We start from the raw sequence: 135714 nt of genomic DNA, 5'->3' as shown, positions 1-135714 counted from the left end.
GTGATCGGTGTATGACTATGCTGTGTTTGTTTTGACCTGAGCTTCTAATATTAGCTGATAGGAGTCTGCATCATAGCAAAGTCCTGCATATCTTTCTTGTTCTGCATTTTAAAAAGTTTGTTTTTGTAAAGCAGGCTACAGTACATTTAACCTCCTTCAATTGTACACAAGGTCACACCCACAGCAAAAATAACCTCCTCTCCTCCCACTGCCCACAACCTACAATATCTTTGATTGTCAAGAGGACTAAAAGCTTTCTTTAACCCATCTCCTCTCCTCCCCTCTCCTCACCTATTCTCCACTGCTTGCCTCTAGGCATAGACTGTTTTGTTAGTCAGCTCCTCTTCTGCTCTGCTGTTGTTCCTGAGCAGAAGCTTGTCACTCATGTTGATGAGCTGTCTACCTTACAGCTGCATGAAGGCCTCTGGCTGCAGCAAACAGCATCGCTGAACTCTCCTCTGGCGCTGAAGAAGTAATCAAAAGCCTTCTGCACAGATCTTCACCTTGCTTTTGAATTGTTCCTGTCAGTTTACATGTTAGGTTTCACTGCTTTCCCTCCACTTTGTCATTCCTGCCATTGTTGTTGACCTGTGACCTCACCTTGCTTAATATACCCTGGCTTAGTGCTGCCCCCTGATGGTCAGGAGACACATAAAGAGTCAACTGTTGGTTTACCAGATTTTTTTGTGGCACACTGATTTATTCATATTTGTCAGAACAGAGATAAGCCAAGATGAAACTACATGAAGCCTTCAAGCAACTTGATTTTTTAAAAAAGGGTTCATTTCTGGAGGCTTTATATCCACAAATGGAAATAAGACAGAAACTGCTTATTGTATAAGTTAAGAAAAGATAAGTGTAACAGAAAAGTACAGAAAGTATTTCATGCAAGGAGAATAACAGTCTATATCATAACTGAGTAATGGATCAAATGTGTACAAATCAATTATATAGTCCAAAATTCTATAGTAGTGACAATATCAGTTTCTGAAAAATGAAAGAGGGCAGCAAATGTGTTTGTAAGACTATCCAAAGTATGTTAAGAGAACATTGGTAAAAAAACAACACAAACTATCGATTCACACTTTGAAAACTGAAAACTGAATGAATCGAAACACGCTCTGAAGCCTCAGCCACAGCACGTACCATCACTAAAGATAACTATGCATGACCTGAGTTTGTCTGTGCATGTTTCTCCAGCCAAATTGCAAATAAAGTCTCTTAATATCTTTCCTGTCTGATCAGTTTTGTCTCCATCTCTTCATTGGATCCCCGGGATCCTCTGTGGACACTCAACGGGCTCCACATTTACTTTTGTGGCTACATAAATGCTGAACTGATTAAGCGTGACTACGGCTAATAATAAACATTCCAGCATTGAGTGTTCGTGGCAGCAGTTGTGTCGCATAAGGAGCCCAATCATGGGGAGAGTCATTTCTCCTGGTCTATCCCAGTTTGACCCTGCAGATCCCCTGATGTCTGGATCACATTAAAAAGGATTTGATTTTCTTTTCGCCAGCCCTTCCCTTTTGCTCCGATCAATAACTATGGGAATTTATTTGTTTCGTTTCTGCTACAAAGAACTTTACAAAAAAATCCAAGAATAATACTTTATAGAAGTTGCAGCAACATGCTTTATCAGGGTGATTTTTTTTCACCTTCACTACGAAAAAATAACAAAAAAGACAAATAAAAATGAATAACAATGATTACATACAAAAGACTAAACAGAAGGTCAAGGAGGAAAATAATGATATCATGCAGTGAATTTAACCTTGAACTCATGACGCAGTAATATCTGGCTGCTACCGGTCATTTAGTCAGTTTTTTTAGACAAACTGAGTCCTGATTCAGCATAAAGCAAAACACACTCATAAAAAAAAAAACGTTCTCTGCTGCTGCTGCTGCTGCTGCTGCTGCTGATCAGACTTGCTGATTTTTCCTCGGTTTATTTGTTCCAGATGATTAAAGATTTTGTTTTTGTACAAGTTGTCAGGTTGATGAATAATTTTCCTTTAAGGATGCATATTATGTGTGAAATTCACCACAGGGATACGATCATACAGGTTTTAACTGTGGGTTAAGCAAAAGTGAGGATGGCAATAGTTGTCTGACTTATTTCATGGGCCTTACCATCCTGTAAAGAAATATGTCCTAACACCTGCAGCATCTGTAAAATTGAGTCCGCTGGCTCTTGAGATGGCGGCTGGAGATAAAGATGTCCCACAGGGAGCCATACCTCAGCTCAGCGTTTGATCCATGCAGAGCTCTGTACCAATATACATTTCTTTCATCACATGACCTCAAAGCCACAGATCAAAGCTACCTGCAGCTTAGTGGAACAACCAATCATCACCTCTGTTCATCAGATATCCAACCTGAATAATCAGGCTAAGCTATTCAGTACCTGTAGGGTTTTTCTCGCGCGTTTATGCACGGAAAATGTTGACAAAACTATGACAACTTTAAACAGCCTTTGGGGTTTGATGACGCACCGACGGCCTGGTGTTTGTTGCTCTGCTTTATTAAATGTTTCACATACTTTAATATGTAAGAACACTGTCAGCTGTGAATGCTTGGCTGTGATTAAAACACAATGTTTTTTTCCCGATCCTATCAGGATTTACTGCTGATGTCACTACAATTACATTTCAAGGCATGAAGCTCATACAGTGACTATTATCCAGTACTCAGGAATGTACCCACATTCTGACAATGTGGATGTAAGTTAAACATTCTCCTTTGAATATCTTACAAATCAATTTTCAGATTTAAAAGTCAAGGGCAAAAAACTGTTGCAAAAGAAAAGTATAAAGCTATCATCTATTATAAGTTGGGTCCAATCAGCTGCAGTGCAATTAATCTCATGACTTGGATGGAAATTTGGAAACAACATTTAGTGAGTGGTGGAAAGCTGAAAAAAAAGTCAAAGTAAAATATTATTTTCACGCCACGCTAGCATACTGTACAACATAAAACTTGTTAAAATGTGGGTGCTGTATAGAGAAAGAAAATAAATAATTATTATAGAGGCGAAGGCCTTTCATGCCCCAATTCAGCAGAATGAACAACCACTAAGCCGGAAAAAACCCCATAAACCACAGGCAGCTAAATTCAATGGATGTAAACACCATTGAGCATCTGATGCAGTCATCTAAATATGTGTGTTTGGTGGGAAAATGCATGGCACTGTTATTGCCCTGTGTGTCTTTATTGAACTTATCATGTACAATCAATTGGGCTTTTCAGTGGAAGATGTTTGCCAAATGAGTTTAGAATGAACAGATTCTGGCATTAATCAGTTACATACAGTATGTTGCATATAACCCTGCATCTGTCCAATGGGAAAGTGTTGAACCCTTCTTGCAAGAGGCAAAATGCTTTATTGAAATTCTGAGACACAATTGTTAAACATTGTGTGACTTAACACATTATTAAAGGTAAATAAATACTGGATCTTTCTGTGTAGATGTGTACAGACCCATTGCCAAAACTCAATATTAAGCCTGAAAATAAAAAAAATCCCAAAAAGTTTCCATAAATGTTGATTAAATTATGATAAAGAGAACTTCAGGCCAACCTATTTATCTGCTATACAAATTCAGGTTTGCCCACACGGCTTGCTTTTGACTGGCTTCTTCCAGTGATCAAAATGACTTACACTCAAGGTGAGCGACAACATTTCTGGAAGACCGCCATAAAAAAAATAATGGTACTTCAAAAACATATAATAAATACAAACTTAGTTAAGAGAAATGAGCCTCCACAAAGCAATGGAAGCAGCAGCGGTGCACTGATGATTGGTGATCTTGAAACAAAGCTGTGAGTATAATCTCCCAGCAGCACAGACCACCATTTCGTACAGAGCCAAGGTAAGCTGTCAGACAAATGCTTCCAACAAGCCCATTGCTCACTTCACTTCCTCTGAAGAGATTGGCTGACGGCTGGTAGACAGTCCTGACACATCTGCACACAGGGGACAGACAGGATCAATACCAAACACATCCTCACATCCCCTCGCACAACAGGAACAGGACAGAGGAACACTGAACACATCACTGTCCAAACCAATGAAAGCCAACACAATCACAAATTACATTTACTTTCACAGAACAATATTTGTTGTTGGTAGAAATTAATAAAGATCTACCTTCTTATCAGATGCTCTAACCTAAAATAAACAATGTAAATCACTCAATCAGTCCCTTGTTTTCCGCATCTTTTTCGATATATCCAACATTGCCCCCTCTTTGTTGAGTTTCCTTGTGAAAAAATGTCTTAATATCAACAGACTGAAGTGTTAGGAGTAATGGTTCATAGAAAAAATAGCTCAAAATATACATTACTGTTGGTTTAATAACATTGAACGCCAGACGGTGATTTGAGGCGTCTTCATTGGTTTTGATGGCTATAACAAGTCTGAAACCTGTAAATTTACGATAAGTCCCACAGAACATAAATTATTGAGTAAGGAACTAACTGACTGAGTGACTGAGTGACTGACTTTGGGTCTGACTGCTCCGACACTCTCTACCCCAGGCAGTGTGGAGGACTAATGTTCCTCGGATCGATACTAAACACATTCTGTCCTCCGAAATCACATCAGCAAGACGTGAAGAGCTCAACAGGAAGGACATCAAACCTTTTTCTTTTGCCTTTGTCTAAAGACTACACAGGTAAGTTTGAACAAGGGCACCTTCTCTTTAACCTGCCATCACCTTCAAGCCTTACTCCCCTACCAAAACACCAACTGAAAGAAAGAAGAAAGAATAATTTGCACACAAAATGGCCAAATTACTTGGATTTCTTTTTGTTTTCAATATGGTGCCAAGCCCCGTTAGGGACTGTGAGAGCATTGGGTGGATTTCCCGTCAAAAAATGTCAATTCGCCTGAGGTGGAGAAGTTAAAAAGGCGTACAGTTGCCAAACCAACAAAATAGTCTCATGTAAAATAAAGAAAATACAGTTTTAAAATGCAAAAATCTCAAGTGTACATGCTGACCAGCCCACTCTGAGGCTAAAGGACGATTGGTTTAATACATCTATATGCAACAATTTCCTTTTTTGATCACACATTTTAGAACCTTCGCAACATTTGCTTGAGGGTGAAGATGTTTTCATCCACAAATAAATGTGCGTGCTACTAGGGGCTACGATCATTTATAAAACAAAGGAAAAAATTGGTGCTAAGATACGAACAAGAATCTGTCGTTGGTGAAATGCCTTCTAAATGGACCAACTTTTCCTCTCTCTCTAATTCTTTCGGTCTCATTTAACTTTCATCTCTTTCATTCCCACTTTTTGTTTGCCTCCATTTATTTCACCTTCAATTATTGTTTTTCTCTTCGAATAGGTCATTTGCATTCTCCCCACAACCCCCACATACCTTTTCAGGACAATATACAGGTAAAGATGCAGGGGCAGCGATCCTGACAGTGCCTGGATTTATAAGGAGAATCAACATAACTTTACTTTGAAATCCATCATGTCTCTTCGTGTGGGCTCAGGAATAGGATGGCTATTGTTGGTTGAAAGCTTCATGGGGGGTTTGAAATTGCTTAGGTCCTGGAGTGATGTCATCATGTCTACCTTAATACCCCTGCGAACTGGGATTCACGTCAGAGAGACTTCAACACAAATAAGCCCTCTAACTGCTGGGATTATGTCTGACAATGGTTGGGGGTAGGAAGGCATGTTCCTATACTTTAACTCAACACACAGAAACACACACACAAACCTCCACCTCTTTTCTACATCCAGGGAAGACTGAGGCTGGCAGCTTTGGGTATAGGATGGGATCATGATGGATTGATCACTGAACACAGCCTGCAGACATGTGTGTGAGGATCCAACATGCAACGTTCAGAGATGAAATCAGGCGAGACAAGAAACAACTGATGCTTTTATATTTTCTCCTTTACCCGACAATCCCCCATATGTATGCCTAGTATCAGATGCAGAGAAGAACACAGAGAAACTTTACTTTTAGTATTTTAAACAAAAAGGCAAAACCAAAGCTTGACAAGCAATTTGGTGAAAACAGTCTGTACTCATTTGCCAAAAACGAGACAATATTAAAGATGAATTAAACCAGCATTAATAATTGGGATTTTTTTTTTTAATGCTCTATTAATATCACGATAATGCTGTTATTGTCAACTATTTTGACCATGGTGTGAGAATCTGATATTGGAACCATCCTTATTTCCTGAATAATATTTAAATAATGCTTTTCTCTCCCTCTGCAAAAAGCCTTAGAGGAAAATCCCATTGAAAGCAAGATTCAAGCGATGAGACACATGAGCACGACGTGACCAAGACTTCAACATCTGTCAGCCAATATATACTCTCTTCTTCTGTAAACATTTCTCTACATCTTTTGGGTGACTAGCAGCAGAAACCTATTGAAAAAAAAGTGTTCTTGTTGGCTACATGGGAAAAAATAAAATGAACAGTGCAACAGTTTGTATGGTTTTTGATTGATTTTAATTTCAAACCCAAAATGCAAGCAGTCTCAATGTCTACTTGTCTCTGGCCTAGAGAAACACAAAGACGTTTTTATGCAAAGTGTGTGGGCTGAAAGCATGTGAGGACACTTTTAGTCCCCTGTGTTGCACCATCAGGCTGCCCCCTCGGCTGGGCCTGAAGGGGGAGAAGCTACAGGAATTGAAACTGCTCAATTTCGCTCAGCACACAGCAGGGGCTGCTAAATGCCCTAAATGCACCCTTTGTACAATTTGGCATACGTGTGGGAAACAAAATGAAAGGTTGTGATGAGTGTAGCCAAAGGTCATTGTTTCAAAGAACTCAAAAACCTTTTTGGTTATAACTGATAGAAACCAAAAAAGAGGAAAGAGGAATTTCAATCCATCAATTGAGACAAATGCAGCAAATATCTCAATCTGTAATGGAGTTTTTATCATTGTTTGAACTTCAGGCTGACAAACTGGCAGTCCCTGCATATAGCTTTGATGTTGATGTTGTTTCAGCAAAGTAATGTGTTTCGATAAAGGAGCTCCCCAACTGTGCTGATGATTCCCATGAAGCACAGCACTGCGCTAATCAAAAATGGAAATTGTTACAACGACAAATGTTGTGCTAATCAGGGAGCTGCTTAAGAAAACGTTACTATTCTCGGTTCTTCTGCATGCAACTTCTTCATACTTTTGTCAAACCTTACATTCAATATGATTGACGGCACATATTCCCACTGGCAACCCAATGAAAGACTTTATTGTGACACATTCACAGGAAATGTGTGTTTATCAGCAATTTGGCAGAGCTCCGTTTGCCATTAACTACTCAGACTACTATTAAAAACACCTGTGTCCCCTAAGAGGCCATGTTGAAGGGGCAACATAAATAAATAAATGAATTGTTATTGCATGATGGTGTTCTTGGCTAACCAGCACTCATCCAAATCCCTGTCTAATTAAAGAACTGGCTGCTTAACTCGCTATATAGTTATTTTCAAAAGGTCTTTGTTCCCTCATCAGTGTTGGTCTTTTGGTTGAAAGGCAATCCTCATGATGAACACTTTTCTTTAAGTTTGACCTAGCTGCTCACAACAACAAAATAGTAAAAATAAACATGAAACATTTCCCCTATTATTGAAATGAACAAAAAAATCCAAAACACTCAGTCACCTCCCAAAACCATGCCAGTGTAGATTTGGAGTTAAATGTATGTATATCCAAATCCCTGTTCACAGAATATAGCTTCTTTTTTTCATTTGCTCACTGCATGACTTCAGTGTTTACAGCATGGCCTCAGGACAGGAGAGTGAGTTCATTAGTGTGAGGAGAACCAGAGACCGACTCTGGCCTCTACTGCACTTATTGTTAAGCTGAGGGTCAGGACCCAGAATGGCTCTCAGGACAAATACGAGTGGGTCTTCTTATAACAAAAGTATCATTTTTAATGAGCTTTGATCCCAGGGAACCACCATGGGCTGAAAATCCATGCCTTCCCTGTGCGACTGGATTCAAAATGCAAGGACGTTTCAGTAGCTAATTATCATCTTTCAAATAAGAAGTTCAGGGAAGTCCAGGGGTCCGTACGGGGTTCCCACTGGTGCTTAGCTAATGTTGGAGGGAATTGATTTCATAATTACATCTGGTAATACATAGACTGAATGAAAGAGTTATGGTTAGGGTCCTTGCGCCGGCATGCTATTTATTTATTGAGATGGCCAAGTTAAACAAGACAGATGCTTTCCACAAACGGGTCAGGAGCTACTGATTGTAGTTTTAACCATAGACTCTTTCTTTATTGGTAAAGACACCGGTAAGTGTCTTTTAAGTACTTAGCCTGCTGGCTAGCTAACTATGTAGTTGTCACAGTCTGCTTTCTCTTTTTATCTGCTGCACCTCAGTACTTTTCCACAATCCCACCTCAACCTCAGCCCACTGGCCAGCCACTCCCTCCTCATCAGCTCACCTGTGATTCCAGCTGCATTCATCTGCAATCAAGTCTGAATTTAAGCCTCTCATGCTCTCACACTCACTGCAGGATTGTTTTTTCCCTTCGTTTTATGCAACACTCTCCAGCATTTAGTTCGGGATTGAATTAATCATTGCCGGCCTCACCTGCCTCTGACCTGCCTTTCTCGTCTGATTCCCGGTAAACCCACCAGCTTTCTGTCCCCCACCTTGAGATCTGCCTTTGCGGCCTTGGTACCTGTCTGCATGTGTCTGCTTGGGGGTTTTCCATCCAATGACATTGACCTACCTACTGGTCCACCTATCCCCTGCCTGGCCCTGACATACCGTATCTACTGCCAGTGTCAGCTGCTGGTTTGTCTGCCTGGACTTTTTACCTATGTTAACTACCTTCTCTGCCCTTTACCTGCTGAGACTTGACTGTAAATGTTATTACAACATTTTCCTGGTTTCCTGTGTACTGCATTTGGAATCAAACACACCCTGTTAAAAAGTTCTCATCTGACATTTTATTTTTCAACAAGCAAAAAAAGCTATCAATGCCAGACCTATTTTAATTGCTGAAAAATCAAAGATGGGTGTTGGGATGTTGAAGATCTGGACCAGGCTACTCTATTCAACAGCTGTACACAAGCAGATACAAGATGTGATTGGTCTGATGTGTTACCAATTAGTGTGTAATATGGTATGGAAAAATATACATTTTGAGCTTTAAGTACCAAAATTGAGAGCTCACAATTGTTTTAGACACATGTTCGAACATTGTGCAACTGGATCAAGATTTGAGCAGGTTGGTATCCACTGACCCATTTTATTTCCCAGTGACTCATGTCTGGGTACCACAGCAGTCACTGAAGCCCAAACCCCTCTCCTCCCTCATCCTCTGATCCCCCCTCCTCTCATTTCCCACATTCCTCTGTGGTGACGTCTCCCGCTGTTGTGTAACATCCATCGCCCGATGGAGAGGGCCAGCGCACTGCAGGGTCCTGACAGGTAACTCCCTGGACAGCCATTTGCCTCCACTGGCAAACATTAATCCCACGCTCAGCTCGTAAAAAAAAAAGAAAATAGCTCCTCGGTATGGAAGACATTACACATGAAGGGGCCCTGAAAAAAGAAAATGGGTCTAGAGGTATGAAGGAGTGAAAAACAATACAGAAGAGCAGATGGAAAGTAAGAGATTAAAGGTGACGGTTAAGATATATTAAAATGTAGCCCTGTAGAGTTTTCACGAATAGGGACATTAGGTAAAAAAGTTTTTTAACCAGACTTTTAACCTGTTTATTTGTGCTGTACATTTGGGCCTTTTAATATGAAGCTAGCTCCCTTTCTGAGCCTCAGCAATAGTGATAAAAAAAACAGTAATTACTAAAAAAGCTAATGTTAAACTTTAATACCAAATCAGATCAATCAAAGAAGAAATAGGATAATGAATAACTTTTATCTGCTCATATGTTCAACTATTGAGCTCCGGGAGCTTTGAGTACTCCCCTCCACAAGTGACCAGGTGTTTAAAAACAAGAGCCACATCAACACCCTTAAACTAACTGCAATAGAACACTAATGGCACATGATTGTTGGCTCTAAAAGTGGCATGTCCTGTAGCATAATTATTATAAATCAACCAGTATAGCGAAATAAATATGAACCATTCCAATAAAAATAGAGACAATGCTTCATTGACTCACAGTCCATAGCACTATTTTCAGAGAGCTCATCATTGCTGTGTGCACCTGTGCTCCTGTTGCCTTAAGGCATGCTGAGCATCTGAATGTTTTCTGATCCACAAGGTCAGACAGACAGTAGCGGCGTTAAGACAGCTCACACACACACACACACACACACACACACACACACACACACACACACACACACACACACACACACACACACACACACACACACACACACACACACACACACCAGGGATGTGAGAGTCTTAAATTATTCAAGAGTAGACAAAAGCCAGACCTGGTAACTTTTCAAAGAGTGAGAGAGAACGTTTCTCTGTCAGCAGAGTCCCCCGGGGTCCACCAACGCCAACAATTTCACATTCTGACCACTCCGGCTAAGTTTCCTGTGTGAGAATACACACAACACAAAGACTCCTATGAACAGGCAAGGACAGACGCACCGCAGGGAAGGAAGGTGTTTTACTACTCCAGGTATGTGATGGAAGAGTGTAACATTAAACCTCATTCAGCCAAATGTCTCCAGTTAAAATAAACAAAGCTAAGAAACTGTTATCAGAACTCTTTTTTAGAACTATATTAGATTAAAAACTATTTTCAAACACATCATGTGACTGAGAAGACTGACGCATCGGGGTTTCTTTGGTATATTTTACTATTTCTACACTGAAAAACCGAAACACAAGTTTATTTTCCATTCATTAACATATTTATTTCTTTATTTCCAGAGAAAGAATAATCTGACGTTCATATACAGTATTTGGTTATGCATATCAGCATCTTATGGTGTTGATTTTCTGTTTGAGAACAGAAATACGTTATCTTGGATCTCTACACTGGTTATTTTGGGTCGTTATTCCTTAAAAAGCTTAAGGGTGCCATAGAATGCATCTATCTGGTATTTTAAATTGTTCTCTGATGTCTACAAAGAAGGCATATAACTTTGCTTGATCCAAAAAATGTCCAGATGCAGTTTTACAGGCCCATTTACAACCCTATGATTTGGTCCTAGAATGAAACAAGCTGAATTGCCTTATTTGGGCGGTCGTTTAAATAATTATGACAAGCTCTGCTCTGATTGGCCGGTTTACAAGGAGCAATCCATGGCTGCCTCAGAGCCGACAGAAGTAAGTGAAGTTTGCACATCCAACCTTACATGTTTGAGCCTTTATCGGAGGAGGAAACTGATGAATTTGAAAAGCCAGTTAGTTGGATATTGGAGAGCAACGTTACGGGGTGGTAAGTGTTAGCGTTAGTGTTTCCAGCAGCTGGTGTATGCAAATGTTGGGGCTGGACTACCGTGTGTGACGTAGGGTGGCCAGACGTCCGGCTGTAGGCCGGACAGTCCGGCTTTTCAATGCCCTGTCCGGCGTCCGGCGCAGCATCAAGCCGGACGCGTATTTGTCCTCCTTCCTGACAAATACGCGTCCGGACAGGGCATTGAAAAGCCGGACTGTCCGGCCTAAAGCCGGCTGTGATATGCATATTCATGATTTGCATGTGAAGGAGGAAACAATGGTGTATGAGGTTCACGGTATGTCAGTTCAATGTACCGAACTCTCCTTATTCAACTATACCAAGGTAAATACAGTTTTCCATTCTATGCCACCTTTAAAATAGACTCACATCCCTCAATGCTATAAATGCTGTGTCAGTGAATTGTGTACACAGAATAGTACATTTCTGGGTCAGACTGCATTAAGAAATAGTTCTGGCAGGACATTCTGCTGCATATACAAACAAGCACCATAACAAACAGTTCACTGAGCTTTCATTTTAGTCAAGTATTTCAGTGTAATTTGGCAATTGCGGTAAAATGCTGATTCACTGCAAGTTGTCTCTTCAAATGGAAACTGCAATATGTTCTGCTTAACAAAGGTTTAACAATAAGCTTTGTGCTGCAAGTTGTCAGGAAAGATTTCCTTTTGGAGCTTATTGCGCTCAAGTGAAGAGAATCATAGGTTCTTACTGTCTTAGTTACGTAAAAACTGTGTGTATAATCTTGAATTGGAAACTCTGTACTTGATGCCCACCTAAATACATTTGGAAGAAGTGCTGTATAATTGTTGCAAGTTTTCCCAGTTTCTGTCCTTCATTTCCATTGCAAAACTGGAAAACAATCTTAAGTGAGAGGGTCATAAGGGTTTATAGCACAAGTTAATTTTGGATAAACTGGATCATATTTTCTCTAATATATTTTCTGGTCGTCCCATCTGAAGTCGTTCGGCTACAGGGCCTCAACTGTGTGATGAATAGAGTTTCCATACGGACAGCTTTATTTGTTACTGAAACTACTAGCAGCTAACTCCTGCTAACGGTAGCATCTAGTTATGTAGCTCTAAGTTCAGAGCAGTGCTTCCAGGATTATTTTGGCACCAAATCACAAAAAAGCAAATATTACATTGTGGTTGTTAGTGGCAACCGTTGATTAAATATTTGTTTTTCTTGATGAAAATGAGATTAAACGAGGAAAACTGATGAGCACTGGATAATAAAAAACGGCGCTGTGTTCTAAATCTATTATATAAGCTATTACATATCTCCGATTTCAGACTCTGGTTCCCTAGATTGTTCCCTTACAGTCACTTTGCCTCTGTGAGTCAATTAATATATTGAAGGCTCTCTTAAATATTAATGTAACAAGGCCATAACTAGAGCATAAGAGCTACAGAGCAATACAAGTAAAGTTGCCCTCTTAAACACTGTCAGGCAACCTTTAGAGGTCCTACATTTTGTAACTCTTTTGTATATTTAAGGATAGCTGCAAAATATGGAGGTGTAATTGTTGCCCTTCATGCTACACACAGCCTTTAACACAACATTTATTGAAACAGATTGATGTCAGAGGTTGAAGCCGGCACTGGCAGTGCCGCAGGAACACAGCAACTAATAAGCATCGCTCGAGCATTGTCTCTTTTCAGCACTTTCACTTTTGGGTTCTTCATTAGCTCTTGGCAGTCTGTGCCTCACATGCACTACTTTTTTTCTATTTACATGCCGGTTTCAATGAATAGTAATGAGCATTGTTGCTGTTGCTCTGTTTGCTGATAACCTTCTCAATCTCTCCTGGCGCCGATATTATTTTGTTTTGCAGAAATAGGTTGATACACACAGGCTATCAGCAGTTTTAATGCATTCCTAATAGCGCTCTTCTTTTGTATGACATCCATAACCGCCTTCCGTCATTGACGTTACAACGTGAATGTGATGGCTGATATATGTTATACATACATTAGGCAGATAAAAAGACCGTTGTTTAGTTTACATAGTGAGAAGCTCAATGTGACCCTGTTTAACGGCTTGTCAATAACAGCCTATAGCATACATATCTATGCATCGAGAGAAGAACATTGAAACAACTTTCAAATCCAACTGGGACAGTTAACCACAATGGTTACCACTGCACTTAAAACACGCTCTCAATACATTTGGGATCTGTGCTAAAATGATTCAGGGTTTGAATATTGAAGGTGAAGCTGAAATGATAATTGAGTTTATTTAGATGTTTGCATAGATTTTTTACGGATTTTGACCTAAAGTCCAAAATGCCTGGGTGACAGCAGGTGTGGACACAACTACCTGAAAGATTTCAGATGCAAGAATCAATAGACTCAACAAACTGAAGCATAATAATGCTAACGCCTTCAAGCTGATTAAAAGGAAAAAAGGCACTTGCACAGCAGCTTGCAGTGGTAAACATGTCCTGATAACAAGCACCAAAATATGTTATTAGAATTGTGCTGTTACCTTTCAGAGGTTTTCAGAAATGACTGCACCATTCCTGTTGTGTGCTCAAGATCCATTTTGTTCTGCATCTGCTGCATGGGCCACTAAACAAAACGATTACTTAAATCACTGCAGTACAATTTTAGTGTGGATTACAACAGGGCTTTCCTCCTGGATTGCAAGGATCATTTGCTGTGTGTCTGTCAGCTTTAGTGGAGATCATCTGTACCCAAGTGGCCAAAAATCAATCCATGCAGCCAATGTAAAAGTCTAGAAAATTGTAAATGACATTAGTAAAACTCACCCAATCGTTGCTTTTCTCTCAAAGTCATTTATCTCTGTAGTGATTTAGAGCGATGGTGGTGGGCCGAGTGCACACCACCATTGCATTTGTAAGAAATCTGCAGTGAAGCTATGAAATGGTATTGTACTGAAATAGTTCTAGCCAAGTTTTGTTTATGTGGTATGTTCACACTAAGGATACATTTAAGTTTACTTTAAGTACAAGATTTATTAACTTGAACGCTCAATGAAAACATGCTCACAACTAAAGTGATACAAGTTGATACATAATGAAAAAGGAATACATCATTAAAAACTTCACATTTAGTTTTTAGTTATTTTAATCACAGGATATCTCTTGCCGTGTTGTCATTTAATTGTCAAACAAACTTTAAGCTAACTTTTGAAAAGTTGCAAACAAATATCAGGCGCGTTGGCATCAACTGACCCTACTGGTTTGGAGCAAATTAACAAGGCTAATGTGTCGTTTATTTTCAGAATTTCACAATTACTCCTACAGTTCATCAACTATCAAAGCCATCTTAAGGCGTCAATGATGTTTGTATTTGTGTAACACGTTTACAAATATTAGTGTTAGCATACGTTGTATGATATGTCTGAAAGGCTCTGTGTTTATGTGCATGTATGAGTCATTGATGACTGGGTTTTTAAGTGGTTTTGCAAAACTACCCAAGCGTCAACCGCCACATATGGAGGCAGTCTGAGTTGACGTTTTATGGCTGACATGCTTGTTTATCATTCTCTTTGGACACCCGCAGCGCTGACGTTCACTTGTTTGACAAACAATGCTCGCTAATTGCAATCCAACAAATACAAAAGCAAAGCAACAGACAGGCATGCAAGAAGAGTTCAAACTGTCTACGGAGAGTCATATATTTCATCAGTTGCTCGTAACAAGCAGTGGGTGGTCCAGAAAGAAGCATGCTGAACAGATAGGTTGAGTTTTTACAGCAGGGATGGAGCAAGCGCACAAATCGGCAGAACAAAACCGAATCAACGAATTATAACTAAAACTACCACCTGCGGTTCACTGTGTGCCCTGCAGGCTGCAGTTTAAACATTAGGTTAAATAAATAGCTGCTGAATTTGAACCTTTTGAAGCCTTTAGTTCAGTCGGACACAGAACAGCAGTGAGCGCATTGAACTGTAAACAGCCAGGACTCCTTTCCCTCCAGCAATATCATTTAAGATTGCTGTGAAACACATAAAGGCTACAACCTAAAACCTTAAGCAGACCAGAGTGAAATCGAAAGAATAATGACAAAGTAATACTGTAATGTAAAAAACAAAAGCAGATTTCTAAGTTTAAAGCAAGGTACCTCGGTCTGTTTTTAAATGTTCTCTGCATATCTCAAGAATTCATTAAATCCATGCTCAACTTTTCAGCCTTGGGGGTGATTCTAATGCAGTCAACTGTCATGATTATGTATGCAGGTTGACCCAAATGCAAAAAAGGAACTGCATGGCATTGTACCAGCATGTGAATAAAAAGGAATAATTAATGTACCTTTTAGCTGCACATAGAACACAATGGACTCAAAGTAACCAGGAACAAAAGGAAACACACATATGTATATACTGTATACACAGATATGTAATCACAAGAAGGAGACACAGCTGGAGTAAGTAGCAGAGAAATTACGAGGGAGACACAATTATTGGCAAACAGGGCAAACAAGACTTAATACAACGCAGGTGTGATAGGGAAGAGAAGGCTGAACAGGGCTACGGCAACACAATAGGTACAAACAGTCTTGTATCACTTTGCGAAGAAGAGATAAAGCACCCAAACCAAACAATGTCCTCTTTAAACCAAGCAATAAACGAGTTGAACAAATTATAGAGGAAACATATTTTCACAAACCATGACACAAGCAGCAATACCACAGGATAAACATTCAGGTTGTGGTATCAACACAAAGGAAGGAATACATTGTTAAAACAATATCAAACACTACCAAAAAATACATTTGATGAATTTCTGGTTTCTATAAATATGATTATCTGTGTTAAGCCATACATTGCATTAAGACTAAGAGACAACAAATTAAAAGAATAATGTAGCAATGACAATAACATCATCTGAACTACAATAAGTCAATACTCACTAGATTTTGCTACACTGCACTTTCTGCAAAAGTCCCCGCTGTGGGACTAATAAAGGATTTCTGATCTGATTGTTATAGGAAGATGCAGAAAAGGAGACACACCTCCCGGCTGATATTTTACAGTAAAACATATTTTATATAAATGGAGAGCGTGTTGAAGTTGAGAGCAAACAAACAGCAGCTAGAATATAATATTAATGCATATAAAACTATAAGTCTGTATTGAAAAAAAGGCCCAGTTATCTGTCCTTTCAAGTACAAATAGAGATGATACACATTATCCAGGACTTTTTGCAAAGAAAACTACATTTATTTTACAAGGACATTATTAATAGAATCCTAACCAAATGACACAGCAGTGTCTTTTTAGTTTTCCAGATCACTCAGGCCCCCACAAAGTTTGGTTCACAGACCTCTTAAAAAGGAAAAGCAGGGATTTATCTCACAAGACTTAACATTCAACAACAACAGGAAATGAACACAACTGTTTATAAGATGGATGTTTATATCTGATCACAAGCTAAGACCAGTCCATTAAAGACTAACTCCAATAAACAAACTGCTTGTGAATGAATACATTGGAGTTTTCTTACCCTGGTTCTTGGTGCGTTTGTTGTCTGTTGTCAAATCCTAAAATTTCCATTACAGTTTTGATTTAAATATGCTGCGAAACCAATTTGCCATCGTAAATGTGAGCTTGGAGTCCTCAAAGCACTTGTGCAGAAAAATGAATTTGTCAATTTTAGACTTCTTACTGAAAAAACAACAACACATTATCATACAATGTTACAAGATGGCTGTAGAACATTTCATTTCTGGACATAAGGTCGCATAATTTACAGTTTTTGCATCCAGAAATATCAATCTTTCCAATCACAAAGTGCACATTAAACTGCTGCTTCTTCACACTTTATTTGTTTCAAATGTTTCAAACTCCCATATGGTCCACCGAGGGAAAGTATCAACGCAGCTTGATAACTGATGAAAACACCGCTGCAGGAAATAGCAAATTGCTCTTCCTCTAATGTCCTTGCCAGCTGTCCATTCCCTGCTTCTTTAAGACAATGACATTTCTCAATCAGGCAATCCGGAGCTGATTATTAATCCGGCAGCAGGATGTGAGTCAGCAGCGGCTTATTAGAACACGTTTCACCTCTCCTCCTTTCACCTCGACTTTGTTTCTTCCACCCATCTTCTCCCTACTTTTTATCTCTTGCTTGTTAATCCTGTGCACTCCTGCTCTGAGTTCTCCAGCTCTTGTTAAATAAAACTAAAGCTGCCTGCATGGCTGGACATGATTAGATAAGTGTTAAAAAGGCTGTGTTTTCTTTTAATATGATTTGGGTAAACCAACTGTTTAATTTCCCCAGTAAAATTTAATCCGACAAAGAAGGAAAAAATGTAAGATTCACCGCATACATTATACATTGGTGTTGGATTTATACATATTTACATACACATGATTCTGTTTTATACATATTATATATTGTGAAACTTATTGCATTTGCAAAAGTCAGATTTCATTTTAGACTAGTTTAGTGACTTTGTTTGCCGACTGTCTCTAGCAGCAGATTATTTTTTGTGTTTACTTTATACAAAAGAAATCAGTGGAAGTAAGTGTGTTCAGTCCAGTTAAGAACATTAAACAATGGAGCCACCCCAGTGTTAAAAAGAACACTGTGGTTTCCTATGATCAGGCTCCTGGAAATGATGCCTTCAATACAATTCTGAAACTATACCAAGAGGACTAAAGATTCTTGGGAGGAGTCGGACTGACTTGATCTCAGCAATTACCCAAGGACACTTAATTTAGAGATTGACTTTTGTCTCAGAATTTCTTACAGACACTCACAGTTTTAAAAATAAATCAGTAAAATGCCTATAAATCAAGATATATCTTGCAGGATCACATTTCACTATATTCAGCAGAGTATAAACACCTACTCAGAGCTCATAATGTTCATTGACTGGGTTCGGTCAACAACACTTCATCTGAAAAAGCCTCTGTTAGCAAATGCCAATTAGTGGTAACTTTGTTAATGCCCCCACCACCAATCTTGAATCCCTTTGCCTGTTTGTGAAGCTACCTGAAGGATTGTCTTCTTATCCTTTACAGGAGCTACAGCCAGCCTTTCCAATATCCTCTGCTTTATGGCTCTGCTTTTATTAAAGTGACACATAGTAACGGAGATTGCAATTGCTCCCTCTCATCTCATGATGTTCAGCTCCTCTGGCCCATTGTTTTAGCTTGAGCTTTTCAAAATGAAATGTCGGGATTTCATTTGGATATGTAAATGTTTGAAGAAGAACAGAAGACATCCTGATGAAACAATAACACAGACATACTTTACGAGCCAAGGGGGGTTATGTTTATTAGCTCTGAAATAATCTTGATTGGAATGAAAAAACTGAAATAAGTCAAAAAGATGTAAATATATTTAAGAAGTATGGTTCGAAAAAAAACCCAAACTAAAAATAAAGATTTCACAAAGAAGGAAACAACTAAATAAATAAATAAAACTGAAACAGGAGCAAATCAAGATGATAACAACTCTAGTGTTGGACAATGGAGCATACATTCTGTGGGGAGAAACCATAAAGCAACAAGAAGATACAGTAAAAAGTGACAAGAGAAATAAAAATGTTTCTCTCACCGGCTCTTTGTGCTCGTTTTCCCTCAACCCTGAGCACTCGTGTTGATTAGATTTATTGTTGTAACGTGTAGGATGAGACGAGCTGTAAAGGATTATTACGCAGTAATGAAATCACATCACAGGTTCTGGTGACTTATCCACCCACCTCTGACTGCAGAAAGCCACAGAGGTTCAGTGTGGAGGATCAAAGGAGTCTGAAGCAAAACACATTTACTAAATGCTGTTACTTACTCCTAGGAATTTAAAGTGAATTAATTTACTGCAAACACGTAGGTGCATAAATCGCATGTTGATAGATTCAGAAACACAACCTTACAAACATTTAATTTCCATGCTACACTTTAGCCTCCTTTTGCGGACAGATACACTAGAGAAACTGAAACAGTGACTTTAATTAAATGTATGTCAACAAATGTCTCAAACTGTATCAAATTAGTTGAAAGCAATAAAATTAAGTTGAACCTAATATCTTGTACGGTAAACTGATGCAGTTATGAGAAAACTGTTGACATACTACATTTATTTAAAGTCAACGTTTCAGTTTTTTTTATTGCATCCTAAAAGACCAACTACCAGAAAGATCTAATATAAGATAAAAACCACAGCTTAATACAAAATAATGGGTCCCCACATACTGTCATAACGTGTGAACTATAGGTCATTAAAAAAACAGGCAAAGGAAATGCATGTGTGTCAATATTGGTCTTCATTCAAATATAAATGCCAGTGATGGTTTGTCTGCAGCCATATTGCAATTTCAATATCTTTAGTTTACCAAGTTTACTAAACTGATATACTGGGGAAACATGACAGGTAATATCACAAACTCACAGGACAAAAACTGTTTGAAAGTCAAGACAAACTTTTAATGCACTTTAATAACCCCTCAGTGGTTAAACTCACCGCTCACTGAACAAGCAGCTGGGCTACTGAGAATTAAACACACTGCGTCTCTATCCTTCACTACTGATATAGATATTAAACTTATGTTTCAGATCTGTGAGCATCAGAGCTAAAGACAGAAGGTATTCTCGCAGCAGCATAGTATTATATAAACTAAAGTGTGTTGGTGGTGCTGATTAATAATCACATGCATGGGTAGCTTTTCCCTGGTTTCTGTCATTACTGAATACATGAAAAGGCATAATGTTCTCAGTGTGTGTGCTGCGATAATCCCGGCACACTATTTCTACTGTTCTTCATGAGTGTGCTAAGGTTAAATTTGTTTCAGAGCGCGAGAGCAGAGGAAGTCGGAGATCCATGCTATCTGTCTTTGAGCGAGTGTTTTAATTATGGCTGCTAATTGAGCTGTTAAGCCAACCTCTGTCTTGATTACAAATCTTCTAACTGCTCTCTGGGCAGCGCTGCTTTGGTCTGCAGCCGCTCTCACGCTGCATTTTCGCATGTGCAAGCATGTCTTTTAAAGTCTCATGTGATGCTCATTGGTCCATGCTGCACCAATGTAACAATGACACATTCCTCTTTATTGTTGAATATGTTTTGTCCTCAGAAGTGTCAGCCATGAGTTTATACCGGGTTCACAGTTTATTTATCTGCAACCAATTCTTGAACCCTTGAGGTTAGGATAGTGGTTTATCGCAAAGATGATTATACTCAAACAATACTTCCTGCAACCTTAAATGTCTGACTTTAAAGTGTAATACATTATGAATTTGTCCTTTTAATAATTATTTGCCTAAATATTTACAGAGAGTTGGACCTGTTCCCTCATGGCATATTGGTTAAATGTTCATAAAAGTCTGACAAACTATACATTTGAAATATACAAAGCCTTATTAGATCCCAATGCAACAGTTCACATTTTCTTATTTTGTCAAAAATGTGCGTTTGAAACAGAACATTGCCTTTTCCACAAGCCTTAGACTTAAATTGCCACCTAAACAGAAAAACAACTGTTCAACTAAATATGGTTCAAATCATAAAACAAATTGAAAGACACATATTAACTTACTTTCCCCAATGCAGCTGAGAGGAGCCACCAGATATTAAAAGTAAAAGAAATAATACTATAACCACTTGTGTGTTTATAATTTAATCTGCTGCTGTAAGGCGCATCAACTCCTGGGAGAAAAATATGTTATGTGTATATTTTTGTAATTATTGCGAACATCATGGAAGGTGTGATAGGAGGATAAATTCTGTTGGGGAAAGCCCATGGAGGCTGGAATGGGATCACCCAGAGAGATGGAACAAAATTATGTTTGTTGGTGTCAAATATTTTTCAGAAAACAAACTCAAAGGCACTTCAGTCAGCATGGAACATGTAATTGTACATTTCTTTCATAGCGTGTCCTGCTGGGTAAAAAACTAACAATTCAGCTTCCAAGGCTCATCTAGCATCCTCCTACGGAGAGGGATAGGATATCTGTGAATCCACTGTGATCCAGATGATCTGCTGTCGGCACCAAGGCTGAAAAGGAACAAAATTCCGTATGCAACCATATTTTTGTAGGGGAAGGGTTAGGGATATTTCTCCGGAGGTCATGAATGTTTATATTTGACACCAGGCACATGCACAGAGAGACCTCATAGGGGTTTGAACACCTGCCCTTTGGTCTCCTATTAGAGAAGTGCCCTTTTTCAATAAAATGATCTCACAAAGAGCGCAAACAATAATAACCTGTGTTTAATTCACCTTATTTAAAGCTATTTGTTGCTTTTTATAATTCTGTTCCTTAGTGTTATATGATATGTGGATTATATTAAACACATTATTTGGCACATAGCATTAGTATCTTAGGCGTACAATATCAGCATCTTCTTATTGCCAGTCATAGCTGAAGCATTGTGACTGATGGGGAAGATGGAAAGAGAAATATGGAGCCCGGAGAGGAAGTGAATCCTTGTCGGCAGTACTCAGCGTCAGTCAGAGAACAAGTTAACATGTGGGGAGAATTTACTGAAGTATACTCAATTTCATTGCATGTATCATTAATAAACTGTCATGTAATTGTATTTGAACCAACTCCATGGGTTTGTTTCCAATGCATACATTTTAATATCCATTGACAAAAAAGTAGTTATTCAAGGCATATATTTATTTAAAAGTAACCAAAACCTTCAGCTTGCCCTTTTATGAATTATGAATTTACATCTCTGCACGTGCATGGTGGACATAGATGATGAATTACTGTAAAAGTTTTGTTAAATTAACCTTTAAATCACTGGTTTACATGCACGGAATTCCTAAATTTCACACTTTTCTCACATGCTCTCACACGTTTTTCCTCTGCTGCGTCCATTCTTCTCTCACTTCAATTCAATTCATTAAATCCCTACCCTTTCCCTCTCTCCCTCCTCTCCCTCTTCTCATCCCCTATTCTCTTTCTGAATCATCGCATCTACTCCCTTCCTCCTTTGTCCCTCCTTTCCTCTCTCCCTTATCCACTCCCACACAAATTCATTAGGTCTCTAAACTCACCCTCACCACCTCACTTCTTTACGTGCGCATATTGCATCATTCTCCTCCCACATACCCTCCACTCACTCCCCCTCTCTCTCACCCATTAATAATCTTATTCTCTGGTCCATCATTCATCCATCCGTCCTCTTTCTGTCTGATTTCAGCAGCTGATTCTCTTTTCTCCTCCCCCTCATTCTCTGTCCACTACGGCAGCTGATAAACACTCAAACAGCTCCTCCGTGTCTGTCAGTCCGAGGGCTTGACACGGGCAAAACAACTTTTTCTGAATTCAATGTAATCTCTCGCTAATATTCTGCCTCAATCTGCGAGGTGTCAGGAGGCGACGCAGGGAAAAAATGATGGCGCAGAGGGTGTTTTCATTATTATTATTATTATTGTTATTATTTTATTTCTCCTCCCCAAAGCAACCCTAATGTGTGTGTGAACTCAATTAAAGCTGGGTGGATAGTTCAGCTGTCAGTTTGAGGCGCTGACAACACACTCAGGCGTTTACACACAAAATCACTTTCAGATACACATTGCTAGGATCAACGCAGTGAAGCTCAAAGACTCCACATGTAAAAAGCCAAAATAGTACATTTACTTATTACTGGAATAACAATAATTTATTTATGTTCTGCGACTATGCACCCTTTCACTCAAAGGCCATAAATCAAAGATGTGTTCAGTTATTCTTTGAATTCAAATACTAGTCAGACTTTATGTTTAAATCGATCTTTGCACAAAGCTGTATAGTTAACATGTTTACAGTCTGCTTTAAAAAAAATGGTTTTGGTCTCCATACCAAATTTCCCAATCAATTCAAGTTTATGGGGGTCGCACATCTATATAACTCACCTGCCTAAACCACATTATGGGCATATTATACAACCATATCAAGTAGGGGCTATCATATTTAGCAAGCGGTTTGCTGTCTTACCAAATAAAAATCCACCTCTTTGCACATTTCTTCACTTTTATTCCTGAAACTGTACACTCTCTTCAGTATGAAACCTTTTTCTGTTCGGGGAGCATCGCATACTGAGTTTGATGGATATAAGTATGATAAAGTAGAAGTGAGTGTAATACTATGTCTTGACAATATGCTAAGTGCTTTAACATAAAGAAAACATTTAGAAGATCCTCTGCAATTGGCACTTCAAACCATACCTTTTGCCAAGATGGAGACATCACATTTGTTAACGCTGTCAGCTCTCCTGAAAAGAATGAATAGATGTGCCATTCTGATGAGAAAAACGCTTCAGTCTAGTGATCCCTAACAAAAAGAAGACGACGGACAAGATCTTCTGTTTTCAATGCAAATTGATGAACTAGACAGGCCTTATGTCTCCTGCTTGTTCCATTAGAAGTGTTTCTGTGTTTCTACCTTTGCATTACCTGTATTGTAATGTGTGATTGGTTTGTGTATAAGAAACTCACAATGCACATTAGCTGAAAAAGAACATTTGAGCAATTATCCGTCGTCTGCCTTTGTTCGTGTATTTCTAAAGACATTTTAGCAAAACAAAATATATATATATATCAAGATACTACAAATATTAAACAATATTTCTGGGCAAATTTGACAGAAAATACTCTATTTTACATTATATCTTCAATCCGAGCTGGCAGCATAATGAAGTCTGTATCCAGTGAATATAAATGGAGCGATCCATTAACTGTATATTGTTCTTCAGCTGACTGTTCACAGAGAGTTTGAAAGGTTTACTTTGACCTTGTAGAAAACTGATGATGAATGCCTCACTTCCCCCCACGCTTTATTGGCTGAGAGTCTAATAGCACAGTGATTGGAAGTTCACATTTGAGTTTTTTCTCTCACAATTCTTAGAACGCATACAGTATACCTCGTGTTGCCAAAGCTTGAGCACACAAGTGATGATTATGATCTCCAAGCTGCACTTTGATGTCACAGGTACTGGAAACATCAACATTGATCACAAACTTTTAATTGTCCTGCAGCAAAATGATCAATACTGTCCATCCCTAATAATGCAGCAAAGCAGGAAGCAGCACAAAGTTTCTATTTTTTGAAAGTCATGATAACAGTTGTAGCTATGCCTTCTATATTTGTTTTAGCCATAAACGGATGTCAATTCTGGAAGCAACACAATAAAAAGTATTCTCCCCCAGCGAGCGTTGGTTGCAACAAGCTCCAGGAGATACTAAAAATAAAATATTAAATAAATGATTTAGCTCGCTGCTGAAAAGACACACCACAGAGATTTTGTATAAAGAGTGAAAAAAAAATCAAGCTGCCAAAATGAACCAACTTTGTGCTGAGTTTAACAAACTACTTTCAACACTTAACTCAAGGCCAACATAGGCACAACTGGAAACCTAATACTTCTTTACCAACAAACAAAAACCAAAAATCAACCCAGCAACAGGATATAGCAGTTTGGGGCCCAACGTCATGTCTGAAGAGCCCACTGAGGGTGCTTATACTTCACAACACACATCAGTCCTGGTGGGACACAATATGTGATATAAAGTAAATTATAAACACATTTGTTGACATAATGGTCAAATAAAGCAATGATTAATAAATGGAGACATCATGACGTATGCCGTACTGGGGTCTAGGTTATGAATAGAAGTGCAATTCATTTCTAGAACTTTAGACTAAGTCTGGCTATCTGCTTCCCCCTGTGTCCACTCTTTATGCTTAGCTAAGCTAACAAGCTGCTGCCTGTACTTAGAGTGGTCTTGATCTTCTGTCCTAAATCTTGGCAAGAAAGCGAGTGTATAAATGTATGAATTGTATAAAATGTGTTAAAAACATCTGTCCCAAACAGATATTTTTTTCAATTTCTAACTTAGTGAAATCTTTTAATTCTGTTCTCATTACTAGTTGATCATTTATTTCTTGGGTTATTTGTCTAATTAAGGTTAAGATTTCAATAAAAAACCCAGATGATGTATACCCACCCATAATACTAAATAAAGGTTATGATTTAACCTGCAAAAACACACGATTATTGCTATTTGTTCTTTCAGAAGATACATCTGTTACGACGCAAACAATATGTGTTACGAGTGAATGAGAAATCTGATTTCATTATGTTTCCTAGACATATATTTTAATGCCGGATATAACTGTAAGCCTTCTAAATCATATTTGTACAACATGTTGATATGAGCAGCATGTTTATGTCAGTTGATATTAAAAGGCACTTTTGTCTCTCTCTGTTTACATCCCAACAAGGCCGGAAGCCTCAGAGGATATCATCAGTCTTATGGCTCCCGACGGTCTCACATTCTCACTCTCACACTCTCACCCACTCTTTTCTCTCCCTTTATATCTTTTGTTTCTCTTTACAGTCCAGCAGAGCAGCAAAGCTTCCTGAATACCAGCCAATAATTAAAAAAGTTTTTCAGTCTGGCTTCTTTACTCCAAATAATGGTCATGTAACCTTTCAAAAGGTTATTTTTATGGTGACAGAGAATCGTTTTTATATCATCGTAATGTATAGTTTGAAGGGAAGAGAAAGCAGACAGGTTGCAGTGTATTTTAGGGAAAGAAAGATACTGAGTGAATTTTTACTTAGACTTTTCTCATTCAGCTATCAATTTGCTTAGGTATGAAACAAGGCAAATATGAGGATCTGAGAAATACCTACTATTTTAAGTAATGTGTTATCTCAAGTGTTTTTGTTCGAATTCAGTGAATATCATTTGAAATTGAGCAATAATAAAGGTTAATGTGGTGTTATTTTTCTCTTTTTCAACATTCTGTTTCAATACATACCAAAATCGATGTATGTGTGTGTATCAAAGGCTGATTTATATCTTGTGCGTTAGAGCTCATTGCTTTTCCAAAGACTATTTCACACATCAGCAAGCCACTGGGTGCACTGGGTGACCCTCATGAACAAACACACAATACAGTTTATTTTGACTCTGTATACATGTCCTGCTGCCCCAAATACTCATTAGAGTGCAAAATGTTGCATAAGATGATAAAGAAGAATACCTTTACCACCAAAACCTTCCTGTCATTATCTTTCAAATCCCATGTGAACCACAGGATTCCTTATTCAGCCAAACAGAGACACATCACTAATTAGTCCTGCACAGTTCTATTGATCCTTTCTCCCAAAATACCACACTCACACTGTCCATGTAAAGGGCATAAAACTACCATTAAAATAGTTTTTAACAGCTTGTGCAGCCTGATTCACTGTTTAGTTGATAAAGAACAGCAGTGTTATTCCAAAGCTGCAGCCGTACAGGAAGGTCCGCTCCTGCACGCCAGCCTTCAATCACTGAACAGCTAATTAGTTCCCAGCTTGAACTGCATAATTCCTGCTGTTGCCTGCCTCTTTTCAGTAAAGGCTCTTCGTCATGTCAACAAACAAAGTTTATAAAGAGTCAGGGCCTTAATGTGCTCAGGCAATCCCTGCAACTTAGGGTGCAAGAGTAACACAAAACAGTTTGATCTGATACAGGCGATATATTTTAAATTCAACCCAAACTAAAAGGTAAAAGCGTCAAGTCAAATCAAATGGTGCAAAATGAACAACAGCAGCAAGTCATCCAGGTTTTACATTAGGTCCTTAGGGTATCCGTTTATTTCTTCTAACTTAATATTTTCAACCTGCTATGATTGATAGATAACATAATGTATCATCTGCAAAAGAATGAACATTAATGCATGTATTCTATAACATCTGAAGCATTATATGGTGAATAGAATTGCACCATTTACAGAATGTTGCGGTACTGACTTGGCATATACTGAGAATTCCTCGTTAACCTGTTCAAACTGATACAAAGTCAAATAAATTGCACTTAAACCAGCGTAGTGCTGTTCCTTTAATGCTAAGTAGATGTTTCAGTCTCTGTAATAGAATGTGATGGTCAATGGTCTCGATTGCAGCCCTAAGATCCAACTAGACAAGTACAGAGACAAGTCCTTTGTCTGATGAAATTAGAAGGTCATTTGTAACTGTCACCAGTGCTGTTTCTATGCTATGAAGCTCTCTGGATCCGGAGGCTAAAATTTTGAGATTCTGCTAGAGAATCGGTAGCATTTGACCTTTCTGATGTATGCATGCTAGTGTAATGATCAGGAATGCTCAGAGATTCAGGACAAAGACGCCCTTCACAGTTCGTAAAGTTTCTGCGAAGGAAACATTAGCTGCAACAATGCCCTTTTAATAGGCGTTAGCCCTCTTCATATCGCTTGGTTGTTATTTAGTGATGCATGAATGTAGCTATTGTTCCCTGGTGAGAGTACAACCACTGTGCAACCACAGTAGATCATTCATGTGATTCCTCCAAGTGTATTTAAGATGAGGAAAAATGGTACAGTTTAAGATCACAACAAGAGAGCGCACTGCCTGAAGTAGAAGAAAAAAAATGTTGCCATCTCAACACCCGCAGAGGGAGAACTGAATACTGACATTACACAACGCTCAGTCAGCACAAACCACTGACCACAATGGACCAGAAAAAAAAATAGGAAAAAAGGGGAGTAGATTTTCTGGACTGTTCTGTGAAACCTGCTGCCAGTTTCAGCACGGAATGATTATGAGATGTGCAGTTGCTAATTTGGCTCACATTTCTATCCCTGGTTATCAAGCTGAATCGTGGAATAAAAAAAGCAGTAGAAGAGAGAATGAAGTTCATTTCACTTGGTAAAATCAGGTGTGACCGATCCATCAGGGTAGCAATACAAAGAAAGCATCAAACCTTGTGAAGAACACAGTCAGAGTGCAGGGCTATGCAGCCACAATTAGTTAAATCACCTAGTTAGGGTTAGCATTGGTGTGTAAAGCTTTTACCTCATCGATATACCATAAAAAAAAAAAAGGTTTCTTGTTGAGCAGTAGGTATACTTAGAAACACTCAGAGATAAAAAGAAAACAGTACTCTAGAAGACTAAAAGACATTTGAACCCTGCCTTAAATAATTGGAAGCTGCCAGTAGAAGAGAGAAAAACCCATTGCCACTCCCATCTCACAGGTAAAGCCATTTGCCTTAATAATCCACTTCATCCCTAAAAAGTCAGGTGTCAATTAATGATAAATGACATGATAATGGCAAGAAAAGTAACTGAAAATTACAATTATTAACAAAAAATATATGACAGATCTCAGGGATGGTGACTGGATCCAGGCACATCAAAATTGTTACAACAACTCTGGAGATTGTGCTTTGTAGAAGCAGATTTTAATGCAACGTGAGACCACAATGTGACCGTTGCCGCCAGTGTTTATTTTTTACCGTTAAGTGACAACATCACATCTGGCTCTGTGAGATCAGATCAGTGCCAGGCACTCAGTAATTGCTTGAGATTTTTTGACTTTCAAAACTGAAACAGGTCCAAATTTCCTAATTCTAAAACACTAGTTTTATGTCCAACATTGTTGGCAAGCCTTTATCTGTGAACATTTGTAACTTCATTCTCTAGATACAGAAATGTTGGCTCTGCATGTGTTTACAGCGGTTTCAGGGGAAATAAGGAAACACCTAAAGTGAAATCACTGTATGAGCAAAAAGTAATCTTTTGTGTATACAGAAAGTAACATTTTAGAGCATTTACTGACGTAATTCATTGGATTATTATTATGCCTTTGTTAAAGAAAAAAACAATCCTGAGAGTGTTCACAAAAATGCCAATGTCCCAAATCAGTAAAGGATGATTACAGGTATGTGTTAACATTCATGTGCAGGTAAACTTCAGCCCCCTGGCACCTCATTCGGAAGTAACTTGAAATATCAGACAGTACGTACTAGACACAAAAAAAGCTCAGACACAATTATTAAAGTTTTTACACTCACTGCAGATGAAGCAGAAATCAAAACGAAAAAAATGATGGCAATTTACAGCTTCTGATGAATCTCAGCAGCCAGTGCGGATAAAAGCAAAGTGATGAATAAAACTTATATGACAACCTTTCCATCCACAACATAAAAGAGCTGAGAGACACATAACTTGCATTATTTGAATGAAGAAATAAGAGAAGAATCAAACCCCCCTTTTCCTGCCTGTAACAAACGAAAACTATATAGAAGAAAATGTGCAACAGTTGAGCGGAGTCAATCAGAACCACCACCATTAAACAGCTGACTTGTAGGTGTGTCAGACAAGCATAAAATATTCAAACCAGCTTCAAACAAAAGGTGACTTTAATATTTAATCACAGGTGAAATCACTTCTCTGTGGGAACTTGCTCGACAAATAGCACCAGCCTCCCTGATCCAACAGCCGTAAGCCATAATCCTTTATATGTCTATTAAGACATTTTCCGTATTCATACTGTTGTTCAAGGAATAATGCATTACAAAGACTTCATTCCCCTTCATGCTGCCCTTTAGGTAACATCCTTAATAAAAAGAGAAAGCCTTTTTCTTTCTGTTTTCAGCCGAAGCATGAGACAGAGAGAAAGCCAGTCAATAACTCCCTCTCAGCTTTGTGGGCTTCTTATTCCAATAATCTCAGAGAAAAGTCATCTTTAGGGAGTGGCTCTTTGTATGGAGAAGTGCTTTTCTTAAAAGACCCGCTGTGAAATGGCACACAATCATGTAAAATCTTTGCCTTTCTGTGACGAAGACACTTGACTTTGAAACGCCCTTACTTAGCCAGTAGTGTTGTTCAAATGACAAAGAAGAGAGGGAAAAAAAACAGTCAAAACCCCTTTTAACTGAATTAAATTGGCATATTGAATATTGATGGGAAAGTCGCCAATCCTTATAACTTTTATCCTTTGACAGTTATTGTTGTGATAAAGAAATATAATGTTGTTTCTTAGAAAAACCATTTAAATGTGATTTGTTGCCAGTTCCAGTCTAGGTCAGTTGTTTTAAAATATATGGACAAAAATGCTAACGACATGCTCAGATGAATACTTTTCACAGCGGATCTGTAGCTGTAGGTTAGACGTCGCTCAGTGAAGATTGGCTAATGAGTCAACCCGCTGACGCACATTCTCTGAGCCAGCTTCTCTGATCAAACAGTTGCTCTGCAGTGGGCTTGCCATCATGAGATGAAGAAAGCGAGGAGCACGGATTAATCTGGGCTGGCACCGGTTCACCCTGCTGATAAAACTGCAAACAAGAAAGGAGGCATGACCTAGAATGAACTCTGCCAGAGCTAAGCATTAGGGTCGGCTGAAAACCATCAAATTAAAATACGCTGAAGGAAAGTGAAGTTAGTTTCGAGCAAATGTGGCAGTGATGCCCTACAGCAGCTTTAAACAGACTAATGTATCTGTTCTGTGGGATTTAATATCTGACTTTCAGTAACAGGACGGTTTCTTGAACCACTGCTGGCTTGTCGATGACGAAATTATGTTTGACTTTGGTAAAAAAAGGCCTGGATTTAAATGACCGTCCACATTTTCTCTCTTGAAAAATACAGTCTTCTTTCTTTTGAATAAAAAGCTTCATTAACGCGTGCGAATAAGCTCCAGGGCGTCTTTGTATTTCGAACTGAAATAAATCTAATCTCCTTCAATGATTTTAACGCTCAGACACAATAAAAAAAGGCATGAAAGCTGTCGGGAAAACAATTTCACACATATGATTAATCATGTACCATCAGAATGCCATGAAGACGATGAAGACATCAGGGAAATGTGGAAACTAGGATTAAACAGTAATTTTTTGGGATAGATTAAATCCGATTTCACTCTCCGATGTCTGTTTTTATTGCAATTGACTGTATTAACATATATATATATATATATATCATTTGCAACTCTCCCCCAAGGACAAAATAATTCACAAAAAGAAGATTAAATACTGAGGACATGACCTAAATGTCATCTCTACAATCTAGCTATGACTTAATAGAAATAAAACACTATTATACGCTGATACAGATACATTGGAAATGGCTTTCCTCATAATTCTGTGCTATCTTTCTTGTCCTCCATTCACCCAGTGCGCTGTACCTTGTTGCAGAAATGTTTGCACTGCAGATGAAAAGGAACTTGCTCCAGAGATGCTCGGCCGCAGGGGACAGACGACTTCCTGTTTCTTAAAAGATGAGACAAATCACATTCAGATCAAAGTCACATTTTTATGAAATGCCTTCTGAACCTCTGAAAACGTTAGACTTTCTACACAGCTGAATTTCATGTTATTTGTATAACAGTGAAATACATTTTACCATATTTATTACATTCAGTCATAAATATGACCATAAGCCTATTGCCAAAAAAGCGTATCAGTACTCTAAGGTTTTAGAGATACCACTGACTTTTATTAACCAATAATATACACATTGTCTCTTAGCTAGCTACTAGCTTCTGCTGCTCATTGTATTTTTCCAAAACATCAGACATCTTCCGGATTTTTTCTATCCATATTCAAACATAAGTGAAAATATACTGGAACATTTAAAACATGGTGTCATTTTAACAAAGGTTGAACAAAAACGAGTGCAATTTTTTTTCGTTTTTTTCTGAGTCAAAACAAAATACAATATTAACGGAACATTCGCCACCTTCTGTGGTAAAGTCCCATCAGTGTTAATGTCAACATCATATTTTTTAGTTGTTATTTGGATCCAATGACTACTGCAGTCAATTTGAACAACGCCTTTTATTTTGGCATCTTTGAAAACTACTCCATGAATGGCAGTTTCAGACTGATGAATGCAGAAAAATGTAAATATTCAGGATGGATGTTAGGAAAGAAGTACAGCGCACTCAGCATGAACACACAGGGCTGCATCACATACTGTAATCCGGGCAATATTAATAATTAATCACCCATATAATCCACTGGGTCATGCCTCATCAGTGTCATCATTGGATCAACTCTAGGTTACTTCGATTACAACATTTATGCATTATGCAATCCAATAGTTAAAGTATACTTCTGTTTTCTCAATAGTTTGTGGTCTGATTAAAAATATTGGTTTTGATCCGAACATGAATTTGTTGATCCTATTTTGCATTAAGTGGATTTCCGTTGGCCATTTCTGTATCAATCCCATTGTTGCAGCTCAAGTATTTCCTTCATTGTTTCTCTTTACTTTTGGTTTCTCTGAGAATCATTCAACACGTTCTGTGGAGCAGAAAAAGCAAAACAAAAGCTCACCCATAGTAGCACAAATGTACACACACAGCGCACTTGGAGAGAATGCAAAGACCTCGGGCCCAACATAAAAACAACAACTAAAAAAAACACAAAGCAGGTTTGTGTGAAACATCTGAGCTCAGCAGGTAGTACAGGAAGGAGAAGGCATAAAAACAAAACCAGGTTGTTCTCCACAGGCAAACATTGTATGCTTTGCTGTACATGCTAACTCAAGAGTCCTTTAACATTATTTTTTTCGCCCTTTTCCTATAAAAAAAACATACTGATGTATTTATAAAAAGGCTTTCCCTTTTGCAAAAGGTCGATGCTTCTCTTTCGTCGGCGTGTATCGTGTGATGCCCACCAACACGGTTATACATACATTATTTACAAATATAACCGTATAAAAATTTGTATTTCTCTTGTGTACATATATTTAAAAAACAATACATCAGTTTGAACTTTGTGGTGAAATATTTCTGAGAGTCCTTTAATATATATCGACAGAGAAGCTGAGAGACAGCGAGAGGGTCGGTACACCTGACTCTTTAAAAGGATGTTCACTTTAAAAATCATGAGATATAAATGACTGCCATGACTCCTATGAGGGTGTTCAGGAGTTTGCACAAGACACAAGATGTAGTTTCTGGGTGTTGTAACCCAGATTTTTACGTCTTGTCACGCAGTCAAGCGTTTCCGTCACAAAGAAGTCGGAATCTGGTGCCTTATAAAGTCAAACATGAATTAATGCCTATGTTTTTGTCAAATTATAACGCTACTGATGATGCTTCTGTGTTGTTGGTTGTTTCCTATGGCAACATATCTGGTTCTTACACTTTCAGTACCAACAGTAAAACCTTTTTATTAGAAACATTTTCGTATTGGCTGTGGCAAATTCACCTATTGTCTGAACCGAATCACTACACAACCACTTTTTTACATCTATTCAGATCCACAGTTTTTAAATGTAATTCTTTTTAGAACACTTATGATGAATATATTTGGGTTAGAATAAAGCTTGGGGCTGTAATACAGTCCAACAGTATTAAATAAGCAAAACTGTCAAAGAATGAAAATGCTGTTGACATCTTAGGACACCAGATGCGAAGAAATTAACACATAGCCTTGTTGGAGAAACTTTTTACATAACATTTTACATTAACAGAAACACATACATGTTTTCACACAGAATATTTTATCCAAAAAACAAAACAAAAATATCCAAAATTGGGGAGGTTTGGTGGTAATTAGAAAAAGAAAAATGTCTCATCCTTTTGCAAAGTCAGGTGCTGACAGCAGGGGGGCTACAGTCAGATATGGCTGAAGGTCTTTGCATTCACACAGAGGGAGAGATTTGTGATTTGGATGAAGCTGAACTGAAAACAGAGATTGTGTTACTCGTTGATGCCAAAGAAAGTCTGTGTGATGTGCTTCTTCTTGCCACAAGTGCATTGACATAAGGCACAGGCACAGTTCCCCTCTTTCAACAGAGTGGCTCGCATTAGTTTGTTTGTCCTTTTAAAAAAAAATATCCCAGTGCAACAACCAAGTAGGGTGACCACCGCTGTTGAGCTCACATCGGAAATGCATGACATGTGTTCTGTTTTGTGGGAAAAGAAAGCATTATAGCAAGATGTGACATTGTTAAGGGGACAAATAATTTACGCAGGCAAAGCAAAACACTATGTGATTAAACAGCTTTCTACTCAGTTAAAAATCAAATTACCACATCAAATAAAATAGAGAAAAAAAAAACACAACAGACCAGTGGTTTATAGTTAAGGTTTGCAAGGCAGCACTCTTGCCATGTTCACATCCTGCAAATTTGCCAATCGAGAAAAATGTATTTAAACACAAGTGACATCATCCCAAAGCAAAGTCCATAGTGAAAGTGGGGTGGTAAACTAGAAACCTTATTTGCCTGTGTGCTGGCTGAGCTGAAGTATCCATTATCTCATAAGCCATGCAGTCCTTTTCTCAATTATACCAGTGGTTCTCAACCTTTTTGAGTCGTGACCACCCCCAGAATAATCTCTTTAGTGTTTGTTTACCTTGAACAGCATTTACCTAGGCGTCGCTAAATTTACTCCAGGCACTCTGGATTTTTTTAATGTGATTTTTTTCTCCTGGACACAGAAATCCTGCACTCACGAACACACATCATACCTTTTAGTTATCTAAGGCAAATGATAACACTGTTACAGGCAATGATATGTAAACAAGAAAAAAAACCTTCCCTCATCTAAAATAGGTTATTTTATTGTCAATGTATTTCTTTTTTGTCTTTCCGCAACCATCTGGGAACCCTCAGACATAATCTGGTGGACCCCTTGGGTTGAGAACCACTGCATTAGACCATCCTATCTCCTGACCCAATTTGTATAAGGAATGGCCTTAATTAAGTGCTTCCAGTATGGCTATGGGCTTTGAATGTGTTATGAACAACAGCAAAAGTATTAATACTTCTCTTAACCTCGCTGTGGAGAAGAAAAAAGAGAAATTAGGAAAATTGATAATAAAAACACAGGGGAGGAGTGGGCTGTTGCTATGGGTGATCACCCTAGTAATGCTCGTACTTATATGCTCTTGAGAGAGAAAATAAACAGATCAGTGTCACCTTTAGTAAATCTCTGGAGATTCTCCTCTTGGTTTCTACCAGGAGGGTCCTACGAGCAAAGACAGTGAGTGGTGTGTGTGTGTACACCATGTTAAAATGTGTATACTGTGTGAATGCATGTCCATAAGCTAGTGTGTGCATCCTCATGTTTGTATGCTATAAATAAATAGCAGTGTCATTTATAGGGTCAGACCGATATATTACCAATACTGTCCTTTTATTAAATAATATTAATATCAGCCAGTCAGTGTCCTATCTATACAACTAGTTTGAAATATCTTTCTGAACTCAGTGTTAAAACGTTTTTAAGACCTGCAATGAAACACGTTTTTCCATTTATTCATGTAATTCAGTTTAAAAGCCATATAACTCGTGCTGTACTTTATGTATAAAGAGCTTAGAGAGATGTGTTTGACACTCAGTGGAGAGTTTTATTGTCCATGATGCTGTAAATGCTGATCTCAAAGGCTTTTCCACACAAACGTATAAAATTAGGGGAGAAAATATCTTTTAGCGTTGAAATATTGGCACAAAATATCAGCTGTCCACAGCTTCAATCCAAAATTTTCGGTATTGGCCTGTTGAAACATATTGATTGAGCCTAAATATCAGTCTGATTGTTTGCGATTGTTTGTGAAGTGTATACATCAGTGTGTCTGTATAGTTACAGTATCTGCTATTGTTTATATTTCCATCAGCTGTGGCAGTCTTTGAGTTTTATGTCTGTGTTTGCTGTTTATCAGTCCTGGAGGCAGGCGATATGTGAACATCTGTCCGTCTTTGACCGTTTGTCTTTCAGGATATCTGTTTATTTATTTATATATGTGTGTATCAGTCCTAGAGGCAGACATTGTTGCTGATCTGGCAGGTGGATCCGGTGCCGGCCTGGGACAGGAAAAGCCTCCCGTTAGGGCAAACGCAAACCTCGTAGACAGTCTGCCTGTTCCCAGAGGACGAGGAGGTGGTGGAGGCCTTCCCCTCAGGCAACCGCATCAGGCGAATCCTCCGAGCATCCAGCGTGATCTGAGTAGAAAGAGAAAAAAACAGGGAGATGGGAAACAGGGAGGAGACGTAATGAGTGGAAATCATGTGGGAGATTAAGTTAAAGAGGATGAACATGTGGAAATTTAGTTTGAAAATGTTAAAGAAATAGAACATTTATTGAAACATGTTTTTTTGCTACATGTATTCAGACCCAGTGTGAAGGAAATATATGCAGCTTTGCTCCAGGCTGCAAAGAATTGAATATTTATTATATTTCAATGATTTTTCTTACCTTAGGGTGCTACACATATAAACCTGTCTTACTTGATGAGCAGGAGAAAAATGGAACTTGAACCACTGCTGGACAGTGACCCAAGTAACCCAAAAACAAAGCAACAAACTAAGCTACAGGTTGAATACAATCCTTTTTTTAAATGATTATATCTTGATCAATGCATAAGAATACATTAATCTTAAAGAGAATAAATGCCAGATAATAGCTAGAAGCTTATTTCAATCTGCAGTCGTTTACACACATAACAATCACAAAATATTAAAACATCTGACTATCCATCACATAGCACAACATCAACGTATTCAAATAAGTATGGATTTAATGTTCTTTTTGCATCTTTATTCATAAACATGGGTTTAGACTGTAGTGCCGATTGTAAGTACGACCCATTAAGGCCCATGCTTCCTGTGTTTGTTCTGTTTGAATGAATTCATACCCTGCAAAAACCACAATTCATCTTTACAAGGTTGAAGTCTGGACTTCTGGGTTGAATTACAGTGACTTTGGACATGTAACCCACAAAGGACAAGTCCAAGTTAAGTAGTTGGATGATGGTGAATTAAGGTGTTTGGACTGAGGCCAACTGGACACGACTGAGTCTTCTGTCGAAGGTCAGGATTTGTGACTTTTGGCAGAAAACCACCTACAGTTTTTTGAATTCCTCAAATCACTTCACCTTGTTAAACTGCATCTGCTGGTCCTGTCTCTACCTGTTCATATCACAACTTAAAATACAATACGTTCAATCTCCCTAAGATCCTCACACTTCATTCAGACCAGAAGAAGAACCTATTTTCTTTCTTTATTGGCTCAAAACTCCTCTTTTCCCCTTTAATCTTTACCTAAGCAAGCCCCCGCTGAAGCATGTGTCTCTTCTCGTCTTTTCACTTTAATTGCTCTCAAAGCAAATCTCTTCACCCGCTCTCCGTAGCTAAGCTTTTGTTTTTCTTTGCAGAACCTCTAACTCACAGGATTGTACTCACACAAATAGTGTCTTTGGCATATAAAATCCTAGCACTCCACTTTGTTGGTTGCCTAGAATGTTAAGTAGTCTAAAGATTGAACTCAATTTGCAACTATGCAATTTCTTTGACATCGTGTGAGAACACTCCATTCGTTCTTGCATCCAGCTCTTTTAGATATTCAGTGCACACCGACAGTTTATGAGTGAAGAGAATGACAAAGGTCATTTTCTGGATTTTGAGTGTGAGCTGTCATATATGGCAGAGTGATATCCATGAGAAAAGTCACAGAGAATGCATCTGCCTGGTACTGTAGCCTACAGGACAAGAGAGTTGTCACCTAAAGGTTATAAGATGGAATCGGTGAAGCATGAGACAACACATAGATAAATGGTAAAAGTAATTATCTCAAAGCCAGGAATAGCCAGGAGATATTGCAAAAACATGTTAAGACTCACACACTAACAAACCATCTATGTTTAGTCTATCAGCAAATTGCAACCCAACATTTTGGATTTTGAAACTATGTGATGCCAGAGACACAGTAATAAAGATAACAAAATGGATAGCAAAACAAAAACAAAAATGGGTTTAATGTCTGCTGAGTCCAAGGTCACTCCTCTTTTCTCTAGAGGAACAAAAAAAAAGAGCAAAATACCAGAAAATTCCTTTTATCACAACGCCACAAACACATACTCGCACACAGCTACTCATCCACTCATTTTAGCCTCTTCAACCACTCATTGATTGAACACAACTGCCTTTCCCCCTCTGCACAGAAACGAACCACTGCTGCATGAATCCCATCTCTCTCTCCCCTCTCATCCTTCCTCCCTCCCGGACTCCTGGGGCTCATACAGGGCTGCTGTCTCACTGGCCGAGGAGGGAATGAGCTCTCCAGCCATATAAAAGGTAAAGGAGCCATTACCAGGCACTTCTGGGAGGCATCACCATCAAATGACCTGGAACCCTTTTAAAGCACAGTCTCAGCTGACTTCCTCAGACAGCTGCTGTTGAGCAAATCTTTCACCACAAGGGGCAGACAGTATGAAGCTCTGGGCAGACCTCTGTGTAAGTGTGTGTGTGTTTGAGGCTTGTGCTCTGTTGATTATGGTTGTGCACTAGCATAGAACAAAGAACAAGTATATAAAAAGGGCGAACGGTAGGAATCATTTAAAAACATTTTTACTGACAAATACCCAGGTAGTTCCAACAGATTTTTGATATATTATAATACACTTTTTTCATTGTTGTCTCATATTCATTTCTTTCAAACCTTTAAATGGACGGCAGCTTTGAATTACAAGTAGGTGCTCTCTTATATTGCTAGTTGCTCTGCTGGGTCTCTGAGATGATCCACATTTTTGGGTTAGCCAGGAGTTAGACAGTACTGTCACTGCCAAGACGCTGATGAACAGAACCGCCTACTTTCAGCTTCCCATCATATCTTCAGAAACCCATGGGTGATATCAAGGACACTCTGTCCCTATTTTGTGCAGTATATAGATAAACCACACTGGGTGCAGTTGTGGTATTAACTTGTGACCACACCCAGCTGTGACGTTGCATGATATTAAAGTACCCCAATAAATCACTGCTGTACATGGTGTGGAAAAAGCCCACTGTCATCCTAAACCAAATTCTAAGACTGAGTGAGGTCACCCTTAATAAGTGTTAGTTATGTGACTGTGAATGGCTTCAGATAGTGTGTGTGTGTGTGTGTGTGTGTGTGTGTGTGTGTGTGTGTGTGTGTGTGTGTGTGTGTGTGTGTGTGTGTGTGTGTGTGTGTGTGTGTGTGTGTGTGTGCGTGTCTATTTCTGTATCTGCCTGTGTGGTTTGTGGGTGTCTAATGACCAAAGCCACTCTGTAATTGCAGTGGCGGTGCCAAGGGGGTCCTGAGGAGAGGGGACTGTGTGTGTGTGTGTGTGTGTGTGTGTGTGTGTGTGTGTGTGTGTGTGTGTGTGTGTGTGTGTGTGTGTGTGTGTGTGTGTGTGTGTGTGTGTGTGTGTGTGTGTGTGACAGATTTAACAAATGGACATTTTGCACGCTAATGGAGCATGACAACGTGATTCTAATTATGTGAATTGACCATCATAAGTTTAACAGCCTTACTGTGGACCACACAACCGTAAAAACTGATGTGGTTTGGGCGTGGCTACTGCAGTTATTTTTTATTGAACCAAACTGAATCTAAGAACGTTTTCCAGAAACAGTGTCTCTCTCCGTCTCAGTCTCATATCAGAGCCAGTCTTAATGTATTTAAATGTATTTGTGGGAAACTTTTTAAACACTTTCTTCTCCCTAATCCTCCTTTCACTGATTTAAACAGATCTGACATGACACAACTGCTGCAACGCAAGGTGGGAAATCCTTTTATCAGCGCAGCCGAGCGTGATGAATGTGAGGATTGATGCGTGTAACGAATCAGAGGAGGGAATTTAGGAGAAGGGAGGAAAGAAAGAAAGAAGTAGCATGAGAATGAGTAGGGAATCAGTGAAAATGATGTTGCAAAAGGTAATTTAAAGACAGAAGGAGGGCAGATAAAGAAAGAGGGGTAAAGATAAGATTAAAAATGGAAAGTGTATGTAAAAGAGAAATAACTTTGTGAAAGTACACATGTGAAAGACCCAAAGACAACTGAATTAGGAAATGAAGGGAGGATCTGAGCATAAAAAAGAGAAAAACAAATCAACTTCTGTTCTCTAATTTCCTGTTCTTCAGTGAGGCTCTAACTGATTCTGGTGGACGGCCAGTATGTGGGAAATTGCCAGAAGCCAATGCTGGTCCTGGTCCACTATTGTTAGATTGTTGTTTGCTAAAAATAAGTTTGGACAGGCACAATTTTGAATTGAGAAGAAGCCTTATCAGCCAGTATGGCTTGAGGACAAGAAAAGATAATTTCTCCTCTTGCCAATACACAGATTGGGAGCTTTAGTATTTGTCCATACAAGCTTTTAGAAATAAGAGGATTGCTTTTAACCAACACAAAAAAATTATGTTTTTATACTTTATCTGGTCAGGTATTCCAATTCATGACGTAAGCATATCCAATACCAAGACACTGAAATCAAAGTAGCTAAATATAATTGAGCCATCATTAACATTATTTAATAACACTAAACCTGTCTACATTTCTTTCATGAAAGGCTAATGGTGCTAATAAAGAAAAAGGGAAAAGAGGGAGAGTGACTTCATTCTTTGCTCAGGTAGACATTACTCCAATATGTCTTTACACAGCCCCTCTACGTGGATGCCAGTGAAACAAATATCACAATAGTAATATTTACTTATTGCACAGCTACACCAAGTATGGTCCAAGTCGAAGCTGGATGAAGTATTTTTCTTACCTTAAATAAGTTCTGACTGTGTATTCAGAATTATCATACTAGATGTTAGTGATTAATCAATGTTGCCAGATCTTAGCAATCCACTTTTAATAATTAGTAATGCATTTATCGCTTAAACTATGACAATAAGACTTGAGTTGGTGCAGTCATCAACTTTCAAATAGACAAAAAGTTAATTTGCACTTTTGGTTGACACACCTCTCCGTCTTTGGACTCCAGTCGCAGCTCGTTCCTGCAGATGGCCTGAATGTCTCCGGCCTCAGCTAGGATCTCGATGCCTTTAGGAGCCTCCATCAGTAAGGACCGGGTGGGAGACTCTAGCCTGAGGGTGACACAAAAGCAGAAAATACTTGTTCCTGAAAACTGTTGGAATGAATAGTAGAGCAGAATCTTAGAAAAAAAAGAAGCTTATTTAATATTCCTAGTTTGTTGAGTAGAATATACAGTAAGACGTTGTTCCTTCTTTTTAATTGGAAAGCCTAATTGGAACCTAACAAGTTCCTGTTAACTAAAGACACGATTCTGAAGCAGCCTGTTTATTAGATTGTTTAAGCAATTTTTCATCCTGACACTGTGCACAATTCAAAAGAGATTATTATCACTATCGCAATCACAAAAACAAAGAAACGCAGGTAATCAGAACCACCTCCCTTGTTGACTGATTTACATTATGCTTAGGTATGTAAGGAGCGTAGACACAATTAGTGTTGTAGAAATAAGTTATTTTACTTTAAGGCAGGGGAAGTTGATTTTTATAGCTCATTTAAACAACAATGCAATTCAACGTTACCCATAACATTAAATGCATATAAAACAAAAGTGCAAGAGAAGGAGATTATAAAAAACATTCAAATACAAAAGTTATTTCAAGAACTAAGAGAAAAGCTAATTAAAACAGGCTAAAATAGAACAACACAAATAAAATGTTTGATTTAACAGTGAAGAGGAAGAAATACATGTCTTTAGCTTAATTTATTTTTAAAAAGAGAGTTGCAGAGGACCTGCTATTTTTTGAGTTTGCTCCAGATAAAAACTTGCCCTCGCCGTAAGTTTTGACTCTGGGGACAAAGTGCAGAAATGATCCTGAGAGTTCTTGATGGCTCATAATGTAGCGGAAAATACAACATGTGTGTTGGTCCTAACTTCTTTGGCATGAAACCAGTGTAAACACCTCAGAGCTGGAGGGATGTGACCCACTTTGCTTCGTGTCAGTGAGGCCTCAAGCAGAAGCGTTCCCCAATCAGCTGCAGCTCTATTTTTTAATAAGATCCTCTAGACCCTCTTACAGTGGAGTCTACTGGAGAGTATGCATGGACACGTTTTTAAAATCTTGTTGGGACTTAAATCCTTAAATCCTTGATATATTTTTAAGTCTGACTTTATAATTGTCCTAATGTGATTGAAAAAACTTCAGGTCATTAACAACTTGTTTTCAGAGGATTTTTGGGACCACGGAATAAACAGCCTTTTAATTGTAATGTTGCGCTACTTCCCATAAAACAGGGGCATTACATCCCTCAGTCTCTATGTCTTAAGCTGGCTTTGGTTCTCAGAAAGATTCAGACGCAAGAACACATTTTGTGGAACACCCCAGTGAATGGAGTTTAGATTTAGTGGATCTGACATCACAGCCCACCTGCATGCTGTGGCTGTTGACTATTTTCTGTGAGAGGATTTAAAGACAGCCAACTCCTTTTCACGTGTTGACAAAACCCCTCAAAGCCACAAGCCGATCTTTACAGGAAGAAGCAAAGGTGTCAGAACGCTTCAGTAGATTCAGACCTGTAAAGGAAGTCTCTGTAGACTTCCTGTCTTCCTGTCACCACAGCAGGCATGGATAGAACCGGTGATATTTTCTCCAAAGGGAAGGTTTTCATTGATAAAACACACTGTATTCAGTTGGAAGATTTGGGGCTTTTGTTCTAAGCGAGGAACATGTAGGTTCTTATTTTATGCACAGATACGGTAAATGGTGTCCATCATTTCCTTGTGTTCTGGGTTTTAGTAAGTATTTCTATGTTAATGTGAGAATGGTTTATTTATTGCAATGGGACTTCTCAGTCAAAAGCTAGGCGCTGAAAAGTAGGATCAGCGTCAGGATAAGCTATGGGTTTAGTTTTTTTCCGCCATAATACTCCAGTCCAAAACCATAGGTGCATGTGGATGTTTTTTATCTGGGAATTAGGCATTATGGATGGCTTGAAATACTATGACTTCAATGCTATCGTATCTTGGAGTCACAAGTGGTTTTAGATTTACAAATGTCTAAATGCTTTGTTGTTTCGATTTTAAACCAGACAATGCACAATAGTTGCTGTAAACCTGTAAAGCGGTTTAAATTAACCATAACACAGGGCTGCTTCTACGTTTAAAAGAAGGCATTTAACATAACGCTGCCTTATTTCCGTCCTCGAAAAACGTATTCACAAATATCTAAAAAGAAAACCATGATTCTAGCTACAGCAGTGTCTATATAGATTATTTTCTTCTTTAACAGTTTCAAGTGCTAGTATTACTTCTAAACAACACTTGCACAACATGATAAACGCAAAGATTAAAAAGAACATTTTTGCTTTATAAAAATAAACCAAGTATGGCATTTTCTACATTTTCATAGAAAAGCTACAGGAAGTGAAACAGACACAGTATTACAAGATGCATCAACCAAAGTAATATAGTACGAAAAAATGACTGGAGAAGAATTATCTTATTTCTAATGTAATTCCCTGTAGTCGGCTGGTGTAGTTTGCTCCTGTCAGCTTAAATGAACAGTTGTGACCCAAATTCCCAAGAAAATTAGTGGAGGTGAGAGTAGCTGCGAGTTTAGCTGCAGAACAGTATCTTGATGCATATTAGAGAAGGTAAATGTTGAGGAAAAGTAAAAAAAAAACAGCAGCAAGCTCAACTTCTGTTTCAGTAAATGAACAGTAAGAAACCAAGGCGACATATGAGGTATTAAGCAGAAAGGGCTGCATGCCACTGTAAAGTGTAGCGTAAATCAGACGGAGGAAAAAGGATCAGACGATTTCCTCACTGTAATCAAGTCTGTGTCTTTGACTTTTTGTTCTGCCTTAATGGCTGTACAATAAAGAAACAAACAAGGATATTGTTTTTTCGGACCACCATTGATATTGATAGAAAGTAATCAGAACAGATCTCAAATCACTGGACAGTATGTTCCCTTTCATTTTAATATATGCGCTGCTTCAGTTTCTCGAAGTAGCAAAGAAAGGGCAGCAGATAGCTGATGAATGTGCCAAAACATCCACCGATTATTAAAGTGAGCAAGTTTCCCTATTCAAACTTGAATGCCCCTTATATTACACCTTACTTTCTACCACAGAGGGTCATGCCTTAACAAATATTAATGAGTTACGGTAAAATGGTGAATTATTGAACGGACTTCATTGTTGCCTCACTATTGTAGCAATTTCATTTTCAGTCAGTTTTCATAGGATGATTTAAAACAAGTGCTGGATAGAATAGGTTAAATAAACAGTTTTTTTGAGGCCTCTCTACTCCAAACATATCAGACCAATCAATCACTCCATTAGCCAGTCTCTGTTTGTTTCTCTGTTTTTGCCTGCATCAACAGTGTTGACACAATCTATTTGTATTCTCACTAACTGATGCCACCAGAGGGCATATAAAAACAGATTAGAGAGAGCACAATTTAGAACTGTTGCATCTGAACATTAAGTGAACATGGATTACTTTTACGCTTTACAAAACAAGATGGTAAACATTGATCCCACAGGGGTTGTGGTAAGAATACTGAAACGCTTTAGACCTTAAGAACTCAACGATGGAGAACTCAATGGATGGTGGAGTTTGGTGTTGGGCATCACTAAACACCCAATAAACTCGATCTTGGAAACTGGCCCAACCCTTTTTACCTCAGGATATGAATGCCTCACAGGGAAATGTTGCATGCTTAAGAAGTGTAATCCATAATATGACAAAGTGCAGTGGCTCTAAGTTGCAGCACCTTGCTCTTGCTCTTAACCCTAAAGGCTCTGAGGAGGGAGAAAAATATGTTTCTTTAGCATTGAAAAGAACTCAGAGGAATTTGGTGTCTATGGTTGTGCAAGACTTCCTCTAAAGGCATTCCTGTTTCAAGGTTGTTCCTCAGGGAGTCAGGAGAGAACATATTTCTCTGCCAGGGTTGTAGTCCTTTTCATTTCCCTCAGTCTTACTTCTGTCTTGTTGTAATATAAACAGTTATTTTTTCCATTTAATGAATATCTACTTTGAATGAATACTCGAGAATATGACTTACAAGAACATTTTCTCCAGATTAAGGCAAAAAAAAACAAAAAACACTGCAAACTTTTTTGAAAAGGCTTGAATGTAACAAACAATCATTTATATAGAATAGGTATATGTACACAATGCAACCTATAGCTGTAATTATTGTATTTCAATACTTGATTGACATTTTTATCTTTATATCCTTGTTGTCACCTGTTGCTTTTATGGTTGTCACAACAAAAAATCCCTGCAGCGATCAATAAAGTTTCATTTTGCTCTCTTTCTTGATTTTTTATTTAATTTTTGTACATCCTCTTATCCGTTCTCACTCTTTTCTTGGCAGCATCTCATATCTGCAACTGGGATCAAAGGTTAATAACTTTTCAAGCTTCCTCCTCATATCACCAGCTTTCAGAGAAAAACAGAAATGATTGGAGGTTTTTGACATGACAGAAATTGTAAACTTGCACAGTCTGAAAGCTGTGGGTAGCTTTCTTAATCTCCTTCAGCTCGACACGTAGCTCCTTTGTCCTTGGCGACATCGCCTTCTTTGAATTATCTGCAACTGTTTCTTGTGCGGTGTGAACACAGTGGTCAGAATAATTTGCTGTTATAAAAAATGTAAGCTATGGTGAGTGGAAATGAGCTGCGAATCATAGGTTAAATGGCAATCTCGGCTGATACGAGAGCAGCTGATTGCTTCGCGGGGCTTTGTGAACGGCCCGATATTTTTCTGGGTAACACACCATCCTCTATTACTGATCCAGAGTAAGCTGAAGGTGTGGAGGAGGAAGAGGGTAGGAGAAAAAAAAGTGACTGACATTAGAATGAACAGAGCTAATTTGCGACCTATTTCTTCTGATTCTTCTTTTTCTTCTTCTAGGTACGCTTGGAGGTGGTAATGGCAAACACCACAGTAAGTGGTGATCTCTTTTGTAGCAATGCAATAAATGTGCAAAGTATTTTTTATCAGTAATGTGCTGGTTTTCTTAGTGTGAATTCCTTTTATTTTATTTTTTTTGGTTAACTTATAATGGCTTCTGTAGTTAAATGTTATGGTAAATCAAATGACAAGGTCGAACTGAGAGACTCAGTCAGAAGTTCAGACTCAGAGATTAATATGGCAGAATAAAAGGGGTGCACAATAAAACACAAAAGAAAGACAGCACGTGAGGAGAATAAAAGATGAAGGGCAGAGGGATGATAGAAGAAGAAAGAAGACCAATATACGGCTCGGAGAGGAGGGGTGTCGTTGAGACAGGAATGAAAGGGAAGATGAAGGAAATTGAACAAGAAGAAGAAGAGGAGTGCGGAGGGTAAGTAAGGGCAGGGTGAGAATGGAGAGGAAAGATGAGAGGAGATCCTGCAAGAGTAAGGTGAGAGCGGAGGAGATTGGAGATGGCAAGAGTTGAAACAAGAGCTGAGAGGTAGAGTTTAAAATAAAGAGGGGAAAGGACTCAAGGCAACGTTCAATGGAAGTCGGACCACAGTGTTCAGGTGGGTTTGCAGTGAGATGGCTTCTTCTCTAGTGATTACAATTATTTTCTGCAGGAGGGATGTTCATAAGCTACAGGTGTCGCTGCTTAAGAATTCAGAATGCTTAGAAAGAAATAGTTGAGTTTAATATGGGGTTTAATAAAAAGAAGAACTGTATACAATTTGTATGTTTTTTAAGGGCAAAGCAAATGGACATTGAATATATAAGGGAGCGAGCATGTAGACTGATATAAACAATGAAATATCGAAAAAAATGACGTTGGCTTTAATTAAATGAATTATGTCATCAAATTTTACATAACTGTATTAGGTTGGCTGACAGCAGTTATATTAAGTTTAAATACACAATATTAGGTTCAACTTAATATAATTGCTTTAAACTAACCAAATACAGTTATGTGAAATTTGTTGACATAATACATTCAATGAAAGTCAACTTTTCCGTTTCTTCAGAGCATAGTGGCTTAAAAGGATGACAGGATCGAAACACATTCAATAACTGTCTCCATACTGTATGATTGCTTGCTCTACTTTGTAAAAAAACATGTGAATATTTTCCACTTGTGCCAGCTGATATTGAATGCAGCCTCCTACTGTGCATGACCGTCTGTCAGCTTACTTTCAATCTCAGCAGCATAATGTGTAGAGCGAACATTGCAGGTCACTTAAAACCTTCCATACAGAAAGAGCCAGGGGACCAACTTCACCGGATTGAGTTCCTGCGAGTCTAATGTGAGTCTATCAAAGTTTCCATGATGTGAAAACGTGCAGCTTCGCAGCTCCTGCAGGAAGTGAGCCCCTTCACATTTCAATTCACCTTGTGAAAAAAAAGGAACCTCAGAATTCTTCTCGCTGCTTTATTTTTCTTCTCTTCCTGTCCCACTAAGTACTGTCCTTGTTATTGCTTTATGTTTGTGTCCCTTTATCTCTGCTCTGGATTGGTTGGGAAATAAATCATGGTTCTAGCAAATTCATCCACGCTGCCATTTAACTTTCACAAAGGCGTTTGTCTGATGCAAGGACACATCCTGTTGACAAGACATTACGTCGCAGATGGATATGGCAGTTACGGTTTCGATAAGAAACTGACAGCTCTGGGTGGGAGATGTGTGTGTGTTTGTGTGTGTTATCGGGGTTAATATGATATCCCCAAATGGGATTTGAGTCCTCGATTGCTACCTGCCACAGGGTTGGGGGAGATTAGAGTAAGATTAGATTTTAGCCATGCTCCAACGAGCTCGCTCCCCTTTTCTGACATAATTGGATAGTTTGTGCCATATTTCATTCTCAATTGGCGAGTTGTCACCAAAGATGCATAAACACAGGGGAAGGGGAAAGGGAAAAACCCATTGCCGTCGACTCCGACTGTCATATTAAACGAACAATCGCATGATGAGGGGCATTGGAGCGACGCGTAGAAATGATCTGCACATCACTGACAGGAATTTTTTAAGGAAAGGACGGTTTTGAAAGGAAAGCTGCAATGATTGATGAATCACAGTTCTTCTCAGTGCACCACCACTGAAATAGTGTTATTAGATATTTGTCATCAAAGTCCTCTATCCAACCCCTAATTCCCGTCACGCTCGTCTCTGCAGCATTTCTTCTCTGTCACAAAAAGCTATACTTTTCTTTCCTGATATTATCTCTCTACGCTTCTTGCTCTTTTTTCTTTTAGTTTCGTACTTCGGTCTTATTCTCTTTCTGACAAAAAAGGCCTCTTTTCTAATGTTTTTCTTTTGCCATCTTCATATATTCTGTCCTTTCAAGCTCTTTCATTCTTGCTCATGAGTCTTTTTATCTGCTTCACTTTTGTTCTTTAATCTTCACACTTTGTACTTTTGTCATTTATTTTCCTCCTCTTTCTAGATTTTCTTATCCTCACCTCACATTCTGCCACTTTCCCTCCCTGCCTCTCCTGCAATTCAGATCAAAACAATGTAACAACTTTTCAAAGAACATTTTGGTCTTGCTTCTGCTTGAACTAGAAAAGGTTTTAGCCGGGTATTGCTGGTATGTAGTTTTGAGGAAACATCTTTATGACTGCTGGTGTTGCTGTGGGTTGCTAGGGGGTGTCTTCTATCTTCTTCTTAGTATGAAGGGCATAAACACATACGTGTGTGGCTGGCACCAAACCTATATTATCATGCCATAGACATTTGAATCATTTTAAAGGGAAATTATAACCTACATATTCATAAATGGACTTAAAGAAAAAGTCCATCGCAATGTATTTTTACATGCTGTAACATTTTAGACACAGAACGGCCAGCAGCTGTTTTGTTATGTATTTTCCTTTGGACTAAAGGCAGACCCACTGAGTTAAAAGTCTAAAAAAAATGTAAACAAATTGTCACCAGCTGTGTTTTTTCAAGCATTTAAAGGTTCTGCACACCTTAACAGGTGTTTACATAATCTGGTTGATTAGATTTCTGTGAGGTTCAAGGTGTGAGTGCTGGGAAGGTGTGAGTGCTAGGAAAAGGAGAGTGAGGGAGATGTCAATTGAGTCACGCACAGTCTGTCTGTACACACCCTGAGACAGGGAAAGTAAGTGAAAACACACACATGGTATGTAATTGATTTTAAGAAGAAAAAGTCAATGGGTTCAACATTTATATCCTTATAAGTATTCTGACAAATATGGATTTTCTTCTCGCTACCTCCCTGTCATGCCGCGCTGTAGCTCTCTCTCCTCCATCATTTTCTCATTTTCTTTATAAAAGTCTCTCTCTCCACTGTCACGCTGTCTCACTCTCTCTCTCTGCCCTGATTGACTGTCATCGCATCTGACAGCAGAAGTAGAGGAAAGATGATAAACAAGACGTTTACACCAAGGAGACATCGTCGGTTGTCCACACACACACACAGGCAAACACACACACACACACACACACACACACACACACACACACACAGTCAGTGCGAGACTGTTAGATTTGACTGATGTGCGTCAGGGAGGTGAAAACATTGACACCTGTCTGCCTTAAAGTCATAATCAACTCAAAAGTGTTTGATCATCACAATGATCAAAGGCCTGAGAGGTGGCTGTTATTGGTTCCCCAAGGCAAACTGAGACATGTTTTTGAGCACAAACTGAACATTTACACCTTTTTAGTTAACAAAAGCAAAGTTTGTTCTCCACCAAATTAAAAAAATATTTGTCTATTAAGCTGCTCCATTTTTTTTCCAAGGCCATTTGGATTTAGTCTCTAACCAGTTGCAGTTGATCTCATAATCTTTTCCCTCCCATCATTTGTTGTCATCTAATAATGTCTGTATTTCCACATTTCTTTTCTTTTTCAAATCTACTCTTGCTTCTGTTTAGTCCTCCCTGACATCAAATAATTATTTGATTCATTTCCGAGTGTGTTGGTCCTAACTTTAGGAGATCGATAAGGCATCTGTTGCCAAAGATCGACCAAATCGATCTGAAGATTACTTAACACTGCACTGACTCTGGTTTGCACACATGGAAATTACTGGAGGACAGACAACCACCCATGGAAAAGTTTTCTTTCTACCTCCAGGAAGATGAGTAAGTAATGTGACCTCAGCTGAAAATGATGCATGGATACAATGTGCACGACTTAAACATATTGCTAAAAAGTCAACGTCAAATTAGTTAATGAATTCCAACACTCAATGTTTTTTTTAATGGAGACAGCTTTTTTTCCGATCATAATCACACTAAAAAGGGCTAATTTATGCAGGATGAATCAAAACTGCATATTTAAGCCCTAAGAAAAGCATCGATGAGTCATCATTTAGCCATGCATCATGAATTAAAATATTGGCAAAGACATCTGAGTGTAGTGCTTCTGTGATTAGTACTGGAATATTAAGCAATATAACAATATCATTGTACCTGCTGTAAGCGGTATAATATAAACACTTTATATGATGATGCATTTAATTTGCTGCCTGCAGTGTTTTTATTGTCTGAGCGATTACTGCAGATTGATCCATAACCGCAGATTTCACACCTACTTTTTCGAGACATTATACATGTTATTTCTCTGCTGTAATGATCAAATATTAAAGCTGGTGTGTGATAAAGTTAGTGTTATACTCTGTGGAGGCTTGTGTGTGTTTGTATTTATTGTGTGAGTGCAATTGTTTCATTTGATTACATAAAAGAAATGTGGTATTTAAGCAGCGCAGATGCAGGAACTTTCCGCACTATCAGAGATGTATTGATTTATTGTGAATGTGTTTGATGTGTGCCAGGATAAAAACAGATGCTGACTCACCTTAGTTCTTTGAAGGGTTCGGCCCTGACATGTGGCGTCTCCACCGATTTGCTGAACACGGCTCCTTCGGCCCCTGAAATCACAGAAGACAACATCAGACAGGAGGCCGACGTCAATTGAAACCACAAACCACTCCTGTCCGATCAATGGACATAATCTCTCGGAGTCTGCTGATCTATATGGCTCCACTCAACGCGCACAGCGGCCCTTAGCTCACCTTGCTTCACTGATAACATGGACTCGCTCACATTTGATAGGTAAAAAGACGCTGATGGAATATTATGAGGCTGGCTTAAAACCCTTGTTTCATAATTCAACAAAAAGGAAGAATATATTTAAAGCTTTTGCTACTACAGCAAGAGCAAAACTGAACAGTAAAAACAACATGAACATAACATAACATTTTTACATTTCAATTACTGACCATGTTAAGCTAATCTCAATAAGTATTCACACAAACAAGCAACAGGATAAAGTTCTTTGATAGGATAAAGTAGTTAATTCTCTAAAATAATCTTTGGTCCAGTACAATAACAATACAAGGGAGCCCTTCAACCCAGGAGAATGCTTATTGTCAGCTTTGTTAGTATGCTTACCCAAATGTCTAGGAGAAGTTTATTTATATCTCCCTCAGAATAATAATTTACAACATATACAGTATGGTGTACCACATGTCTTGACGAACAAGCAATGCAGAGTAGATGTAAGTATTGGTATTACAAACACAGAAACAGAAAGCAATGTCTACAAAGCAGTCATGGTACAATGTATTCAGAGCTCAGTATACAGTAATCTTGCAGACAAAAAAAGTGAACCACAACCATCAGCACTTTGGAGGAGGTAATAAACAGCTACAAAGCGATTAGGAGAATGATAATGCACCACACACAGTTTAAAGGTGACACCCACTTGCAGCATATCAATACAATATCCTGTTAGCACTGCAGAAAAGCAGCTTTAAAAAATATATTAAAAGAAAATACTTATTATCATATTTTCCCCCTCCAGTTGGAAAGGAATAGTAAAGTTGTGGAGGATATGTAAAATGGAAACACTCCAAACTTTGTTTAATGTCATGCAGTGTAAAGCCCACCCACCAGTTTGGCTATATTTAGACTTGTTGGATTTCTAAAACACATGTTATATTCAACATAGTATCACATAAACATTCTAAAATACATTGAAATCCTCAGTTCCTAAATCACCTGAAGTTTGACTTATATTCCGTTTGTTTGTGAAGGAGAACAAACTAAGAGTAAAAAAAAACACAACAAAGTAACAATCTGTTGGCCCTCACCTCAAGGCTTTGATTGACTGTAGAGCAAATACAGCAGCACAGCTTGAGTAAACTGAAGCTTTCAGGTACATCGACTCTTCAAAGCATAAGGTGCAGATCAATGGCCATGACTAAATGGGTTTCAAACCATTAGAGGCCCTGCTGGGAATCCAAACACTTCTCACTCTGTGACACACATCCAAGTTAGACAGAATGATCCAACGTTGTCAATACAATGTTTGTTGGTATTTACCCCACATCTTGAAATAAGTGTGTATGTGTACAGGTGAGGACCCACTGTCTCACTTTTGATACCTCCAAAATGGGCTGTCAACTGTCAAACAAACCTACATACAACAAAACAAGATATATTCCAGTGACAGTGGAGTTTCATTGTGAGACTCCTATGTTGTTTGAAAACATTGAAAGGATCAAAATCCATATTTAATGATTGAAAAGTAGAGTAATAGAGTGGTATATTAACAAGAATACTATTTAATGAACAATGGAGATAACATTTAAGATACAAAAGTATGATGAAAAGAAATCTCTGAGCATATAATGATATTACATAGTACACATGAGAAAGGCAGGTAACAGAGGTACTTTAGTGTCTTTAATTCTAAACTTGGATTCAGACTTTTACCCACATTTCAGATTATTACAATGATTTAAACGGGTCTAGTGTTCATTGATGGCTGTTTTAAAAGTCATAAAAGCAATAGAGCCAGTCAAAGCTTTGCAGGCGTAAGATAATATAAAATCCTCTGTGGATTAGGGAACATTGGGAAAGCCATCAAAAAGTCCAGCAATAGTTATATAAAAGTCATTTTAATTATGCAACCCAAACTAAAAGGAACAACTTCTTCTTATTAAAATCAATTATGTTGATGCCACCTGGACAGATTTAGCTGTGGGAGGACAAGTTTGACAAGTTTCGGTATTTTTCAGTTAAACAGGCATTTAATGGTTGAGTTTCCCCTTATTTCTGGAGATATTTACAACACTCACATTCCTCCTGGGGGCTCTTCATAACACCACTCAAGCTGACGGTGAGTAAGGGAAATAAAATATCTTCATGCAAAGCAGCAGCTCGTCTCGCTCGTGTGGAATAGATAACTCTACTCTTAATGACTGATACAGGTGAGCCACTTCTGTCCCCCTGCTTTCTTTTTTTTTAAACAAAGTGGATTGTTCAAATGTTGCTTGAAGTGAACATGCTTTACAGGTTCTGGTTAATCCTTAAAAATACACAAGCCAGAGTATGAAATATCAAACTAATGACAGTGGTGGGGTGATGACATGGCCGACTCTGAACTTAGCATTGGAAGGAGTCTCCCCATGAGTCTTGGAAGGCATGGGGAAATCCATTGGATTTGCAAGAAATACGATCTGTGGCGAACAAACGCTTGTGGTATTTAAACGCTTTGTTTGCCCGCTGGCAGTACTACAGGAGGATTGGGATCCCCCAAACATCCTGCTTGGTTAATGGTTTCAAACGAAGGCTCTTTGAAGCGGTAAGGTAGGCCCAAGTTGGAGAAGGTCAAAAGACAATGAAGAGATTATATGAAAGGGAACAGAAAAGCGTACTTTAAGCCCTGGGGATCAAGTGCGTGCTTGTTGCCTTTGGTTGCCTCTCTTTTTCAGGCTAAATTTGTGTATACTCGGTTGACCCTATAACCCTATGTTTATGATTTTTGAAACATTTCTACAATTGTCATAGGTAAATCGCTAGCGGTTTTAAACAAACTGCATCACGTCCGCATTACTTCATGATCCACACGCTAAACTAAAGGCTGCTGAGGTTCAGCATGATGACGTTAAGTACTTGTTAGACATTATGGAGATTAAAATCGGGTTTTTACTGATGTCTTTATGCCGTAGAACAAAACGTCTCTCAAGCTTGTGCCAACCACAGACTATATTTCAGTCATCTAACTAAAAACACATTCATATCAACGTTAACTTTGTGATAACCAGAAGTAGTAAAATGCTGAGTCATTTAAGGGTTGTAGGACTCATTCCTGCACCACTCTATGGAAAGAGTCTGTCTTTTGTTTCCTTTAGTGACAACAGTTTATCTGATTTTATTCAGTGCTGGTACACCGCCATACGGCATGCTGGGTGCAGCGACTGAAGTTTGTGTAAGTATTTGCCCTCAACTGACCCTTAAACTTTAGCTTTACAAGGGGATGCAGTTATGTCATGCCATCTTTATTGCGCAGGACCGAAGAAGTGTAGTGTGTGTGCAGTAGTTTTTGATGGGTGGTCCTTGAGAAAGCTTAGCAATAGGCCTGACTCAAGCGCTTTGATCACATTGGGTTTAATTGGGTAATTTTACCCTGCAAGTACTTGACAACAAAGTTCTTATTAGGAAATAAAGGACAAGTGCTTTGTTATTTTTTACTTTAAATATTAATTTCTCAGCTTTCCTTATAAGTGAAAGAAATGGTGGGCTTTCAAAGGAAAAAGAAAAAAGTACTTTTCTATTATCTCATGAAAGCGCCAGTGACATTTAAATACCTGTTCAGTCAGTTAAAGCTAGAGTACAGCGAGGAGGATGTAAAGTGAAGTGGAAGCCTCCGTGCGTGTCACTGACTCTTTCCTGCAGTAAAGTGAGTGAAGATAAAACAGAAGCCTAACAGTAGAAATCCCGGCACTCAGTTGGAATAAAAAGAACAAAAAGCTCTTTACTTTGCTTCTGGCTGTCAGTCTGTCTTTAATCGCTAGTTTAGAGGATAAAACCAATGTCATTTAACTTCACCCATTCTACCATTTATATAGCATTATAGCAAGTTCGAACAGACTTTTGTAATTCACTACCATGATTTGTGTTCTGTATGTTTTATTATTTTATATTTATGATTACTTTCATTTTCATATACATATAACACAAGGGTTTCAACTTACATTTAGAACTATACATAGTTACTTTAGATTGTAAATAACGGTGCTTTATTCCAGCGCTGTTGGACATTAACCTGTAGTTTTGTTCAGAAAATGTGATTATTTCTGTAGAAATTTGACCATACAGAACAGCCAAACACTAACTCTGGCAAAATAGGAATATACTGTGGTGCAAACAGGGGAAAATAAACATGTTGAATTGATCTAAAATCTACCTTAAATCTATAAGGGAAGTCATTTTTAGGGAAATGTACCTCTCACTACACTTGCAATTAAACCTGGAATATTTTAATCCAATGGAGTTCACATGAGGCAAATACTGCATGTTCTCCTGTTCATGAATTCATGGTCAATCTACCAGATATTGATGGCTTTCCTACAGACACTTCAGCACTATACAGTGCTGTAAGTAACTGCTTGAAAACATATTGGCAGATATGCCTCAAGAAACACTATTTATCCTAGGATAGTATACGGCATATTATCTTATACATAGGTAATAATGTATTGGTGGTTGGAAATATGTGTACGGTATGTTAGGTTTATGTAAAATAATATGAACTAATATACTTTAAAACAATTTCAGTTTCAACCCGATGGTATGGGAGAAGCACTAGTTGTGTATTAGACATTGACGAAGATTATAAGGACAAGACATTTGCTTGTATTAAATGTCACATATTATTGACTTTATGACACTGCAGCTGTTTGTATTTTGGCTCAGCTCACGTTATTTGTATTCAGCAGAGTGCTACGACTCCATTTATGTGCACCTCTGTGCATAAAATTTGATCTATCTGATTTTTGGATCACACGCACAACATGAATACCGAGCAGACAGGAGCAATACGTCACAGCTCTGACATGTTCATAGACCAGTGGGGGGGGGTCGGTGAGAATATAAATGATGCCATTAAAGATTAAGGGTCTGTGTGAGCAGCTGTGTGTCCATGTGTAGCTGTGTATATGTGAATGTTTGTATGAGGCATGAGACCACGGCTGGATATCATCAGTTTTGGCCTGAAGTATCTTAGAGACAAACAACACACAGAAAAAACTCCCTGCAGGAATAATTCCAATGATTTGTGATGTTTGTGGACTATACATGACTTGCAACAATAACTAGAAATTTAAATTGTGCACTTATTTTCATGCTTTTTGGTGCATATTGCTGCATTTATTTTATTTCTCCATCTGGTAGACGGCACATCAATTAGACTCTACTGCAAACATGTAGTAGTCTTTCATAGAAAATGCAATTTATTCAAATTTCCTGCAAAAGTAACTAAAAAACTGAGAGCTAGTGAGTATGAAAAAGACAAACAGTTTTATAGTTTTAAAAAAAATTCACCACTGAACTAACATGAGCAAAGTATTGGTCTCATAGAGAACTGGTGTGGTACTTGCACCTGATGGGCTTTATTTATGATTCCTATCACCAGCTCATTACCTTGCTTTTTGACTACTTGCTGAATAACAGAGTATCTTCCAAACGGAAGCCTTTATAACATGTCCTAGTCATTATTAACTGTCACTTCCTAATACAGCATTGTCATATCATATTATCATTGATGTTACAAAGATCCCATATACGTAGGTGTATCGGTTCTCACTTGAAAGGTCTTGCTCTTGTACAACCAGCAGAACCTTTCCTGGCAAATCAAACTTTACATCCATGTGCTATACACGGTCAATTTGTGTATGACAGACTTAACTACAAGTTACACACAGCCACCTCAAATGTTCACCCCTACAATGGGAATCCATGGCCTGGCATTTAGTTGGATGACACATTCAATCACTGCTTAGCTTACATACAGTTACCATCAACTGAAAAGAAACCCGAAGAAGTCTTTGCAAATCAATCCTTGATCCCTTTGAAAATATATGGCTGCTGCTGATGTGACACTGATCAAAAAAGGACATTATGTCTTAAAGTTGAGACTATCCTGATGGAAAAAGACATTGCCTACAGAATTAGATTACATTTACACAGTGTTGCGCTGCCACACAAATGCAGGTACCCAGACACGCCTATTCATATATGATTTTACTATGACATTTCCCACTGATACATATGAACTGGATTAGCATGCATATTCACACAGCTCATCTTAAACTACTTACTGTTATGTGATGACTGCTCAGCATGATCGCAACCCCATTTGAACTGTAGCACGTCAGTCAACGTTTGACAGCAGGTTATAAACCCTGCAGGCAGGAGCTCAACAAATCTGTGTTGCTGGATTTCTAACTGTGAAATTATGATCACTGACCGGACGTCCAACTGCATGAAAGCCATTTTCATCCTGTCAGGGAAAATCCCACCCTCAAGCTGTTAGATAAAAGATAGATGTTTGGTGCGTTCTGTTGAATGTCAAGAAGTGTTGTAATTTACTATCATGGTGTACCCACTTTCCCCTCAATCTGCCTCAACCATCTCTATTGCAAATTATGATTGCCTACATTTTCCAAAATAACTTTGAGACCTTTGAGGTTGTTCCGTGTATTCTAAAGAGAGTACAGAGAATAGAGGGATTCCTCAGCAGTTTTACTGTTATCAGTAACTAAATAACAATACAATATCACTCTTTATGTTGATGTTATGTGCTTTGTGATAATGGACTCATTCCAATAAAACATGTTTCAAATTAACATTGAGGTGCAGTGACATGTCCTTTAGTTTCAAATGTTATCCCTCATTGTTGAAAATATATGGAACATCCTGCAAGTACAAGCATATGTGCTGTCCGACAGTGTAAAGTCACTTTTAGCTGGCTATAAAGTCTTGTGTTATCTTTTTTAATTGGATATTTCTTTATAGAATTTTGAATACATTGGTTGGTAAATTGGCTGAATTGGTCACCCAGCCTTTAAGATCATCAGACATATTGTGTCAGATACAGAAGCAACAAAAAGTTAACTCACAAAAGAAAATGCCATGTTGGTGTTCAGGTCTAAAGGATTTACCCTCTGTAGAGTGGCTCTTTTAGTATTTCTAAAGGTTACAGGACAAATGCATCAGTCTGAACTTTGTCAAACTCAGGTTTGCACTCAATGTAGCATTGTATAATTTAGCATGGTAAAATGTTGCTCGTGCATATATGCTCAGCATGTTCAAGTCTCAAGATTAAAAACATGAAGATCAGTTAAGGACAGAAATTTGGCATTTTTAATGTTAGTTTTAACATGTTGGATCTGCTAAATGAAAAATCAGGGCATCCTGAAAGTCATTGGAATTCATCCTCTGGGGACCATGGATGTATGTACTCATTGCCATGGGAATCTTTATATACGTACACTTAATGTAATATCTAGAAAGAAAGACTTGAAAGCCTGATGGGCCACAAAGCTGAAATCCCCATCATACGAGCAAAACTCAACCTCATATGAAACTATATTGTGATTAGAAAACATGGCGTTTTCTAGCAAAAACTCTGCATTTATTCAACAGAGCCACAGCAAAAATATGCATCACAAAGGGATCACAATACAAATATGAACTGCTGGAGGGAAGTATTTGCCACAATGTAGGCGGAGAGACCTGTCTCTAAGAATCCTGCAGGTCAAGGAAGTTTAATATTCACCCATTTCATATTCTCTCTCTTTTTCCTGTTTTATCTTCCTTCAGTCTATAATATTGTTCCTATATAACTGGAGTTATATAACTCCAGTATAACTTGGAGGGCGGCTAAGAGCTCTAGAAACCAGCGCCCCTGCTGAGATGCTTTGTCCTTTCTCCTCTCAATGCTGTAAGATATCAGCAACTTTTATTGAGTGGGGTTATTCACCACTTTGACAGTGGGTTTAGGCTGTCAAATTGTATTTGCAGCCAACACATTAGAATAGAAAGTAAAGAGAGGAAATTAATTCAAACATTCTACATTTAGAAGGAAACTGGAGCAAAGCCGAGAAAGTGTACACGGAAGATTTGAGGAAAAAAGCAGAAAATAAATGTGAGAAAGCACTCAAGCTAAAAAAAGCAAAAAAATGAGAAGCTAAGCATGGTGGCAATTGACAGTCGGATCTTGCTTGCTCAACTCAAGTTCGACTCGTCACATACAGTATGCAGCGGGTGGATTACAGCCCGCCAGGAAAGACGTGACAAGTCACCGACAAGTACCCACACTACAGGTGAATATCAATCATTTACACTGGGTCACATCCCTCCCCAACGTCTGCCGGCTTTTTCTTTTTTTTCCCCTACCTAAATATGCTGACAGAGCGCGGACACACTGCCATCGGAGTGACAGGCGAGCCCGACAGTGATCGGTGAGAAAGCAAGAGACATTTTAACAATGACGATGTGGCATCGACCACAGAGGATACACAGCAGCCCTCCACAATGTCAGCTGCAACATTAATCCCAGGCTGCACTCAGTGACTACCTGTCATCCAGTGTACAAATAATACAGAGACAACTTCGTGCATTTTTGGAGGCACTGCCAGTGGTTTGGAGGATTACAGAGCTGTTGATTTAGGACAGTTCATTCGCATGCATTTGTCAAGACTTGTTGGGGATGAGAGGTTGAGATGAGGGTTTAAAGATGCAGGAGGAGTGTTTCATAAAAGAGTTTTAATAGCAGACAGCTACCGGGATGCAGCTCATCATCGACCGTGTTCTCCACAGGCTGCTTTGCCAAGAGGCCAAATGATCGTCATAAACCTGACCCCCAAAACTGTGGAGGACTCCCCTCTCCCACTGCCTCCTATAAAATGTCTTTCGTTCTGACTCTGCCTCTTACTATTTCTAAATTAGCTCTGTTAGTTCTAGAACACTCTCACGATCTTGAGTTTTTCCCGCAAGTTTTTAAACTCAAAACATATGTGACAACATTTTAAAAGGTGCTCGCTCAGTCTATTTTTTTTAATATCACTAAATGATTTAAATACTGATCTTATATTTAAATGACTTAACTTTGCTCTGTGTTTAAAAACTTCACACAGATTGGCTTCTTTACACAAACTAATGCAAACAATAAATACATTGTAACACAGGACAGCAATTACATTAAAATGTAAGTACAACAAATGTTAAAAGAAAAATAGAAAAAATACTTTTTATAATTTATTTTTAGAAGAAAAAAAATAAAAAATAAAACATCAAACATATCATGATCACATGATACTATAGCCTACTGCTAAAGATGGTAAAATACATCCTCTCACAGGACAAACGAACAACATGACAGTCTAGAAAGAAACATGAGGGCATGCATTGCAGACACAGTGACGGGGAAAACTAAAGTGAGACAGGCAGACAGACAGATGGACATCACTGAGCCCACAGTGGGTAACACCCTTCAAATCCTGTCTGTCTGTCTGTCTGTCTGTCTGTCTGTCTGTCTGTCTGTCTGTCTGTCTGTCTGTCTGTCTGTCTGTCTGTCTGTCTGTCTGTCTGTCTGTCTGTCTGTCTGTCTGTCTGTCTGTCTGTCTGTCTGTCTGTCTGTCTGTCTGTGTTAGTGTTTGAAGCCTGCAGCCTGCAGGGCAGCAGTAATGAAGTCCTGAGCCTCTAATGGGAGAGAATGATAGTGAGCAGGACGTTTGATATTCCTCTGCAAATGGGCCTGCAGGGGATGTCTACTTTAAGAGTGTTGGGCCAGGCTGATTAGCAAGGCAGGGAGTTTGTGTGGTTGTGTTTGTATGTCTGTCAGAGTGTGTTTCTGTGTGTGTTTTAAGATCATTTCAGTTAATTCATTTGCATTAAAGGCATCTTGAAAATAAAATATACATCAAATCGTTTTTGAATGCTTGCAGCAAATATATGTGGTGTGTCTGATGAGGCGGTTCGACACAGCTGAAGCTGATTTAAATGCCCCATATCACCCGTCTTGCGTAACAACAAATACAATATACAGAAGGACAACCAAAGTGAGTAATAGCACATTAAAATAATGAAGCGCCATTCTGTAGACTTTTGACAGTGTAGAATGTATGGCCAAAGTTATTGGACTCCATGTTCAATTTTATATTTTTTATTCTTGGGAGCTAAAGAACTTTACATGGAGTCAAGCAACCAAAAGGTTTTTCTATTTCATTTCATTCTCGGCACTAATGACTCAACCCAGTAACGCAGTAGCAGCATCCTCTAATTCCATTTACAGATATATGTGGGGGTCAGGCTTATAATGACTTAAGAATCCAACAGTGGTAATTGAAAGATAAACAAGCAGGATATCACTTTTAAATCCTTGTTTTTCATCAATGGTTGCATCAAATTGCATTCATTTGGTATGAATTCCTGGACAATATGTGTTCAATGCACACACAATGAAGAAACCAAATAGTTTGACATTGTAATAGTTCACTAGAAGTTGTGTGCAGGACTCTGAGGGATCATTTTCCACTGCATATTATAATGAAGTATTCTACTTCACTGATATAGCCTATAACTATGACTGGTTTATAGTCCACATCACTGCCAACCCTTTCCTAAAGCAGAGTGTTTCTTAGATAGTATTTCCCCCCCCTATATGTCAATCAACAGAGCAAGATTTAAAACATAATCAGTTAACAGCTAACCTTTTGTTTTTCTATATTTATTTTATGTTTCACATTGAATTGAGGTAAAAGAAGCATTCTCAAACAGCTTTAAGATATGTTTGCTTATGTTTGTATCACATGCTATCCGGATAGTAAACCACAGCCAATTAAATTGTCATTGGCAACCTCCCAGTTCTAGACAGGATTAGATCCGGCATATACTTCACACCATGCCGATGCCCCCTTGGTCTGGGGTGTTATCATGGGGAATAAAAACAAGACAGATTTCTTATCCGGCTCATGACGGTGTACACATGTAGTAAAATGTTAATGCAAGCGTATACAATTGATTCTGGGGTTTTATCAAGACGTGGGACACTTAAAAGTACAACGTTGTGAAGGACAAGCGATTATAATCGTTCTTATCTGAGACTTTCCACACCTTGCAGGTTGCGGCTGTATTTGTGACATTTTTTTCAGAGCCATTAACGGCTATAGAGGGGGTTTGAGGAAACCTGCCTGACTATTACCAACATTTCCTTTCATGTGCTTCTTAACTGCGGTGTAATCAGTCCTCATCTGCCGCCCAGTCGATGAGAAGCCTGCAGACTCGGATCGATATGGCCCACCTGCATTTACACACCGCTCGCCGCCTCCACGCTCACTCTTTACCACTTTGTTCTCCACCCATCCTCTCGTCATCTTCCTCTCTCTCTATTTGCCTCGTAAACATGAACAAACAGACTGCAAGAGAGATCGATAAAACCCATTCCGGGGGTTTTATTTCTACTTCTTACAGCCAAAATATTACGCCTACTCCTATGAAATGATTTCATCAGTAGGTTCTAAAAACTCGACCTCGGATGTACAGTAGTCTTACTTTCTTTATGTTTTGTCTTCCTCCATTCCTCACTCACTACTTTTTCTTCTGCTACTTCATCATTGTTTCAATGCTTTAGATTTCTTTTCCACGTTCTTTCCTTTATTCATTCTGTACTCTCTCCCACTTTGTTATTCTTCTAGTTTGTCCCTTTACTCTGTCCTTCCTCTGTCATCACACATAACTCATCTCCCCTCTCCCCAGTTCTAAATGCAGTCATCTCTTTGCTTATTTATTTCCTTTCTTCATGTGTCCATCCTAATCTCCTCATCTCTCTCCGCCTCACTTCTTATACTCATCTTTCCCTCAGTTTACCCGTTCATTTATTATTTTCTGCCTCATCTCTTTCCCTTCCACCTTCCTTTCCTTTACCTCCCCAAGGAGTCTTCTTCCCTCCATTTTCTTTCCTAACGGCTACCCCTTCTCTCATCTCCCTCATTATCCTCATTTCATGCTCTAACTTACCATATCAACGACTTTACCATTGTTTTTTGTTTTACTTGCATTATTTAATATGCCCTTTGTTAATGTACTTTTCACTCCTTTCTACTTTGCTTTGCTGACATTCCTGTATTTTTCTGCTCTAACCAAGTAGTTTTAAATCCTTAATATAACCAATTAATTAACTTTCTATTCACAATGCTAACCATGTGTTTAAAACTTGATCCTGCAACTGTATGTGAACAGTTGGGAATGAGAAGGAGGCGTTCACTGTCACGCAAACAATCCTGAATCGCACATACATGACAAGCAAATGTCCTTAAAAGTGTTTAATTTTTATACGGCTTCCCATAAGATTACATTGCCATGTGCTCCTCTTTCCTTGTTTACCCAGTTTTTTTGCTTCTTATCCACATTCCTCTCTGTCCTCATTTTGCTTCTCTCTTGCTCCCTCCCTTCAGGTTCATCCACTCTCCCCATCCCTTTAAGAATCCTTTCCTTTTATGTTCCTTCACTTTGACTTTTTACAAAATTCTTTATTGCACCTTTCCTTTTACTCATTCTCTTCTCAGTTCTGTTCCTTATTCACTCAACTCTGTTACTATATACTGTCCTAATTTCCTTCTTTTCCACTTGCTGAGTTTTTTTTATTCACTCCCTTGTTTTACACATCAGTCCCTCCCTGCATTTTATACTTCTGTACAATACTGCCTGTACTCTCCATGTTCCTTTTCTTCTTCTGTTTCGATCCTGCTGTTATTCCTTTCCATTACCTTGTTCTTTTTTTCCTCTCCTCTGTCTCATTTTCCCCTGTCAGATTCCGTCCCTCTCTTTGTGTTTGCTCTTGTCCCTCCCTCAGTGTTCTGCTGTCCGCGTCGGAGATCAATCAGGAACTTATGAAGCATGCAGAGGGATAAATCAGCTGTGTTTGGAGGCCTCATGAAGATTCACTTAATGGTATTTCATGTCGGCAGGCGAATGGTACTGATAAGGAACAGCAGCATCGGAGTGAGAGAGACAGAGAGAGATAGAGAGAGAAAACTGGGGTGAGAAGGAGGAGGAGAAGAGGAAAATGGGGGCGGAGAGAAAAATGTGGTGGATAAAGAAAAACGCCCTGAGTAAAGAGAGTAAATAAAACAAAGTAAAATTGGAGAAGAAAGATTAACAGTCTTTATAAAACCCATAAGAAAGCATTCACACTCGAATTTCAGGCCATCTGCCACTGAGAAGTTATTTTGTTTACCCAGACCCAAGCCATTGGTGGCGGGGAATTATGGGTATTATAGAAAAATAGGGTATTATAAAAGAAAACTGCAGATATATTACAGAGCCAGGGGGGAACCCACAATGATGCTGAGCACAAGTCTAACCTTTCGCATGGTTTGTGTACGCACATATGTACTGTGAGCTACTGCCAAGGTGAAACACCCTAGGGAAATACTGCCTCACAGATTACACTGTTAGTCATTTATAGCCCACAAAGTAACAGTTGAATAAATTGACGTAGAAGTTCGTAAAATGTCAATACATTTAAAAAAAAATAGGGTGGGGACAGGCGGTGATGATGGAATCACCAGGTTAGAAATCTTCTTTGATTGATGTAGCAACTGTCCTCCGTAGGCCACCGTAGTAAATTATTAGCTGTCAAAACAGAGTGAAAAGTGGAGTGCCATTTAATAAGGTAACAATCAGTTTGCATTCTTAAGCACAATAACATCATAACATCATGGAAAAAAAAAATATATAAACATTAAGCCAACCATGGGCACGGTTTCAGTGAATATTACAGCCATTGCAAGTGTTTAAATTAACTACAAACCATTTCAATGATGTGGAAAGTAGTTTTTTTCTCAAAATGATTATGTGTGACCAAAATGAAAAAATAAACTAAAGACCCCTTGCATTTGTGGGACGTTTTCTATTTTTAACATTACTACATTATATTAAATTGCTAAAAAAACAAAAAAACAGTACAAACAGCAAAGTGATAAGCTAATGTCACACATTATCATGTTCTTGAAACATTTTAGGAACAGCATTTTAATAGCATTGTGGAATACATTTTAAGGCTATCTACATTAAACACACCCAAACGTATTCAGACGATACAGTTATATCAATATACTGTAGTGCACTGCAGTTTCATAAGTGTTACAACCCAGAGTGGCTTTGTATAGAGAGTTGCATTTTTTCTTCAGACTGTCAGTCAGGTGATGTTGCTGGAAGCTGCTGGAGGAAATGACGGAGCAGCTCAAATCGCTGTGGAGCCTCTGATATGTTTTTTCTATTAGGTCAGTAAGCCAACCAACCATCTGTTCCAAAGAACCTTCCTCTGGGAGACCAAGGCCATTAAGACCACAACTAGCCGCCACCTTAAAAGGTTCTTCACAAAAAGCTGTCAACCCTTTCTCCCAATACACACTCAAACACACATTCAACACAGTCACATTCAAAGTCAAACTTTGCCCCAGAAACTCTAGACGCCCTCTCAAGGGGGATCTCACTTCTGCTACTGTAAATCCCAGAGCTTACACAAAGTCTTGTCAAAACACACACACACACACACACACACACACACACACACACACATACACACATACACACATACACACATACACACATACACACATACACACAAACACACACACACACACACACACACACACACACACACACACACACACACACACACACACACACACACACACACACACACACACACACACACACACACACAAACAAACAAGAATACACACACACAAACACGTAGGCACAGGAATAAAGCTCACTTTTAATTAGGATTGCATCAGCACATTTACAATATGTCAGAGCAATTCAAACACCATCCAAAGATAATCGTCTAACAAATGGAAAGACTGCAAGCACACTGCAAATGTCAGGCTGCATGCTCGTCTATAATTAACAGGAATCTGGGCTAAATGGTAAATTATGTTCAGCAAGTCAGTGTAATAAATATCTGCAACAATCTCAACTTGTGGAGCAACAGAGAACAGAATCATATTACAGCCTGAAGCAATCCTGGTCTCATTCTGCACAAAGAAACCCACAGATGTCACTGGATAGACAACCATTATGCATGTGGATTCTTAAAATTCTTAAAATTACTTCTGCTAAGATGTTTTGTTTTGGGCTTAAAAAACTACAAGCATATTCTTGAGTTCCAGCATCTAAAATGTGAAAGTATGGCTGTTTTCCGTTATATAAAATAATGATTTTTGTTGGAGACTACTGGGGTACTGTTGACTGTAAAGACATATGTTAATTTTAACTTTTTCCTTACAAGACAATACAACACCAAACAATATAGCAGGTTATGACAGTTAGTCACAGCTTAAATGTTGTAAATGATTTATATTAGGTAGTAGGAAAGGAGGCAGATCAATATTTAACACAAATGTTATGTGACATACACACATTAACATCTTCCTACTGGTTCAGATTGACACTGTACAAAAAATAAAAGTGGCAACTTTGAACATCAGTGAGTTACTTAGTTTTATTACACTGAGAAACTTTGCTTCCTTCCAGTAATGATATCTTTTCTCAACAGACACTTTGTGGCACAGTGGGAGTGTAAGAGCAATTGTAGCAATTTAAGCATGTGAACATTTTTTTGTGTGTCCTGTTGTTTGCCGCCCTTCATTAAATGACTGCTATTAGCTGCAAGTTAGATTTAAGAGCAGAATATCCCCTCATCCTCTGTATTAAGGAACCTCTTGCAAGTCGCAGCTGAAAATGCTCCAGGTGGCTCATAGCATGGAAATTAGTGCCATCCTTCTGGCTGCGCAGCATTTCCATCCATTTACCAACAAAATTACATACATTTGTATCCGAACCACAAGAGCCAATGAATGCAATACTTAAGGTCCCTTTAGCTCCTCCTGCAGTTTTACCCTCCCTTAATTACCTCAACCTCCTTTCTGGTTGATTTTGTTTTATATAGACTTGCCTCAAGGGATTTTACACAGCATATAACGTATACTTTTCTTACACCTTCGATTAGGAAAAACCCAGCCAAAAAACATTTAATGTCTTCCATTTTTTCCTCTTTGCTTCCACTATTTCCTTCCTTCCTTCCTTCCTTCCTTCTCTTCCTTTCTCTATATTTTCACTACCACTCTGTTTGCCTGTATTTCATTTCTGTCCATCCTCTTCTTTCTTTCTTCTTCTTTCTTTCTTTCTTTCTTTCTTTCTTTCTTTCTTTATGTCCGTTTGAAATGATTTTCTTCTCAATAACTCTAGTTATTAACCAGGGAGGAGATGAAAGAGCAGCACGATGAAGGTGCATGTTGGAATTGATGTACAGCTGATGAGGGTCAGGGGCTGGACAGGGCCCCAGGCAGTGGTTTCACAACAGGACAGTGAGATTGCACATTATCGTGAAATATATTTAGCTCTGCTCCATCTCATTACAGCAGGTCAAAGAGAGCTAGAGGAGGATCTGGGCAGAACAGAGCAAAACGAGCCAACGGAAACATTTAACAAGTGGTGCCTGCAGCGCTAACAGCCGATTACAACCCTCCTTTCTCAACAAAAAAGAGAGGGGAACTTCAATCAAAAATGGCTTAATTATGAATGAGAACAGTGTGTTTTATAAAAGGCAAGATGTGATTGAAATGATTAAATGTTCTGATTTAAGGAGGGTTAAATCTTGCACTTAATAGCTCAACTGATAGTTTTAAAGCCAGTACTGATGAACAAATTATAGCAGTCAATATTTATGAGATGTCTTGAAGAAATCTGCATGAAAAAAACCAAAGAAATTATACATTAAGTGTGTAATTGCGTCTTCCATTCATTTAATTAGCTATTATCAGCCAGGTGGATGTGAGATGGGATGTTTTTGAAAGTCCTTTGGGGCAAGTGCATCACATGACTTTCAATATTTAATGGTTATTAAAAAACTGCCTCATTGCCCAGTACTGTTCATGGGGTTTGGTTTGAGCCTCACATTTCTGCAGTGTAGAGGACAATTCAATGAGACAATCGCCTCCAATGCTGATCCTGTCGAGGAAGTCCTTAATGCTCAAAGCTGAAAGTCAAGGTTTGACTGTTTCCTTTTTTAAAGGTAATCAATCATTGGATTAATGGATAATTGAATACTCTACTGTGTGCAGTACCTTGATCCAGCTTATTGAATACACAGACAAATGAAAAATAACCCAACGAACACAAGAAAGCTCTTGGCCTGTGTCCACTACGAATGTTTAATCATATACTTATGGTAAAATCCTCACTGTGTATCCCTCCCCTTCAATCAGTGCCTGTTATAATGCTAATGAGAGAGCCATATGGCAGACACAAACACAAATGAGGGCAGCGCTCGGGCAAATGACAAGCAGCAGAGTATTTACACAACAACAGAAAAAAAATCCTTGCTGCAATTAGAACGCGATGTGTAGGTGGGACAACTCATGTTTGTCTTGTTCATGTTAGCTTTCCTGTGTGTGCATTAATCAGCATCTCTGCAGCTGTTCCAGTTGAAAGTGAAACACGCAGAGAGAAGTGAGGCCCTCATTTAGAGCTTTTTAACCTCAGGGTTGGAATCCAATTTGTAGTCACTTACTTAATATGATTTGATCTTGAGGAATAGGTAAAGACTAACACTTTTTGAGATATGTTTATAAATCATCTGTTGGATATAAAAAACACATGAGAATGATGCAAAAATGGTAATGTACCTCACTTAGGTGAGAAAGGTTGGCATATCAACAAAAACAGAGCTGATGGTTGATAAGAAAAAATGTTTTTTCTTTTGTTCTGATGTTGTATAGAAAAGGCTTGTTAGGCCAGTGTACATAACTTGGCACCACAATGCAAAGTGTAACAATTATGTAAAAATTAAATCACAATCTAAGGGCTTGGCTTGCAAAAATGATATGAATGATGGTGGCATCTAAAGTTACTTTCAGACTGAAAACACCTTTTCACCTGACTTTATACATGTAATTTATTCCCTGGACCGTTTGTGCAGGCTGTTTATTCACCATGATATTCCATCTGTACAGACTTTGTAGCGAGGTAGCAATGTACACATTGGTGGTGTGTCGTGTGATGGCTCCAAGTCCGACTGATCTTCAGCCCTGTCATCTTCCTTTCAGACCCAGATACCCACAACCAGTCACATAAACCTCAAGATAAGCAGAAACATTTCACTACTTGCAGAGATATGTCTTCGTTTCATTTTGTGCTAGCAACGAAGGACGTGCATCCAGATTCCTCACATGGACTGCACTCAAAAAACTGAAAAGTTGACTTTAATTAAATGTATTACGTCAACAAATTCCATATATCTGTATTAAGTTAGTTGAAAGCAATAATATTAAGTTCAACCTAACTTTTTATTTAAACTTAATACGAGTGCTTTCCACTATTCTCATGCAGCTATGTGAATTCTGTTTTAGAACAGAAACATATTATTATGGAAGTCAATTATGTGCCTTTCATCAACACTAGAAAACTATAGTTTTAAAAACTTACAAAACAGAGGACTCAACGAGAAAAGTATTATAAGTGCAGCTTTGTTATGTCCCCATCTTCCTCTTCCTGCCTCTTTACAACACTTCTTATGACTGTGAAAGTCACCTTAGAGTAAACTCTGCCATCATTATTGAAAGAATTGCATCATGGCTGTCGGTTATGCTTTCATGCTAGATGTTATGACTACATTAGCACTAACTGCACTCGCCTTCATTCTCACTCACAGATGGCCCATTACGTGTTGGTGGGGGATAAAGACAGAGAGAACATTCCATTTCTCTACCGCCTATAGGACCCTGACTGCCTGTCACTGACATATAACTGCTTCTGGAAAAGCAAACAAAGCCAGCCGTGATCTTTGTAAAATAGCTTTGTCAGGGCTCTTGAACGCTCCTCGTTTGTCAGGGCCATTGCCAGCTGCAGACGCCCGAAGGAGAGGAGAAGGAGAGCGCCACACTCACAATCTAATCTGGCTTCATGACTGCTGGCGTCTGGATTTATGTCAGCCATGAAACAAGGCTGCAGGAGATGTCCTCCAACTGTGAAGCAAGCCAGGTGTGAGGGACACACACACACATACAAAAAACTGCAACTAAACATACATGAGGAACTTTTTCTTTTCAGGTTTCTTAAGACAGCTGCCCTCACTTTGTGATACATTTTACCACAATCAAATACTTTTGTTTGTTCAAAAGTTGAGCCAGATCCTGAATGTGAACTGATTGCCTGGAGGATTTTTACTGAAATGAACGGGGTCGTTGTTAACTATATTTACTTCAGTTTTTATGTGCAGAGGCTTTGACTTGACTGTAATTATGGATGACTGATGTATTGGCCTTTACAGTTCATTCAACATGCTCAAAGAAAATCTGAATCATTTATTCGACCCATGGCATCCAGGGAATTTTACAGAAAAGCAACACTTGAAATGTTCTCTCACTTCATTCTTTGAATGATACTGGCACATTCAAACCAAACAAAGTTATCACCATTCAACATACATCTCCACATGTGTATTACAAGTGTTTGGCTCTGCAGTCTAGCACTTAGATTATTGGTTTGCTTGAAACCCAATACAGAGGAGCAGTTTAATGGATTCTTCATCATCTCCTTAACGTGGTCAGCTGACAGGAATCCAATGGCTCCTAGCACACTAGCACATTTCCCATTCACTCCAGATAAAACCTTGAAATGTAGGCTCTGTCTCGCCTTGAATAAATTCTACGCTGTGACGTCCCTTACGCAGTAACTCTGAGGTGTCTTTATGGTCTTATTACGGCTTAAAGGAGTCCACTCGGAGGGAAGGAAGGCTGGAAATAAAACTCTGAGAATGAAGCTTTCAGGGTAAAACATGACTGGGCATGGGGAGGTTTGATAGGACATAAAGATGAGGATCACCCAGGTGCATTTGTTCAGGTAGATAGTGCAGAAGTGTTTGGTGAAGTTTATTACAGACAAATACAGTAAGTTCAGTCTCTTTCACTACAACTCAGTAGCACAAGTGATTTTGTCACTGCCAAGTCCTTCTGTTGAACCTGACCATTTAGTTTTGTTATCAAGGTCACCTTTTATGCAAAATCCACTTTTTTATGTTTTTTATACATAGTCCCAAAAGTATCAGGAAAATAGATTATACTTGTTTTTGTCCTGATCCATTTATATAAAAACTAGCAGTTTTTTTGTGGGGTTGTGCAACCATAGGCCAATAACTGACCAACGTAACACCCCCCCACCTTATCACCTGAATCTCCTCTTAGAGCATCATTGTGTTTTTTTAAACCAATCATCTCACAGAGGGGCGTGGGGAGTGGCAGTTCATTTTCATTTAAAGCTACAGACACAGAATCAGCACTTTTGAAACAGAGGGGTTAATGGCATGCTAAAATTCATGATCTGTTTGGTATTTCGAGCCAAATACTTAGAGACACGTTTTGTATATATCTGAGACCTATAACATAGTGTTGACAAAGAGTATAATAGGGGAGATTTAAATTTACATTTAACATCTTATGCATGTTCTTAAATTAGCTTGATTTCCTAGCATTAGCTGGGATGGATCAATGGTGCTTTCCCCACTTCCTCCCCGCCTACTTCCTGCTTCCTTGCTCGGACCACACCCTTCTTTATATAAAACCTCAATTATCAACCCAACAAAACACCTGTAAACACTTCATTGTTCATGGTTATGAAGCTATCAATGCCACATAATCTACAAAGACATGAATACAAAAACACCTTGCAAAATAACTGTGCAAAAGTCTTGTGTGGTAGGTTTGGCTTCAGTAGCTGTATGCAGGAAAACATTTTGCTATGAATGCTCCTGGAATGCTCAATTTATGGCAAAAAAAAACACATTTCTCATCGGAACCAATTGGCTCAATTTGACTTCTATGGTTCAAAATTGTTCCGGGATCTTTGTAGCATGGTTTCACTCTCTGTTTCTGTCCCAACCCTTGTCTGGCTAAACTGAAAAATTGTTCAGTGCATAAAAAGAACAACAACATCATTTGAAATCCTCACAGGCAGTCTTGAGAAAAGGCACTCTCCCAAGGGCAAATATTCCGAGTGACGCCTCTTAAAATCCGAAGCGACCCTGGAGCCAAAAGGCTGATGCAGGGTTAGCTTCAGGCTACTGAGAGTCCAAAGGGTGAAGACTGGGGCAGAATAAAACCAGCTCCTTGAGGGCAACTGGGAGGAAAACATAAAAACACAAACTGACTTTCCTCATTACAAAACAGCCGAGGAAGAGCATGTCGGAGAGCGGCTGATCTTGGAGCCCTTTTCGGGCGTGACCCTGTGATCAAAAGTCTGATTCAAGCTGTGGGAGAGTTTCACTCACAGATGCCGAAGGTCGGAGTTGTTTCAGTAATGACAGAGAATAAATCAGAGCCTGAAGGAAAGAAAGCTGAGGTGAAAGGCGCAGTTGAAATTATTCCAGAACTAAACTGTAGAGGAAAAGAGTGGGAGAGAGTTTTGTTTGTTAGGTGATGCTTTTTAAAACTTCCCAATTAACTACCTGAAGCTTCCCTCTACGTCTTCCCTAAGGTAGATGTGTCATGATGTCTCTTTTTCCCAGGGATCTTTGGTTAGATTGGACTTCTGCAGGTCATGACCACAATGATTGCACAAGTTTAGGCTCTGGGCTCCATCAATGGATGTTCAGCGGCGGTGAATCCTACACACTAATAAGGTGAGCTCAAACGTTATTTTCTCTCACAGTTCAACAATTTGACACCAGAGCTTATTATCTTGGCCTTGGTTGTCATACAAGTAAAATATGGGGGGGAAGAGGACAGTGTGAAAAAGGTTAAAGATATATATCTGAAACTTTCTTTTCATTGCGAGAAAGTACAGTGAACAGGATGGTGGGTGTGTGAAAGATAAATGGCTGATGCAGGCCCGAGTTTGAGAAAGAAAAGAAAATTCAGACAAAAAGGCTTTGCTCTTCACTGAATCCAGACAGGGAGTTCAAACAGAGGTTCTTTGCGCTTTAAAGAAGTTTGTAAAAACACACTACATAATCATTCATTTTAACCTTAAGTGAAACCTGCTTTCTCTCTTTCTCCCAAGCCCCTTGATTTTTAATGTTTTTATTCTCTTATTCAAAGAGGCTTTTAAAGAGTTTGGCAGTGTCTCATCCATCTGCTATCTGAAGCTTTGACTCTGATCCCACTTTCCGCAGATCACCCTCAGGCGGGGCTCCGAAGGACCAGAGTGGGAGATGCAGATGTTACCTCAGTCCTGTGTTTCACTGCCTGTGAGTTGAACTGCTGCTATGATTTGGCAAAAACACCTTGGACTTTTGAGGGGGAGTTACCCATTCAAGTTTTGATCAAATGTCTCTCTATCTATATGCCGTCTATGTAAAAAAGGTTCAGAAAATATATTTTCAACTTGTGACACAGGTGTGTTTTCATATTTGTTATGCTTCTACTCCAACAAAAGCAACATTGGATGAAATACCCTGACCTTTAATCCTCAAGGGTTTAAACACCTACAAACATGCAGGAAAGTGTTTGTTGCTTTCAAAGTCTCTTCTCTATGAGATTGTAGTTTTTGGGGTTTACACTGTGAGTAGGTGTACAGTATGTGAACAGTTAAGTGCTTGATAAAAGCTACAGTTCCTTTATTTTAATTTTAAATATATTTGATGGCCTTGACTCAAAACTTGATTAAGAGAAGATCATATAAAATACCATGAGATGTTCTTATTCATGTGAATCTCTGAATAACTACATTTAAAAAAATATGTTCTTGAAAAAACATTTGGAATATAGTTTTGTAGTTAACAACACAAGGCCTTCATTTTTCTATAACATTTGATTTCTGTGGATGTGTTTGATCTCGTAATATGGTACATTTTTTTATGATTTTCTTTAATAGCTTCGCCATCCTTGACTTGCCTGTTGAAACAATGAAAGAGGCTGAGTAGAATAAAGTTGAGTGGTACTCAATTGGTGAGTGCATCAAAGCAGACGAGCAGACGATAACACGTCTCATACATGGAAAGAGCGGTTAAAAACTCTCTTCCAGTTACCTTTCTCTCTCCTCTGCTCGATTCTTCCTGCATTCTTCTCTCTATTTTTCCAGACCCAATTCATTTATGTTCTGGGGCCATTGAACTTGGATATCTTTACATAAGTACAAGTCATTTTTTATGATTAACTCAATGCAATGATACAGCCAAAAGCAAACAGAATGTAATGTTTCAGTCTGTATGTATGATCGGTGAACAATTTAGCCTTCGACTTTAACAACCCTGGTTTAAATAAAAACCATTGCCAGATTGTCCTATACCTATTGCACACATTTAGACTTGCCAATATTTTTGGAAGGAAACATAATAATCATATTGACTCTTTTTGCAACATTTTCATACTGGCAAATGAAGACGGATTGACATTTACTTCAATTATTTTTAGACAACTAAAATCTGTTGGTAAAGGAACAACCGTGTGCCTGGTTAAATAACTTAAACCTCACTGTTGCGTTGTAGCATGAGACATAGTCAGTCAGGAGTTTAGTACACCTCAGCAACCACACTTCCACACACTTTAGTCCCAACACAGCCCAGTAAGCAATCACAATACACTACTTATGTTCATTAAAGTTGTATAAATAACCACCTGCTTTTCTGCTTGTGTTAACATGACTTTGATCCCGAGCACCAAGGTGACTTTTGCGTTCCTCCCTGTGGGCTCTTTGCCTGTAAAAGTTGAAATGCCTCTGGCCTTGTCCACCCTTTGCTGTAAGCTGTATCCTGTATTTATCAGTGTAGTCAGCTGCTCAGTAGTTTCCTCCAGAGCTTTGAGGGGAAAACAGCATGAGCACAACGCATGAGTGAGCAGTGCTTATTTTGGAACTCGAGGTTGATTCAATGCTGGTCTGAGCGAGAGCAGCACACAGGAAAATATGGCGGGGATATATCAGCTAACCCAGTGACTTACAAACTGCTACTGTACCAAGCAGCTTCCCTCCAGTTGTTAATTTACATCAGGGGTGTCCAAACTACTGCCCGGGGGCCAAGCGTGGCCCGCAACCCAATTTGAATTGGCCCTCAGCAAATGATACAAGTATAATGGAATATGGCCCACAACTGAAACTTGTGCTTTTCTTACATTCTACTTCTTAAATATGTAAAAAAAAAACTACATGACACTGCAGTATTCATGTGTTAATGATCCCAATTTTCAAATAAATTCAGTCAATTAAAGTTTTTTTTTTTTCAAACAAATATAATTGATAAAAAAAAGCCCAATTACTTATTTACTAACAAGCTTGAAATAGACACTTCATATTTATCCTATATTATAAGCAATCTGAATTTTGAAGAAATTTTCTTTCTTAAAGTATCACGAATAATACCTACATTTGATTGATTTTACTAACTTATAACTTAACTTATAATTCAACTTAACTATAATGAGGCGATATACCTCACCTCTAGTGAGGGGCCCAGCCCTTCACATGCTTTTCTCTATGTGGCCCTGAGGGAAAAAAGTTTGGACACCCCTGATTTACATTATATGTTAATGGGGTACCACATTTTTACAAAATTGCTTCTGGATAGGTTTAAAATAGTAAGAAATTATGATATTTTATAATAAGTTAAGATATAAATTGAGAAAAATAGGGCTGGTGGCATGACCCTGCATACTGAATTCTTATTAAATGTTTTTACTTGTTTGCTATTTACTGAAAGATTAATCATTGGAACCATATTTTGAAATGAGGAGGAGTTATTTTTTAGCTAATACTAAAGGGTATCAGCCAATTCTGGGATTATGTTTGTTAAAGCTCTTTGAATTCTCATCTGTATCACAACTGCTGCCAGAGAGGGCAGAATCAAACCATAAACACGTATTTCTACTGTGATTTGACCCAGCCAATCATCCCATTCGCCCTGTTTGTGTTCTCATTTACTGTCTGTCTGCTGGGAGCCCGTCAGCATGTCTGACTGCACTGCAAATAGCTATGGAAGCCATAATGAAGCCAATGATAGCAGCAGCATACATTTCCAATGACCTCAGTCAGGGCCAGTTAAAATTATATGCAGGGTATAATTATCCGTTTCATTGGTGGAGAAGGAATGACAAGGTAATGACATGTGGCAGCTTTATAAGCCTTCATAGTGCCTTCATACATCACAGGGACGAGGGAACAGATAGCAGCTCGTACTCAGGTCAGAATATACTTTAACTGCCTCTGTTTCACTGCTGTGTGGTGGACATAACGAATCACATGCACAGAATGTGTGTGATGCGTTTAGAGATATATATTTTTATGAAATCTTATGTGTCACTGTAACAACAATGTGCCATGTCCATGTGCCTTCACAACAATGTTTTCTCAGAAGATCATTTAAGTATCGTCTGGGACTAAATGTCGGGAAGATAATTATTTGACATATAATTTCTTCTTCTATAAAAAAGACTATACTGTATTTTATTTTGGCGTGTACTTGTGTCATATTCATTTCAGAATATTTTTCCTATTTGTTAGATACAAAAAAGAACCATTCTTGTTTTGTAATTGGTACAGAAATCAGTCTCAGACTGGAACACACACTAGGTGCTACACGTAATAAACCTTTTGGTAAACTCAGAGGGCCGTCTCTTTGTGCCGAGTCAGCGGCTGCTAAGGTGTTTGATTAGCCTGGCAGCCCTGAGCGGCCTCATCAAAGGGCTGTGGAGATAAATGCAGTAATTGGCAAATCATTGGCACTCTTTTCTTCTGTGTTCCTGCTCCGACTCGCTCCCTACACCTGCTCCCAATGGCTTTTCAATGGTGTCACCTCAACTGACAAATAACAGTCGATTACATACTTTACTCTCACCTCTTTCCCTGGAGGGCACACGTGTATGGATGATCTTTACCATTGTCTTGGATTATATTTATTGAAAAAAAAGACACACATGCAGTCAGATTGAAATAAAGTGGATTCAAATGGCTGCAAATATCATAGTAAAGTCAAATACTAATGTTTTATTGTGAATCCTAGCTCAACAGAAACAAAAAACAGTTTGTTGAATTACGTAGTTTTCATTTGAAAGCTCTAAATAGGTTTGATATGTTTTGCTGAGTTTGTTGAGTTACCAGAGATTAAAATAGACCATAAGGATACGGGTGCAAAACCAACACCATTTACAAGCTAATTGCTGGTATAGTATGCAAGTGGCTACAATATTTACATCACCATCTGCAGAACATTTCTTAACATCCCAAACACTTTTGTGCTTTTCAAGTTTCAAGAAGGGAATTAAAGACGACCCTTGAGTGCTTGTGTGAACATCACACAATAGCGATCACAGGAGTTTCTCTGGTAAACATAAGCTTGCTGTGTGTATTGATGTCAGGATGTTGAGGAAGCTAATCTTTAATACTTTGTTTAAAAAGGCAGCAGTGGATGAATACCCCAATAGTTTTGACTTTGAGATAAATAATGTGTCAAAAACAAACGCTTTCCTTAAGAACAGCTGACAACCCTGACTCTCCCCGCCCTCCATTCCCATCCTGCTTCTGTGTCTCTCTTTGTTAAGAGGAGCACTTTGCTGAGGTGGGTGACAATAATGAACTCTGACTCAGTGAGGGCTGGAAAGGATGTAAATGAATGTAGATGAGGATGGGAGAGGAAGAGTAATTGCTCACAAAGAGGGCTCTGAAAGGTGTGTGTCAGAGAGAGAATGTCAGAAGCAGAGAGAGACAGCGCACCCATGAGAGCTCTTAAGGGAAAATGTAAGGCCAAGTCGAGAGGGAGACATTTCAAATATCTGTTTATCTATTAATGATACTGAATGGATGGATTGATAAACGGGTGGGCGGATGGGTGAGTGATGGTGAATGGTGGCAGATGGAAGTATAATGGTGGGTGACGTTAAAGAGGAAATGGGAAAAAGGCAATACTTTTTTAAGTAGACAGGAAAGGAAGAAATTAGAATAAGAGATGGAATGACAAAAAAATATGTAAAACACAACTGTGGATGAAATGTGAATCTGAGGAAAACTGTGTGAATGACTTTGCTGGTGCTTAACATTCAGCGGATGAATGCATTAGTGATTTTTTTTTATCTTAATTATCCTCACAGCAAGTTATTATAGTTTCATCCTAATTTTCCTGTTCTATAAATGAATGTGTATGATATCAGAAATAAGCGATGATTAAATCATTCCTTCCGCAACATGGTCAGCTGATTTCTTTTAACTTTATTAATACAGAAAGTTTTGAATCTGGAAATCAGTATTTTATGGTATTTCTCATGTTTGGAAGCTATGCTTTCTTCATAAAATGTAAATATAATTTCAAGGTTTTCTATGATTTCATAAAGAACTTATTTAACTTATTATTTTCATTATTTCAGCCAAGGGTCTATAGCCGCGTCCACATTTACTAACACTGATTTTATTTGCCAAAACACAGTATATACTGTATTTACATCAAACCTAGATTAAGATTCACTAAAATGTGTTCAGAACTATGAAATAGATTGAAGGAACTTTGTCCTTGTTTGCTGCTAACTAAATCACAAAAACATGTTAAATCATGACACAATAATTGGCCTGATACAATTTGTGCTATCCTCTTATACTTCACTGACTGGCTGGTGGGTCAGTCACCACTAACTCTACATACTTTAAATGGACATCTAAAAGTTTACAGAGATAAAAAAAAAAACAGGCTTACTTTTTTGGAATAAAGTGTGTAAGAGAATATACAACACAACGCCTAGCCTAATTAACCATTGAGTGCTAAACATGTTTAAAATATAAAACACCTAAATGCAACTACGGTAATTTCTTCAAATTAATTAACATTTCCATATTAAAAACTAATCATTTCTTTCAAAAATATTAACACAGTGGCATCCATTGTTGCTTCCACCTAGCAGCAACGTCCTAAATCACTTGAACCCAGAAAACCACATCTTGGTTCATGCACGAGTCTTGCGATACAGACCACAGATAAGAAAAGTCCATCCAACTTTGCTATGACTCACAGGAGGATCTTCTATTTTGCTCCTTACAGCAGCAGCTTGTATAGTAGTAAACACATTTCCTCTCACTATTCCAGTTACGCCTCCCTGCTCTCACAGGATATCATCTGTCGCAGTAGCATCACTGCAGACAGAACAGCATCGGCACTTCTTACCTCCTGTCTAATGACTACATGTCAGCTTCCCCCCCCCCCCACCCCCCCCCGGAGCTCTTCTTGATATTTGAGCTCTCTCCCATGATTCTCTTCACCAAGCTTTCATCTTCTATCTCCCAAAAAAGCTCAAAATATCTTCTCTTGCAAGTTCTCATCGTACTCCTCTCTGAAACGATGTACATGCACAGCTATAACCTGCTGACAGCTTACACTGCTCAGGTAAGCATTATATTCTTCTTGTTTGCAAGTCATACAGCACATCTGCTGTGTGTGTGTGTGTGTGTGTGTGTGTGTGTGTGTGTGTGTGTGTGTGTGTGTGTGTGTGTGTGTGTGTGTGTGTGTGTGTGTGTGTGTGGTTGTGTGTGTCTGTGTGTGTGTGTATGTATGTATGTTTCCAGTTGGGATAGGTAAAGTAACCAATTTCCCCTAAGTTCAATGAACAAATAACAGTCAAAATCCAATTATACGTCCACTCCCAAAACATTAAGATAAGAAAATGCACCTTGTATATCTAAACAAATCTAAGTGTAATCTCTCTCTCTTCTCTTTTCCAAAAGTAAGCCCAACAATAAAAAGCAACTTAAACTCCATGATGGCATTATTATGTAAGCAGACAAAAACCACAGCATCACGCATAGGTGAGGACCAAATATGGTCCTTAAAACAAAATCCCTCTTTCAGAACAACACAAACATCATCTGTTTTAATTTCATACTTTGGATCCTGACAATGAGTCAGTTTGCATATACAGTATGTCATCTGGTCACTCACCCATCACTCGGAGCCTCTCTGCGCCCACCACCACCTCGTGCTCGTCGGCGGAGAAAAGGAGCTTCCCAGAGGTGGATTTGACTTCAAACAACTTGCCTTTTGCTTTAAATCCACTCGATCCTGGACAGAACACACAGAGGGAGAGAGAGGAGACATCAAAGAGGAGCTACTGTAGCTGGAGCTGATTTCTTAGCGAATTAACTCAGCAGTTGAACATTTAAAATGCATCCAGGAGAACAACATTCAAGTTGTCTGGAACGACTTGCTAACTAGCTTACAACTTCTTCATCCAACATTTTAAATGTGTTTGGCACCAAATAGCAGCGGATCTGTGAAAACACAACAATGCATGTTCACACAATTAGAACAGCTAATATTCAATTTACATGATAAAGTTGTTGTCTTTAATTCTTTTAGCTCGATTTTTAGTCACCACCACTCCTGATGAAAACATTGGTGTCTAGGAGGATTGGTTTACATTATATTAATCAGAGCAGATAGTTAAGAATGGCTACCTGCTGCAGTTTGAAACAAGCATAATAAGGTCATAATGAGCTAAAAACCCAAACAATGAGCTGAAATATGTTAAAAATGCTAAGTAGAGCTAAGAAGGACCTTCAGTTTCACAACATATACACTGTTGGTTCCTCCTTCCATGAGAAGTTTATCTAGATGTAATTTTGTGACACTGTGACTCTTTTCCTTTTTCAGAATCAATTTCTGTTATATTTTTAACTCCTTTTTTTTCACAAATAGAGCAATGCTAATGTAAAAAAAGTTTTTGCTATATGCATGTTTTAGATCTTTGCCAGTTGCTAAAATTGTTAGCCTTATTAGCCTTAATTAATAAAAATCGAAACACTCGCTGTTGAAACCGTCAGTCCGCCCAACAGTATATTGACAGCTTGTTTGAAAAAGGGTTAACAGTTTTAGCTCTGACAGAAATGCTTGCTGTTTTGGAACAGCACGATGAATGTTTGTGTACGCACTTTGATTTAATCCCTTGATATTTTAGACTTTAATTATTTTAGTAAATACATTAAAATTCATATAGGGAAAAATATAAAGTAAGACATTTTGCGACAAACATAATTATGTATTTGTGACTGTTTGTGATGAAAGGTTTTTTATCTGAATATTTTTCCAGTTGCCTATTGTCATTCAATGAACTGTCCGTAGTGAAATAGATTTCCACTACGGACAGTTCATTGAATGACAATAGGCAACTGGAAAAATATTCAGATAAAAGATACCTGAACAATAAGTGGTGTCACAACAAACAAGAAGTAGAAAATGTAGTCAACTCCCTCCAACTCAAATTGCTTTGTCTCACACGGTGACAGAAAACACTGGTGCTGGGGGTGACTGATTGACGTGCGCGCAATTGATTCTGTCATTCTCCATCTGGGATGTGAAGTTCCAACCTGTACACAAACCCAGTTTAGTCATCCAAGAAAAACATCCGAACAGACTTCGTCTTCCTCCTCCTCAAACCCACAAGGCAAATGTCAGCTCACTTTTTAAACACGAGAGACACTTCCTGTGCATGTTTACACAAAGTGATTTCCATTCACAGAAGAATGCCAACTCTTTTAGAGTGTGACAGGCGGAAAACGGGGGAATATAAAGAAGAACGTGCAATCTCAGATTTATGGTAGATTAACTGAGGCCTCTGCTGGCACAGTAAAAGGGAAGAGAGGAAGTATATATAACATGCTAACAGGCTATTCCTTAAAAACAGAGACATTTCAAAACTGAGGTTCCTTTGGGCTATCCAAAGAGTTCCTAGAGAAAAATAAAATCACTCAATGACATTATTAGTGAGAAATAACATCTCTGATCATAAAAGGCTGTTTTCTCATTTATTTTTTCCTTTACTGATGTGTTGTTTTACAGACGACTAACGGAAGGGATATTTTATGCTTTCTGCCCTCCCTCTTACACTAATTTTGACTTGGTCAGTTTCATTGGTTTTCTGTATTAATATTGAATTGTCATGAGAATATTAGGATCAGTGATGCAAAAATAAAGTGACGATACTGCATATTTTGGCGAAATTAAAGAGTACTTAAAACGAAAATTCTTAGTGGTACACAATATGTTGAGCAGTTGCAACTGATGTCGTCAGTGTTGTCAGGTTTGATGTTTTTGAAACAAGAAAACATGTATCATATCAAAAGAAAACTTCCATACACCACATGAAAGCATGCTGCCTCTTACCTGTTACAAGTTGTGTGAGCAGCTGGTTGTCGTTGTTGACAATATTGACCGACACGTTTCTGGATGACTGCAGGAACAGCGGGCGGCCCTGCAAAAAAGAGACACCATTATTTATTTAGTTTGTGGTACGTGTATGGTTATTCAATTGTTGAAGAGTTTTGAGGAACATGTATGAGGACGGATAAGGCAAAAATAAAATAACGAAACATCACAGGTTGAAGATTAAACATCATATACACACTTTTTTCCTTCACAATCAAAAGGTTTGTTCTTCCTAACCCATTGACTTTGATAGAAATATCTTTTGTGAACATCTTGTGACTGTTTACTCATCAGCAACGGTATGGTTTAGGGAAAATATCGTTAATGGTTAGGAAATCATTTGTCTTTCCAGCCACAGGTAAATGAATGACATTTCCTCTCTATTGCATACTTGACAATGTCTCTCTATGTCTTGCTACTTCAGGATAACATTGATTATTTGAATTACCCCCGGAGTAATGTATTCAAGAATGTGATGATACCTGACAAACTAAAACATGTTTCTTTTTGTTTTAAGGAAAGAAAATATAAAGCATCTTTGCTCATGGTGTTAACTCGTTCTGGTTTTCGCAAATAAGGACAAGTATATTGGAGGTGATGTTTTTACCTGGACTGTCCTAGTGTGAAGCAGATATTATAAATATATAACAGGAAATAACACATATTTCAAAAGCTGTAGCTGTAGACTTTAAGTCTTGGTCTTTTTTAATGGTGTTGTTGTGATTGTTACATCCTGTGTTTTCTGTCAACAGCTCCAGGTGGATCACCTTATTGGCACGTACCTGTGCTGACTTGGGGGTTGGGCTTATATTGACTGAGCCAGTTGTCATACTAAATGAGTACAATAGCTTACACACATAGATACACAAGCACACAAATGTACAACTTTACACCCAAACAAAACCACCAGAATTGTCCTTGCGCAGAGTCTTAAGCCCCCTGTTGAGTTTGATAACTTGTATTTCCCAGAGTGCCCTGCACCCATCTGTAATGCTGATCACGTTGGACACTCTGCTCTTTCTGTGCCCGACTAATCTTCATGCCTCAGTCAACTTCTTAATTAGAGATAACGGCCTGACCATTGTGCTGCGCTCGCAGTCGAGGAGGGGATATGCCTTGTGTGTATAAAACTGATAACATTATGGCTCTTGGAAAACTTATTGAAGTTCTCACAGTAAATACACTAAATGCATGATATGCGACATTATCACAATAACAATGTGTCAGGACCTGAATGCAAATTTTCAAAGAAGTTTGAAAAGAAAGTACTTTCACTATGTCAGGTTTGACAAGTTCACTCTTTCTTTCAAGGTTGAGGTGTGTGTATTGTAAATATTTGCCTGCAACCAAGGACTATACAGTATTTAAGGCCTGAAGCAGTGCCTCAGTGTGCTGAGGAGTCACAGTTTGCTCATTAGCTCTCATTACCTTCAGCTGTGTGGACATCATTTTAAGACAAACAATGGAGAAAATGTCTAAAATGTTGTGTACAGGGAGTAGAAATGTGCAGTGTGACAAGGAGCAACATCAGTCAATCTATTCATACTCATTATCACATTCATTCGTCTACCTCAGCTCATAAAACAAAAATATCTGCAAAACATTCACTGAAAATGTTTCTTATTTGTAATCCTTATACTTTAATTCATGCAAATGACAGCACATGTATTCTTTTATTTGAAACAGACTTTGTCAATCATTTATTTGTATCTGTCAGTCCGTTCTCACTCACAGCTCCTGAGATACCGCAGCTTGGTCAGTCACCCTACGGTTAAACTATGCCTAATTCCATTTAGTACTTACAGGGCTGACCACAGAAATGATGACAGAAAATAAGAAGCAGGTCAGACGTAGTATACAAAGCTACAAAGTGAGTTACTTTATACAACAAACTCAACTTATGCCACCTAGGTAACAAACAGATCTTCCTTAACTTAAACCAAAATCTTTAGCAAAAGTGGCTGAACATTTAAAATGCAACCAGGAGGAAGACATTTGAGGTGTCTTGTGGGACTGACAAACTGTTACAACTTCCTTTTGCAGAGTAGGTTTGGCAACTAAACATATCAAGTATGAATGTAAAACACCTAACCCACTTGAAGTTGGACTAACCTGGATGTTAAAAAGTGACGGTAAAGGTGTGTTTGAAGGTGACGGACGGTGCTGAGCGAAGATGTTGAGAGAGTTGTACCAGTCACTACCTTGATTTTAGGAGAACGCATCACATGTATATATTTCACACTAGCCTTAGGAGAAATAACGCACAGTGTGTTTTATGCTACTGAGCTCAGTGTGTTATATTTCAGAGCAGCCATTTCATCATTCGTCTTTCTGCACAGTTCTTTTATCTGCTCAGTCCCTCGATATTCCTCAGAGAGGCTACTGTCCGTTGGGGCTGCTTGTGTAAAGTACAAGTGTTTATTTTGTTGTTGTGTGGTGACTCTGATTCACTATGTCTCCTTCTTCTCTTCATTACTTATGCAACAGACCATATTACTCCCAGCAGGAGGCCACCCACACCGAGAGGAATACAAGTGAGAGAAAAACAAGGGGAGTGAGAGAAGACACATGGAGAATCATGTTGAGTAGAAATATATAAATAAGTTTTGGAGGCAGAGCTCCTTCAAAGATTGTATAACAACTTACTTGTTGAATTAAACCTTATTAAATAGAGCTAAAATACCACATTTGAGAGCAATAGGTTGGCTTTCCAGAAATGTTGTATGGTCTTATCAATATACTTCCTTAGCTTAGTGTGATCTCACTTTGTTAGTGGGCACACAGGTATAGGATGTTGTAAGCAATAGTTGGTAAGTGGTGGATCGTTCGTGGATTAATCAATTAATTTACCGATCAAATCATTTAAAGTACACCTATTTATTGAGTAAAACAAAAAAATATCTGTTGCTACCAATAAATGGCAGAGGCAGCCATGCAAGGTGCCAGCGTGCTTTTGAGCCATTGCCCGTTATGTGGCAGTACCAGGCCGAGAACATTGACTCATTGACTTATCAGCTTTTGAATTGCTTGCTAGCAAACGTTATGTACACAGAGAAGAAAAAATCCTGGTAGCATCAATTAAAACAAGAACATACAGTATGGTGTATGAGCAAGGACTAACACAGCCTGCAGCCTTCTTCAATAGGCAAAATACCCTGGCTATATCAGCCGTTTTAATATTTTAGAATATCTTGATGATAATTGTTATTCATAAGTTTGCTTGCGCCAAAATGCCTAAACACAGTGCCACATGAATGCAGTAGAATTCTGCAGTCATTCATAGCTGCTTCTTGTATGGTTTGTTGAAACTGGGACTTCATTTCAATATGAATATTTTACTGTGTAATGATATCACACTGCGAATATGTTGTGTTTGTTTGAGTCTGTGTCAGACTTGGCCGCTTCTTGCACGTCGCTGCCTTTCATAATATGCTCGCTGGTTTCTCATTTCTCTCATTCTAATTCAGTCCTTGTCCATCTGTCTGTTTTTTTTGGTCTCTATTACTAGCTCTTCTTCTTCTCTCTCATTATTCATCTTCATCTCCATCCTCACTCGGCTCTACCTCAGTCCCTTATGCTCCTCTCTGCTCTCCATCGCTCATTTTCTCCCTAAGCTTGCGTAAGATCCTAGACAGCAAAGATAAAGTACGCTACTCTCTCGCATTATCAACCATCCGTCCACTACCTGGCGAATTATTACTGCCAGAACACAGAGACAGAGGGAGAGTGTGCGTATCACTTTATCGTGTCCATCTTTCCATTTCTCTGACATCTCTTGAATACTCCTCCTGTAGTTGTAGTAAAGGCAGCACGAAGCGCATCAGAATGTTAATTGAGTAAACAGAACATACGAAGGGACCTATAACTTGTGAAATGACTGATGGGGCCATATGGTGCATGTCAAAACTTTAGGCTGTTGTGTCGTATCTTGTTATGTTCTGAGATGAAATTACATCCCAAGACAGGCCTTTTTATGACACAGCATGACACATCTTCTCTTGTTTTGACATGGCATGGCACAAAACACATTATAATAACCCGACATTTCTGGGCATGTCATGGCATGATTTTGATTTTAAATGTGACTAGAAGGCTTTAGCTTTTGAAGGAATCTGCTCCTTCACAGAAACATAATTAATGCTAGAAATAAATCCAGGCAAAAATCTCAGTAATTAACTCAGACAAAAAAAACCTCCCGAGCTAACATAGCCATGGTTTATTCCAAAGACGCTGCCTTTGCTGCTGATTTACCAGTCATTGTAAAGTATTTCACAGTTTTATGGTTAGACTTCAGATGATGACCTTAAAAACAGGATTGCAAGCACAAGAAGCTAAGTTGTCTTTGCAGAGTCATTTTGCTTGGCCTTTGGGACACTATGACATCAGGGATAAGCTTGTACAGGAGCTATTACCCCTTAAGCTCGAAAGAACCACCTATCTGTGGAGGTTTCCTGAGGGGGGACACAATGGCAAACCCAGAGCAAACTCCACAGACTACATATTCCATCTAACCTTGGAAGGCTTCAGATTCCCACATGGGGGATTGATGGAGTACATTTCGACTTCTGGCTCCGTCTACTGACACCGTATTCTGACCATATATGAGGCCGGAAATTGATCAATGGTTTTCTGCTGTAAGAACATGCCGTGTAGTGCCTTTCTTAACCCAGAATGCATGTTAGGGAGGTTTTTAAAGCCTTTAAGCTTTGTTAGAGCAACATTTAGACACTTAATGGAATCAATACAAGTTGTAAATGCAGGTGGAGTGGAATCACTTGTAGCTTGATGCGAGTCCCGACAGGATTCTCTCACATGTTTTTTTTCCGACTGTGAAGATGTTGGCTCCAGGACTCAAATTCACACTTACAGTCATTAGATTCTCATCTCTTCACACCATTGCACCTCCTCACCTCATACTGTGTGATGTTATTTATCCGGTGTTTGTTATTCAAGGACCAATGTGGTTTGAAATGATCTATGTTTCATGGCTTTATACAACTGAAAAAAAAGGGGCGGCAGTGGTTCAGTCTGCAAGGGCCCTGGACTTTGGACCGAAGGGGCGCCGGTTCACGACCCAATTGGACCAAGAAATATGGAGTGTGGACTGGTACTGGAGAGGAGCCAGTACACCTCCTTGGCCACTGCCGAGATGCCCTTGAGCAAGGCACCCGACCCCCAACTGCTCCCTGGCGCCGGCTAGACTGGCTGCCTCTCCACTCTGGATCCTCCCAAAATGCAATAGCATGTGTGCATATGTGTGTATTGTATGTAACTGTACAGTGTAACTTTGCAACTGCATGTACATGTGTGGAAAACTTTTTTTTTTCTTTCTTTCTTTCTTTCTTTCACTATACTTACATAATGGATACTTTGATACAGTTTGATAAAAGTTGGGAGCAGAGCGCTGTTAGCATAGCTTTGTCATAGAATAAACTGACTGCAAACATGTAGTCTTGGATTTTGGATTTAAGAAAAACTCATTTGTGGTGATGTAAAATGAAAACGAGCAGAGCATAAGTGTATTTTTTGTGAGTGACTTACTGGTTTGGACTGGATTTCTTTGGCATAGAGGGGTTGTAGGAACTCAGAGTCCCCTTCCAGTTTCAGGCCCTTCTCTGTTATTCTTAGTTTACCCATGCCGTCCTGAAAAAAGAAAGACAGTGACAATTAGTTCATATTCCCCTCTTGTGCTTTTAGAGTACACATCAACAGTTTTAGAATCCCACACACATCCATCCCCATTTCCAAGCATATTTGTTAAATACCGTCACTGATTTGACAGTTTGTGTACTCAACAAACCGGTAAAGGAATATTACTTGAAAACAATCTGATGTCACAGGGAGATAACAAAGGTTGAAGTTAAGTAGAGATTTAATTATGTTTGATCTATTTCTGCTTCCGTTATCAACATCAACATTGAGTCAGTGCAGCACTCGTTGGCAAGTCGAGACTTTTCACAGCTTTCTCTTCATGTATTTCCTGCCAATATGGTGCAGAGCCATCAACACGAATCGCTGACTGATAGCGAACATCTGTTTTTATCTATGTGGCAAAATTGGTGTGCAGGGAAAAATGAAACCTAATATCACACATGCCTGATGTTGTGATTAAAGATGTTATTTTGTTGCACACTCACAGATTACCTGGTACACACTCTGAACAGTGTACACAGACAAAACCAGACTCATTACACTGTCTCCCTGGTTGATCAGCTGCACAAATCTCCTTTAATCTTTTTTAATGCAGAGTTAGTTGTTGATACTTGACTGTAGCATTAGCATTACAAACTGATCCATTGGCAAACATGGCACATTGCATACATAAACAGTCCAAAGTCCAGGCTCATACAATTCCTCATTATAAAGAACAAGAGATTATTCTACCGACAATTCACTGTAGTTTTGTTGTATCAAATCTATTAATGACAACTGAAAGCTCAGAAGTAGCATATCCTGCTAATTATGAGCAAAATTCACAAGTACTTCTGTATCCAAAATGTTACTATTATTAGTGTGAAACAGTTACTATCAATAATGCATAGTTTAACTGAGTTTTAACTGAAGAGATGTTGTTCATAGATCTACAACTGCTCATATGTGCATGCGTAATATCATCAAATTAAAAGGAAATAAATTCACCACCTAAACAATAAGAATTTTGATAAGAATACAAATAGGGTGTTTCAATGTAAATATCAATCATTTCAATCTATATTTTATTGTTGTTTGTGTATTTCAGACAGGCACCCAAAGGGACACCATTTTGTTTCATTCTCTGGATGGCAAGCTCAATAAACCCAGCAAAGACACTAATTAAACAAAATATTTTAGAGTGGCAGCAGGCATAGAATATTATTTCTTAAAACTGGGTAAATAAATAAATAAATGTTGTGGTAGCTCAGAGGGTAGAAAAGACTGGACTGTAATTTTCTTTACATTGTTTTATGCCATTTTCTCCCAAAATTAAGAAAACAAAAAAAGAAACAACGAGGAAGTGAGTCAAACGTATCGCGGCAATTCAATTGTCTCAATCTGTACCCTACATCAGCCACAGACCAAAGGATATTAACCCGCATTGATTAGAGAAGATTGGCTTTGCGTCTGTTCTTATTCAAAAAAGACTACCAAGGCTTAGCCTACCCTTCACTTTTCACCGAGGCATTATATATATATTAAATGAGATCGCACGCTGGATCATTTCAAAGATAAAACACTTCATTGTGATATAAGAGTAAGAAAGAGAGACCAACAAGCTATCCATGTGATCTTCCCCTGCAAAGACTGTTTTTGTTTTCCCGCCGTCTTTTGATCCCTAAGGTTCTGATGAGCAAATGGAGATCAAGACCCCTTGAAATCCCAAAGTAACTGAGGACTGTTTTCAAGCCTCCTTCATGTAATCCTCCCCCCAACTGAGTAAAACATATTAAAATTCTGGCACTGTTGTGGCAACGGAAGGGGAGAGTACTGGACGTGTTGGGATTGTAAATGATCCCCACGTGGAAATCAGCAGGCCTGTGAGAGAAGGCAGGCAGTTCTTATTAAAACCCAATTTCCTGCAATTCTTCGTCCTGAAGACGAAAGGAGTACATTTTTCCTACTTGGAGGTTCTCAAAAGAATATCCTTGAATACTTATTGTCACATACATATTGGTTTCTATCAGAGAAACCCACAGAAATGTACAGCATATACTTCCTGCTGGCTACTTCATATCTCGGCAGGGACATTGCTGAGGATACATAATAGCTGAAAAGTCATGTCGTGCTTCAGTCGGTATCTCCTCCTCTCATTTTCATACACCTTTTTTTCTCAGTGGAGATACATTTTAATACATACTTACAATGGTTCGGTAAAGTAATAACTGCAGTGGAACTAGTATTATAATAGAATCAAAATACAGGGAGACACATTTAGGTTTTATCGATTGTAAGAGGAATCTTCTAAAAGCAATAATTGGGGCCATTGTCCAGTGGAGTACGGCTTATAACTGTGAATGGGCAATACATATATGAAAAAAGAAACCAGCCATTCAAGATGCAAATCATGAGTCCATAATGTCCATCTGCCTATTACTGGCACATACTCATAGATAGAGAATTTATTTGATCAGTTAAGTACCTTAAATGGTGTATGACCATAAAGAGAGAGATAAATACACTTGTTGTCCCTGCAATATTAAAATTGGTCAACGAGCATAGAACAAAGCATATGTTCAAATGTTGTTGAAATCACACAAAAAATGTTTGCTATATAGTGCACTGTAAAAATACTCAGTTACAAGTAAAAATACTACAATCTAATTTGTACTTAAGTAAAAGTAAACAAGTATTGGTAACAAAAATACTTTAAACCCAAAATAAAGTGATGCTTTATGCAGAATGGCCCATTTAAGGAGAAACTATTTAAAATCATTTTATAAAAAAATATCGATGAATTTATATGTTCATCACCTTGGTGTTGCACTTGGTAAAAGTGGGGTTTATTTTAATTACTTAATGTATCCTACTGTGTAGCTTAACGTATAAAATACTGTATGTATTAGCTGATTCGTATTTTGCATTAATAATCTTATTGGTCGGAATTGGATAAGAAATCTAGCAGTGGGGCAAAGAGAATACAATTACAAATCTAAGATAAAAGTAGAGGATGCTAGCAGGCTATTCATTTTGTCTAACTTATTCTAGTTGCATATGATCAAATCATGGACTTTATCCCACTGCACAACTGCAATTAGAACTGCCTCAGAACGTCTCACACAGCTACACAGTTTGCAGTTTATTCTCTAGTCAGAATTGTTCTTTTTATCCTCCGCAGTGAGCATTGCGCTGCAGCCAGCACAGCGAGACAAGCAGCCATGAATAATTCAGGAGCGCTCTTACCAGGATGGAGGCCTCTGAACACTGAGGTGTGCCTCCTTACCTCTCCTCTGCCCTCTCCTCCTCTCTTGTCCACTCCTTCACCCGCTGCCTTTCATCTCCTTGTAATCCTCGCCCTTATTCGGTGCCCTTGCTGATCAATCTGTTTGTCAGTTTTAGAGTCTTCTTGTCCTATCTGTTTTCTTTATTCTATCTCTTTCTGTCTTCTCTCATATTTCTCCTCATTCGATTTCTTCTCCTACTTCTTTTTCACTTTCTCTTGTCCCTTGTTTAGCTTTCGATCTTTCTCTTCACCTCCGTCTGTTCAAAAAACTTTTTTCTGTCTCTTCTGTTCGGCTGCAAATTAAAATGCCACCAAATTCAAAACAACATGACATATAAGAGATAAGGTCATAATTCAGATGGCAGTTATCATGATGACAACAATACTAATAATGCTACAATAATGCTACTCAGACAATGAGACAAATAAAGCCTGCATACTTATTTCCACAAAGTGGGAGGGTTCACTGCTGACCTTTAGTTGTCGACATCTATTGGTGCAATTTTAATTTCATTTGGCACAAACACTGTATTTATGGCCCTCAGAGGACGACTCCTAAATGTTTTATTGACATCCCAACCTTTTTCTACCAACCACAACAACCACATTATCTTCACCCTCCAAACCAGTGTACACTAAATATGCTTTGGATATCTATGATTGCAGTGGATTAATTATCTTTCCAGTTTTAAAATCACCATTGACTTCAGAAAGGTTACTTTATTAATATATTTATGTTTATGAGCACATTAATGCTCTTTAACCTTTTTTTATTTTTGCTCAACAAACTTTTCTGTACCACCACCACTCCCAGGACGAAATGTTAACCTTGCAAACGACACACTCTGTTGTCAGCTCATTAGGTACAGCTAAATCGAATGCAGTCTAATGCAACAGTATTCTAATGAGTCCTATGTTTTATGTATGCTTCGAAAGATGTGGTGCGGTTGAACTGCATTGAATTATAGAGGTGAATGCATTGCTTTAGGAAAGGTGCACCCAATAAACTGGCAACTGTTATAAGAATGTTATAATCTAACGCACCCATCTAAAAATGAATGCTCCAAAGAAGTGTCATCCATTTATCTATGCAACCATCCATCCAACTACTTTTGGTGTCTACATTTTCATTGTTTTCCATCCATCGGTCCATCCATCTATTCCTCCATCCATCCATCCATCCACGGACCGACCAACCCATCAAATACTTTTGTGGTCTCCATACACATTCTTTTTAGTGCGGTGAATTTCAGCAAAGATGCAATCTTTGACCAATTTTTAAATGAAAACAATTTCCACAAATTATTCAGTCATCTTGTAATACTGTTCTCATCACCTAAACCACTTTAATGCAAGCTATACTATGTCAACTTAACTTCCAACTTTGTTTCCAACTCAACTTGGCATGATTTACTTTTCCACCCTTAGTGTTGTATGGATTGTGAAGTGCAAAGATGAGTGCAGCCTATACAGGGTGTTAGCCAGGCCTTACTCTAAGGATCCGTTTCTTCCTTTGCCTGTCTGAAGTTGTGAGAGATTTCAACATAATTCATTGCAGAACTCCCCCCCCTTACCCATTTCTTCCCCCACCTTAATCCCATTCTTCCTTTCTCATCCTCTCGCTCTCTCTCTCTTTCCAGCATTTGCTGCAACAAGGACTAAATTGATCTACCCTCAACCCAGCATGGCCTCTTCTGTCACCACTCTGTTAGCGTGATAGCTATTGACAATTGATTGTGTTTGTGTGTGTACTTGGGCTTCATTGTGAAAGGGTGTTTTTTAGTCTCATTGTGTATGAAGTCTGTGCGCGTGTGTTTTACTAGATACAGTATGTGCGTGTGGCTAGCTGCTCTGTTTACCTAGCTGTTTGTGGCTGTGTGAGTGCAGGAGAGAATGTCTGTCTTGTAAACAACACTTGTGCCTTCAGTTCCCTATGTCATTTTCCACATTTATTTGACTCAGCTGTGTGTGCTACAGCAGAGACAGAAGGAGGGTCAAGAGTGATTGTGAGGAGGGGTTAGAGATTCAGTGGAGAGTAAGACTGAATAAAAGGACTGACTTGGTCTGTGAAACGCTCTGTTCATATCTGTCCTCTATCTGTATCTGTCTGTGTCTTTATCTATACCATCTTTCTCTGAATGTTGTCTTCCTCCATCTCCAGTTAACACCTCCAGAGAGTGGGTCAATAATGTAGAGCTCTCGGTCTATTATCGAGCGTCGGCATCGATATGCATCAAGCGACCACCCAAAGCTAAAGCAAATATAGACGTCTTGAAGCTTTGGGGAATATATCACAAGGAGTCTGACTTTTTTTTACAGCATAACTTAAGTTAAGATCTATGTTTGGAAACTCTTACACAGTACACATTATTCTGGGATCAAGTGTTATGTGTTGGCTCAATAAACAGAAAGAAGATCAGACGTAACACAAACTGCAACATCTGACCAAAACATATGATCTGTTGCCAAAGGTTTCTTCAACTGTGTTAAGCTTGCTGGATTTTTTTTCTATTAAAACTTCAGTTTTGATAGAAAATCCCTTGTAACTTGTTGAGTGTAAAGCAGTTCACCCCCAATGGTCAACAAATTGACCATTGTTTAATGATTTGAACATGTGATCAGCTAAATGGCAAGGCTTAGATGGGTTAACAGGGTTGACATATTCATATGTCAGTGGAATGTCTACATTGTCTTGATTTCACATTATATATGAATTGATGACCACGCAGATCTCACGTTTTCTGCCTTTTTTTTATTGACATTGGTTGGTCATGGTTTTATTCTTGTATGTACAACTAGTATATGCATTTATCATGAGTGGAGGAGGATCACTGTGCTCAGTAATACATTCAACAAACAAAATCTAACAAAACCAATGTTATATTTACATAAAACAAATTGACTGACCCACGATTATTATAGGACCACAAATGTTGTAAAGTTGCACTGGTTAAATCCTGGAAATTGAGGACAATTCAGGCAATTTCACTTTCTCCTTTTCAAGGAGTCTTTTAATTGTAACAACAACAAAAAAGAAGACATTTCATGAATATTATCACCTTTGTACCTTCATGGCAGAGAGTCAGATACCATTGAAGCATTACAATAGGAAAATAAACATTGTAAATAATGTAGCATTGCGGATTACCATATTTCAATTACAGCCTGTGTAAATCCTACCCTCCAGGCAGCTTAAACTCTTCCCTTCCAGCACATGTCAGCAAATAATGATGAGGGGCTCAGAGGTAGAACAGGGCATTGTGTTTGCCACAGGTAAACATACAAGTTTGAGGAGAAGCTGCTCTCTTGTTTATTCTATCATTAACTAGCAAAACCTGCATTAGTGTTTAAAATGCAAATGAATACAACTCTGGCCACCTGCTAGCCCTCTGACAAAAAGCACTTGGAGAGTAAAATGAAGCACCATTGAGCAACAACAATGCCTCTCCTGCCATCCATTCCCTCTCCAATCCTGCAACAGTGTGCTCTTTCAATCAGCCTCTGATGGCCTTGTTTGGCTGCCAGGCACTAAAATGGCAGAACTCCAAACTAATACATTTTCATATTGATCAATGTGATAACAACAACAAAAACAACAACTGCCGCAACAAATACCACAACAACATCGTCAACATTAGAAAAGTTTTCCCTTCAGTCCGAAAGTTTAAGAAAAGCACCGGAACTCAGAGAAGCTGCTCCCTCTCTTTCTCTCCTTCTCTCTCTGTCATTCAACAGGTGATATCTGCAACGTCATGTTGCAACACCCTGCGATAGCTATCAGTGGAATTGGCTTTGAAATTGCTCTCCACAGCGAACCCCCGCTCCTCTGATTGAGGCCCCCGACGCTGCACCACATCATCCATCAATGGGATAGGAGAGAAGATGGGGGAGGGGTGTTTGGAGTATGGACATACCCACAATGAAAGATGAAAGAAAGGAGAACAAGTAGAGGTATTGACAAAGTCAGGGAGAGATATGACTGGGTATAATAGATAAATAAATACCAAGAGCACGATACGGAGACAATGAGACACACTATGTGTTTGGGTGTAAATGAGGAGAATGCCTGCAAGTGGAGTAAAGAGTGTGGGGGGGGAGGACTGATGAAAACATTAGAAGGATAGAAAAAAATCGGACAAGTAGTGAGAGAGAGTTCATGTCCACATTAATGTGAATGGATGTGAAAAGCCATCTTTTTCTCTCTGTTTGGTTATTACATCCACTCTAAGCCACCAATTTCACATTCTCAAATGTGCGAAAAATGCTCTCCAAGGTATCATTGGGAAACGACTGGCCTCACATTGCAGTGAGGACAGAAAGAAGAGATCTTTTTAAAAACCCTCTTTGGTACAATCTTCAATAAACCTTTCACAAATGCATACCCATTACTTTTGTTTAGCAGCAATTCTAGAAAGTAAAAATGTCTATCACATTCAGCTCTCACTTAGAAATAGTATTTTTATAAACTAAGTGTCTGTGCTAACACATGTAAGCATGTTTACACACATGTAACATCACCATGTAAGCATTGCATTAAATTCCAACCATTATCATTTAGCTTAAAGTACTTAATGGCAACCTCACAGAGTCACTAGCATGATAGTAAACTATCAGCCTTGTTAATAGGATGTCATATTGTACTTCCTTACTATACAAAAAAAAGAACATATTCATTTAATACATGTCTATTTTCACAGTGCAATTTTAGGTATTACAAATCAGCTACCTCTGCAAGGTAGATTTGCCGAAAGACGGATGACACTTGTATATCAACCAGTCAAAAAAACAAACTCTAAGATTGCTTATCAGCAAATGCAACTCGACTCATAAGAACTGTGATTGTTTTCATATTTAGTGAAAGTGATGGTTTGGCTGGACACCAATGGTATCCATACAAATACTTTGACCCGATGATATATTAAAACAAAACTCAAATTCCAAGAGGCAGTTAGGACATAAATCATTTTATTTGCTCTTAATTAAATTATTTAGAACAGTAACAAGGGCAGGTTAGAACATTTTTTAAGAGACTCCATCTAAGCTCCCTGTGCCTGAGGCTACCACATGTCAGTGTCACATGCCGATAGATTTCTTTTTAACTTCATTTTCATCTGGGAGGGACTGCGTAGCCTTTGGAGGCCGATGGCAGCGCAGTATCAAGGTCTTCACAGCGGCAATGATTGACGTGTGAATACAGAAGCCTGCAGGCTCAGTGTGCTGGATAAGAGACACAGTGAGGAGTGGGGATTGTACATAAGATGCCACGAGCATTACTGAGTTCACAAACACCTAGTATCGGTTGTGTGATACACTTTTTAAATGTTTGTGGTCTGGAAAAGGCTGCAAGAAGGAGCACTATGTCCAAACTTTCTTACAGTATTCACCTTCAAACATTGTGAGGACATTTAGTCCCCATAATAATATGGCACACAGTACACGCACACGCACACGCACACGCACACACACACACACACACACACACACACACACACACACACACACACACACACACACACACACACACACACACACACACAGTTATGAATAAATTGTGACAGTAGTCAAAGTGGTGCAATTATCTCGTGATTATTAAGTAATTACTGTGGGCTAATTGGAAGCAGTTATTGTTTTTATGGTTCTTAGAGCAGCTTTGTGATGAAGTTTTATCGGAGACAGAATTGCGGTTCGGTCACTGTCACAGCTACGTCCATCCACAGCAGCATTTAGTTTAATGTGTGAGAATGAAGTCATGTGCTGCAGCAGTTCTGATAAACTGGGCAATAAACGTCTCAATAAGTGCTACACTGACCCACCTATATTGCATTCCTTTGGCTGTGTGTCTAAAATAAATATGTCTGGAGTCAGTCAAAACACAACATATATCCTCATCTATTCAAATCCTTTGCATTCCTATGTTGTGGTGACAATTTTTGCCGTTGGAAACCTAACTGTACATGAACAGAGGAAAATGAAGTGTTGCTATTTAGTTGCAGAAAGACTGCTATGAGAAAAATAAAGCACGTTTTGAACATTAAAGCATGTAAATATGTTACAGTAGAGGCACAAAATGCAAATATGAACGTGGAAATTAGCATTGTAATGCCCTTTTAAAATGAACACGTAACGTCTCAAAATTAGTACTGTATGGACTGTAGAATTGTAAGAAACTACTGAATACTTCAGACATTTCAAACAACTGCTTTTTAATTTCTTTCATTAATATAAAATGCTTCATACCATGACAATACACAAAAGTTTTAGCATGCTTTATTAAAAGCAGGAGTAGTAGCTCTGTATTAGAGAAACTATACCTACACAACAAGCTGAAAAATGCAATATCATGGAAACAAAGATCTCACCAGTTTTACTGCATTTTATACCGGTGATGGTCAGGTTCAACAAAGTCTAAACAAGCATACAGTATATAATATCACACATAAACTCGGGGAAGTGCACAGCAGAGTGGATACATCCCTCTCTTTGATCTACGTCTCCTCCTCTTTTGTTTCTTTGGAAGAGACAATTTAAATTAAGTCTTTATGCAGTGCCAGTATCTCCAGACACCATTGCAGAAGTCTTCAATAAAAAAATGTTGCCTTCCTCTGCATCATGTAAAAAAGTTATGATGCACAAACTTTCATTGAAGGCCAGGGTTGCTTAGATTGAATAGCCTTGTCTTCAAGGCAAGAGCCCCATCAAAGGGACCTCGATGTCTGCAAGGCAGATGGGACGGACAGAGACAGATAGAGACAAGACCGGCTAACTGTCATTCAAGTTTTCACATCTACGCTGACTCTGACGGGGGGAAAAACAGCTTCACCCGTTAACTCCTACAGCTTAAATAGGGCTAGACATTTTGACTTTCTTGATACATTCAGTATATTTACAATATGATTTTCATTGAAAATGATAATGAAATATCACTTACACAGTCACATCTGAATGTTTTAAGGGTGAATCAGGTGCAGATATGATCAGACACTCATCTCCTAAAACAATGTCTTCATAGTGCAAAACAGATTTTGTGTTGTATTGTATTCTTTTTATTGGGTTTTTTAGGCCCACTCATACCAGGGCACAAATGGCCGGATTAATTATACAGCATGAAAACCCTTTAGGGGATAAGTTCAACAGCTTTGGCTACAAAAGTTTGGCTTATGTGGGCTCTGATGAAAATACATGACGGGAGGTATCCGTGTGGACAGTTGTGAAAGTCTACCTCCAAAACTGTAACATAAAGGCTAGGTGTAAGGCATTTGGATTAAGACTATACAAATGTAATGCATTGGTTTTAGTTACCATTTAATTAACATAATCAATGTTTAAGATGTTCATCACATCACATGTTTGAGGTTTGCTTTACCACTAGGGAGCTAAAGACCAGCACATATTCTTCCTTACTCTAATAATTGGTTGAAGTGGGCTTCAGGTATGGAGGTTTATAAGAGACAGGTGGAATATACAGAGGGAAGCACAGTGAATGTGAAAGCTCGGAGAGGAAGCTGGACTGATTTAGGATGATCATAAAGCTTAAGGAAAAATACAGAGTGACAAAGGTGATCTGGACAGTCAACTTTTTTTTGCTAGATTAATGAACTGATTGATTGAATTTTGAAAAATAGATTGACACAGGGAAAATGGAAAATCTTCATTGAGAAATGCCCAGAACTCACTGTTTAGCTTAACGTTTATCACCAAATGTGTTTTTATCCGAACAATCTGAGAAGCTGTCATTGGTAAGCATTTGAAAAAGAGGAAATGCATTCAGTGTAGCTCTTTGCTTTTCTTTTAAAGAACACATACTCCATAATTTGATATACTGTAACTGATGTTATTTCAGCATCTATGCCAACCTTTAAAGGAGCACAAATGGTATTGTTTTTATACATGGTTTTGAACAAACATTTGCATCCCTCTGGTGCAAGATTGGCCATTATACGGTGTCTTTTAAAAAAAATAGGAACAATGGAAAGACTTACTGATTCATATAAGTGTCCTGAACTGCAGTGGCATGTTATAATGTGTGATCTTTCACTTTAAAAAGAACAAAGCACCCTTGTCATTTCTTGCTATCCATCAAATCTCTATGAGTATAATAACAAATACATTGGTGCACATTTCACATATCAATATATATCTACAGTATAGGTGTTTAGCAAATGAACCTTTATTTTCTTGGTTTTCAAGAAAAGTTCCATTGTTGATGAAGGAAAAACATACAAATAGTCTCAGTGCTGAAGTGGGCGGAAGAGTGGACCTTGCTTGTTAAAGCCAAACTGGATTTATTAGGGCTAATATGAAAGAAGATAAGCAAGATTTACTGATATATGGTGGTGCTTTATTCAGGCCTGTCATCTTTTTTCCCGGCCCCAAGCATGGAATTTGAGAAGGAGACGGCCTTTTTCTTTAACTATTATTCACATCTAAGTAAGCCAATTGAAAGGAGACTGGAAAAATATCCAATCTCTCCACCTGTTAAGATATTCACATATTTATATCTGTTGTCCCTATGGATTGCATGGCGAAGTGGCATTGCAGTAACACATTTATTTTTAAATGGAAAGTATACAGATGGACCATTTTTTCCTATTCTGCTCCTGGAGTGCCAAGATGTCCATTTCCTTCCCGTTTTAATACATTTTCTTCCATATAATTTTATCATATGTCTGAAATGTGTAGGCTATGCATGCAAAATATTCCTGGCAGCCCTGATCCCTTCACTTTAGTCTGCTGGGTTGTGTGGTTGTGTGCACTCTCACACACTCCCTTCAATGCCCAATATGCAACATAGTCAGGGCGGGTATAGCTGGAAGTTGTCAGCTTTATCTGCCACCCCTGCCTTTTGATCTCTACCTTATGGGACTTTACTGAATGCAGGAGAAGTCATGCATAGACACAATGCCACACAGCAGACTCATACTGTCCATCAAATACAGTCAAATCTGTTGATAAATCAAAACACCACAAAACCACCTGTCCTCTTATCGGCTGTAAATAAGAAATTAACCTTTTGCTGTAAAATACATGATCTGTGACGGTTTAATAACTATATTAGTTTAGTCCCGAAGATGTATGCATTATTAGCAAAAACACTAAATCTTGTCTTTTGAAATGGCTTTGCTAATGGTAAGCAACATAAGTTAAAAAAGAGATGGGAGATAGAAAGGGAGGTTTCTTGTTTTGTTTGAGGTGCTTTTGTATTAAGGTACCATTCATTTAAGTGAATATTAAAACACTTTTGAATATTTTATCATTTGTAATTGAAATTTTAAACACAAAAGCACTCAGAATTGTATCAAACATTGAAAGGCGGTAGGATTAATAACAACATCTCTTGGAAAAGCTTGTATCATTTCTAAATGTACATTATGAAAATATCTTGGCTATCGTTCAAAACCACACTTAAAATAAAGAAATTCAGCAAAATGTCAGAAATAAAGTATCGAGACAGATTCACAGCATGATAGTTTTTTTTTCTACTGAGGCAGAAATAGATGGACCTGATTTCTTCCAGAATATGATTTCTCTCAACCTGACTACTATATATTTTTTCATTGACTCAGGGACATGAGTTCTTTCTGACTGGATCACCTGGTGTGAAGTACAAAAACATTGCCGTTCTCCCGGCTGGCTGGACATATTAACAGCACGATGAGTCATGCTAATATTGATCCTCACAGCACGTCAAAAGACAGACAGTTATTACCAGCATACAAAAGAACACAACGCTGACAGAAGCTCATCAAACAGGCTTCTGCTTTCTATGCCAAAGGGACAACAGAACAATTTGCCACTGATGACTTTGAACGTCTGCAAAAGGGCAACACATCAGGTTTTAAAACTCCTAAAATTAATCACAACTTCTGTGTGAAAAAGCTTCCTACTGCTGAAAAGCAGTTTGATAAAACCAAGACTGAACCAAACTGTAAATATGTGTCAAACCAAAACTACATAACTTCGCAGTACTCTATATAATCTTAGGACATATTAAGACAATCAGGTTTAACACTGTCAACATAAAAGTACGTCGATTTCACGGAATGTCCAAATATACAGCACTTAAGAGTCTTTAAGGTATAAATCGCAATTTTAGTCTAAAGATTATTTTGTCATCAAATGATCTTTTTTTGAGCTTTGCATTGTTTGATCCTTGTTATTCTGAGCCGCCCATTTTTCACATGCTTTAAACATTGTCTAACAACCAAAACTAAATGAAACACAGGATTAGAACAACCCCCCCATTACCAGTAAAACTACAGAGCTTTGTGGTCTTCATGGTGCCCGACACCACTTCAAAGAAACTCTGACCTTCCCTCTCCTTTGCTTTTCTTCTGTTCTTTATAGGCTAATCACTTACCCACTCACTTTGAATAATCTCTTGCTTTGTATTTCATACTAAATCTCTCCTTTCCTCTTTGTTACTTCTAATGTTTTTTAAACTCTCTCCACTTTGCCCATTGTCCTTTCTCTTCTGTGTTTCTGCCCTCTGCCTCTCACTTTACCCTCTTTCCATCATCTTCGGAACCTTTCTTCCATCTTCACAAAGAAAAACAAGCCATTAAGCAGATGCTAGATTTCCTCCAACAAGGCTATCAGTCAGGTTCTCTGGAAGTCATGAAGTTTGTTTCGTATGAGGAGGCTCAAGGGCCTTGTATCGCCAAATCACCTCTTGAAATGCTGCTGAGTAAGACTCTTGAGCCTTACCTCCCCAGCAAAGCTAAAATGTGCTGCCTGAAGCTTATTTCTTGAAATACATCCTTCATAAAAGGGAGGCTGATACAACCCCGACAGTAACCCGGGAAGCATGACACCAAACAGCAAGTGTGTGACCCTGTGAAACTGAGATACATTTTGAAGTGTAATAAAAGAGCAGACAACACCAGACGAGGCCAGGTCGATGACTTTGATGCAGCCCAGAAAATTGACGCTCTTCCACTTGGTGTAGCTGTAGCTTTAGATTTTATTTTTCTACATTGAAGAGCAGAGGATTGTTTTTTTCAAACCAATTTTTTTGCCTCGAACCCATCATGCTAATGTGAGCCTTCTGCCCTCACCAATCAGTAGTAAGTGACATATGGATGAGTTATTTTCAGTCAACGGAAAAGTAGCTCTGTCCATGTTTTCTTTGGAGAAAATGTGTCTAATTACATGACTAAGGGCTCAAAGCAAAACATGGCATGCCCTGTCACAGATAGCTGATTAAGAGTGATTAGAAAAGGTTAACTGAGAGAACTTGGAAGTTATTCAGATTTGCTTAGTTATTTGCACACATGAGCGAGTGTGAAGAACCTTGCACAAGGGTATGTCAGCAGCGGCAATTATAGAAAGAGAGTGCTGATATTTCAGTCAGGCTCAAACTAATGACTTCAGGTCCCAATCATTTCATCTCTAACATTAGCAACCCAATGCCTCATTAGCAGAGCGTTTGTTTGTATACGTGTGTGTTTTGTGACTCATCAAACACTAGCCATGAGCAGATCTTACTTTTCTACAGTGATCCGTTTCATTCATTCATCGCCATCAATATCAGAATCAGTACTGTTCAGACCACAGCAGATGTTGGGATGGATGGATCGTTACTGTATGTGCGTTAAATATTTATCACAGTTTCATAGTGTTTTAGATATGAACTTCTCTCGATCCTATTCCAACTTGGAGAAAAAAAGATATTGCAGTCAGTCACTTGATTCTGATAAGAGGAAGAACAAATCCATTTAGACAGACTCCCACTCAAACAAAGTCATGTCAAAACAATTCAAGTAAGGACTCTCAATTTTGGAGAACAAATAAGATGAATGAAATATTTTGGCATTCAGAAGAACACATCTCTGTGAACAAATAACAATTGTGGGGACCATCAGAATGGATCTCTAGTGACCAATCGATACTGACTCTACACGAGGGTTCTGCTAAACCTGAACAGATTTCATGCTGATGATTAGGAACATTATTAATATTAGAGTATTATATTTAAGACATGATCACATTTTTAAATGACCTACTCAGCGTTAAATGTATGGGCTTATAGAACATATCTGTTTATAATATTATTATAAACAAAAACACTACTCAGCTATGAATTAATTAATAAAGCACATTGTGTAAATAATGATTAATCAAGGGTTTGAATTAGAATAACTGATGTTTTAAGACCTGTTAGTAAGTGTGTACATGTTACATTGGTTCTCTAGCAAGCTTAAAGAGGAGAGAAAACAGCAGATGATTAGTCTCAGGGACATACAATGTTGGTGTAATTGGTATCATTTCGGTACAAATTAGTCATTGGTTCTGTCAAAATAACAATGCATGTGCATGATTTGTGTCCCGGGATATTGCATGTGCTGAATGTAATGTAATTCAAGCACAGGGCTGATTAATGGGGGAAATGTATTAGAATCAACCTTATGACACGATGTTGTTGGACAGATTAAACGGCTGTTAGATCCTCTGTGACCGCAATGGTTGAAGTCTTATTCGACCGAGGTAATTACACTTCAAGCATAGTTAACATTGGATAATGCACACTGCCTGATTCCTTTTCCCTGTCCTTTCTGATCTTTAAATGCTCGGTTTGAGGGAAGTTTTAGTTAGCAAATGCCAGAGGGGTAACTTTCTACAGACTATTACCAGGAGCAATCACTTCGGCAGGTGATTTCACTGATGAGTCCTTCCTGCTTGTTTGAAGCTGTGCTAATCTGAGATGGAGAATAGAAAATAAATTTCTATATAGGTCATCCTGCAATGACACAAGGCCATATTGATTTCTGCTGATGATACCGGAACACTTGTTCTTTCCACCTGATGAGTTGGACCTAAAGAATGCCCTGATGAGCTTCACTCAAGAAATCAAACTGGGGAAGTCACTAACTAACAGCACTTGTAGTCTTTGGATTGGTATTATTCTCCAATGTCTATAAATAAAACGAAAAAGAACAAGTTGCTGCCTTTTAAAGTTAAGAGTTTTAAATGAGATTTGAAAATAAAGACAGCATATTTGTCCACTGCTGCTGGCTTATTTGAACACCACACTAAAGCACTTAAATTATAAGTACACTTTAAATTGGGTGCATATTTGCTTTCTCTTGGCTCCTTAAAAGGGCTGATAACATGACTATGGTCAATTACAATGATTTAGAAAGATGCATTTTTTCAATTTTACTAGTTCAGTATGGTGTAATACATTTGTATTGTGTTGTAATGTCTTGCCAAGGGGAATCTTTGGAATTGATGTCTGTTAAATATGCCTTTAAGAGTAAATTATGGTAATAATGGTGCCCAAAGAATGCTTCTTTATTTGCTTTATTATTATGTCTTTTGTAGGGGGTTTAGATTAGGACTTAATTATTAGGATTATATTAATGCCTTGATCCAACTTCACATTTTGGAATTAACATAGTTTTTTCCTTAAGTTTTTGCAGGCAATTAAGAGCACAGTCACCAATCAGCCTAATTACCGTGGGACACAGCAGTGGAAAGTGAACATATCTTCATTTAATTTATTTCAATCTATCTCATTGAACCCCCCATTCTAGGCATTACACAGCAGGCCCAAAATTAAATATTTTCCCGGCAACATTCAAATATCTCTCAGCCGGCGACCGTTCTTTGTCACTGCCGTATGTTTTGGTGTTTTTATCTCTTTAGGTTTTGTAATCATGCATTTTGTTGGTTGCCTTGCAGGAATCTAATTTCCCCATTAGGCACTATAACATCTTGAATTTGAGCCTTATTAGTCATCCCCTGAGCACTGAAGTCAGGAAGTTAGCAGCCTCTGCATCAAATGTAATTAGTGTCTTCGACTTTAACTCCATTTCACATTTCCGAAATGCATTGCATGCTTGTTGTCCCGCTCTCATTATTCCTTTAATTTTGCAGAAATGAATCGTACGTGAACTGTGAAAACAGTCTCGGGACGACTTCTTTTCTCCCTCTGTCTCCCTCATGGCTCTGTGTTCCATCCCTCTCTCTGTTGACCTTTCAGTAAAGGCTGCTGGAGGTACTAATATTTAATTGTCCCCAATGAGAGCCAGTAACTCCAACCTCATCAACAGCATAGGATTTAATGTCACCAGCAGCCACTTCTGCATTCTGTTGGCGAGAACCAAGAACAGGCTGTTTGGATGCTGATTTTGACTAAATCAGTGAAGGAAGAGTCAGGACCTGAATTTAAAATTAAGTGCTGAGGATTACGAGTCACTGATTTTTTTTCAAAGCTGTACAAATCCACATACTGGTAGTTGAAAAACCAATACCATTGCAATAACAAGTCCATCATTTCTAACATACAGTAGCTGGAGGCTTGCGTTCTAAAGCATTGCATTTTCTCTAAACACACAGTGGCGGTGGATGGAAAAGTAATTTTTTTAACGTCTCACTTCATCAATCTCAGGTCTTTTATATAAAGTTAAAGTCCAAAGACAAGACCAACAACTCCCACATCAGGCTGGTGATGACTCTCGAGTCAATGTTGGCTAATCACCAGATTTGTGACTTGAGTCCTTAAAATCTTCTCTTCCAACAAAGATGATGGTCAGAACTTTAAAAACAAAACCCTACAAAGTAAACAAGTAGGATTTTTTATTTTCCTTTGGTCCATGTACCAACAGAACCACCCCCAAAAAAAGCCTTTTAGCAGGATCGAAGAACACTCATAAATGAAAAGATTAATAAACGCTGAAATAGTAAAATAAATTATTTCACAGATGAAGTTCGACAACCTCAAAGTCATCTTTCTTCCTCAACCAAGACGCATAATTAGTCAGACTGTTCATGACTAAGAATGATACAGAAAATCAGGGTCCAGTAAAAAATAAAGTCAGCTGTATCGTAAGTATCACAGGTCAGTGTTATCATACTAATATAATATGGCAACCAATAAAGAAGAAACATGGTCCTTTGGGTTCCTTTTTTGAATGTAGTCAAATGCATCATCATCATCTCATCATCATCATCATCATCATCATCATCATCAGAAGCCTTTTCATCGTCTTTTTGTTTGAGTTCTTTTTACCAATCCCCTTTTTTCCATGAGTGAAACCTGAAAACCTGTGAGAAATCGTATTAATGTTGCCTCTGAGGAAGACAGGCTGCAATCAGAGGGAAAATTACTGCTCTTTCTCCTGTCGCCATCACTGGCAAACGACAGCAGAGCCAGGGATGTTTATCTATAGTGAGTCTTCAAATGCATTATGACTGCAAAAAGGGAGAATGGTCTCATATAGTAGCTTGACTGCATTGAAGTCATTGAAACATATACTGACAAAGTTGCGTGTGTGCTTTTGTGTTTGTCTCTGAGCCATAAATAAAGTTTGGCACTGTTTTGTGAGATTACAGAAGGAAGTAAACATTTCAGCAGCTTCGAGTTGATCTCCTGTCATGACATTTTGAATCGTTTCAAAGCAATCCACTGTTATGTCAAAGTAAGGGTCATGTGAAGTATGCTGTTGTGGATGGTATTCTGGAATACAGTGAGCTTACACTCTCTCTGAAAAAAAAAAACACACCAGAAACCATCAACTGGTTGTACATTAATAAGGGGCTAACAGGTAGTTGTCAGTGTTTTGCTTTACATACATTTTCTGGCAGGCCACCACATCTTATTGTATACTCAGTGTGGGTTTTAGATAATGTTTGTGACAGTTTCAAAAGTCCAGTTTGTCTGATGGGCATATCAGACAAACTGGAATAGATAGATCATTTCTATAGTTTTGAGGGGGCAGAAGTAGAGAATTCATAGAGGCAGATATATCAAACATAATCTACATGGCTCAATACCATTAGTATTATGTAAAGCAAAATATACTTTTGGGTCAGCTTCCCTTCAGCCATTTGACAGAGACAAATATACTATATATTACCCAGTCCCCCCCAAAAGAACACCTACAATATTATACTGTTCAAATGGAGTCTCAGAAATCAGACCAGCTCCCACTACAAGTTCAGCAACATCCCTATGACCTTGCCACATTTCCTGCAGAAATCTGTATTCCGTAAAACAGAAAACATGAATAAAAGGTATCGTACAGTGGGCATTTAGGGAGTTGGTGAGTGCTGATGGTGTGGGTGAATAGGGTAAGGTCAATCTTCCCCCCTGAGAACACATAGTCAGCGTTGTTGGCACTGCCGGCCTCGAGTTGACCCCTTGTGGGACTCCGGGAGGCAAAGGCTTTTGGTTCAACAGCACAGTCTGGAGCTGCTGCAAAACTCTTCCTGTGGGCTTCGGATCCATCTCCCTGGAGCATTGAGCCGTGTCACGCAGTCACAACAGTTCATCTCACTTTAAGTACCGGCTCCAGGTAGGAACCAGGTACAAAAAACTGAAGAGTTTTGAGCTTTTCATCCTTTTCTCCACTTCATTAATCTCTGCAAGGCAGACCGTCCTTGGTTGTTTGTCCTGTAAACGTGCTCCGCAGTAACAAAGTTAACTCCTATCTGTCAGAATAACGGCATTCTGTAAGTCAACCTACTGCTTTTAAAGGCTTTGAATATGTACTGTGTATACAGTATCATTTCTGAAAGAAGTGGAAAATGTTCCTAAAATGTTTTAAATAACATTATTTTGTTGATTTGACACAATTGCTCTCAACTTAGCTTGATTTTACTTTTTGTAGTGAAGTGCAATATAATCTAATTTAGACTTAAAATCTCGAGTCAAAGTTTGAAGCTAATGTGAGCCTTCTGAGCTGTTGTAATTATACAATAGCAGAAAGCATCTTTATATTTTGATCATGTATCAAAAGTATAGTTTATTTTTTCCATGATTGTGTGTTAGAAACTGTTCTTTTCCTGTTTCCTAAACTGACTGTCCATCTCCTCCCCCTTATCCTTCCTTTCTCCTCTATCTCCCCCCCTGAGACCACTACACTAACACAGCTAACCTTTCACAGGAAGGACATGTGCTGCAGTAAGAATACAGCTCCTTGTGATGTTGTGTCAGGCACAATGTTTTTTTGGTCTCAGCAGCAGTATGTGATGAAAGTGTTGTGGTTGTCCTGAGGAATATTTTTATACCTGCACATTCTTTTTAATGGGATTTTTTTCATAATACGTAAAGTATCTAAAAATAAACATGCCTACTTCTGTTGAATTGTTTTTCACTTGCTCATCCATGATTGCTCAAATTAAAATTCAGACCATTTGATGTCCCTAATTTATGTTTCTATGTTTGGAAATGTTTTATCTTGCTTAAAGAATGGATCGGTATTCACGGCTATTCTAACAGCAGTGCATTCTTGGGTTTACGTAAGATGCTATACTGTATGTATTTAAGTGATAATTATCGTTATTAGGATAGTGATACATTTGGACCAAAACTTTACAATATTATATATTAACAATGTTATGTTGTCAGTAGGAAGCAAAATGTGCTTTCACGCTCCAAATAGAGTCTACGCACAATGGGAACAAACCCCAGCCCTTTCTGCAGTTTAACCTTGTCCAGTTTTTGTTAGTTTTAGCACAACAACAGGAAAACTGACCCTCAAATGTTAACACCACTGAAGTTTCACCATTGCATCTGTTCCTTTCCAACTCCAGGACATTTTTCTGGCTACTGCGAAAGCCTGGTTCACTGGAGTGGAAGGACCCGGAAGGGAGGGCAGTCAATACATCACTTCCCCCTCTCTTTCCTCATTACCACACCGACTCTGGACCGCCATGTACATGAGGTGCAGCCACTTCAATCTGTCTCAATCTGAGAGCCCCCGGCAGTCTTCACTGCTACAATGAGCCTATTTAACATGATGGGAAGCAGGAAATACAGCCTACGAGCTGTAGATCTCTGGAAACAGAGGCAAGTAAAATTCAATCACCCCTCCTCCAACACACACACACACACACACACACACACACACACACACACACACACACACACACACACACACACACACACACACACACACACACACACACACACACACACACACACACACACACACACACACACACACACACACACACACACACACACACACACACACACACACACACTACAACAAACTGCATACTATCACACTTTATGAAATCCTAAACAGGGTCAAATGAGAGTAACTTCAAATGTTGCACAATCCTAATTGGGAACCATTTAACCCTTCATTTTTAATTTATGAGAATTCTATTAACTAATAATGATTTTAATGCCCTGAGATCTTTACGTTTTTGTCCCTGACTAAGAAGTGCAGGCTCTCCAAATGACTGCGTTTCTTTAGCCTTAGGGTTTTCATTTAATTTACTTTTTACATGTTTTTTTTTTAAAGTTATATTTTGGGGGATTTTCGCCTTTAATCAGATAGGACAGTGGAGAGTGACAGGAAAGTGGGAGAGAGAGTCAGGGTGGGATCCGGAAAGGACCAAGGGTCGGGAATCGAACCCGGGTGCGGTGCAGGTGCCCCAGCCAGTTGCGCCAAGGCCTGGGCCTACTTTTTACTTGTTCATCATTCCACACACTCTCAGCTTTGCCGGGGTTGCTGTGTGTGAGAACACACCAAGCAAAATAATGTGTTGGCGTCCACTGTCACTGTAAATGTGCTGTATTTAATCATGGTGGTTTGCAGGTTCTGAGCATATTGTATATCATCAGTTGCTAGCCAACACATTTTCGACTAGAAAAACAAATGTCCATCCAAATGAAATGCGAAAAACTTGCCTGAACCAAAAAGTAAATATGTAATGACAAAGTTATGTTTAAGAAAAGAGATACCTGTATATGTATGGACCAAGCCTTAGTTTATTCCGAAATCTGCCAATTCACATTCAACGTTCAACAAAAAGCATGGCAATATGTTGGAACTTGAGGAACAGTTCTGATTTGAAAGTCAAGTGATGCAGAAAGTACAGAAAGTTGATGAATTTCTGTCCTGTCAATCTCTTTAGGATAGGGAGGCGGTGGTGCTACATGCTCCCCTTTCAAATGTATCTAAATCATTTCAAATGTTTTTCTCATCCCATATCTGCAGGAAGATGCATTAAAAAGGTTGTAAAAGCCCAAGTCCAGCGCTATGTCAGAACATACAGCTCCTCATCAGAGAAACATGCTCTTTGATTTATGTAGATCTCATATTAAAGCCCCACTGCGAGCCAAACCTTATGCATTATTCACTGCAACGGTTGGGGGGTGTGTGTGTGTGTTTATGTGCTATATACTGTAAATGTCTGTGTGTCATACTCTGTTGAATCTGTATCTGACTCATCACAGGCACAGTGGATTACTAAGCAGGGGGAGAGTGGAGCATACTGACAGAAACATTGAGAATTAGCAAACGGAATCAAGGATGAAAAGATGGCAGTACTGCACACATGGATGGATGAATAATCGGATAACCACAAACATCGTTATTCTTGTAAACATACCTAAACTAATAGTCCACGGTACTTTTTATTGGAATGAATGCCTATTTTCTATTTTTTATAGCACGATAATTGACTGTTTAAACAGACTGTAATCCAAGTTAATACAAACTCAAACATCTGGGGCTTGATGGATAAAATAAATAGAAATAGAAATAAGAAAAAAAATAAGCTCGAGAAAATCGGTGGAATTGTGAATCTTTTGTAAAAAACACACAAATGTCCCAACACATGATATTCGAGAGAGACATACAATTTGTGAATAAAGTACATCCTTGATGTTTGCTGATGACAAATCAAATGTGTAGGCGTATCTATGTATTTGTGTAAGCAGAAATTCATGAACCTACTGTAGACACAGTTTCATTCATTTGGTTCTTGGTGTCAATATGTCCCAATTGTAAAATGCAAAATTAAGTTGTTTATAGTTTCAGTATGTTGGGAAAGGAATCTGATGAACAGTTTCTGATGGAACTGTATAAACACAACAAAGCAGGGATAGCTAAGCATTAATAGTTTAGAACAAAAGTGTTAATAAATTAATAATATTTCACAGTTTCTGGTACACACTACAGGCCTCTACCATAGAAGCAACAAAGAGTAAGTACAAAGTGTGTGGATCACACCAGTCAGAAAACTGAAATCAACTTTCACATGTGAATCAAGGCAGCCTGTGACAAGCAGAGCAAAATGTAACCTAGGTGTTACAGATGGCTTGTGAAGAAGAACACAAAATCAGTGTGGAGCAAATGTATTTAATTATGAAATGTAAGATAAGAGTGATGGTAGGACCATCAAAGATCTATATGTGACCATGTCATCGGAGGGTCACTGTTAAACATTTCATGAATAAGCCGGGAAGATGAGTTGGGTAACTCAAATATTTATCATAGAAGGATTCACAGGGTTCAACTAATCCCACCCCTGAAACAAAATACTTTATGATGACCACTTCATCGGTACTTGCTTCCAAAGAAATAAAACAGAAAATCATGACTTACTATGGTGAAGTTCATGACCTTGAGGATCCAGATAGTTAGTGCCAAGTTTATCAGGATCAAGATCATAAGCAGCAGGACAAAGAAGTAAAGGCAGCGTTTCCTCCAGCCGTATATTCCCACTTTGTACACTTGGGGTTTCTCTGAACTCTGGACATTGTTCCTATGAGTGCACTGTTCTTGGGTCATCTGAAAGGAGACAGAAAGACAAAGACAGTTATTATCATTGAAGGGACTGTCAGTGAAGTTTCCTATTCCAACATTCAGTAGGGAAACATTTCATCATTTTATAGTCATGTTGAATATAAATCCAATATTCATTCCTCCATTATCCTCTATTAAGTCTTCTGAGAGAAATATATATGGCTTTATCTGATAAATGTTAACTTTATTTGCCTGTTGGTGCTGGACACACTTTGTATAATTAACAGCAACAATTTACAGTCTCTTTTTCTAGTCTGGCTGTTCCATTGTGCCTGCATGGTGCAGCGAGCCATGATTGCTTAGAGATTTGTGATGCAGCTGCAGAGACCTTAATATAAAAGATGGGTTATATCTGAGCATGAGTACAAATAACATGCCATAAACATTCATCTCACAGACTCCACTCCAATACTGACCGGCCACTCTGTACAAGCACAATGAAAGACAGTTTAGTTAGCAATCACATTGATTGATTGCCCCATAAGTGGTCTATAACTCCATTATACCCCCTCTGCCCCATTGATGTGCTGATAGTACCGATTAATGATGATTCTAATTGTCTGCCTGTGAAGACGAGAAGGCATTGTTCACTTCAAGCGCCATAATAATGGCCTAATAACTCTGTGGAAAAATACAATTTACTGTCCACCGTGTTTTCGAGTGCAAGTCTCAGACCACCAAAGCCAATCGTTTTTGACAACCAGGCACAATACCCACTAACTGAAACAAATGGCACAAGACAGGGGCCCAGTGAGAAAGTGCTGAAAGCTACAGACGAGACTCCAAAGCACCAGTCAGCAAAAACAAGAAATCTAATAGTGTACAGTTGGATTTTCATTTTTGTTTGACTGGAGATGCACAGAGATGAAGAGGCACATCTTTGGAATGTTGAGGCTGACGGAAAATAGGGGAATTAGTACAAGGAGAGAAAACAAAGCTTGAATACCTTCAAAAAGAACAAAAAAAAACCCACCTAAAGCTCATTAAGGTCCACTAGAGCTCTCAATGTTCAATATGCAGAATGAAAGTTTCTGTCCATGCTGAAGACCTCATTCTTTAATATGCCTTCAAAGCTCTCATTGGTACAGCTGCATTTTTGACCAGGAAAACCCCAATCTTTGGGCTCAAAACCAAACCTATTTTGAGCTTTGACAGAAATTAATATGAGTAAGAAACAATACGGTCAGTGAAATTGGCAAAATCCACCACCATTTCCCGAGTTGGGAGATGAATAATGTGCTCACTAACAACCTTGACATTGCCAGTTAACTCATGAACCAACAAAATGATGAGTGATGTCTTTCAAAAATGAATAATTGCATTAGACATAAGCATATGAGTTTGGGTGTTTACTTGCTAGAAAAGAATGCATATATCCACTACAATCTCTTCATTTAGTCCCAGATACAGTATGTGCATATACTACATCCTTGACTCATTGACTGAATCTGTTCTTTGCACAGTTGGGTCATCATGGTCTGGTGTCACCATGTTTTTAAAGTTCTTGGAATACACAATGGTGTAGTACGTGCTGACGTAAAGTACACCTAGAGGACACATGGCAGACACAGATACTCCGTTTTACTAACCACCACTCAATACAAGATATAAGACATAAATTCATATAATATAATGGTGCTTAAAGAAAGCTAATAATGGTGGCAGGCCAAGGGTTTGCAGAAATAATGGTGAATTATCCTCTGTGGACCTTGAAAAGCTACAGAGAAATTAATGGCAATAGTTGTGGAGATTATCTCAAATTGGATCCACATAAGTCACACTATTTTCTCTACCAATGTTACTCAGGAATAAGATGACAATGTTGTTTCGTAACAAATCTAGGGTGTATTTCACCGTTTAACAGTAGTACTTGGTTGTTTAAGTTTGGTTTACACATAGACACACACAAATATACAACAAACAGCTATATGAGCCAAAAGTAACTGAGGATGTTTGATCAGCTCCTAGGCAAAGTCCTCATAAAAAGCTGCATTCTGTGAGTGTGGATTTGTGTTATACCACACCTGATCCTGCATCACATTTTCTTTTATGTTTCCAGCTACAAGCACCTGCCACAGCACAGAGCAACAATAGCTGCTGGAAATGGCAGACACTGTGTGGACCCTGGAACAAACAGCTGTCCTGTAAAACCACTCGTTTCAGAAGGATCCAGTTCAGGTGATGTTTATTTAAACCAGGACATTTGATAATGAAAAAAAAACAAGAACAACACAACATTCAAAGACTGACTGGCGGGTTTTCCATTTCCTCTCTCTAGAGTTGTTTTTTTTTCTGGTCGGATGTGACAGCCTCAGATAACTGACCCTGAAACTGATATGAAGCAAAAACAAACCATGTCAGTAAAATGTTGTAAGCAGAGAGCACAGCGAATAGTGAAGGTGATTCAAGAAGGATATTACTTTTTAACATCCAGGTACTTACAAAAGTACACTGGCCAGTATGTAAGCGATGCTACTTGCTTACCATTTGCTTGCCTACGGATACAATATGGATAATAAAAGGTTTAGCATATTATAGGGTAAATGCCACAAGAAAAGGGCATGAGGTAATGTTTGACTTTCCAATGGTGCCCTGAATATATATGTTTCTTCTTTACCTTCTACTGTATAACCTAAACCTCCATACCCAAAGTGAGCTGGGTAAAAAAATCAACTTGCACAAATTTGGTCACAAAAACGCAATCTTGGCATGTTTGTTCATTGTATTACTGCACAGCAGTGTATTGCATTGTGGATCTAGATTCTCTTATAAAGTGTATCATAAATCAAATAAATTTAATGCAGTATTATTATATTTCTTTTTCTCATCTGTGCTTTCCACAGACTCAACGTACACATGCAAGGGGTACTGATAGCTTTTCAAAAGCACTTAGGCTACCAGCTGACTGAGAAAAGAAAATAGTGCTTGGTTACGAGCTAAATAAAAGCCACTCACATAAGAGTGAAGGTGTGTGTGAGGAAAGCGGAGTTAAAGAGCCAGGGAGGAAGAAAATACGGGGCAAATTGAAGGCAAATCAAATCATCAGCCTTTGAGTCTTTTCCCTACACTATTGCTGTCCAATGGTACCTCTTGCTAAAGCCAACTATTCAGTCAGAGAGCCTGAAGAAAGCCCAACGGTCCAAAAACAAAGTCTGTTTCTGATTAGAGAGAGAAATGAGGTTTTACAAATTGTTATTGGTTATTCCCGTTGCCAAATAGCCAGGCAGCGCCCCATTAGGACTTCTATAGACAACATGTGGATCGCTACCAGGAAGTGAGGCTGCAGCCAATGAATACGCCATTATTGGGGCTGGACAGCCAGGGGCATTTTAATGGCCATTGCAATGTGCAGGCAAACGGGCAAGTGGAGAAAAGTGATCGGCTGAGTGAAAAGTTAGTAAGTATTTCATGGACGGTTTTTCAGAGTCATCAACATAACTGCTAGGAGCTAAAGACAGAGGCAGAAGCAATTAGGCAACAAGCTACAGCTAACAACTATTATCTTTTTTTGTGTTTTGATAACCTGCCCTCATGGGAAGGATGTACAGAAAGTAGACTATTCTCTTTTTGCGTCTATTTACTGGTTAAACATGTGTTGGTTTACTTCTTGTGTTGTGCACTTTCCCATTATCCTGATCCATTAGCTACTGTCCTAAAAGTTACTCCACAACTCTTCGTTCACTATTAACAGTCTTTGTCCTTGGTCTAAAGGCCCCTATAGCAATTTGTTTTTATTGTATTGGTGAAGTTCCAGAAACTTCACTAGAAGGTTTATTTATTTTCCTTGTATAACCCTTCAACAGAAACAGAGAGCAGCACTGAGGCACTGCATGCCACTGGAGGCAAAGACCAGAAATAATCTGATGAAACAGTGATGAAAACAGCTTCCAGACCAAACCAACTACATGTTTTTTTTTTAAAGATCAATAACTTCCGAAGATGGACACCAGATCACAGTTCTGATGAAATATGCACAGCATACGTTTGCAACTATAAAATATATCACCTTGTCTTTTAATGCTATTATGGCCTAGTACAACTACTACTACACTTGTAGATATATTGCCCTGCTAATCTTTGCAATTCATCCGACATCCCTTACGCTACCGAGGTAACTGAGATAAATGCTTTTTTTTTTGTCTCACAGCAGTGCAGTGGAACTAGTAGTTTTTGCTGAGTGGATTAGCAACTTTGCCTTTTTACCCACATTGTTGCCCCTTATTAACACTGAGGATGCATACCTAGCACCATTTATTGTTGTGTGCTGCAGCAGCTTACTGGCCCATTACAGACGAGACGACTGTGGCTAATACTTACAGACACTGTACTGAAAAAGGTCAGAAAACAACAGGAACATTATTTAACGAGAACCCAACTGTTCAGGATCTGACAAAGCTCCTTTAAAACAATGTAACAAAACAAATAAATACGAAACCATCCAATTTCACTTGGTAATTCTGTTGTTAAGATCTGAGTCCAGGCCTGAGGTCATGCCTAACTGGGGGGGGGGGGGGGGGGGGGGGGGGGGGGGGGGGTAATGAACACAAACAGCTGAGTAACTTTGGGCATTTCCTCAGTTTTTCTTTTAAAAGCATTATTGAGCACATGATAAGGATTATTTGGAAAATACCTTGCTTATAGACCTTGTGTGACAGATGTGATACTGACCTGTAGACTTATAATCAACACTTCTATAGCATTTGTTCTTAAAATCTTGTTTTTCAGCTCTCTTTACAGGTTATATTGGGGTGGAAAGATCCTGAAGGGTAAACAATCCGCCATGTCACTTTGAATCACAGATTTATTCAGGAGTGAATGGGGTGGTGGTCAAAAATTAATTCAATTTGAAGGCGCAATATCTAATGCCAGAAGTCATAGTGAGAGGTTAAATGTCTCACAATATAGTACAGGATACAGACCAAAAGAACAGCCGTATAAAACATGCATCTCCAAGTAATTTAAATTGTCTTTACATTGTCTTTATTTACCTAAGTGAAGTAATTTAAATACATAGTGAAACAATTACAATGTAAATGAAACACAGTAAAACACATTTCCTAAAAGGATTTTCTTCATGTGCATAAGAGCTGAATGGATTTTGGTTCTTACATTATTGACCTATGAAAAACACAATGGCAACTTCACAGCACCCAGGTACTATGGACTATCTGCACACATTGCTTATTTATAATTTACAAAACACACTTTCATCTAAAAACAACCTTTTGCGGCTGAGCCTGTTAACTCTGACGCAATACTTCACAAGTACAAATTGACTTCCAATCTTTAATGCTACCAAAGCTAAAAGGCTTTCCGTTAGCATGACCTAATTATCTACAACAATATCTAATCATAGACTGAATATTAAGCATATAAAACCAGCAAGGAAGTCATCACAGTCAAGCAGAAAGAAGGAAACCAGAAGACATTCCCTTCCAACTATAGAAACAGAAGTTTAAGCAGAACAAAAGAGAGAAATGGGAGTGGAACTGCTAAGCTCAGAGTCTGGATCGGCACCCCGCTGTGATTAAGATACGTTGGACTTCAACGGGGCAGAGAAGTATAACCTCCATGCTTACTAAGAAAGGCTGAGTTGGGAAAGAAAGAGTTTAGGGGAAGAGGAGGGTAGGGGAAGCAGTTGATGAATGAAGTATAGAAACAAAAAGTGTTCAGACTATGGCGAGAATCAGTCTTTGCTGATTGACACCTTCTTATTCACTTGAACATGGTAACACACTCATATTAACATGAAACATATTTACATATCATATAAGGATTACATTTATCAACGATTGATATTGAGCTTCAGATGAAACGCATTCATTTTCCTTTATAATTGTTCAAGATTTAAAGAAGTATGGCAAATCAGATGTTACAGTTATCCTTGGTTATATGAAATGTGTCCATGCGATTTCTCCCCCAAAAATTCTTTCTGCTTTCCTTGTGTGTCCTGTGAGCTGAGATGTGGTTATTGATCTTGTCTAATGTTTTGTAAATTCATTAAATGGTACCACGGGATGAAGAAAAAAAAAACAATGAACAAACTAATGACTTAATCAATCGCTAGACGTTGTATCACATCTACAAGCGGCACAGTTGTTAATGCTGGCAACAAATTGCCCATCATGAATAAAGAAATTATGAAATAATAGTAACCTGGCTGGGTCAACTTCAAACCTAATGGTCAGAATAGCCTCTAAGATAGCGAAGGCTTTAAAGTGGGAAAAGATGCCATTGTATGGGAAAGAGATGTAAGGAGTCCTCTTTGATCACACCCAGCATAGTGACAGGTCAGCAGTGTGCCGCCGCCTTTATCCCGGGAGAGAGACAGTGATGCTAAATTGCCTGGCTCTTATCCTAGCTCACCCTCTCGTTCTGTTTCTCTCTCTCTTATTCCCTCACCTTTTCATTTTAAACATCTCTCTCTCTCTTTCTTTCTCTCTCTCTCCCCCCCCCCCCCCTCTCTCTATTTATCCCCCTCCCTCTCCCCCTCGCTGTGAGGGGCTAACATCTTAATCATAATTGTGTCATGAACCATAAACACTCATACGCTCGGCGGTGGAAGCAGCCTCGGGGGAAGCAATGGTGCTGAATAATAACAATAACTTTATTTGAAGAGCACTTCTGTGAAAACTTTTCACGGCTTATTTGTGTTTACATACATAAAGAACAATGAGACCGCACTTCAAGTACGATAGTAATCCCATAGAAAAGCACACCACAAAATAAATTATACCAGGTCATAAATACATTGATTATAAAATGATTTTATGAAATGTATTTGAATCAAAAACGGTAACAGACAAATGTGTGGTGATTTAAAACCACGGCCTAAATGCCATTTTAGAGGACATGACACATAAGAGTTTGAAATATTTCACAGTTTTGGAGTTTCAGGATGTTTCAGTAAAGAACTTTCTACTTTTTAGGAGAAAAAGAAAAAGGTGATGTTGCTCATCGCAGTTCCTCTCAGGATCTCAGGAGAGACAGAGCATGCGTCAGAGTGAGGCATTGGACAAGATGAAGTTCACAACGTGCCTGCAGAACTAATGCTGCACTTCATATCCATCCCCAACAGAAACTTTTGAGTGAAAAAAAAGCCATAAAATAAACATGGGTCATAAAAACAGGATGCAGCAGTAGAACTAAAGGCACAATATTCAGTACATACACACTTTATACATACTATACAATTTTTACATGTAGGTTGCACACATGCACATGCATCTGGAGAGGTGCCAGAGCAAAAACAACAGCTTTTTGTTTTACTGTGTAGTGCCTTTACTAATACAATGTAATAATGCAGAGGCAGCAGTATTAGTGCTCATTTTAGGAACAATGTCTAGTATTGGCTTGCTGAAGGGAATATGGAATTCCGATAGCAAATAATCAGCAAATATGGTCATGGTGAAGACATAAATACAATATTTTCCTTGCCTCAAAAAGTTGCTTTGCAGCAGCTGTCTCTCCCAAATAATGTCAAGTCAAATACATATTATTAATATAAATAATTTAAAATAAGATATTCTCAAATAGCTTCTGCATTTATATACATATATAACAACGGAGATAGCTAAGGAAGTGCAAAAGAGGACGGAGCGATTTGACATGTTTTAACTAAAGTATCTTACAGTCAAATGACTCAAATTCAAATGGAGCCACACAAGATGGATTGAAGTACTGTTGGTATGAAACAAAAAACAATTTCCAGTTGAGAAGTTGTTGGTTCAGTGCTTCAGACTCAGTCCATTTTCAGTGTTTTCTTGGTATTACAAGGGGATTGATGATGATCCAGAGAATATCATACAACTTTTAAGCTGCCTTTCCTATAGCAGGATCTCTGCCTATTGGACCAGTCTGTGGGGGATTGTTGAGACGAAGCTCTTGGACTTTCTGTGGCTCAACCAGATGGCACACTACTTCCATTTCCAAACCCAGAGTAAATAAATATTAATCCGACAGCCAAAAGCTGCTTTCAGGAAACAGATCTACGGAAAAACGTCTGCAGGGTTTGCTGTGGGCCTCTACATTTCTTTTGAGCTCAGCAGGGGTCTTGAACAACATAAAACAAACTCTCTGGCTTTAAATCAGGGTTCCGTATTTGTAATAACTTAGTGAAAAATATTTTTGCAATTGAAATCGCACAGTTAAACAGTTTTTTTCGACATCTTTTCCATCCAATCCTAGCAATCAAATTCCCAGTATTAACAATCAATTCTCATTTCAGGTCTAGATAGGACTGATCTTCTATTTCACTCTTATGTCATTTGTATCCTTTAGCTTTTATGGGGTTAGGTTTCTTGCCCAAGGATACTTTGACATGGCAACGGGGAAAAAACCACTGAGCCTCTGATTTGTAGACGGCCATTTATATCAACAGCATAACCGTGGCTAAAAGGTTTTACTGTTAGTCAATTTCTTTTTTGTAATTTGATGAATTCTAAATGTGTTAGTACATTTACATAATAAATGACCAATGCAAGCATTATATGTTCATATCTGGGGCCGTAGGGTCCCGTAGCAGAGTGACATATTAAAACCGTAATGATTATGGTGCATTATATGGTTAATTAAATTGACAGTAGCAAATTGAGGCAGAATATAATTAAAGCATAGTGATTGTGTTCAAGCTTGCTTGTACAGTATATCTGGGTATATAATTAAGCTGCCATGTAAGTCAGATGTTTTAATAAATAATAAAGGCTATAACATGAGTCAACAGAACCAGATGTTAATGATCTCAGCACAGATGTTAATCATCTCTGTGTCCCTTTGCAGAATTCTAAATCTTGCAAACATTTTTAGATAGATAGACAATTTGGCTTATCATAAATCAATTGCTAGCCAAGACAGATATAAACTTGGATATAATATTCTCCAAGATTGTGTTTAAATATTTATTTGACAGATATAAATAAATGTTCACTTCTAATGACAAGCCATTCCTTTTTAACTGAGGCAGCGAATAGCCCCAATGCTCTTTTTGGTAACCACTAACCACTGGATACTTTGGTTTCCCTACTTGAAAGTTAACTATCATCATACATTATGCAAACCTAAAAAAGGGACTTCCACACTGTCATTTCCTCGACATGGATTATGATTATTCATATTAAATACACAATAATAAGTAATCAAATGAAACAGTCTCATGCAGAGCAAAGAAAGGGAAAGGTGACATGACACTTTCCTTGGAGTGGCATTATACTCCATGGAAACTAAAATGGCTCTTTTAATTACTGCCTGCTATTAGTCAGCCTGGCAGCCAAGTAAGGCAGGTTCATTACAGGACGGAAGTCCTCTATACAGTACATGTAACAAAGAAAGACTTGAATTGGCCAATATCAACCTTTTCTGTGACTGCTTCATTTCATATATTTTTCAAAAGGGCTCTTTTTGAAAAGCACTTTCATCCAAAGAGTGACACAAGTCCTTATGTTCTCAGCACAAGTGGGCACAAATAAAGAACTGGCTGACTCTGCAGTGCTGCACAAATACAAAAAGAGGCAGGATTCAGTTAATAAAAAAAAAAGGGACCACAGCACTTTGCAGAAAAAGGCAGCACAAAGGCACAACAAATAAAAGTAAGTATGCAAGTTAAAATGAAGAACATTGAAAGAAATAACAGAAATAGGTTTGTGAAAAGTCGAGTCATTGATTTGAAAGGACTGGATGACTGAGTATGGTCAATCTTGATCTAAAGATATGTGCACATATTTTGAAGATACTGGAGCTGTCTGGAAAGTTGACCACCCTGGGTGACTGCCGCCTGAAGTTCCAGTTTATTTCTAACTGTTAGATGAAACCAGGTCAAAGGTTTTAGCACTTTTGACATTGGATTACTTATGCAACGATTTGCCTCTGGAGTCAAACTCTACTTGGAAAAAGTGTTGTAGAAGAGGATTTTATGTCAATCTCAACGACCAGAGATTGGAAATACGTTACCCATTACACTTCCTATCTCGTCTTTCCGTCTCCAAGCCCAAGTTGGCTCTGGGGCTTTTAATGAGGTAGCTTTCTTAAAAGGAAAATGTTGGTTGTACAGTAGGTGACTGCACTTCATTACGTTTTAATTCACTTTAAAGATCTATTCGGTTTTGCATTTAAGCATAACCCGACCTTAGGGGTGACAGCATCATTGCCCTTAAAAAAGGAAAAAGAATATGAACTGTCAAAATCTCACATAGAGTAGCATAACTACCAACAATGTTGGTAATAAATTGCCAGCAAAACCAAAGACACTAAACTGTGTGTTTGTACAGCTAAGGAACTGTACTGAACTGAGGACTGTAGGTCAATGTTGCACCAAGGTACCTGTACAAATATCTGTATAGCTGCCTTGGGCTGGACCAGGAAATGAGTCTACAAAAACAAACCTTTAGCAACAAAGCCTGGTTGTCAGCTCTGTTGGCATAGTCATGTTGTAATAGCATGGCTTTTTCAAATAAAATAATGTAATGAGCATAACACAGTCCACAATCAAACTTTGCATTATCACAGTTTGAGCAATTATGTATCCAGCGGGTGCTGTAGTAAAAAAAAGTGTGGGCAAGAAGAAATGTTGTTATAACAGGACAATTGAATTTGGACTAAAGCTCTTAGCATTACATTTCTTGGCCGTCACAGGATGACTTATGCCTGGTTTTGACTTCTCTGCACGTCAAACTCAGTCTCCTGTAAACGTCTGTGGTATTTACCGCACACTGCGCTCATCCACAGCATTGCCATTTTGTATGCTCTGCTGCAGTTGTCCATTAACTCTGATCCATACTCAGCCCAGCACTGAGTTGTTTGGGGGTCTGGGAATACTAAGAACTTTTTTTTTTTTTTTCAAGGTAAGTGCCAATCAGTCATGCTTTACTCTCTGAGAGTCGTAACAGAGTTAAAAAAGGAAGAGGGCAGATAAGTAAACAGAGAAAGAAATAAACTGAGAAATCAGCGACAAAAGTGGAAGAGACAGAGGGACAGAAACAGAGACAAGAAACTAGGAGAGTGAGGAAGGAACTTAGAAAGGAGACAGTGGGTGTACATGTGAGGCTACATCAAGAGACAGAATGAAAGAGACAAAGAAGAACATTGAGGTAGATGAGAAAAATAGATATTTGTGTGTTCCAGAGAAACGTAGTGGCACAAAGAGACAATAAGCTTGAAGCCGGAAACAACTTAATATGGGCAAACGGGTTGAAAACCAGCAATGACTTGAATTAAGAAAAAGGTGTTTACTTTTTTCAGTATCCAACCAAAACCAGGATCTTTGTATTAATTGGACAAAGATGATTGCATAAACCTAAAACCATGCAGAAAGTCAACCACCAGTCCTGCACTTACGATGTACACTATGCACTTAAACCAACACATCACACTTTCACTGTTGAAAAAACAACCTGGTATAGCTTAGAATTATGTCCACCTCCAGAAATTCTACACCATATATCATACAGTATATGTTTCTGGTCCGGGCATGGTATTGGAGCTAGCACAACATTAGCTTCAGTATAACTTTAGAACGTCAATAAATGAAACAAGGGCCGTGTATTTTATTAAATATTTCTCAGAAAACAAAGAGATAAAGTATGTCTATATGACCACAAAGAACATGATGTACAATTTGCAAACTAACATAAAGAATATTTGGCATGAGTATTATTTAAGATTAGAAAATCAAAACCTATCTATTTAAAACTGGCAAGGACTAAGAAATCAAAACATGTAGAAACATAATAGACACAAAACAATATTGCAGGGCTATGACAAACACCTAGTTAAAGAAAGATAATCACTTATTATGCAGAACTGTTGCTGTCATCAGCTTCAAAGTTGTGCAAACATCAAATCATAGTCAAAATGTCTCTAATTGATAGCAAAAGTGTTCTGTCATTAGACTGTGTCGCCAGTGTGCAGGATGTTGTAGCTCAACAGTTTTCTAAAGAAGTACTCCAACAAACAACAAAATGAGCCAAAAAATGAGCAACTTATGAAATAACGACTTTTAAAGTGATTAATATCAAGTTTTCCCTATAAATCAAAGTAAAATGTTTCTCTAAACATCTCAAATCTGTGTTCCATAAATGTGTTTGTGGCAGCTATCCACTTTGACCAAAACATACAAAATTGCTTTTCATATGTTTCACTATTTAAAATGGGCATATATCCCACATTGATTTCATCAGCCCATCATTGCCACACTCCCTCTTTCTCACAAACACATGCCCCAAACTAATAAAGGCAGAATAAATGTTCTAGCTAAAATTAGCCTGAATTCTACATATTAAATATCTTGCAATTCAGTAAATCAGAAAATGTGTATTCTATAAAGTAAACATGCAAGTTAGAGTCCATGTACCTTATCACACAGTAAGCAACACTATTAATAAACAGATTAGAAGCTGCAGTATACATTTTCTTCCATTAAATACAAATCCTTTTCAATGTCAGCAACCAATCAGATATATTTTCACTATCTATTTTCTCTTCTGAACAACAATGGTGTAGAAGTTATTTTCAGATATCTCATTTTTAAAATGTTGTGGCAATCAATGTTTATGAGCTGATAGGAGTTCTGTGTTGTTAAATACTCAATTAGAGTTTCAAATGTGTGGTTCCACTGTGCAGCAATCACTGAATTCACACTGTGAACAATCAGCATCATAATAAAAAAACAGTTTCTCCAAAAACAAAGCAGATGCAGCACCTCAATACCATCAACACAAAAGGGGAAAAACTGCAAACAACAACTTTCAAAAATGATGACACACGCTGTAAATTTGAGACCAGAAACAATGATTGACCAGTGGAGTCTGTCCGACGTCTAAGGAGCCTGTAATGATGCTGGAGAAGGCAGGCTCTGCCAATCCATCACTGTATAAGAACTTTCCCTCTTAATTGACCTCCCTAATGGCTGGGTCCCACTTCAAGAGAAAATAAATCCCAAGAAGACTGTAATGGACGGACCCTCAGGTCTCCAGTCAGTTTGACAGACAGCACTCATTAAACAGTGAGGAAAAAAAACAAGAGAATCAAGCAAATACACAGGTATATCAGGTATATCACTGTAGCATCCCAGTGACTGTTGTTCTGATTAAAAATCTCTCTGCTCTCGAGGGTTCAGGTACTATTCACCTTGCAGTCAAATAACCAAGAACAACAAGGGATAGGATCGAAATTCCCATGGAAATTACTCTGCCATGACAAGCGGATGTGCGAAGAGGTTCGTTCAGCGCAACTCGAATAGGGCTTCAACGTTTAATCCGGAAATTATCACTCATTCAGCAAATCCCCCTGTTCTCTTTTCTTCGGCTTCACCTTTCTCCCCTTTTTATTTCCTGTTCTCAATCTTATGTCTCTCATATTTCCTTTCAGCACTACAAAACAGGACACATTTTTATAGTCGAGAACACTGATCCATCAACAAAAAAAAGAGAGAGATTTGAAATATAGGTGGCTCAGTCGCATGGCGGAGCAGATTTGCATGACATGTAATATAGGCGTTCAGAATTTGGGGTAATGGGGCTGAAGTCAAGGGCTCTGCATTATTTAGACTTAAGAAATAAGGAATAGTAGTCTTAGAGTTTAAGAAAAATGGTCTTATGCTCTTTCTTGAATAAGAACGATTATAGACACCACTCTTGTTTCTAGAAACACTTCTGTACACACAGTAGCTTCCTAACAGTATCATAACGTCTCAACTCATTTAACTCCAGACAGTAAATGAGGGTGATTCCCAAAACGGATTTATTTGTCAATTGTAAAACATCCAATATATATTATGTTATTTCATGAAGCTGTTATGGATTTGCAATCAGAAACGCAAATAAACAGGACATTTTGACTCTGTTGGTCTCTGCCAACTCAACATTGCCATTCAGACAGTGAGTTGGGCCCCTGTCAACAAGCTAAAGGATATTCTTAAATAGTTATTAGCAGAAAATTTAAAAGGTCTGGTGAGTCATTCTTCCCAATGTTCCAGAAAGCTGGAGAATGAGTCCTTAAGGCACGTTGCCAGCTGTTAAATACAGTGCTGTTTATGGGTAGGAATACTGCTTAAAAGTTGTTCTGAAGATCAAGCTTGTCCTTGATCAGAGTTTTGTTGGTTGGTGTCATGGTTAGAGGTACTGTATTAAACATATCTCTGCTGATAGGTGTGGAATGATTGGGCTACATGTTGTCGTGATTTCTTATCCACAAACGTCTTGACCCTGCAAAACTTAAAGCCGAAGCAAACTAATTATTTAACAAAGCTGACTAATATTAGTTTGCAGGGATAATTACATTGGCCTGCAGTGAAACAATGAACATGTTTGTTAAATTTAACAGAGGTTTCATAACTATTATAACTGGAACATGATATGAACTGGAATAGAAGAAGGAGGCTAATCCAGCAGCCTGCTTCAAAACACCAAAAGCATGTACTATACACATTGTTGCCATACATGTAATGTTAATATACTTTAAATTCATGCTGGTTTGTGCAAAGAAAAGTTGGTGGAAAGATCAATAAACAACCAAGCCTCTACCCAGCAGGACAATGCTTTTATCTCAGAGAGCTTCTCCACTGGATTTCGAATGAGAAACCATCAACTCTGAGAAAAAGAACAATATATAACGTTTGCTCAAAGGGCTGGCATATCCATGCTTTAATTGTGCCTTCTGTCTCTGTTTTACATCCACACTAGGCTGAACAAATGGCATCATTTACTTAATCCATAAAGCTTGCTGAAAATTCTTGAATATCATTTTCAAATGTGATTGTTAGCAACATTTGGTGGTGCTATAACTGGGTTTCCTTTCTTTGACTCTTTTTCTCTCCCTCCTTTTCAGACTGTATCACTTTCTCAAAAGTTCCCTGATTTCATAGCATTTTTTATAGTAGCATTAATGATTTTGAAAACATTTGAGGGAATCTAATCGTAGCCAGGCTGTTTTCTGTCTCCATCCTGTCCAGTGGAGCAGGAAAAACCTCATTGCTGAACTTAGATGCTAAACGCTGATCTGAAGAGAAAAAGGCATATTTTTTTAAGCATGGCTCTAATGTGCTAAACTGCTAATGCATAGTTCAGCAGGAAGTTATACACCTCGCAGACACTCAGCAAACAGCAAAATGCTCTCAGTGGTGGCTGACATCACTTTAGTCATACTGGTATCTCCAGTGTGGCTTCCTCGGTTGGATAGCTGCCAGGGTCACAAACATCCTGACATGAAGCAATCTTGAAAAAAATACTTGCAGGAAAGTAGTACATATCCATCATGACAGCAGCACATTTTTGGACAAAGGTTCATCAATATATACATGTTTTTGAAAAAATACTTAGAGCTAATTATGTCAGGGTTTAGTCAACAATTATTCTTCTATTTTTTTGAACATTGACAAAATTAATTACCCTATTTGAATTACATGTTTAGTTTTTGTTGATGGTTACAATTACAATTCATGAAAATACCTTATTTTACTTAAAGTCGTTTACAAATGAGTACAATTGTAGCATTGATAAGGACTTTCAACACCTTCAGCATATACTATATGTGTCCTGCTGCCTTCTGAACTCATTATAGTTTATCAGCTGAAGGAGATTTTGATTCAGTTTAGAGCTAAAATAATCTCAAACCTTGAAATATTCAACCTCATAGTGGAAAAACAGGCTGCGTTTGCGGCTAGCAGCAAAAGGTGCCAACGGCGTGAACACTGGAAACAGATCCAGCTGTGGTGACAGGTAACGGTTTTACACTGAGGGGGGGTTTCAGCATGGCTGTCACATTCCCCAACAATGATGTTGAACGGGACATCGATATAAGCATTGTATTAGCGCACTGTAGAGTGGAGACCTTAAGCTAGCCAGTGGGACACACATATGAACTTATGCACCAACAAGCACATGCCTGGCCCGGCCACATAAACAAAGATCGAATTACAACAACCTAAAGAGGGAAGGCAGTTATTCTTCGCTCAGGACACAATTACTCCACTGTATATCTACATAGAAACTTTTTTGTTGTTGTTATTATTAAATCAATGCTCTATATGCCATACAGTATATATAGAACCTTTTAAAATAAAATGTTTATTTGCTGAAAATGAACCTTACTATATTAATTAACTCTTCAAGTGTTTATGTTTAGGGTTTAACTATTGGAGGGAAACAAAATGGAATGGATTCATGTCTGTGTGTTTCAATAGATTGCAAAAGGACTACTTGTTATTGTGTTACTATATTTAAGTGAGTGTAGGATTGGCTTCAGTGAGAGGTAACAGTAGACAGTTGGAAGCTACATGCAGGCAGACAGTATAAAGAGACAGAGAGTCGGGGCTGGGGGCTGGAAGGTCAGCAGATATTTGGAGCTCTGACTCTGTTCCCGATATAACTGTGTGTGGAGTGACAGCTGCTCTGTCCTGAAGCAGGTGGGCTGTGCTACATGCCTGAGTCACAGTGGGAGGGGATGGACTCTAGAGTGTTATGGTGGCAGAGGCTACTTCAGAGAATGTGTAATCAATGTTATAACAAGTGTAGAGACACAAAACGGCTGCTGGCTGTCAGTAAGACACAGTTATTGTTGTTAATTTATTTCATCTTTTCATCATTGTTTTTAATGAAAGAGAAGCAAGTAAGAAATTGTTTGGCCACCTGGCATGTTTTAACCTTCTCCTATTCTTTTTCTTTTCTTTTGTAACCTATAATAAATCTCCGATTGACACAGTGAAATACGGGGATCCCAACTCTTTGGGAACCATTTAAGTAGTTAAACACTTAACTGGAAAAATACCCCCTTCAAGGACAGATGCCATGGAAATGCAGTGTTATTAAAGGACATTATATGACTTTACTTTTATTTAATTGTCAATTGAAAAAGTTGTTTTTTATTATCACATTTCAACTGCTATAAATCCTTGCAACATTTGTTTAGCAACTTTTCTGAAGGATACCATAAATACTCAGCTAAGTCTCACCGGAGTGTTTGGTGCCTTCTGGTTAGGTCACGGTATAAAGCTTTGATTTGTAACTTTCAATCCTCACCAAAAAGGGAAAATCTGTTGCATATCAGTAAATGTAACCAAGCTTAGCCCGCAAAGGTCTCCATGAAATCTCATCAAAACAAAGAAATAATGAGACCTTTGCAAAACCTGAAGAAGCAAATTTGGGTTTGAAAAGTGTTCTGAAAAAAGCACAGCTCATTGGCTTTCTGTCTAGGTAAAAACAAACTGCAATTACAAAACAGTAATTTAACTTTTATGAAAGCTATTACAAAAAAGGTCATCAGGTTTGGCATGGGGAATTAAATGGAAGCAGTGTATGAGGCCATATTTTTGCAAAAACAGAAATGATTGGATCATATTGTGCAATAGGATTGATAATCTTCAGGAAATAAATTGGATACTCAAAATATCCGTCCTTTTGCCTCTTCACATCTCAAATCCCGAGCCAGAGCTACAAGTGTATATATATGTAACTACTTTTAGTATACATAGTACTACAAGTAGTTAGTTTCGACATAACTAAGACCTTAAAGACATCTTTTAAAGGTGCATACTGAGATTTAATCAATTTTGTCTCATAAGACTTAAAACAAATACATCATTGCTTTTACCAACTGAGCTACACACAGACTTCAGCCAAACAAGACCTTTTTTCCAAAACACACACACACACACACACACACACACACACACACACACACACACACACACACACACACACACACACACACACACACACACACACACACACACACACACACACACACACACACACACACACACACACACACACACACACACACACACACACACACACACACACACACACACACACGTCTCATCTCCACAACCGAATGCGCCACTCATCCCTCCCACCCAGATCTGACCCGGAGTCAGTGTTGAGGCGCCCCTCCTCCTTCACAGTCGAACCCTGACAGTAGGCTGCAGTCTGTCCACATGCAGCTTCGTGTTACTTATTTATAGCCGCGTGTTCCCCAGAGGAACAAAGTAATTGAAACCAAATGTGTTGCCGGGACTGATATGGGGAAGTTTAGCGGACAGTCCAACCACAATTCTCCTTCCTCTGTGTATACACAGAGATTGAAGGGCACAAGGGCATTAAAGCAAGCAGTCTTGGTCAACTCTTTTCTTGCAATTTAAAAGAAAAAGAAAAAAAAGTTCCAGATTTTTGTTTCTTTGCAACTTCTCAGTTCAGAACAAGTATTGTAATGTAAAAGCTTCACTCACAGAGGCACTGATTTTGTTATATGTTTTAATTTTGTCGTTTTTTCCCGGTGAGCACCAAGTAGAAAAAATCAAATCACATTTCTGCCAAAAGAAACATGCAAACTGCAAGATAAAAATAAGAGCCTAAAGCTTTAATTTGATCCACTGTTGGAAGGAATAAGTAGCGGCACTCAGAGCTCGGCCCACCTCCCCGCCCACCAAAGCCACACTTAATGAGCAGTCCAAACAAGGCAGTGAAATCAAACTTACCATATTGACTTTCCCTTATTGTTCCCTCTTTATCCTCTCTTTACTTTGCTCCCGGTGACTCCTGTTCAGGGTCGAGGTGTCAGGCACATAAAACTGGGATTGAGTTGCTGTTAAGAAGCTGCATGAGGCCTTTACTGACCAAAGTCAAAGTTAGGCAGCCACCTCTCTTTTTCTCTCCCCTCCCCGCTGCCTTGCTCTCTTGTCAGCTTTTCCAATAACACACTGCTCCCCGCCTCTTCTGGCCCCCGTCCCTGAGCTGTGAGTTGTTTCCTGGACGCGTGGTGGACTCCTGTGACCCGGCTCTTTTTTCTATGCTTTTTTTCTCCCTGAAGACTCTGTCTTGTTGCACCAGCCTTCTCAGTTTCTGAGTTGCAGCCCTGCCTTCCTGCCAGATTTAGAAGCAGAGACACATGTGGGCTTCTGGTTTGAAGTTTAAAGAGGCGGGACTTCTTAGAGAGTGTTTTGTTGTCATGACGACCCCTCCTTCTTCAACACTGAGCCCTGCCCCTGCTGTGTTTTTGGTGGAGTTTGGTAAAAGCGGTGTGTGGATTTCGTTTTTTTTTTTTTTTTTTCCCCATATGTGTGTTGTGTGACATACAGTATATCACATTGAGTTGTAAACAACGTCTGCTGGACATCATGTGTGCAAAAGCTGCGACTGTTCTGTGAGGAATAATGTGAACCCAAAACACCTAACATTCAAAATAAACAACTTTCTCTCTAAATACACATTTGATCCATCAAAATTAATGACATGTTCAAGTGTTCTACATATGTTTACAGTATGTTTAAATCTGATTTCATCCTGTACTTTTTTTCATATCCGGTGGCTGGGAGGGAGGGGCAGGATTTGTTGGTTGCTGTATGTATGTGTTCTTGTTTTGTGGCTTGATTTGCACAACTGCCAGTCAACAGTTAATAGAAGACAAAAAGTAATGTGGGTTCATTTATTCATTTTTGTATAATAATAATTTATTTAATTTATGTTCTAGTGTAACGGGACATTTCACTGTTTTTGTCATGTTCATAATTAAAATATACATATTTGTTTTTATTTATAAATATTGATTGATGACTGAATGTAATTAGTTCAGGTAATTGCTCAGATTTGTTTTATCCTTTTGTAAAGATGTTTGACATTTTGAGAATGTTGTTTGCACATGATTTGTGTGTGTGTGTGTGTGTGTGTGTGTGTGTGTGTGTGTGTGTGTGTGTGTGTGTGTGTGTGTGTGTGTGTGTGTGTGTGTGTGTGTGTGTGTTGACAGCTTGGGAAGGCACTGAGAACAACCTGCTGTGTTGTGTTTCTCCAATGTATGAGACATTATTGTTTTAGTTGCTGCCAGCTAGCAGAATATGATGTACCTTCAGGATAATTATACCTTTTCTTGTATCCTACATTTTCACTGACTCACTTCAGTCTGTGGAAAGTATATCCCTTCTTAGCTTGCAACTGAAGTCTTCAGTGTTGGACATGTTAGTGCTTTTATTTGCATTGCACACTCATGATGCACAGATGTCACATATTTCAACCTTTCATAGGTTTTAACAGGCCATTTAAAACACAAAGTGCATTTTTCCATGTAGTTGTATGCAGCTGTTTTGCATAATGTAGCTACTTTATTTTGGTTTGTATACTGCAATATTTAATTATTGAAGCTCAGGCTTTTTAACTCTGAAGGTTAATGTATGAATAATCATGCTATAATCTATATCTATTTATAAGTATTTCATGAAGGTTTACATATGTAGCTTTGTTGAAGCTGAGAGGTTTAGATTTAATTTCATGGGCTGTAGTTTGGTGCGCTGTTTTATTTTAGTAAAAGTTGTTTCTTATTTTTAGTTGACCCTCAAACAATGCTGTAAAGCTGAGTATCTATTCTATTAACTTACAAACAGTTTATGTTACTGTTTCATTTAGCAACATGTAATGGAAACATCATGGCAGTAAAGCTTTAGTAAATTATGAAACAGCATGCATGTCTGAGTGCATGTGTGGGTGCATGTGCACGGCGGTCAGCATGTGAGTGGGAGGAGAGAGAGAAAGAAGCGATTTAAAGAATGCAAATTCCTCTCCTCCACTCTAATGTTCTGTGGCCTGACAGCGAGGGAGGAGAAATCCTTACAAAGCTTCTCCTACAAAGCTCCACTTTCTCTTCTCTCCTCACCCCTCTTGCCTCCTGTCTTCCTCCCTCTCTTCCCAGCCACACTGATCCCATTCTCTCTGCAGGCTTGTTGGTGGTGAGGCTGATTTTGTAGGTTATGGGAGTACTTCACGCTTTGATGTAACATCCAGCAGTTTCACAGCGCCAGCGTCCGATAAGAAAAAGCAAGGTGCTTTATTGCTAAAAGAGGTTAAACATCCTTTTATTTGCCAATAAAACAGGTTAAGCTACATCATATCCATGACGAAAAAACACTTTTGAAGCCTTGTTATTTCAAAAAATTGAGTTTTTGTTTTTTCCTCTTTTACTCCTACAGAAGCCACTCTGAAGCTGCCGACAAGTTTTCATTAGCGGCGGTGGCTAGAACAAATAAATAAAATAATAATAACAGTCGTTGTCTGCCAGGCAAGGCGAGACTGAATCTTAAGTGGGCAGTTGGGATGAATGCTGCAGACACCAGGGGAAATTCTTGGTTGTTCCCAGGGCTGCAGCTGGAGCTCCACTTGATGATGTATTAATTAATAAATAAAGGGGGAAATCCCTAATAGGCCTGTAGTAAATAAAGGAGGAACACAGGGAGGCTCGGTCTCATAATGAAGATATAGTGAGGGCAATATTCAGGGCAGGCGAGGCAGAAGATCACATACACAGACAGATTTCAAAGAGTTTAAAAGAAGATGGATGAGATAGGGAAAACATGGCAGCTGAGCAAAGCTGATGTAGAGGCAGATAAAAAGACACTCTAAAAAGAATCATTGTTTGAGTTAAATGTCAGTGGGTGGAGTTGTAAAGTAATTCTAAAAATAAAACATCTTAACAGACACATTTGAGGTTGAATGTTAGTTCACAGAGTTGTGCAATTGTCGATCCTTAACATACAATAATATTGTGTATGGCTAACAGGCAGTCAGGTCCAGACAAACATATAGTGTATATATATATTAAAAAAAAGCTTGCACAATATAGCTCCACAAGATTAGCTCTTTTTCTGCTACTTAAAAGTAATGCACCATAGATTCACTGCTGTCTTTCATGGTTGACCAACATTATGAATGCTTTGATTTTAGACCAACATGTTGGGATAAACTATTAGCAGTCAGACAATGATGGAGTATGTAAGTTGTTATGGCTGGATGTTGTCAGTGTTTGTAAAGTTTTATGTTGATCCCAGCAAGATTAACAACTGAAGTTGTTGAAGCTAATGGCGATCTGCACAATGATAAGAATACTCCTTCTTATTTTACTAGAAATGTGCCTCTTAAGTCTCCAAAGATAAGTATAGTTGCCATACAAAAAAGTACTTTACATGACGTTGGTTAACAGAATGTTACACAGGTTTCTCCTGGTTTAATACCAGACTTCTACCCATTAAAGTCAGGTTTTCAGCTACAGTTTTCCACCAACTCCTGCATCTTTAAGTGTAGTTCAATCTGAGGTCAGTTAGCCAGAACCCTTATGCTTCTGAGAGTCCGCCTTTTGGATGTTTAATTCATCCAAATAGCTAATGTCTGCCTCTGGGAAATATTTGAATAACACATAAACCATCCATCTACTCTTGCAGGTTGTTTCTGTTGCCTGTGTGTAAATTCATCATTCTCTCTATGGATGAAAGAATACACATGGAACATTACCTGTCACTCTATATTGTTTGCCCATCATTTGTCTCTCTGTCAGCTTCAGCTCTTCCATCTGTCAGAGAGTCCCTCCAGGTATGTGTCTGTACGTCATCCCCATAGTGATATATAATGGATGATGTTGTTTTTATTGTGTTCTTGTGTGAATCATACCAAAGGCAGAAAAATCCCTATCCTGCCCCTTACAGCCCGATCATCATTCCCAGCCTGCTTCACTGCATGAAAACAGTCAATTTCAAGCCCAGACTGGCCACAAAGTCAGTCCAAATGCAGACACCTTTGGTTGAATATGGATTTTCTCACGGATGTCATCATGAATAAATATAGTTTGTTTTTCCAACTTGAATACAATTCCACGTGTTTACTTTCTCTATTCTTTCTTCCCTAGGTGTGAGTCCTATGCTGCTTACATTAGGCAGTTTAGATGTTTTCTTGATAAAACAATGAACTCAAGTTTGTCAATAGGCCTTATTGTTTTCTTCCTCATAACAATATCGGAATGATCAGATGCTTCCAGATCATAAAGCAACACAGAGACAAAAAAGCCGAGCAAGGCTGAATATGAGGTGATTATCATAATAAGATGGAAATGTTTTTTGGTAATTGATAAAACATCTCTTGTGGGGACTGTTTTACAGTTTAATCTGATATGAGCACAATGCCAAAGAGGTTGTTTATTCCAATATAAAACATACATTTCCATTTTGGATTGAAATAATTTCCTCATATTGCATTTTCTTTTAATGAATGAAAGATGATAAAGGAGCAGCAATAATACACCCATCTATAGCCCTAAAATGAATTGAGTGAGCAAAGGGAGGTAATTATTAGGTGAGTTGTATAGAACTGATATCTTGTCTATAGGCACCTTGTTACTCTACAAAATGTCAGTATAGCAGAGAATGAGGGGAGACAATAAAGACACAGACACAGGAATAACAAACATTTTGAGATTATAATAAATGTTTGAACTGACTATTAAAGGACGGGTGCTTAGTGTCTGTAACTGTATACTTCTTTATTTTCACAACTTGCTCAGGGCTGCTAACACAGCTCTGAAACGTCAGACCTAAAGAGCTGGTTAATTCAGCTATTTCCTTTTTTCCTCAGCTCCTTTATGTTCATTTCGCCCTTAATTAGCCATTTTGAAAGCCACTTTAGTAGGAAAACAAAACCTTGATTGGCAAACTATCACAGCTAAACTGAAGCTGTAAGAAAGAAAAAGTAAATACAATGTGATATTGTTGATGTTTTATCATATTATATTGTCTTTCTCTCCCTAAAGCACTGAATAGTGATTTCTAAAGTAAGTGTGTCCTACTTTATGACGTGTAATGGAATATGTTGTATTGCTGTTGCTACACTAGCTCCTGGAACCAGAGGTCATACGAGGCCTTTTCTTAAAACTTGTCTAACTATTATACTTTTATGATCTAATATCCTTCTGCACAGTGTTCATGGTGGTGAGCTGTGTTCCATGTCTTGTCTTCTTTCTTGCCTTCCTATTTGCCAGAAGGCATGTCTTTTTCCATCAGAGGAAGTGAACTCACTGAAATCCCTGAGAGAAATCACTAACAATCAATGACACTGTCAGTCACCATCAGCCGATGCAAAGCACGTTTACTCGAGTTGTATTCCTACCCGGTGATTCGACTTCAATTTTCTCCGACACTGTGATTTTTTTTGTGTCATAAAAAAGTTACAATCGCAGTCATTTTTATGGATTAGAGGGGATTTTTGCTGTATCACAGCTCGACAGAAACCACTATTATCCATTCTCGCAAATCTCTGCTGTGTGCAACAAACCGACCCACTGTGTTTAATTTACGGTATTGCATCAGTAAAGTTTCTCCACATGCATTTTTAATAAGTAAAAATGGCCTTGCTGCTTACGTGCAATATAAGCAGTTATGCTCATAATAATCATAATAAGGACTATGCCATCAACGTCGTAGGGAGCAGACAAGTACTAAAACACGCTCACAAGAAATTAACAGTGTCTTTGAAGTATTCAAGAATGCATGTAGTCAAATTTAATGTTAAAATGTACCTGACAAAACAGCTATTTTAGGGTAGTTGTGGAATTAGTAAAAACACTGTAGGGTTTTAACCAATTGTGGACTCAGCTGCACTAAATTGGAGTTACATATGGAACTGTTTCTCATTAAATTCTATTAGCAGCTAAGCTACAGTGAGCAGAGGGACACTTCACTGCTGCAGAA

The 135714-nt window shown here is 38.5% G+C and overlaps 1 protein-coding gene across 1 annotated transcript; it reads right to left on the bottom strand.

Annotated features, from left to right (window-relative positions):
- Nucleotides 1–31760: 31760 nt before the first annotated feature.
- On the bottom strand, nt 31761–130016 carry sgcd (sarcoglycan, delta (dystrophin-associated glycoprotein)). Its single transcript, XM_063895594.1, has 8 exons — nt 129697–130016; nt 111033–111218; nt 87312–87413; nt 81729–81816; nt 79509–79628; nt 50604–50676; nt 40804–40927; nt 31761–36040 (listed from the first exon to the last, which is right to left on the bottom strand). The coding sequence occupies exons 1-8, from the start codon at nt 129697–129699 to the stop codon at nt 35855–35857; spliced, it is 882 nt and encodes a 293-aa protein (XP_063751664.1). The 5' UTR covers nt 129700–130016; the 3' UTR covers nt 31761–35854.
- Between the last annotated feature and the right edge of the window lie 5698 nt (nt 130017–135714).

Source organism: Eleginops maclovinus, chromosome 11, assembly GCF_036324505.1.
Source record: "Eleginops maclovinus isolate JMC-PN-2008 ecotype Puerto Natales chromosome 11, JC_Emac_rtc_rv5, whole genome shotgun sequence".
NCBI lineage: Eukaryota > Metazoa > Chordata > Actinopteri > Perciformes > Eleginopidae > Eleginops > Eleginops maclovinus.
Note: the sequence above shows the minus strand (reverse complement) of the source record. Positions and strands in the feature narration are given on the sequence as shown.

Excerpts from the sequence above, each read along its gene's own strand:
- sgcd (XM_063895594.1), bottom strand. Across the intron at positions 81,817-87,311 it reads AAGAAATCCAGTCCAAACCA|GGCCGCCCGCTGTTCCTGCA; the intron begins GTAAGTCACTCA and ends TCTTTTTTGCAG. Across the intron at positions 50,677-79,508 it reads AGAGAGGCTCCGAGTGATGG|GGGCCGAAGGAGCCGTGTTC; the intron begins GTGAGTGACCAG and ends CTGTGATTTCAG.